The sequence below is a fragment of the Gadus morhua genome, chromosome 3 (genome assembly GCF_902167405.1).
Source record: "Gadus morhua chromosome 3, gadMor3.0, whole genome shotgun sequence".
In the NCBI taxonomy this organism is placed as follows: Eukaryota; Metazoa; Chordata; class Actinopteri; order Gadiformes; family Gadidae; genus Gadus; species Gadus morhua.
Genome location: NC_044050.1, coordinates 24,737,510 through 24,879,770, shown reverse-complemented (window position 1 = coordinate 24,879,770; position 142,261 = coordinate 24,737,510). Strand labels below are relative to the sequence as shown.

The following is a 142,261-nucleotide window of genomic DNA, read 5'->3' as shown; positions in this document are numbered from 1 at the left end:
TGGCATGCATCGTTCCTAAATATAATAGAATAATGGATGAACAGGTAAACAATAGATTAAACCTCTAGAGATTTGATAAAAAAATAGGAATGCTGTGACGTAAATCCGAGGATATTTATCCATGACTCCATACAATTTAGCCAAATAATTCAATTTTAGTATCTGTATAATTGAACTAAAGGCTATTGAGAAATTGTCATTGTTGTTGAGGTATTGATACATATTATACATTGAAAAAGTAAGTAGTCTTTTGCCACTTTAAGTTAAAATATAGGCAGTAAAGCAAATGTGTAAATTGATGACTGCGTGAACATAGAATTGTCTTTTATTTTCATCCGGCTCGATAAAAAAGCAGTTTGAAATTGACCCAGCGTAGCCAATTCACAACAAAAGCAGCAGTCACAACAACGGAGATTTACGAGTAACGCAGCACATGGCGGGGGCACCACATGTCCACAGTGATCCATCACCAGGCGGTCCCGCCCCCGCCTGTTCAGGCCCAAGGGCTACCCAGGTGCCGCTGCGATGAAACTGCTCCTGTGGGACACTGCTTTGCACGGCTATCAGCAGTAAATTGCTGCAAACAATGAAGTTTGGGTGCTCTCCGTGGCAACAGTCTTGCATGATGGTTTTTGTTTACTATTATCCGGCTCCTGCCTCATGCAATGGGGCCCTGGCTAGGGTGCCACCGTACCGCATGCAGTTGCTGTGTACATCTGCTGTTGTTCAGGAATCGCTAAAGATGGATTCCAGTTTCGTCATCTATTACAATTTTAGATTTATGTTTGGGCCAATATATTTGTTTTACACCCCCTAAGAAGATAAAACGTTACATGGGTCCATGTGTATGCTTATTATGCACACACATGGACCCATCTGGCACCTTTGCAGGATCTGCCCCTCTATCCATTGCCTAATAAAACAATGAAGTCTGTCTCTTTTGCTGTCCTTCTGTTTCTGTTCCGTCTCATTAATCTTCAACATTGGCAGTTGGAAAAAATTTCAGCTTTGATGAAAGGACCTGAAAAACTTGAGGTTCATGAGGTGGTCATTGGGTTTTGACTTGTTCCCATGGGGTTTCCTTTCCACTTTCAAAAAATGGTGATGCCAGGTTTTATCGGAGGGTGGCAAGTGCTCGCCAGGGAGAGGCCAACGTCAATCTGATGTGGTGCAAACCCATCACCCATTTTGTTAAACATCATGTCATGTTTTGCACTGGCGCAAAAGTAAAACGCATTCACAGGAAGTGAATTCAGGCTGGTAGTAAGATGGCGAAATGAATAAACAGTGCTAAATGGTTTTCTGGACCTCCTGCCGTAGTGCCATGTGAATGTGCTAGCCTTAAAGCAGACTTTCCACACCTGTCCCTCTTTGGCCACAGATTCGGCCTCAGGGGTGGCACGACCGACAGCCGCAGTCTGGACCACTACTAGGTCCGCTTAAAGCTGCTGCCATGCCTATTTTTAGCTTCCTACTCCCAGACTAGAGCCACTGGGGATGGGGACGGGAAAAGACGGTAGATAAGTGAACTGAGGCCTCTGGGATGGGTGACTAGGGAAATGAAGGCACAGAGGCAAGACGAAAGAGGGAGGAGAGTGTGACGTCTGTAGTGCGAGTTGTGCTCCCTCCTTCTGTTATTCTCCTGATATTTTCAGTGCTAGCGCCCCCTGGACGAGCAGAGAACCTCAAAGATAAAACTCAGGCAGTCCGTGTTTAAGCTTTTTTAAAATGGCTTTTCTTGGAAGAAGGTTGACCAGCTGAAGTGGGCGAAGGTACGATGGCTTGGCGGGTCACCTGGGGCCATGTGTCCCTCTGACGGAGCCCCTAGTTGCGTGATGCCAGGGGAAGCAGCATAGGGGGGGGGGGAGTCCAAGCATGGAGCTTGTGTTTACTTCAGCGAGCATGGGGGAACTAAACGCCTCATTACGAAGCCTCTGTCCGGCCAAACGCGAACGTAGACAATCAACGGCAACTGATGGCACGCATGTGAGGCTGCGCAAATCTCCTGCACTGGTCCAGTTTTAGCCTTCTGCGACCACTGGGCTGGCAAGTGTTATACTCAATAATAGATAATTCCTTAAATGTTTTACTCTTTCATGATTCACCATATCAAGCTGGAGGATTATTACATCATAAGTTTGACTGCGAAACAATCCGTCTTCACGACTTTACGTCAATTTCACCTGGGAACGGGGAGGTGAGGCCGAGATTGAATAGATCAATTGTCGGTGTAATGTAATGACGTCAGGCGGTTTGAGAACATAGTTAGTTTTTAACAAGCTAGACTTTGCGTCTTGGTGCCTCCAAGGTAACAACACCACTGTATTGAATGAAGTATAGCGAGAAGTTTGTATGACTCAGTCATAGTTCCCCAAACACTAATTTGCTATCTTTGGGCGTAGTGGTTTGCATTTCCCCACGTGTCTTAACAAGTTGCTGATTCACACACTGATTGCCATTTTAATTATGTTGTAATGTGATTCAGAAATGAATACGTCTATTTCTGCTCGGATGTGTGCTGCCAGACAATTGACACTCCCATGTGCACATCTATACCCATTCAGCCGCTGCCTGTCAATGTTGACATGCTAATCACTTTGGTTTCGTACGTTATGCTCACACTTCCTCATGGGTGTTCGAAACAGGATACAAGTTAGATTTTCTATGACACAGATTCTGATTTTTGTCTCTATCAGGGCTCCGTGGGGATAGACCTAAGGAACAGTGGTGCTGATGCCGTAGTGACGGGGAGAGTGGATAGAGACAATTAAGAAATCTCTGCCTTTAAATTTGAAGGGTCGAGTCATTGTTCGAAACTTTGCTGTGTTGAAGGCAAGCAGGTTTTCGTAGTATATCGATGTTTGATCGATCTGCATGATAATCACAGAATAAAAAAGGATGGAGGCCTAAGATAAGGGAAAATCATTACATATGAATCATGGAACTGATAAATTGATAACGAAAGACAAATGCTTGACAAGATGTGTTTGAATGTGAATGTGCTGCGTGTTAAAATTGCACATATTGCGCATCTTGTTTTGTATGCAATCTATTGTCAGTAACACAAGGATGTACATCGACCTAAACAAATAAGAACTTTTGATGATCTATTATTGATCTATTCTCTGAGCCAAAATATTGGTTTTTGCGTTTAGTAGTATTACTAGTAGGGGTTTAGTAGTAATAATGATTTATTGTGCATGAGAGGTGAGCGTGAATGGTCATAATCTAAAGCCGGGTGCATCAAACAATGATATTAGGCAACTTTCAAAGTTCTAATAGTCATGCAGGTAACTTTTTAGATATGACATTTGTTGTCAATATCGTTACCTTTACCTCATATGCCAACATAGATGATCGATATGATACATTTACATCATCCCATCATGAAGTCAAGTTTGCTCTTTTTTTGTTTTGTTTTGAAATGCAGCACCGATTTTGGTCTCGGAATTAGCCTAAGGCTTCAATCAGTAACATGGACACAGATCATTTTCTATTAAGGACCAGCATTGTGGGGCTCTATGGTATTAACCAACTTTTTGTTTTCTCTTTCCCTGTTCTCTAACTCTCCCCTGCCCCCTCATTCTACGTCTTTCTCCGCCAGTAGATTTGGGTTCTTTGTCCTGGGATGATCTCGAGAACGACCTTCCAGACGAGTTGATCCCTAACGGAGGAGACCCAGGCCCGATGGGGGTCCTCCTCCCCAACGGAGGTACTGGTGGAGCCACAGCCTCCATCGTCCCCGACGCCGCGGCAAAACACAAACAACTTTCTGAGCTCCTTCGTGCCGGGAGCTCCTCCGGCCTCACGGCTGCAGGGCTGAACTCACCCGGGCCCCAGCCCGGAGGAATTGGAGTACAACGGACTACTACCCTGGGAAAGAACCCATTGGGCCAGGGCTCCCAGAACACCCATTCGTCTCCCCAGGCCCAGAAGGCAGGCACGCCAACGGGAGTAGCGGGCCAAAACAATGGCGGCAACAACACAGGGACCATTGGCCTGAACTCATCCGGTTTCAACCAGGCCATGATGAACAATAACCAAGGCCACGCAGGACTCCTGGCCCAGGGAGGGCAAGCCCAGCCCGGACAGGTGATGAATGGAGGCCTGGTGGCTGGAGCCGGCCGTGGCCGGGGCGCTGGAGTAGCAGGCATGCAGTTTCAGGGACAGACCATGGGGGGATCACCGGGTTCCGCTGCAGCGGCCAGCGTCTCCGCGTTGGCAGAGACCCTTTCCCAGGGAGGACAGCAAATGGGAACTCAGGCCAACCTAAATGCATCCCAACAGGCGGGCAATAGGAACAAGGTATACCTCACTTCCATGCACGTGCTCTGCCATGTCATTGCCGACACATTTTGGTTGCATTTTTGTAGCCAGAAAAGGGGTTGGGTGGTGTGGATGTTTTAGTATTTTGTAACTGTGCATTGATTTAGTGGATGTGTTAAACCTGCATGGTGCTAGGATCGTTTTTGGACTTTGCAGCTCTTAATGACCCAATTAACGAGTACAGAAATGTGCTGTTGCCAACAATAAAACAACCTTACTTTTATTTAAATTTGTTGGTATTTGACGAAGCGACCTGCCAAAGATTGCTGTCTTTGTCATGCACATAATAACCCTATCCCTGTTTGGTTTAAGGTTGCTCATGGAGGGTTTGCATGAGTATTTTCCAACCAGTTATCTCCTTAGATGTTGGTTTTTTTCTGATCAGCCAAATGCACTGCTTGAGATTGGCTGCTCACCCTCAAGCAATGCTTTGGGGCGCAGCAACATTGCCTTAAACCATGAGCTAGAGCAACCAATTAACTGTATGGGGAGGAGCTACTATCCTTCAAAACAAACATGTTATGAAACTTGGGAGTGTGTACGCAGATGTGCTCATTTAAAGCATTTAGAGGTTCAACCACCACCGTAGAAGAAGTAATTACATTTGGAAAAAAAGAAACCATTGCTAAAATTTTCATGGTGGAAAACATGGAACACTGATAATTGCAAATGTTTTCTGATTGGCTGATACAATTGGACAAGCGATCATTCAGGCTCTAGTTAGGGATGTCAACGGTTAACCGTTAACCGGCTAGCCGCCGAGAATATTTTTGACCGGTTACACATGTTGGTTTCTAGGTTAATTTGCATTTGTTACACGGATCTTCTCAATGCCGTGGAACACTCCGTTCACTACTTGCATGGGCTCTTCACAACTTCCAGCGGTGAATTATATTTGATAATTCACCGTTGCTAAGTATAATTGACCGCTGTCAAGGAAAACAAAGGATTTTTTGCCTCTAATGACGTCTTTGGTATCACTCCGTAATAGGGGTGCAACGGTTCACGGGTTACCCGTGATCCGTACGGATCAACCCTCACGGTTCGGGACGCAAGTGATCCTTGGATCGGCTGATTAAAAAAAAAAAAAAAAAAAAAGTTGTGCGTTCACGTGATCAGCGCATGTTTAAAGGACAATTCCGGTAATAACAACATCATCAAGTATCGTAGCGAAATACAGTTTCTGTTTTATTTGGCATTCCGTAAATCCCATTGAACCGGACACGTTTATGTTTGGTTGTAGTCTTTTTGCTCGGTTCTCCGTATCAACAGTACATCCCAACTTTTTCAAATAATACATTTAAATCTGATCGGTTAACCGGCACGTGGTCAGTCAAGAATATTTTACATTTTCACCATCCCGAGCGCTAGTATTAATAATTGTCTGGCTCGTGGCCGTTTATGTTTGCGTTAGTCACATGCTTTAACTTATTAAGCCTCACTCATTGTTGTAACTTCAATAGATTAGTCCAGCAATGTTTACTGGCTGGTAGTTGTTAGTGGAGTTCCCCTGCGTTCGAGAAATTATACAGTAATTCCTGCCAGGTACGCCCAACATCAAAGCTGAAAGTGAAACTGAGAGCATCATAATGCTGCTTTGTGGTTGAACATAAAGAATGTGTGGTGGCATGCGAAAAAGATCTTTGAGATACCACTTTAAGTAAGACGGATATTGCATATTTAACAGATATTCACACTCCGAATAACTGCTATCTGACTCGGAGAACGCTATGACCGGTTATTATGTTTGTGCTAGTCACATGCTTTAACCTATCATAGTCTTCCCGGCTTCACTCGTTGTGGAAACTTGCATAGTTTAGTTCACCAATGTTTACTGGCTGGCAGTTGTTAGTGGTGTTCCCCTGCGTTTGAGAAGTTGTACAGTAATTTCTGCCAGGTACGCCCAACATCAAAACTGAAAGTGAAAGTGAGAGCATCATAATGCTGCTTTGTGTTTTGTATGTTTGAAGAATGTGTGGTGGCATAGGAAAAAGATCTTCGAGATACCACTTTAGGTTAGAGAGATATTGTATATTTAACAGATATTCACACTCCGGATTACAGCTTTCTGACGCAGAGAACGCTATGACCGGTTATGAGTCCCACTGTGTCTAGAAGTACATACCTGCTGAGGAGACGGGGCTTCCGAGCGAAGCTGTCGTGCAACAGCACATCTCTATATAGACCCGTCGCTTGGTGATATTTGTTCACAATGGGCAAAATACCCTGTCCTAAACAGCACCTCGTCTAAAACGCAATTCAAACGAAATGGTCTTGCCTATCCTCGTGTAATTTCCGATAAATATATACAGGGTTCTCCACAAACAATGTTATGGTTGCGATGCTTCACCTTCTAACATTTTAAAATAATGCTGTCTCTACGAAGAAACTCCCTTTTTTGAAACTGTCAATTGGATAATCACCTTTTTATTAGAATAATGCTTCAAAAGAAAAATAGAACAACACGTAAGACGTATGTGTCGCGTATTAGAAAGGACAAACCTGTCGGAAGATTCAATTTTAGGTATTTTTGTGTGTTAATGTAATGAGTTGGAACGGATGGCGCTGCTATGCGCGTCAGGTTTTGAGGCTGAAAAGGTGGTTTGTACAATTATCGTGCAAAGTGTCAATGATGCGCTATTAAAGAAAATGCGAGTAAACTATTCTGGATGATGGATCACCAGAAAATTACAATTTAATCGTAGTGGGAGGATATTGCTCACCTAGCAGCCTTTTATTATAAGTAGGTAGATCTTTTTGATACGGGAAGAGGAGAGTGGAGAGCTGGTTCGTGAACAGATGTCGAGGTCGCTGGTGGTAAAAATAGAAAGACATTTTATAACTTGCCTAAAGGGTATGAGTCTGTTCAAAAGAATGAACACCGATAGAAGGTACGTGACAAAGGACATGCCAATACTGCAACAAAGCAACTCATAAAGGGGTGCGACCAAAGTTGCTAAGGCCTGGAGCCATCTCGTTATACAACGGTGAATGGGATCCTGTTTAATGTGGTTTGAAGCGTCCTAGATTGACTGATTTGGAAAAACAGAATTAATTGGTGGTTGACAATCGTGTGCAGGAATGAACTGCACATGTGCAAAGGCTGTTCCAGGGAAGTTTCAGATTGTGCACAATGGCCCTCCCCAGTGCCAACAATTTACTCCGGGCTCTCTGTGCAATCATGAATCATGTTTCTCTGAAAAGACATGCGCCATGTTGTTCAGATGGTTAAGTGTGTTGTAGGCATGGCTGGCTCCTTCTCTTTTGTTCGGACTGTGAGACATTCCACCCTTGGCGGTGCCATTGGCAGGCAGGGCTCGTGTGTGTGTGTGTGTGTGTGTGTGTGTGTGTGTGTGTGTGTGTGTGTGTGTGTGTGTGTGTGTGTGTGTGTGTGTGTGTGTGTGTGTGTGTGTGTGTGTGTGTGTGTGTGTGTGTGTGTGTGTGTGTGTGTGTGTGTGTGGTTCCTTTACTCAAGCCTGCCATCACAGTGGTTGCGTAGCCTATCGGTAACAAAACGATTCATTTTGTGCGCGGGCGTGTGTCAGACAGGCTTCCACCACCACACACTGATAAACGGAAGATAATAAAAAACTTCTCTGCGAGAGACTGCCACTAGAAAGTGTGTGAAAGAGGAAGCCTTTGTCTGTTTTGGTGTGTGGTAATGCTAAACCAGCCCCCATGTAATTATTATGTCACCAAAAACCACAGGATGAACAGCTTTGTTACGGGCCGTGAGTCTCAAGCCATAGAGCTTTTGAGTGTAGGATGTAAGTCTTTTCCGCCCGCATGTGTGACAAAGTGAGTGTGGCTGTGGGTGTCGCGCTTCTTTTGATTCTTGTGTGCAAAAGAGCGAGCGAAAATAACTAGGTTTCCGCTCTCTTGTGTGATCCTTGTGTGGCTTGCTTGCAGGCTCCTTGGCCCGTCTGGCACTCTTGGAAAGCTTTTGATTGTAAAGGTCTTTTATCAGAGGATGACGAGGCATGCCGACAGCCAGAAATGGCTCAATAATTCAGTTGAATGTATTTGGCTCCTCTCTTTCTCTCTCCCCCTCCTCTTGTCTGGTGTGTCGGTAAGGTGATGAGAGAATCGCTGGAACAGTGCCCCCTCACTCTGCTGGGAGAGCAGGGGGCTGAAAGACGGAGGGGCTTGGCGTAGGTGTGCACTCTCTGGGGCTGTGCTGAAGGGCTGCCAACGCGCGTGTCTGTCGCAGACGGGGCGTTTATTATCGGTGTTGGGAAGGTGTCAAAGGCCCGAGGTGTGGGAGTTTGCCTGTTTGGTCTGACGAGGCCAAGTCTCCCGTTGTCTGCCAGGAGCTTGAGGGTTCAGGAAGCAAGAGCAGACTCTGTTGGCGTGGATGGTTCAATGGGCCAGTGGATTCCCGCTGACTCCCTGTTGGGGCTTTGACTTTTGCCCAAAAATCTTATTCGAAGTTTGTTTGTTTATTAATATTGGAATATTTATTAATAATATTTTGACCATTAAATCCCTTCAGTAAGAGCTGTATTGGGCTTCGCGAGGTTTGTTTACCGCGTTGCTATGGTTACCGGTCTTGCGTGTTCCAACGGTTTATTAGGTTTCTAATAATTCGCTGTCTATATCAATACTTCATTCACTGCCTCTTCCGTGGTCATTACAATATTATGAATGGACTACGTCGGGTTCTCCGACGTCTCTCCCTCTCGGCCTGCCCATAACAGGTTTGAATATTAAGGGCTGCCTAATATTCGTTCGAATTTTGATTTATTTTTTGATAACGAAGTTCGGAGTCAAAGCCCTACTTACTGTGTGGCCTTAGTATTTAGGTCTTTAGTCAACCAGATACAGTCTGGGGTCGACTGAAACTCAACCAGCTCTACGACCAATCGATTGGTTGATGGGGGGGCAAAGGTTAGCAGAAAAAGATCTGCATGTCATCTCTAGATAAACGTATGCCTCTTTTCCAACGAGCGGTACGATGCGGCTCGGAGCGGGAAAGCTCGGTTGCGCTAAATCTGGGTGGCGTTTCCATGCGTTTGGCGATAGCTGCGGCAGCTACGTATGTGATATCATAGAGCAACACAGTGTAGCCTGCTGATAAATTAAATGAAAAAGGAGAATGCGAAACATTAAAAACAAAGGGCAACAATGGGCGACGCCCAAGAAGGGCGGCAACGTTTTGATAATAGGTACGGCTCAGCGCGCTCATTTTGGAAACGCCAATATAAGCGGACCGCACCGAACCATAGCGCACCGCTCAGATACAATGCATTAGTCTGCCACAGTGCGTTCTACTCTATCTGCTTGCCTAAACAACACCTTAGTGCTGTTTGGCGAAGGTCAGTGGGTTTCAGATCCACTCCTGCTCCGACTGGGCTAATGCAGAGCTTCAATATGAAGTGGCTCACACACCGGACGAGCCACGGAGTAACACGTCAGACAACACGCTTAGTATACAGTAGGGGTGGGAAAAATGATCGATTCTTCGATGCATCGCGATTCTGTCGAACGATTCTGTCTAGATGCAGATAAATTAACTTCAGTGTGTATTGGCCAATCAGATTTGTCTTAACATGATTGCGATTCAGCCTACGCATAGCATGCACACAAACTCACAGCCAGACACAAGAACACCTTCTCATTCAAGAGCAGCTTTTTCTTTAATGACGTAGAAAAGAAAGTTTAGAAATAATATAAAACTGAACCCTATTTTTTCACATACTGCCATATTGTGTTGTAATGCAAGCTGCATTGATTATTGCATTGTTCATAGAAAGTCATGTTTGTGACAAGCTTTTTCTCTAATAAAATATTAGATAAGTTAATTAATCTGTTGATGTCGTTAATGATCATCACAGAAGTAGGAAGTGATTAGCAAACTCTGAGGAACAACTCCGATGTATATATTTTTGAAAATCACGCATGGAAATGTACATTCTTTGCATCGATAATCGTTTTAGAATCGAATCGTTGAGCTCATAACCGGAATCGAATCGTGAGGTGCCAAGAGATTCCCACCCCTAGTATACGACGCACGTCTGACGCACGTTTTTTTTTTCTGGATTTACTATAATGGGTCCCAATAGATGGCGCCGTCGTTCGAGCCAATTCTGTGTTCACACTCAAAGCCTATCAAGCATTAAACACCCAAATTAACGGAGAATCGCAGACGATATGAAAAAAACTAAACATATCCTTTACGATTTTAGATGATATGTTGGTTAAGTTAATTTGGAGCCCAGTAAATGTCCAGTAAATTACGACTAGCTGGCCTCCTTATGGGCGAGTTCAAAGTTGTGATTGGATCTCCCGTGTAATACTCTATCAAACCATATATTTATTTAAACTAACTATGGCGCCTTGGATATTATTCTTATTCATAATTAATGTTATTTCCAACACAACATAGCCTATCACTCAAAAATGAAATGCATCGGTCTGCATATGCGCCTGCCGCCCCTCAAAATAATGGATTAGGAGACACAATGAGAAGTTGGTCAAACAAGTGCATATCGACCAACCCATCGATCAACCGACCAGAACTTGACAGCACTACTTGTTTGTTGGAGCCACTTCGCTGTTGGCAGTTTTTCCATGTTCCATGTTCATTCAAGTGGCTGTCTGCGTGTTTGTATTGGAATTGGAGAGCTCAGTTTGCTATTGATCTCCCTTTTTATTTATGTTTTTCCACATGCCATGGGGTTAGGCAAGCTGTCAACCGCGAGGCTCACTAGGGAGTTGTCTCTTTACAGTTGTTTCAAATGTTGGTGAGGTTTATTTTACAATAGTCAAAACATGGGTGAAGGATCAACCTCCTCCATACAAAGAATGAAGACTCACCGCTTAATGCTGGAGGCCTGAATCAGCCTCGGTGCCGGGTTTTGTGACTTGCACAGATTTGTATTAATTCCCCTCGGCAGACAATTCCCACACATAAGCCGTTAGTTGAAGCTCCACAGAGAGCAGCGTTTCGTTCTCCATTTCTGCCCGGAGCCACGTGTGAAAATGTACTCAACGGCATGGAGATTTATTGACAAATGAGCCTCTCCCGACATGTTATGATACTTTAATGCAGAACATTAAATCCCCTGGATTTAAGTCTTTCATGTTCTTATTAGTTTCCCTAAACCTCTTAGGAAAAGCTAATTAATTTGTAAAGACGGATAATTCTCTCAGCTGTGTTTTTTAAAGACACTCAGTTTAGTGTGCGTTCATTGAGGGAGTAATGGGCCATCACACCGGGGCTCTGATGGCTACACCATTCAAACTATTCTGATTTGAGTGATACGCCCCTCTGTTCAAAGACCCACAAGATCATACGACGTTGTAACAATTATTCAGCAAGAAACTGAATGGCAGAGTGATTGTATATTTTGTCTACGGGTGAGCCATGAAACCAAATGTAGGTTTATGCTGATTTTATGAATCGAACAAACGTGCGTGTGTGATTCTCGCAATCCCTGGCTTGTATCGTCACGGTTGAACGCACTTAACGTTAGTCGCCTTGGAGCAGAGCGACCGCTATACCAATGTACTTGTGTGTCCAGATGGGAATGGGCAGTAATGGAAGCCCATTCTCGGCTCAGGCCTACGGGCCGGCTGTTTCTGCTGCTGCTTCTGCTGCTGCTGCGGCCGGACAGCCACTCCAGAACAAGGCGGCACTCGCCAGCAGCATGTCTTCCTTCCCCAATGAGCTCAAAGGAGCTAGCGTCACCGGCGGGCCGAACATGGTAGGTTCTGGTCAGCACAACGCAAAGTGCCGCTAGCACAAACCGCCAAGCACGTAACCGTGTTGCACTTTCCTCTTTTTGGATCACGACATCATGTCCACGCTGAATAAGTGTTGGCCGGAAACCCTTTTTCCAAAACGAATGGGGCCAAGATGATTATCCTTCTTTCCTAGTTTACAGCACATTTTAATGAAAATCCATCATGCTTTTTACATCGTTAGAAGCAACTGAAATGCAGAGAGGGGTTTCGGTGTTGACCAGGGACTGGAGGGGAATTGATCCAACAGCTAAGCTCTGTGTGATCAAATACTTTGGGTGAGCTAGAGTTCACTACAAAACTAAACTGAAATTTAGGGAGGAGGAGACGGAAACTTACATGAATCTCACTTCTCAAACAACAGTGTTTATTCGTCTGCATGTTTAAATATTTAATACTGCCCACCACCCTAATATATATTGCACATATACCAAGGATAGTAAAACACATTAACCATTCCTAGCAGGGCCTAATTTCTTTGTTTCTCATTTTACTCTAGAAGCGTTTTACGACAGTTTATCGGTTTTGCTTTTGCCGGTGTTATTGGGAGCAATTAAAAGCTTTTACTCTTCCCTCTTTCAAACTAGCCCTGTCCAAATGGCTAGGGGGTAATTGGCGGGATAATAGAGGTTCAGAACTGCACAAAACATCTTCCGGATTGCCCATATCTGGTAAAACATTGATATACGGAAGAACAGCCTTGTGTTAATAATAATCTGAAGCTATCTCTTGGGTCTGGCTCATCATGTTCCTTCTGTCCCCCTTTCCAGCTCCAGCAACAACCCCAGCAGCAGGCGGCCATGTTGGCCCTGGGAGGCGGTACGAGTGGCGTGCCGGCGCCCGCGGCCGTCCCTACAGCTGACCCGGAGAAGCGCAAGCTGATCCAGCAGCAGCTGGTCCTGCTGCTCCACGCACACAAGTGCCAGCGTCGAGAGCAGGCCAACGGGGAGGTGAGGGCCTGTGCCCTCCCGCACTGTCGCACCATGAAGAACGTGCTGAACCACATGACCCACTGCCAGGCCGGCAAGTCCTGCCAGGGTGAGTGTCTCCGCCTCATGAGGTCGTTGTGTACGTTCACCCACACTGCTCCCTCACCCACCCTGCGGCCTCACCCACCCTGCGGCCTCACCCACCCTACTGCCTCACCCACCCTGCAGCCTCACCCACCCTGCGGCCTCACCCACCCTGCGGCCTCACCCACCCTGCGGCCTCACCCACCCTGCGGCCTCACCCACCCTGCGGCCTCACCCACCCTACTGCCTCACCCACCCTACTGCCTCACCCACCCTGCGGCCTCACCCACCGTACTGCCTCACCCACCCTGCGGCCTCACCCACCCACCCTACTAACTCATCCACCCTACTGCCTCACCCACCCTACTGCCTCACCCACCCTACTGCCTCACCCATCCTGCTGCGTCTCGCCACACTGCAGCCTCACCCACCCACCCTACTGCCTCACCCACCCACCCTACTAACTCATCCACCCTACTGCCTCACCCACCCTACTGCCTCACCCACCCTGCGGCCTCACCCACCCACCCTACTGCCTCACCCACCCTGCGGCCTCACCCACCCACCCTACTGCCTCACCCACCCACCCTACTGCCTCACCCACCCTACTGCCTCACCCACCCTACTGCCTCACCCATCCTGCCTCGTCTCGCCACACTGCAGCCTCACCCACCGTGCCGCCTCACCCACCCACCCTTCTGCCTGACCAACCGTGCCGCCTCATCCACCCTACTGCCTCACCCACCCTACTGGCTATCATATTTAACACCGATTCACGCTGCAAATGACCACGATCTGACGCGGGGAACCAAAGACTAGTGCGTCTAGTTTTTTATAACAGCCATGGAGTCAGCTAGCAGCACTTCTCTAAAGTCTTCGTTCTGTGAATATTTCTACAGGATAGGCCATTTACAAAGTACCCAGCCCTGAACAGCGGGGTACAACTTGACAACTAAAATGCAATTAAACCTGATGAGTCAAGTTTCAAAAATTCTCGAATGAATACAAAATTGATATCTCTGTGTATCCCTCTAGAAGTCAACCTAAAAAGCTGTAAAAATCCGCTGTGTGTGTGATGCGCACATGGACTGTATAACAAACATTAAAACAGAACTTCTGTGTTTGTTAATTGGAAACTATCAAATCCTTGGTTTTTGTGAGGTGCCTTCAAAACAAGAAGGCCTTGATTTATAGTTCCTTGTCAGTTCTTTGATCTCAAATAATAACTTGATGTAGAATCTAAATATCGAAATGGTTAACATTTAAGACCAACATTTTGTATAGTCGTAATGGGTGAAAAACACCTCGCGGAACATACTTGAGATAAGTATTGTTTATGCGGACACCGCTTTTTGGAATACATGCATAACATTTCCACACAAAAATATCTAAAAACGAGAGCTTGTTTATGTATCTCGTTATCGAGCGATACATTGAAAATATTTTACCATTTAAAATTGGCAAATCTTATTTCATTGCAGAGCTGTGAGCAATACATTGATTCAATCACACTGTCAACTGTCTGGGAGTAGCCTCTCCTCTCTGTGAAAACTGAATCAGCATGAAAACAAGATTGATGACTAGTTGAATAATATTCGGGATGGAATGCTTCTAGTCAACTAACGCAATTATTAAGATGGAGACGGCCCTTATTCTGGCTCAATCCATGGAGCTAATAATATGTGAAATTGTCAAGACAGTCCAGACATTGATTATGTCCAAACTCTTTAAAATTGCATTTTTATAATTGTATTCATTCCATTCTATTTCCATCCATTGAATTCTCCCAACCTGCACACACAAGGTTTTATGCTAGCAATGTTGAGACTTTACATCGCCTAACCCTTCTTGGTCTCCACCAGTATTGCGCTTGACAAACTCCCCTGAAGCGAGTCTCATTTACGTTTGGCGTCATCTGCTGCTTTGCTCTGGCACCCTCCACATGGTTGCGAGCCACAACTATTGGAGACCGAGGTTTGAATTCATGTGGCCGTGTTCATGCTAACAAACGGGCCAGCTCATTTCCTGTAAACCTGGCCCTCATCATCAAAATTGTACCCAAATTACCAAAGAGAGACACAGCTCATGGTTGAATTGTTGATGCCTTCACAGCTCTCACTAGGACATAGTTAGTAGGTTAACAATTCACCTGAGGGAGCCTTTCTTCATTGATGCTATTGTTAAGTTTGGCTGAGTCGTCTAAATATGAGCTGATTGCTCAGTGAAGCCAAACAGCCAAAGGGCCCGTAGGTCTGTCTAATTTGAGGAACTGCCAAAAGTGTTTCAATTTTGTGAAAGCGTAAACAGTGTAATTGTATGTATTTGCGCATTGTCCACGAAGCTTGAAGCCATCATAATCGTCCTTCTGCTGATGCAGCAGCAGCTCGCTGGGCAGCGAGGCAATGTGCTCCAGGACCTGGCTCTCGTATGTCCAGGCTGCTATCGTTCATCAGATTAGCTGCTAGACTGTTGAGCAAGCCACAGCTCCAAAGCAGAACAAGCGATTGTATCTTACACCATGGACATTCCTTTTCTCGTGTGGGAAACGTTCATCCGACCATGGCCTCAAGTTGATTCTTTTGCTGCAGATCTAGTTCTTATTATTTTGCCCAGGGTATTACTGAGGAGCTTGCAAGAGTTTGGATGGTGTGTTCTCTGCATAAACAAGTGCCGGTCACTCCAGGCATACATCAAAACAATGTGAAGCAAAAGTGTGTGAGAACTTGATGAATGCTGGCAACCTGCAGATCTGAACTGTTGCCTCCCGTTGCTTGCTCACTGGCTCTCTGACTCCTTTCTCTCTCTCTCTCTGTCTCTGCCTCACTCTCTCTAGTGGCTCACTGTGCGTCGTCCAGACAGATCATCTCTCACTGGAAGAACTGCACACGGCACGACTGTCCTGTGTGTCTTCCGCTCAAGAACGCCAGTGACAAACGCACCCAGCAGCGTGAGTACACGGCCTCCTGGGCCAATGTCTGCAACAGCAAATGAATCAAACAAGTCTGTCTTCTTTATAATGGAAAAAATATAATGAAGAAGTCATGCAATATTATTCATATGTTTAACACAAACTTTCTGTCCTCCCAACTTTAGTACCAATTTAAAAACACTCCATGAACCGTATCTTTGGCCGTCTGTCCTCCTCTGTACCGAACTGAAATGCTTGTTCATGGTCTTTAAGTTCGCTTACATCATGGGTTAATTGGCTCTGGCCCATCGTATAAAGTCTTTGTTTTCTCTCGACTGCTGCCCCCTCAAAACCAATTTGCCGTTTATTCTCTGAAATAAGTTGGGTGCAACCCGCACTGCTCTTCACTTTTGCCCGGTGGTCTTGTTTGTCTTCCTCTTGATGTTCTGCGACACGTCCTTCAGCAGTCGGCGCTGTGCTCCAGCCTCTGTGGTCGTTAAGTTTGTTCGCACGGGGGTGAGAACAACGCCACGGCTTGTGCGTTCCCCAAAACAAATAACCACTCCGAGATTTCTTTGCTCTGTTTCCTCCATTGCTCTGTCCAAGAACTGAACCCAGGGAAATATGTAAATGATACGTCCCCCAAAGGGATTTATGCATTTATTCAGTTCTCTGCCGTTCAAAGCACTGGATTGATGCCCTCGCGTCTCAAACCAACGGCATTATACTAGGCGTATGTAGTTTGTCTCTTAGCGTCTATCTATTAGACATGATCAATACTTGAAGAATGCAATCCAGATGCTTTGATCAAGTTGGATTCGGTGCAAAATATACCAGCCAATACGAATAACTCAATTTGTATTCCAATACAAAAGTGATGTATTGAACCACTCCTTTTCCCTCTACAGCCATGCTGAGCTCTCCCAACACAGGTCTTCCCAATCCCATGTCGTCAGTTGGTGCCGGCCAGACCAGCACCCCTACCATCAACACCTCAACCCCCATAGACCCTAGCTCCATGCAGAGGGCCTATGCGGCCTTGGGGCTGCCCTACAGCAGCCAGACACCAGGGCAAACCCAGGCTCAAGGGGCCGGGCAGACGTCGGGAGCAACCAACGCACACACCCAGCAAACACTGCCGCAGCAGTTGAGACCCATCAATGCAATTGGTAAAGTTTGTTTACCTCTTGACCAACATTTCTCATTATAATCCTCATGATATCGCAGTCCCTTAAATTAACTCAGACTACTATTATTCCCTGTTTCGCCTGGTTTATTGCGTTACACATTTAGGGTGTGAAAGGGAAACCCAATTAACATCTCATAATGTAAAACATTGATGTCATGGTCCAGGGCACGGTGTTGCCTCACAGCCCGAAGTCCCTGGGTCTGACTCCTGGCCGGGGGGACCTTGTGTGTATGTATGTTCTCCCCGTGTCCACGTTGGTTTTCTCCGGGCGCTCCGGTTTCCTTGCACACCACAAAGACCATCGAGGCACACAATGTTGGGTTTATACACCTGTGTATCAACCAAGGCACCAGCAGTCAAAGAGGCTGCACCGTAATGACCATCGAGACATGCATGTTGTGGTTATACTCCAGCTTGGGCACTCGACCAAGGCATCAGCAGTAATAGAGGCTGCCGATGGGTCAAATGCAGAGATCTCATTTTGTTCTGTAGTACATGTGCAATGACAATAACTCAGATTCTTCTCCATATCCAAAGGATCTCAAATGATTGTCATGCGATGCTATGTCTTTGTCATTAAAGGAAACCAGATGGCCCCCGGAGGCACGGGGATCGGCGGGCCCACGTCCAAACCGAGCAACCTCCACGCCGACCCCTCCCTCCCCAACGCATTCAACACTAACAAGTCAGTCCCGTATCAATTACAAATACAATTAGGGCATTCAGCAGACGCTTTTATCCAAAGCGACTTACATCGGTTAAAGGGGACCTATTATGCTTTTTCCACTTTTATGACCTATAAACGTTGTTATGATTGATAGTCATATTTAACCATACACAAAAAACGATGTAGATTTTCGGGAAACTCTTCCTCTCATCTGGGCGCTTTCAGCATTCTCTGTCAACGCTCGGTTTCGTCCTTCTCCGCCCCCTCGTCCCCCTCCTGCCAACCCAACTCCGTTGTGATTGGTTACCTTCCTTGGAGCGCGCGTGCGGGCAGATTTGACCAGGCATATGGAGGCGCGGCAGGAGTGCCTCTACGTAGATGATTTCCCGGAAATGTGAACAACTGAATGCAAACGCTGTCCCGAGTGTTTAGCGCTCTGCACAGCCACCCCAGACTGTCAGCTGGGAATACGTTGAAATGCATGTACGTCATTATTTGACACTTTTGTATGGTTAAACATGACTATCAATCATTATAACAACGTTCATAGGTCATAAAAGTCGAAAAAGAATAATAGGTCCCCTTTAATACATACATTGACACACTGACGGTAGAGTCAACCATGCAAGGCGACAGCCAGCTCGTCAGGAGCAGTTAGGGTTAAGTGTCTTGCTCAGGGTCACCTCAACACTCAGCTAGGAGGTTGGGGATCGAACTAGCAACCTTTCGGTTACAAGACACAATTGCTCTACCTCCTGAGCTAAGCCGACCACAGTATCATTGGGTCTTTGTAATTCCCGAAACCTCATTCATTCAGCATAACACTTTGCAGGGATGCATATAGAGCTTCTTCGTATGCAACAGTGGATGATCAAATTAGTTTAGAGACATCTAACCCTTGGAGCACTCCTAACTATCCCAAGAAGGTGGGCTCCCTCTTCAAGGTTTCGTCCCTTGGACTTGTCGACTTGTTTCTGGCTGTAGGGTTGCAGGGTGTTGTATAATGTGGGCCAGACAAGCCCTTTGAGAATCTAACGGTTTACGGGCTTTAGAAGTGAAACGCACTGACATGACTTGCGGTCTGTTTTTCCCTATGATTTTCCCACCGACCCGCCTTTGGCTCTCCAGTCAGCTGCTCTCGGACGGCTCTTCTGTGGCCTCTAAGGGGAACTTACCCACGGCAGCTCCCCTCTCCGCCACCGGCACCAGGAAAACGTGGCATGAACACGTGACGCAGGACCTCCGCAATCACCTGGTTCACAAGCTGTATGTACACACACCTGCAGTAGATGTTCGCTATGCTTTCAATGCATGGCTACTGCACGCACCACTCATGAACAGTGGAACAGCTATCAATATCTGGTTGTAAATCATCTCCTATTGTGTTCAAAGAATTCTTGTCTGTAAGAGAGTTATTGTGGGGAAGTTGGATCAACTGCTGGCTCTGTCATTTGCTGAGGAAGTTGTTGGCCTGGGATATGTGCATTTGTATTGTTGTAAGTAACACTGCTGAATCTCATCTCTCTCTCCCTCTACGCTCCGTCTCTGTCTCTCTCTCTCGTCTCTCTCTCTTGTCTTGTCTCTCTCTTGTCTTATCTCTCTCTCTCTTGTCTTGTGTTCCCTGGGGCTGCAGAGTACAAGCCATATTCCCCACTCCGGACCCGGCAGCCCTGAAGGACAGGCGAATGGAGAACCTGGTGGCCTACGCCAAGAAGGTGGAAGGGGACATGTACGAGTCGGCGAACAGCAGGGTGAGTCTCTGGAAACAGGCTGCCACAAGGACAAACCTTGGCAGCTTCACTTCTGGGAAGGCATCTGACTCACTCTTTTAGAATCTGCAGTGATAAGAAAAGCAAAAGACACTCCTAAAGTTTATTTGATATATTCTGGTTAATTTCCCTCCTCTCCCCGTAGGACGAGTATTACCACTTCCTGGCTGAGAAGATCTACAAAATCCAGAAGGAACTGGAGGAGAAGAGGCGCTCGCGGCTGCAGAAGCAGATCATTAATCAGGGCCCCCTGACCGCACAGGGGGGCCAGCAGCCTGGCCTTCCCCTGCTCAGTGCCCTGGGCCCCAGGCCACAGAGTGAGTACGCCTTCCCTACCTCCACCAGGGAGGGTGCTTTAGGTTTTGCAGGTTAGATGGAGAAGTTAGTCATTTAGTGAGTGGCTCTCCCCAGAACCAAAATGTCAGATTTTCTGTGAGTGACTGATAAAGATCTATTATTTGTGTGGGATTTGAGCTCAATGTTTAACTTCACGACTCATATCTGTTCCTACAAATCTAACTGTAGCGCACCACGCAGCTTAGTTTGACTGTCTGAAAGGTCTTAGCAGCAACGACTGTTAAACAATGTCCTTGTGGTCCTCTGATTATGTCTCCTGCTGTCCTTCATTACCTCCAGACGGTCCCGTGCCTCTTCCCAACGTGCCAAATCAGATCCTGAACCGCATGCAGGTCCCCCAAGGTGGGCCACTTGTCTTATCGTGTAAACACTCTTTGTGACCGTACAACCTGGTTTGTTAGTGTGTGACTGCTGCCAAAGAGTGATGTGCTCTGATGAGAATGACTGACTGACTGACTGACTGACTGACTGGTTGACTGTTCCTTGCAGGGATCAACCAGTTCAACACTATGGCTCTTCCCAACGTCCCGATGTCCCAGGCCCCCATGGGACAGCGGGCCGCGTCCCCCATGAACCACCCACAGCAGATCACCATGAGCTCCGTGCCAGCGGTCAGTAGCCACACCGACACTGGTTGTCAAGGCTGGTTTATCATACAGACTCAAAGGCAGGCTCAGTCGAATGGGAGGTACTCAGGTTTATTTACTCAATGTAGTGGTTATTACAAGTAGGGCTGAACTCGATAGTCCGCTAGTTGACAAATGAATCGCCGGGCTCTTGGTTAACCTTGGGAGTACATCAGGAAAGTGAGGGGACGGGCCTTTTTGTTAAGGTACGCACGTACCCTCATTTTTATGATCGTTTCCCAGGGTTTCTTTGTGGTTGAAATTGGAAGTGGTTTGATTGCTACGGTTTACTGACGGGTCTGGCGGGGTGGACTTCCCCACACGTTCAACGAACCGGGAACACCCAGCATTAAAGCTGAAAGTGAAATTTAAATGAGCATAGTGCTGGTGTGTTATTAGTATTTGGAGTTTCACACATTTCAACCGCAGCTTATGCGGTTTTTAAGTTTTTTGTTTTTGTTTTAGTCAAAGAAGTTGGATATTTAGCAGATACTCACATTCCAATCGACCCTCCCGAGCACTAAAGATGGATGACTGGTACGAGTCACAGTGTGTCAACAGTTCATTCCTCCCGAGTACTCGTCGGGCAACGGTAGTCTCTATAGAGCCACCTGTGGTCAATATTTCTACACAAAAGGCAAATAAAAAAGTACCCTGCCTATTATGGAGCCTAACTTGAATGCAATTACCGGTAATCCCGATATTTCCAAAAGGTCTCATACATTGAAACCAAATTTTAGAAGTGTATCTTGCGAGCAGCTAACCGTCAAAGGCAAGTGATGGAAAAATCCCCAGTGTTTTTAATACGCTCATGGACTGTGTAAAGAAGCTATTAAAACTGACTTTCGATATGATATTGTTGGAAACTACCTTGGACATATTTTGCTCACCATAAAAGTGCCCTCAGAGCAATAGGTGTGGACCACAGTTTTTTTGGGGTTTTCTTTGCATCCCTTATGCAAACAAGAACAACATGAGGAAACATAACATATATATATATATATATATAAATTTGTCAATGTGGGGTACGTGGATTGATTTAGGAGGTACTCTGAATGAATCTGTGATTCACATTCCTACACTGTCCTGTGGCAGACTGAAGCATCAGTACGAAAAATAAATGTATGCACTCCGCTTCCTCTTATCCATGACGGAAAGTCACACACCGAAAGGTCTAAACGGTAGGGCTGCTCGATTATGGGGAAAAATCATAATCACGATTATTTTGGTCAATATTGAAATCACGTTTATTTTTGAGTTTGAAAACATGCTGTATTTGTTCAGCGTGTCTCTCCCAAAATAAACGTTTGCCTTAAAAATTACACAAAATGGCTACAGCTGGATATGTACTGCCCTTTTTATAAAACATTAAAAAAAACTAAAAGAGAAAAAAAATCAATCGTTAATTTTGTGATCGTTTGATGCTGAAATCGAAATCGCGATCAAAATTTGATTAATCGCACAGCTCTACACGGCATGCTCTTGGTCGTTGATCAACGTTGCGATGACAAAAGATGTTTAGTCTAAAGGTGTTTCCCTATGCATATATTATGTACATATGTATATTTGTATTTGTGTGCGCGCTTATTCTTAATGCAGCCGATTTAAAAGGTTGGCTCGGCGACGCCCTAACTCACTGGGTCCTTAACCTCGGCCCTCCTGTGCTGCGGTTTAGATGGCCATGTCCCCGTCCCGCATGCCCCAGGCCCAGGGCATGATGGCGGCCCACGTCGGAGGCAGCATGGTGGGGCAGACGGCGGGCCAGGGACCCTTCCTGGCCCAGAAGCAGTTCCCCCCCAGCTCCACCACGGGAGCCCTGAATATCCCCGGGGGGCCAGGAATGGTTCTACCCCAGGCCCAGGCAGCGGTCACGCAGGTAAAGGGAGGCAACGCAAGACGGGGGTCCGTGGGATGTGGGATGTGTTGTCCGAATACCGAACGGAGGCATCGCAATCCTGCTTCTTCTGTGAGGAGACGGGTTACGTTGTGTTAGCTAGACTAGCTACTACTAAACAACCTCATCCTTTAACCAAATCAAACAACGTCCTCCCTGAAATTAACCTCATCCCCACCGTGTTGCCTCTAAACGCCAAATATCTTCTGTGTTGTGTTGTACACGTTTTGTACGCCTCGGGTCTGATCTCCTGACCTGTGTGTGTGTGTGTGTGTGTGTGTGTGTGTGTGTGTGTGTGTGTGTGTTGTCTGCTTCTCGTGTGCGTCCGTTTATCCGCCCGCTCTCCGTGTTTGTCCTTCTTTCCAGCAGCAGCCGCAGCCTCAACAGCCGCAGCAGCCGCAGCCGCAGCCGCCCCAGCAGGGCACTAACCTCCCCATGAATGCACTTGGCCCCTCGCTGGGCACACAGCTAGTAGTCCCCTCCCAGAACCCCCCGCACTCCACGCCCCCGCCCGCTGCCACCACCTCCTCCTCCTCCTCCTCCTCCGCCTCCCTGGCCGCGGTGGCCGCTAACATGCCACACCCCCGGTCTTCCAGCCGCAGCTCCACCCCCACCCCGACCCCCACCCTCCCCGGCCCCGCCCCCACTCAGGGGCTCACCCCGCCCCGCCCCACCCAGTCCCAAACCCAGCCGGAGCCCCCCGCAGCGGCCCAGACGCAGCCCCCCACCACGCCGGTGAGACCGAGATCCTCCGCATGCCCTCCTCTCTGAACCACGCCCCCCCCCCCACCCAAACCCACCCCCACCCCCACCCAAACCCACCCCCACCCACCCACCCATTCGTCTGACCTCCATGTACCAGCCACATTGAGTGTTTTGGTCTCGTAACCTGCCTTGCTTTCCACTCTTGTTCGTAGCCGTCATCTCACTGGGAATATGTCTATATGGCGTCCTTCGACTTTGGGGGAGGAGTTAAATACAAATGAGCGGTGTCTGGTGTCTAGCCCCCACCCTGCATGTCGATGTGCCTGACCGTGTGAGTGGTTACCCAGGTCCTAAACATTCTTCTCTCTCCACCCTCCCCATGTCTGTTCTCCTCCCCGGCACTCTGTCTCTTTCTGCCCGGTTCAAGCTGTCTCAAAGCGCGGCCAGTCTGGAGAACCGGGTTCCCACGCCGGCCTCGGCGGCCAGCGCTGACCTGCACTCTCAGCACGCCGTGGCCGACCTCCCCGTCCAGGAGAACAAGGCGGAGGTCCGCCACGTCAAGCAGGAGTTTGAGCCCGTCTCCATCAAGAACGAGTCCAAAACCGAGGTGAGCTTCCACGTCGAGGCCCTCGGTGCAACTGCTCCAATTTATTGGCGCTGCTCTTTTTCAACTTTGTTTATTGTTCAGGAATGTTCTAGTCCGTTGTCTTTGATTGTTTTTCAAATGATACATTCTCGAACTTCTTTCATCCTTTTGTCTTGTGAAATGTCTGTTTGTTATAAATCCCCATGAAGAGCCATTAAAAACCGACTTAAGGCAGGAAAGGGTTCATACAAAGAACTAGGTGACGTGCTCATGGTCCTCATGGGCTTCCCTCTAGAACCTAGAAAAACACTCCCTGCTAAGCAAGGTTACGGAGACGCAAGTTTGCCCGTGGGCGAGGAATTTGGGTGTGTACACATCTCCATGTAGATAACTATTAAGAAGGGTTATCACATGATATATTGAGGTAAAGATGGGCTGCCTAAGTACACACACTTGGAATGGGAAGACCGGTTTGCTTGCACACTGAAGAGTGAGTTTACACTGCCAAATTAATTTCAAAGACGCAGACAACTCTAACTTTGGGTCGCCTTGCCGGTTACAGATGGAGGAGGACTCTGGTTCGATGCTGGTCAAGAAGGAGAAGCCGGAGGCAATGGAGGTGGACGAGACAAAGCCGGAGTTGAAGGTGGAGCTTAAAGACGAGGAGGACAGAGGAGCAGCCAACAGCACGACCTCCTCGTCCCCCTCTCAGTCCCGGAGGAAAAGTGAGGCTGCAGTCCGCACCGACTACACCCGACTATAAAATCAGACGTTCATGTACATTAGGTTCCTGCTGCTCTTAATGATCCATGCAGTGTTTTTACTGAGCTTTTATCTTTCCTTCTCCCCCCCCCCCCCCCTCTTTCACCGTCTGTCTCCACTTCTCCTCCCCGCTCGTCTCATCTCTCCCCCTGCTCTTCCGGCAGTCTTTAAACCAGAGGAGCTGCGGCAGGCTCTGATGCCCACGCTGGAGTCTCTTTACCGGCAGGACCCCGAGTCGCTACCCTTCAGGCAGCCGGTGGACCCCATGCAGCTAGGCATCCCGGTGGGTAGCAACGCACAGAGACCAGGAGAAGTCAGACAAAGTAGTCCTCAGGCGCAGAGTGCAGTTTCCCTTGTAGACTCTTAACGCAAGGATTTTGTGAGATCTCGTTTTTTTCTTCTTGCCACCTGTGTACGACGGAAGTTTGTACCATCTTTGTCAAACATATACCGGCTGGAAGTATGCAATACATACCTAAAATATATTTTGCCCGTAAACTGGGAGTAGACTTTAAACACCTAAAACCTATTTTACCTGTCACTTGGAAGAAGGTGTGTGTGTGTGTGTGTGTGTGTGTGTGTGTGTGTGTGTGTGTGTGTGTGTGTGTGTGTGTGTGTGTGTGTGTGTGTGTGTGTGTGTGTGTGTGTGTGTGTGTGTGTGTGTGTGTGTGTGTGTGTGTGTGGTGGTCGTCGTCCACGACTCAAGTTAACTGCTAAAAGTTTGTGTCTGATGTAAGCTCCAACATGTCGAGAGCAGAATGATGAGGGGCCCTATTTCCCCCCCCCTCTGCAGGACTACTTCGACATCGTGAAGACCCCCATCGACCTGTCCACCATCAAGCGCAAGCTGGACACGGGCCAGTACCAGGAGCCCTGGCGGTACGTGGAGGACGTGTGGCTCATGTTCAACAACGCCTGGCTGTACAACCGCAAGACGTCCCGCGTCTACAAGTACTGCTCCAAGCTGGCCGAGGTGTTCGAGGCGGACATAGACCCCGTCATGCAGGCCCTGGGTTACTGCTGCGGCCGGAAGGTGAGGCAGATCGGCGGGGAAGATACGAGGCTGTAGAGATCAAAAATAACATCTGACTTCAGTGCCGAGTAGGAATGCACCGAATGTTTACTTTTGTGTATCGCCACACGGCAACGACTGATACGACTACTTTTTACCTTGTTATGAAGAACACAGATCTGTGCCTTCCTCATTCTATGAGTCAGTGACGAGCTGGAAAGGCAACCCTTTCAGAGGATTGTGATTAAACTACTAGTTGTACAAATCTGAGATTGAAATAGGATATTGAAGCTTTGCCGCACGGGTCTGGCGTTGATATAGAGGATCGGTTCCCTCTTTAGCTACATGAGGAACTTGCTGGGGTATGTTGAATAAAATGTTTTCACTGGAGCCAACGCTTTTGTTTCAAATTAGATCTTCTTGGATTTTCTCTACTGAGCAAATTGATTTGGTATGTGCAGAAAATTCCAAGAAAATTGGCAATAAGTATTTCTAACAACGTGGAGCAGAATCTATGTGCAGTGAAAGGTTTCAGAATGCCGGTTTAAAACATGGCGGATTCCAGGTGTCCAGCATTAATGAATGAATGTGTCTCTCTCCCTACAGTACGAGTTTTCCCCTCAAACCCTCTGCTGCTACGGGAAGCAGCTTTGCACCATCCCCACCGGGGGTACGTACTACAGCTACCAGAACAGGTACGTCTGTCTGCTGCGTGTGGATTTACTGGTCTGTTCAATGCCCAGTTGCCAGAACGGGCATTGCGGTAATACATTGTGATATCGACCCGACTTGGATTTGCTACGCTGTTTTATGATTCTCTTGGATTTCCACTCTGGGAATCAAAATATATGATGTCTCTCATGGACCTACATACCCACATAATTTGATATCGACATGACTTTGGTCCTGTTGAAATAAAGTCCACGTGGGATGTGATTTATTTGGATTCCCAGTCTGCATCAAATAAGTGATCTCGGATCCAGCAGTCTTATGATATTATAGCAGCAGAGAGCCTGGGCTGGAAAATGGAAACATAAAACTGGACTGATGGAGTTACGCTTTGTTTCACGCTGAGATATTACTTTGTGCTTTGTGGGTGACGCTTTCGGAGGATCAGTTTTCCTTATCTCTGCAATGGCCTGTCTACAAGGGGTTGATTGGTAAACCTTACAGGCACTTCTTTAAAGAACTCCGGTGTCCAGATAGGATGTGTTGGCTTGTTTTCCCAGCGCTTGCCATGTTGGGGACCACTGTTTGCCAATCGCACGCTTACAGATCAGTTCCTTCAGCAACGTGATTCAGATTACCTACTTATCTTATGACTTATAACCTACTTTAAGTATTATTTGAGACACAACTAAATCAAAACAAGTCCTTGAACGATGACTCATCTTAGTACTGATCCTTGGATCAGATGACGATGCCTTGAAGTGTAAGGGAACCACCTGTTTCTGCTCAAACTGCTACCATCCTTGTCTAGGTGCGTCACAATGAGCGATGTTGTTTATGAAACGAGGAGACCATGGCGTTATACTAGAAGTGTCCGAGAAGCCAAACACTCTCCACAAACGCCGTCATCAACAACCACTACCCGGAAGGCACTTCACACATCCACACACAACTAACCTCCTTTGTTCCCTTGGTTGTGAAGTCAAAGAGATTATGAAAAAGCACTTTGATGTCACGAACAGTGCTAACTGCGTTCAGAGCAGAGAGGAATGTTAACAAACTGGTTGGCCTAGACTGGCACAAACATGGGGCTTCATTTGTGTTTTCGCTTAATGACTTATTGTAGTAGCAGTAGTTTATTTGAATACATTACCGTGTTGAAGATCACATAATATATTACCTTAAAGGACTTGTAGACCAAGCCACTGCTTTGCTTGTGGGTCGACTCTCAAAACATCTGGCCATCCACCAGACTGTAAACACAGAAAGCCTTTGGCCCTCTCTGTCAGAATAATTTTTCTAGCAACCATTGAGCAAGTCTTGCATTCATTGCAGCCCCCCTCTTTTGTCAGGCAGGAACCAAAATGATAAGAACACAAATTGCGTAGATATTTTTTGTGTTGTTAATCTAATTGCGCCTTGCTGGGTTTCCTTGCGCCCCCTGCTGTCGGTGATGTGCCATTGCATCCCAATCTCAGCCAGAACTACAAATAATAAAGACGCTTAGCTGCGGGTTCTGGACGTTTCGCTCCTGTAAAAATAAATATTACACTAAATCTATTTGGCGTGGAATTAGATTAGCAATATTTTACATTGGTACCACAACACAAACATAACAAGTTTTTTGACAATGAGATACAATGAAAGACACTTTTTTTTTTATGGGGTGAAATTAGATCAACCACTACAAAATCTTGTTATTCAAGTTGGTTTTATATTTAATGTTTGTTAGTATTTAACATGACACACAGAGGGCAAACTAATTATGAAAGTTACTTTTAACTGGTCCCCACCGCCATACTCTCTTTCTACTGCGTTTGTTGCGGGCTATCAGTACTGAAGTACCAGAGCAGGTATTCTATCTGTACTGGATACTAGGACAACCCAGGGGAAGTGTGCCTTGATGGAGCTGAACTAATGCCCTGTTCCTCTGCAGGTATCATTTCTGTGAAAAGTGCTTCAATGAGATCCAAGGAGAGAGTGTGACGTTAGGAGACGATCCAGCGCAGCCACAGACGTAAGTAAACCTAGTGACGTGCATAATCCACCTGAAACATGTGGATCAGGATTCACTTGATATACAGTGTTTTGATCATGTGTAACGGGTTTGCTTTTTAGAGCAATTAAGCGAGAATCAATGCATTACTATTTGTCCAAGGTAGTATCATTAACCTATGTTCATCTCTTTCCCTTTCTCTCTTTCTCTACCTCCTTGCTACTCTAGAATGATATCTAAAGATCAGTTTGAAAGGAAGAAGAACGACACACTAGACCAGGAACCGTAAGTATGAATATGTTGTGAGCGGGATATGTTGTTGAATTAAACCCAAATACATTTTAGATTTGCATCCCCATATGCAACGCATCTCTGTTGCATGTAAAAGTACGTACAAAACATTGGGTTAACCTATAACAAAGGCACATTTGGTATTGGTCGGCTTGGAGGAAGAATTGGAGGAAGGTTCAACTGGCTGGGGTAGTCTTGTTGCTCGCTCCATGTAGCTGTTTCAACACCAACAGCCGTACAATGCAACTACTTGCACCTCGATACAAAGCTCCATATAAACATGGTTTATTAAATACGTTTTTCTGCGGTCACTTGAGGCTAGTTCACTCATTCACCTGACCGATGTGATCCATTCTGAAATGTGTTATTTTGTGCAGGTTTGTTGAATGTAAAGATTGTGGACGCAAGATGCACCAAATTTGCGTCCTACACTACGACGTCATCTGGCCCTCTGGGTAAGTTCTCGCCCTCATGTACCAATTTATATTAGTCATACCGTTGTCATTGTTCCCGATGGTAATCAAGAAGACGACTAACTCTTATGTTCATCCCCCTTTCCCAGCTTCATCTGTGACAACTGTTTAAAGAAGAGCGGTAAAACACGGAAGGACAACAAGTTCTCTGCAAAAAGTGAGTCACTTCTCCTCCCCGACCCACCCTCTCTCACTGCGTCTCCTGCGTAGTCTTTCTTCCAAATGCGAGTCAGACATCAGCGTGCGGTAGCACAGCACACCCGGGGAGGCAGAAGAAAGCCGGCCTGTTCTCTGTACCGTACCTTTCTTCTCCATATGGGCCCCATATGTTCCTTTTGAGGTTGCCCCAGCCAGAGGCATTCCGGCAGTTGCCTCAACTCATGGTTGGCTTTGTAGTTTCCCCTGTTATTCTGGGCTAATGGTATACCCTCCGTGCCTCTATAGTGTCCAACAAACACTGAGAACTCTCCAGGGCCGTTTTCACACAAATAATTGGCAGGACTAAATAAGCAAAAGTGTGCCCTATTGGAACACGTTGAAATGTTTTTTGTTTAATCTGAAGTCTGCTGCATGCTTACAGAAGTAACACTGATTTTGTGCGTTCCTGACGTGTGTGTGTGTTGTGGTTCTATAGGGCTGCAGACCACGCGACTGGGGATGTACATAGAGGACCGTGTGAATAAGTACTTGAAGAGGCAGAACCACCCGGAGGCCGGAGAGGTGTTTGTGCGAGTTGTGGCCAGCTCCGACAAAACGGTGGAGGTGAAGCCCGGCATGAAAGCCAGGTGAGGAAGCTCCGCCCGTATCCCGGGATTAAAGCGACATCGTCCGGGATTTAATAATGATAATCATATCCGATATAAACTAGATATCTGCCGGGATTATATAATGTTCAACGTATCACGATATTGAAGTGGATATTATCTGGGAATATATAATAACAAACGTATCCCGATATTAAAAAGATATCGTCTTGGATTATATAATGATAAACATATCCCGATATAAACTGGATATTTTCCGGGATTATATAATGATGAACATATACCAATCTCAAACTAGATGTAGTCTAGAACGATATGCATATTAGAATGTGAGACCAGATAACATCTGGGATTTTAAATTAAGTGTAAATGTTCTCTTTTGATTGGAAAGGCTTAATTATAATTTTGGAATAGTGAAAAGATTCCTTATGAATTGAGTTGCTTCCTCCATTTTCTTGGTTATCTATGATTATTTTCTATGTGCTATGTTAATTGCATGCTAAAACCAAAAACATTGTCGCATTGCAAGAATGTGGACTGCAGATGTAAATTTGCCTAAGACTACCTCTGGTGCGATGCACCAAATGTTACACTTATGTTTAAATTGCACATGGTCCCTTTTGGAAAAAAAAAAGAAATTGGAGCTAGTGGTTCCATGTTGTGCTGTTGTGTTCCAAAATGGCTCCTCCTGGCTGGTGTCTTTTGACCGCACCTTGAAGCTGTGCTAAAAAAATCCTTAACCTGAGGTTGTTAAATACGAAACTCCTTTGGTAAATACAGAGCGGAACGGTTGAGCGTTTCCCTTTGTCGTCTCGGAGTTACAACGTGCGCCTGACTCTTGTTATTCTTCAAAGTGAACACACAAGTCCCCCATTAAGGCTTTGTGTATCATGTTGTTTGACTAGAGGGCCCTCACACAACCCGTCTGGCCACGTAGGGACACTAACATCAGAGTCTGAACCAATCTTTGTCCCCTCGCAGTGAACCAATGATTGTGAATACTTGATTACATGAATGGATCTCCAGCATTGAACTTGAGGAGTGAAAGCTGTGTGGACAACAAAAGCAACCTCATTTACATAAAATATCACTTTGTGTGATTCATGTAAGGAACCTGTGATTTGATTTATTTCCGCTTGGTTATTTTCCACACGACAGGTTTGTGGACACCGGCGATATGCCCGAGTCCTTCCCCTACAGAACCAAAGCACTTTTTGCCTTCGAAGAGATTGATGGAACGGATGTGTGCTTCTTCGGCATGCACGTGCAGGAGTACGGCTCCGAATGCGCCTACCCAAACACCAGGTCAGTGCTGTGTTGAGAACCCCATGACACATCTTCATTTCACACCGTTGTTGCCTACACCGCCTGTAAATCCTTCAGATAAACCACGCAACTAAATTCATTTAAGACAAACATGTTCATTGTCTGTCTAGGCAACCACCTTGAGTGTTTGGTTCAGTTCTACCGTCTCCCATTCTACATGCTGCGCCCCTTTTCTCCCCTCACAGACGGGTCTACATATCGTACCTCGACAGTATTCACTTCTTCAGACCTCGGCTGCTGCGAACGGCGGTCTACCATGAAATTCTCATCGGCTACCTAGAATACGTGAAGAAACTTGGGTATGTCTCCCTCTCCTGTTGTCACTGCAGTTATATCCTGAGTGAGGTTTCCCTGCTGTGTTTATTTCTACCATCTGATCCCAGACCTGCCTGGTGATGCCCTGTGGCAGATGAGAGGGTCTTGTGGGTAAATCTCCTGATTCTGAAACCCTTTTCTCCGTAGCTATTCCCAGGGGCACATCTGGGCCTGCCCGCCCAGCGAAGGAGACGACTACATCTTCCACTGCCATCCTGCGGACCAGAAGATCCCCAAGCCCAAGAGGCTTGGGGATTGGTACAGGAAGATGCTGGACAAGGCCTTCGCTGAGAGGATCCTCCACGACTACAAGGTGAACGGCCACAGCCATATTGGGGTCGGACTTTCAGGAGCGGTTTCTCTCATGGCAGCGGTCTCACAAGCATGTTACTGTGACCCCTTACCTCAGACTATTATGTATCAGTCCCTGCTCTTTTTTTTTTTGTTGCAGGATTATTCTTTATTTGTAGTTTTTACTCTTATTTTTAATTTTTCTGTCCTGTATTGTCTGCTGTGATACCCGCATTTTTGGGCTGGGATAAGAACGTCCTCCTTAATAAACGCAACAGCTTTTCTTCATAGAGTAGACAGTGTTAACCAGGACCTTCTTCATGAAACCATGTGCCATTGACTCTGTGTCAGCTCATGTCCCTGTGTAAAGCAAAGTCCGGCCTTAACACGCCAACTTTCCTGTAGCGCTCTCCAGAAATGACAATGGTACCTGGCGCTTTGACATGCAGAATTATGAGATGGGGAGGAATTTGATTTTTCTGTACACTTTATTCTCGGGTTTTCTCTAGCATTTCAGAAGCCTTACATGAGAAGTGTAATTTTCCAAACATTAATATAATTAAGGGTATTACACTGTTGGAAAACAAAAGTCACTCATTGTCTTTCACCGTGCCAGCAGGAGCTCATTGTTTCCCCAACGAGAGGAAACGGTTTCTGCTTTTTTGCGACCTTGTGCACATAAGTCTACTCTTGCCTACAAGTGACTGCGCATGGGCTGTTGTGGTCTTGACGTTGCTTTGCGTCTTCCGTTCCACCCAGGACATCTTCAAGCAGGCCACGGAGGACCGGGTGACCAGCGCCAACGAGCTGCCCTACTTTGAAGGAGACTTCTGGCCCAACGTGCTAGAGGAGAGCATCAAGGAGCTGGAGCAGGAGGAGGAGGAGCGCAAGAAGGAGGAGAACACGGCTACGTGTGAGACGCCAGAGGTAAGAACACGGCTCATTCTCAGAGGACAGGGCTTTCAGTCCCAAGCTCAGCAGCCTGCATTTGTTTTTACCCATTTGTGCTAAACAAGATAAATATCTACTTTGAGGGTAGCTTGAGGCAGCAGCACGTCGACGTGTTTACTCGGAACGGGCGAGAAGATCCTCACCCCCTCTCGTTCTCTCCCCACCGTCTCATCGTCAGGGCACACCGAGTGACAGCAAAAACGGCAAGAAGAAAAACAGCAAGAAGACCAATAAGAACAAGGGGAGCTTGAGCCGCGCAAACAAGAAGAAGCCTGGAATGCCGAATGTAGCCAACGACCTGTCCCAGAAGCTCTACGCCTCCCTGGAGAAGCACAAAGAGGTGAGCGCCTGCTACTTTTGCAGAGAGTTCCCTTCATGGAATCCGCCGGCGGCCCTGTTGTTTGGACAGCCGTACCCTGAACCATGGTCAGGATTTTGCCAGGGGCTTTACTGCTATAGTTTGCCGGAGAAACTTTCTTTATAAGAGATCGCTTTGTCAGATGTTTTCAGAAATGTTCCAATGGAAATGGAACCTGTTTTTGATCGGGATCAGGGCAGGAGTAGTTTCACAAATGAGACTTGATTAATAGCTGAAATCGTGAACCCTTTGTTTGATCGCTTGTTTCTTCCAGTCATGTTAACACTAACTCTGCCAGCATTATTAAACTGTAAAAGCGTTTTCCGTAAAGGTTTCAAAGCTACAGTTTAGATAAGCCAATAAAGAAATGGGATTAAAACCCCAGCACTACTCAGTTCTTGACCTCCCTCCCCCCCTGCCCGTCCCGTCCAGGTCTTCTTCGTGATCCACATGCACTCTGCTCCGATGGCCAACGCCCTGCCGCCCATCTCGGACCCGGACCCCCTGTTGACCTGTGACCTGATGGACGGCCGCGATGCCTTCCTGACGCTGGCCCGCGACAAGCACTGGGAGTTCAGCTCCCTGAGGCGCTGCAAGTGGAGCTCCATGTGCATGCTGGTGGAGCTGCACAACCAGGGCCAGGACCGCTTTGTGTACACCTGCAACGAGTGCAAGCACCACGTGGAGACGCGCTGGCACTGCACTGTCTGCGAGGTGAGGCTCCACGGGCCCGGGGGGGGGGGGGGGGGGGGTTGACGCAGCAGGGAGTCTTGGGGCCGGGTGACACTGTAGTGGTTCTAGTTAGGAGGAACCTTTTTAAAGGGGTGATGTTATGCCAAGTGTGAGACCTCTTCCAGTGTTTTAGTGACATCACAGTGTCCGTGGACATCAGTCTCCACCTAGAATGTCTTTCTTTCTTTTTTCTTTTGATTTATTATACAGGAAAGTATTAGAAGTAACAAAGTTACAATATTGTAATTTTGATTGTAATACTCTAATGTGAGTATTACAATCCATCAATGTATGATGGATAGATAAGCACCCTTTGCTACGGTCCACTCGGTAGGCCGGTAGACTGATCTCTCCGACATACATCTAGGTGGTCGTGCCCACTTGTGATGCAGAAAAGGCAGGTTTTCAAACGGCTTGTATTGGCTTACCTCACTCGCACCTGGTGGCCTATCACCCGTTTAACATTCTGTACACAGTTCATTACATGGTGATTTGGTGTTACAGCCACACCTAGGTGGAAATATACACTGAACCACTATAGTGCCAACGTCAACAACACACTACCGTGTTACAGCCACAGCTGTATTACATTTTTGCGGAAGCCTACCCTCGTAGCAAATCAGCCCACCACACAAGGATGTGTTCGGTGTAAAAATAAAATAAAAATGTGTTTGACACCCAAACTCATAGTTTCTATCGTCTTCTCCTCAGGACTTTGACCTGTGCATTAACTGCTACGCCGCCAAAGGCCACGAGCATAAGATGGTCAAGTGGGGCCTGGGTCTGGACGACGACAGCAACAGCCAGGGGGGCGAGGCCTCCAAGAGCCCCCAGGAGAGCCGGCGTCTGAGCATCCAGCGCTGCATCCAGTCGCTGGTGCACGCCTGCCAGTGTCGCAACGCCAACTGCTCCCTGCCGTCCTGCCAGAAGATGAAGAGGGTGGTGCAGCACACCAAGGTCTGCAAGCGCAAGACCAACGGCGGCTGCCCCGTGTGCAAGCAGCTGATCGCCCTGTGCTGCTACCACGCCAAGCACTGCCAGGAGAACAAGTGTCCCGTCCCCTTCTGCCTCAACATCAAGCACAAGCTGCGGCAGCAGCAGCTGCAGCACCGGCTGCAGCAAGCGCAGATGATGAGGAGGAGGATGGCCACCATGCAGGGCCGGGTCATGCCTCTTCCGTCCCCACCAGCCTCCAGCACCCCCAGCACTCCCAACCCCCTCCCGCAGCCTAGCACCCCTCAGACGCCCCAGCAACCGCTCTCCAACCTGCCCCAGACCCCCAGTGCCGCGCCCGTCATGTCCCCTTCTTTCCCCAACGCTCCACGCAATGGCCAGCCTCCAGCTCCGGTGTCTCAGGGTAAGCCCGGCCCCCAGGCCTCCCCTCAGCACCAGCAGCAATCCCCTCTCCCACCGCCGGCCGCGCCTCAACCCCAGCCCCCACAGCAGCAGCAGCAGCAGCCGCCGCTGGCCGCCATTCAGATGGCCCGGCACATTGAGCTGATGGCTCAGGCCCAGCAGAACCAGCAGAACTACCGAGTCAACGTGAACGGCCTGCCCATCAGCCCGCAGCAGCAGCCGCAGCGCACGGTCGGACCCATGCAAGCGGCCATGCAGATGGTACCAGGGCCCCGGGCCCCGCAGGCGATGCAACCCAACATAGCCCCAGGACAGTGGCCTGGAGCCGGCGGCCAGATGCAGGCGGCACAGCCTCAGCAACCAGGCCTGGCTCCCGGTCAGTCCCCGCAACAGGCCCTGACCATGCAGAGAGCCATGATGCCCCTAGGGCAGCAGCCCCCACAGCAGGCCCCGAGGATGCTGGTTCCTCAGCAGCCCGGTGTCCGGCCACAAACCCCGCAGAGACCCGGCAACATCGCGCCCAACGCCCTCCAGGACCTCCTCCGCACGCTCAAGTCTCCCAGCTCCCCCCAGCAGCAGCAGCAGGTCCTCAACATCCTCAAGTCCAACCCCCAGCTCATGGCGGCTTTCATCAAGCAGAGAACGGCCAAGTACCACGCCAACCAGCCCCTGCAGCCACAGCCAGTGGGGCAGCAGCAGCAGCCGCAGCCGACAGGCTTACCGGCCCTGCAGGCCCTGGCCATGCAGGGAGTGGCGGTGCAAAGGCCTGGAATGCCCCTGCAACAATCACAGCAGCCCGCAAACCCAGGCATGACTGCATTGGGCCCCCAGGGGCCGCTGATAAACCCTGCTCACAACTCCAACGCGCAGATCCAGGAGCACTACCGTCGGCAGCTTTTAAGGCAGCAGCAGCAGCAGCAGCAGCAGCAGCAGGGAGTGATGCCTCAAGGCCACCCTGGCCAGTTCCCCCCGCAAGCCCAGGGCACGGCAGCCCCCTACTCCCAGCTCCGCATCCAGCAGCAGCAGCAGCAGCAGCTGGCCATGCAGACAGGTTCAGGAGCAACCACGGGAGCCATGGGCCAGCTCCCTCCCATGGCTCAGATCGGTCAGGCCGGCATCGGGATGGACTCCACCCAGAACTTGCTCCATCAGCGCCTGCTCCAGCAGCAGCAACAGCAGCAGCAGCTCCCCCAGCAGCAACAAGCCGTCCTCAAGCAGCAGATGGGCTCACCGAGCGCCATGAGCCCCCAGTCACACCTGCAGCCCCAGGGCGGCGCCCACCTGCCCGGGCCGCCCGCCCTGGCCAACGCGCTCGGTAACCAGGTTCGATCCCCGGTGTCCGCCCAGTCCCCTTGTCCCGCCTCGCAACAGCCACCGCTACATTCCAGCCCCCTGCAGCAGCCCCAGCCCTCCCCCCAACACACGGGGTCCCCCCGGCCGGGCCTCGGAGGGCCCCTGGAGCCGGGACACGTGGGGGCCCCGGAGCAGAGCGCCATGCTGCCGCAGCTCAACACCCCCGCCAGGGGGGGGCTCGGCGGGGACTTGGGGTCGGGGGGAGACGCTACCGGGGACACTTTGGAGAAGTTTGTGGAGGGGTTGTAGCAGCACCGAGTTGTGTGCCATGTGTTCCCCGTCCTGCACCCCCGGACTCTCCGTCTGTCAGAGGGCTCTGTTCGTCTTTCTAAAGTTGAGAACTCTTTTTGTACTGACGTGTAAAAAGTTTAAACAGTTGTACACGGGATCAGTTGGGGGGTGGGGGGGGGGGGGGGAGATGATGAGGAACCAATGTCAACATTTCTTAAAATGGTGAGGGATTTGCAAATGGGGTTCTTAAAGTCAGTTGAATCACAAAGAATATATATATATATTTTTGGTTGAGACCAAATGTGCTCGATATTAGTTCTATTTTGGTTTTGTTTTGGTATGCTTTCATGCCTTTCTCATTAATTTTTTTTAAGAAGAAAAAATGCGAAAACTGCAATTAATGTTATTCATACATTTTTATTTTGTACCTTTTGGGAAAAAAAAGTCTACCGTTTTTGTGTTTAAAACTGTTGAATGATTTGTTTTTGTTATGGGCCAGGTTCTCTTTAAACTCATTCCTGGTCATTGCAGCCTTGTGTCTCTAGCTCTATGACGGACGACGCGTGGTGCAGGAAGGAAGAATTCCCCCTTTTCTTGTTGTGTCTGAGCAGCACTCGCTCATCATACTGAAATAGGAAACGGACAAAGTCAGTTTATTTTTTTTGTTACACGAGGACATGTATGCAGGCGCACATGATGACACTGACGCAGACTCAAAGCCCCGACTTGGTGATGCCACTTCGCAAGCTGAAAACAAACTGATTGTCGTCGGCAGCTTGGGGAGAAGATCATTCATTGTGTGGGTGAACATGATTGCTTTAATGTGGGGGCGTGGGGGGGAACGTGCGTTGTTTTGTTTTTTTTGTCACTAAAATGTAAATTGTAAAGAGCTCGAAAAAAAGACCAGGCCTCTAAGCTGAGATGGAATGGCTGTTTGACAGTGTCCCGATTAGTTATCACACCAAGATGTGAGCGGGTTTGGAGATGAACGCGGACAACCGGAAAGTTATCAACCCTTATTCCTCTCCCACGAAAAACTTGAATTGGGGGATAATCTTTTTCTCCTATTGTAAATCATGCAAGTTATTAAGCAAAATACTATAAATATAAGGAAGAGAGAATGAAATCACTGTATAGACTGGTTAAAGACTCATTTCTTACTTGTATACCATATTGTTAAATAAACTGTGCAACAGAAAAAACAACTTGTAAGTAAGCAGCTTTAACTAAACGGTCCGCTATGGGTTCCTTGGAGTTTGAGCCGTAGGTACATTATACTGGCCAGAGCACATTCTTGTTCAGATGGGGTCAAATGCTTGAGTTGAACACCTTTATCTTTATATCCGCATGATCAGATAACGTTTGAGTGGCGAATAGAAACAATAAGGCTTCTAATGTTCGTGGTGGAGAGCTGTGCCGCATGGACCCTCAGTCGACTCTGATTAAGCAAACTACAGATCTTGTGAGATAAAGACTGCATATTCGGTAACCCCGAGTGACAGTCGAACCCCTCAGTTAATTATAAAACATTGGAGGAAAAATGTATTGCATTCTAATCGTTTATATCTGACCAGGTAGCTGACCCAAACTCGTCAATAATACATCCTTAATAATAACTCCAATGAAATAGAACGGGTCCCCTCGAAATGAATGAGATGACCCAGCCACTGAGAGTGAATTACTCGCCCCTCGGCCTTCTTACGTTGACTTTACGCTTCAAGTCCTAACCTTAAACAAGAACGGCTGCCGTTCGTCCTGTCCATGTGCCCCTGCAAGGCCAAGTTTATTGGTCGTAGGGTGGCGTTGCAAAATACGTCCATGAAGTTCATGAATTATTTGGTTTCCCACGAGATTCCTTCGCCTGTCACGAAAAAACCAGGGTCCTAGAAAACCTAAAACTTCAAAGTCAGTCATTTTTAATGTCAATTAAGCAATATGTACAACGGGACATACTGAGGATCGAAATTACGATACTCTCCCACCCCATTGGTGCAAAATACATCAAATAAATAAATGTTTAAAAATATAGTACATACACAAGGACAGACACTAGACTGGTATTGGTGCATAGTGCAAGAAAAGGAAGTCTTGCAAATTACAGATTTCAGTGTTGATAGGGGCGGGGGGGGGGGCAGAGTCCATGGCTTTTAGTGAGGAAGGGGAGGGAGTTGAGCATTCTGACAGCCTGGTGCATGAAGCTGTTTTTCAGTCCGGTGGTCCTGGCCCGGAGAATCCGCAGCCTCCTCTCTGAGGGCAGCAGGTTGAAGAAGCCTTGTGACGGGTGGGTGGGATCACCTGCCCTGCAGAGGGCTTTGCGGGTGAGGCGGGTGCTGTATATGTCCTCAAGGGAGGGGAGAGTGGCACCAATGATGCCCTCGGCCGCTCTCACGATGCGCTGGAGGGACCTGCGACAGGATGAGGTGCAGGACCCGTACCCCACCGTGACGCGGCTGGTTAGGATGCTCTCCACAGTGCCTCTGTAAAAAGTGCACATGATGGGGGGGGGGCGTATGGGGTCAGAACAGTCTCATTAATAATGAATGCACAGAGAAGGATTCACAAATGTATTTTGTGATTTATATATAAATTACTCTCTTCCCACAAATACATTTCAATGCACACATAAATGGATATCGTTATGTATAAATGTAAAATAAATCCATAAACAAAAATAAGTTTCACAAACACATTTCTGATCCACACAAATGTACCTTGTTGTAAATAAATGTAATATAAATCCATAAATATATTAATTAAAAATATATTCGCAATTTTCATCACAATGTATTTGGATGTTGTAACATTTATATACAAACTGTTAAACTTTTTTTTCATTTGTGAACTTACTTGCATTTGTGTGGGAACTGGTCTGTATTTATGTGTGGATTTTTTAGACTCTCCTGACGTCGCTAGATTCACAAATGCATTTTTTTCAACAAGGAAGTCTCTGTAGCCAATCAGATGCCTCCCTCGTTTTCAGCCAATCACGTGACTGCTGTGACTGGGTTTTTACGTCGGTGCCGTTTACTACTTTAACGGCACCGATAATCCCAAAACCCAGTCGAAACTAGATGGAAAAAGTGTGTAGCTAAACGTGACGCAGCATTTACTTCTTCACCACCTAGAGATTGTTATGCACGATCATTCAAAAAACCATGTTCTTTCCGATAGAGTAGACATTTGACAGAGAACCGGGAGGCTCGGAGGCTGGACTCAGAGGTCGGAACTGCAGCCATGTGATTGGCTGAAAACGAGGGAGGCATCTGATTGGCTACAGAGAGTTCCTTGTTGAAAAATCCACACATAAATACAGACCAGTTCACGCACAAATGCAAATAAGTTCACAAATGAAAAACGTCTTGTAAATACAAGTTTAACAGTTTGTATATAAATGTAACAACATCCAAATACATTGTGATGAAAATTGCAAATATTTTTTAAATTAATATATTTATGGATTTATATTACATTTATTTAAAACAAGGTACATTTGTGTATGGACCAGAAATGTGTTTGTGAAACTTATTTTTGTTTATGGATTTATTTTACATTTATACATACCGATATCCATTTATGTGTGAATTGAAATGTATTTCTGAGAAGAGAGTAATTTATATATAAATCAGAAAACACATTTGTGAATCCTTCTCTGTGCATTCATTATTAATGAGACTGTTCTGACCCCATAGGGGCGGGGCTTTAGCTCTCCTCAGTTTCCTGAGAAAGTAAAGGCGCTGTTGAGCCTTCTTGGCTAGCGATGCGATGTTGGTGGTCCAGGAAAGGTCTTCTGTGACGTGCACACCAAGAAACCTGGTGCTGCTCACCCTCTTCACTGACTGCAGCACCGTCAATGGTCAGAGGAGCATGCTGGGTGCGCTTTTTCCTCTAGTCTACTACACTCCCTTTTATCTTCTTCCACCTCGCGCCTGTGGTGTGATTCATCCACGTTGCGGATGAGACCCACCACAGTTGTGTCACCCGCGAACTTCACAAACAGGTTGGAAGTTTTGTGATGGAGTGCAGTCGTGGGTCAGCAGGTTGAAGTGGAGGGGGCTTAGTACACAACCTTGGGGATGCCCCGTATTCAGTGTGATGGTGCTGGATGTGTTTCTGCCGACCCTAACAGCCTGTGGTCTTCCAGTCAGGAAGTCCAACAGCCAGTTGAACCGTGAGGTGTTCAGCCTTATTTGTGAATAAGTTGTTGGGGGATGATGGTGTAGAATGCTGAGCTAAAATCGATGAACAGCATTCTAACATAGGGGTCTTTTGTGTCCAGGTGTGTGAGAGCTGCGTGGAAGGCAGTGGAGATGTCGTCATCGGTCGACCGTTTTGACCGATATGCAAACTGGAAGGGGTACAGGGAGGGGGGGAGGAGAGACTTGTCACCATTTATTGATACTTCCCCTTCACAAAAAAACGAAACGTTTGACTTTGCTCTCGTAGTGTAGGCCTGGAATTGTATCCAGCAATGTAAACATATCAGAGGTCTGTTAAACCTCTATCCAAAAACCCTTCAATTTAAAATACTCCCTAGCTATGTGGGGGGACGTGTGGCGTCTGGCCTTCAGGTGGAGTATGGGCATGTTGGAAGCACACTGGGTTGTTTGGGTCTGATTGCGGGCACCTGCTCGCAATCAGGCCATTCAGGGAGAGTGTATTTATGTGCCTGCTTCGTGTTGCATGACCAGCCGTTCGAAGCACTTCATTGAGATGGGAGTGAGTGCCACCGGACGGTAGTCATTGAAACAGGAGGGAGTCGATTTCTTCGGGATGATGGTGCTGGCTTTGAATCTGTGAGTTCCCTCGCACAGTCCCTCAACACACGACCAGGGATGTTATCATGACCAGTGGCTTTACGACCATTGATCCTGCGGGATGATCTCCTCACACTGTCTGGGGACAGCGTCAACACCAGGTCATCAGGAGGGGGAGGGGACTTTTGTAAAGGAGTGGTGTTCTGTGCAAGCGAACCGAGCGAAGAAGGAGTTCAGCTCGTTCAGCAGAGAGATGGTGCTATCACAGGTCCGCGTGGGGGCTTGTAGTCTGATCTGTAGCCCCTGCCACAGGCTCCGTGTGTCTCCGCTGTTGTTGAAGCGGGGGGAAATCTTCTTGGAGTACTGCCTCTTTGCCTCCCTGCTGCCGCGAGACAGGTTGGCCCTAGCTGTTCTCGGGCCCTCCACTTCTCCTGCTGTGAAGGCAGCGTTCCGAGCCTGCAGGAGCCTGTACACTTGACTTCCTCTGTCAGCCACGGCTTCTGATTGGTCCACACGGTGATGGTCTTCAGTTCTGTTACATCCTCAATGTAATTGGTGATGAAGGCAGTGTCACTGTATTCCTGGAGGTCAGTGGAGTCATTGTGGGTGGCAGGCAGCCTGCTTAAACTTATTCCAATCAGTGGTGTTGAAACAGTCCTTGAGTGCCTCTGCAGACTCTTCAGGCCACACACGTACCTGCTTGCAGGTACATATGACCCTCACCGGAGGCCATGCCTGCTGCTGGAGCTAAACTAGATTTAATCCAGAATACATTTTTATAAATGGGTTGGTGCAAACTGGGTCTGTCCTCCTGTTTAACACATTGAGGATCCACTTTGGGTTGTGGGGAAGAGATGGTAAATAGTTTTATATTAATGTCTAATATAATCGGGTAATTCCTTTTATTTGACAGGTAGGACCTAAAACACGTTTGCGTCACTTTGCTAGAGCAGCCCCGCCCACCCATCCTATAACGAAAGTGTGTGCGGATGTGAGGAGTTTTATCTGTGTGGAGCTGATCTGGACCACCGTTGATTTGGAGGATCGCTGCCGTAAGAGGGTAAGGCTTCCCGGACAAGTATAATGGTATAAAGTTTGTGCGCGTGTGTTTAATTTGTTTGGTTAGTTTCCGCGTCAGGGCTCAGATATTTTTGGAAAAACTTAAATAATGTTCTCAGAATCAACTAAAGTCAAAATGCGGGCCACATGATCTATAGACATCTCTGCTCTGAAATCTGGCATCGATGTTTGATAACCTATGTGTAAATCATCGAACATTATTCTATCAACCTATCAAAGCTTCAGAAGGTAGCAGAAACCTGTAACTTTCCATTCACATAGAGGGCACCTCCCAAAGAATAAAAGTTTGGTTTCGATATCTCCTTCCATGACGTCACAGTGTCAGCTACAGTAATTGCTCTTAATCTTAATGCACCACCTTACCAGCAGGTGGAACAACATCACACGGAATCTGCTATTAAACCCGTGCGTTGGGTGTCTGATTTTTAATATTTCAAAATATACAAAATATAATAATTGGATGCATTGGTTGGAAGTTTGCCTATGCCAACCGAGGCCACTGTCCAACACACATCATTTCTCAAAAGTCAGTTTTGATGGTGCATTTTGAAACTGTATTCTTTAGAAACATTGTTGATGATTACTATGATTGACATGTTTACTTCCGGTAAACCAGTTATAAGGCATACACATTCAATTGTATCATACCTATCTAAATAGCTGGTGTGTGGTGAGCGTTCTGGCGCCGATTGGCTGCCGTGCATCACCCAAATGGGTGCTACATACTGGTGGTGGTTAGTGAGGTCCCCCCCCCGCCCCCCTCCCCCTTAACTGTAGGCGTCTTTGAGTGTCTAGAAAAGCGCTAAATAAATTCAATGCATTAAATCAAACAATGTTTACTATGATGAATTCATTAGGCCATGGCCACCATGGTCGCCATATTGTCGGACCCGGTTATCGTTGCTTGCAACTATATTAATTATTCATATTCCGGATTGGTATTGTTTACAGCTGTTTACAGGAAATTGAACCTCAAACAGTTTGGCTGTGCAGGTTGCATAGAATAACACATAAACAGCATCTACCATTAAACCAGTGTATGTGTGTGGGTTTTTGATTTTCTCTGTTATGGATTACGGGAGCAAAAAAAATAAACTGCAGAAGAAAGACAGAAGCATAGTTGCGTCTAGGATTAATGACTACAACCATGACTACAACCAAGAACGTTTGCTCGAGCTGTCAACATCGTTCTGCGTGATCTTGACCTTGGACCATTCTTCCAAGTATGAGTATGAGCACCGAGCATGCAAAAGTCTGTTCTTTGCATTCTCGGTATTGAGACCATGGTGGTCAACCATGGTGTTAACATGGTGGTAACAGTGGATTTACTGATACTCTAACACCTAAACCTAACCGTAACCTGTAAACCTTACCATAACCATCACCATAACTAGGCTATAACATAAAACCAGATCAGCTGGACTAGGTCCAGAGAGGTGGAGGGTCAAGCTCCGCCCCTTTTGCTCCCCCTTTTTCCCCACACTCACTCATGGTTTCTATCGGCCTCTCTCCCTATCTGCCGTCAGGACGTTGACCTGCGTGTTCATTGCTACATCATGGAGGAGCATAAGATGGCCAACAGGGATCCCAAGATGGAGCAGCAGCGGGCCACCATGACGAGGAGAAGGAGGATGGCAATCATGCAGGGCAGGGTCATGCCTGGGGCAAGTTGCAAGTCCTCAACATCCTTAAGTCCAACCCCCAGCCAATTGCAGCATTCATCTGCAAATTAATATTCCTAAAAAATAGAGGAAGCACTAAAACACAATAACAAAAGTCGCATGTGTCCAGTATAGTAATACATTTGGATACTGGTTTAGAGTCACTGGGTCACACGACATGGAAACTATTGAAAATACTTATATGTGTATAATATTATTTTGGCCCAGGGCATGATGGCGGCCCACGGCGGAGGCAGCATGGTGGGGCAGACGGCGGGCCAGCAGCCCCCACAGCAGGCCCCGAGGATGCTGGTTCCTCAGCATCCCGGCGTCCGGCCACAAACCCCGCAGAGACCCGGCAACATCGCGCCCAACGCCCTCCAGGACCTCCTCCGCACGCTCAGGTCTCCCAGCTCACCCCAGCAGCAGCAGCAGGTCCTCAACATCCTCAAGTCCAACCCCCAGCTCATGGCGGCTTTCATCAAGCAGAGAACGGCCAAGTACCACGCCAACCAGCCCCTGCAGCCACAGCCAGTGGGGCAGCAGCAGCAGCAGCCGACAGGCTTACCGGCCCTGCAGGCCCTGGCCATGCAGAGAGTGGCGGTGCAAAGGCCTGGAATGCCCCTGCAACAAACACAGCAGCCCGCCAACCCAGGCATGACTGCATTGGGCCCCCAGGGGCCGCTGATAAACCCAGCTCACAACTCCAACGCCCAGATCCAGGAGCTCTACCGTCGGCAGCTCTTAAGGCATGTGCAGCAGCAGCAGCAGCAGCAGCAGGGAGTGATGCCTCAAGGCCACCCTGGCCAGTTCCCCCCGCAAGCCCAGGGCACGGCAGCCCCCTACTCCCAGCTCCGCATCCAGCAGCAGCAGCTGGCCATGCAGACAGGTTCAGGAGCAGCCACGGGAGCCATGGGCCAGCTCCCTCCCATGGCTCAGATCGGTCAGGCCGGTATCGGGATGGACTCCACCCAGAACTTGCTCCATCAGCGCCTGCTCCAGCAGCAGCAGCAGCAGCAGCAGCAGCTCCCCCAGCAGCAACAAGCCTTCCTCAAGCAGCAGATGGGCTCACCGAGCGCCATGAGCCCCCAGTCACACCTGCAGCCCCCACCTGCCCGGGCCGCCCGCCCTGGCCAATGCGCTCCGTAACCAGGTTCGATCCCCGGTGTCCGCCCAGTCCCCTTGTCCCGCCTCGCAACAGCCACCGCTACATTCCAGCCCCCTGCAGCAGCCCCAGCCCTCCCCCCAACACACGGGGTCCCCCCGGCCGGGCCTCGGAGGGCCCCTGGAGCCGGGACACGTGGGGGCCCCGGAGCAGAGCGCCATGCTGCCGCAGCTCAACACCCCCGCCCGGGGGGGGCTCGGCGGGGACTTGGGGTCGGGGGGAGACGCCACCGGGGACACTTTGGAGAAGTTTGTGGAGGGGTTGTAGCAGCACCGAGTTGTGTGCCATGTGTTCCCCGTCCTGCACCCCCGGACTCTCCGTCTGTCAGAGGGCTCTGTTCGTCTTTCTAAAGTTGAGAACTCTTTTTGTACTGACGTGTAAAAAGTTTAAACAGTTGTACACGGGATCAGTTTGGGGGGTGGGGGGGGGGGAGATGATGAGAAACCAATGTCAACATTTCTTAAAATGGTGAGGGATTTGCAAATGGGGTTCTTAAAGTCAGTTGAATCACAAAGAATATATATATTTTTGGTTGAGACCAAATGTGCTCGATATTAGTTCTATTTTGGTTTTGTTTTGGTATGCTTTCATGCCTTTCTCATTAATTTTTTTTAAGAAGAAAAAATGCGAAAACTGCAATTAATGTTATTCATACATTTTTATTTTGTACCTTTTGGGAAAAAAAGTCTACCGTTTTTGTGTTTAAAACTGTTGAATGATTTGTTTTTGTTATGGGCCAGGTTCTCTTTAAACTCATTCCTGGTCATTGCAGCCTTGTGTCTCTAGCTCTCTGCCGGACGACGCGTGGTGCAGGAAGGAAGAATTCCCCCTTTTCTCGTTGTGTCTGAGCAGCACTCGCTCATCATACTGAAATAGGAAACGGACAAAGTCAGTTTATTTTTTTTGTTACACAAGGACATGTATGCAGGCGCACATGATGACACTGACGCAGACTCAAAGCCCCGACACGGTGATGCCACTTCGCAAGCTGAAAACAAACTGATAGTCGTCGGCAGCTTGGGGAGAAGATCATTCATTGTGTGGGTGAACACGATTGCTTTAATGTGGGGGCGTGGGGGGGAACGTGCGTTGTTTTGTTTTTTTTGTCACTAAAATGTAAATTGTAAAGAGCTCGAAAAAAAGACCAGGCCTCTAAGCTGAGATGGAATGGCTGTTTGACAGTGTCCCGATTAGTTATCACACCAAGATGTGAGCGGGTTTGGAGATGAACGCGGACAACCGGAAAGTTATCAACCCTTATTCCTCTCCCACGAAAAACTTGAATTGGGGGATAATCTTTTTCTCCTATTGTAAATCATGCAAGTTATTAAGCAAAATACTATAAATATAAGGAAGAGAATGAAATCACTGTATAGACTGGTTAAAGACTAATTTCTTACTTGTATACCATATTGTTAAATAAACTGTGCAACAGAAAAAACAACTTGTAAGTAAGCAGCTTTAACTAAACGGTCTGCTATGGGTTCCTTGGCGTTTGAGCCGTAGGTACATTATACTGGCCAGAGCGCATTCTTGTTCAGATGGGGTCAAATGCTTGAGTTGAACACCTTTATCTTTATATCTGCATGATCAGATAACGTTTGAGTGGCGAATAGAAACGATAAGGCTTATAATGTGGTGGAGAGCTGTGCCGCATGGACCCCTCAGTCGACTGATTAAGCAAACTACAGATCTTGTGAGATAAAGACTGCATATTCGGTAACCCCGAGTGACAGTCGAACCCCTGAGTTAATTATAAAACAGTGGAGGAAAAATGTATTGCATTCTAATCGTTTATATCTAACCAGGTAGCTGACCCAAACTCGTCAATAATACATCCTTAATAATAACTCCAATGAAATAGAACGGGTCCCCTCGAAATGAATGCGATGACTTACGTTGACTACGGTTCAAGTCCTAACCTTAAACAATGACAGCTGCCGTTCTTCCTGTCCATGTGCCCCTACAAGGCCAAGTTTATTGGTCGTAGGGTGGCGTTGAAAAATACGTCCATGAAGTTCATGAATTATTTGGTTTCCCACGAGGTTCCTTCGCCTGTCACGAAAAAACCAGGGTCTTAGATAACCTAAAACTTCAAAGTCAAAGTCAGTAATTTTATGTCAATTAAGCAATATGTAAAACAGGACATACTGAGGATCGAAATTACGATACTCTCCCACCCCATTGGTGCAAAATACATCAAATAAATAAATGTTTAAAAATATAGTACATACAGGACAGACACTAGCCTGGTATTGGTGCAAAGTGCAAAAAAAAGAAAGTCTTGCAAATTACAGATTTCAGTGTTGATGGGGGGGGGGGGGGGCAGAGTCCATGGCTTTTAGTGAGGAGGCGGAAGGGGAAGGGGAGGGAGTTGAGCATTCTGACAGCCTGGTGCATGAAGCTGTTTTTCAGTCCGGTGGTCCTGGCCCGGAGAATCCGCAGCCTCCTCTCTGAGGGCAGCAGGTTGAAGAAGCCTTGCGACGGGTGGGTGGGATCACCTGCACTAACGAGGGCTTTGCGGGTGAGGCGGGTGCTGTATACGTCCTCAAGGGAGGGGAGAGTGGCACCAATGATCACCTCGGCCGCTCTCACGATGCACTGGAGGGACCTGCGGCAGGATGAGGTGCAGGACCCGTACCCCACCGTGACGCGGCTGGTTAGGATGCTCTCGACAGTGCCTCTGTAAAAAGTGCACATGATGGGGTCAGAACAGTCTCATTAATAATGAATGCACAGAGAAGGATTCACAAATGTATTTTGTGATTTATATATAAATTACTCTCTTCCCACAAATACATTTCAATGCACACATAAATGGATATCGTTATGTATAAATGTAAAATAAATCCATAAACAAAAATAAGTTTCACAAACACATTTCTGATCCACACACAAATGTACCTTGTTGTAAATAAATGTAATATTTTAAAATGTAATATAATATTTTTTTCTTCCTGCTAATCTTTTGGAGAGAGAGGTCATGTTTCCCGAAGCTCCGCTGGGCATTGGAAAGAACTACTTAATTCTACTTTATCTTATTTTATTTACCTAACAGTATATAGTTTGTTTCCGTCGTCCTCAATCGCTCGATTCAACAATACATTTTGGCACTTTTTACTCCCGGATCAGACCGCAGAAAAAGCCTTGGACTTTCCTATCGCCAACATGCCTCTGTATTCGGATATCTCCAAACTGAAACAGACATTGGCTTTAATTGAAACGAGACTAGCAGCAGTAGAAAAATGCAAAGGACTATCACAGGATACAGTGCCGATGGGTGAGTTCGCTGAGCTCACTCAGATACAGCAAGATGATCAAAGCTACACTGTATCCTTCCCGAAGCTGGACATGAGAGAGACAGTTCCAGCTGCGTCTCACTGGAACAGAGTCGGCGCTAAGCCAAAGCAACATACCAAAGTAAATCAACAAGTTCACTCAACACCAAATGCTAAGCTACCCAAAGCTAAAGTTATCAGCCGGATTAGCCCGTTACTCAAATCAACCCTGCCACTGAAGAACCGGTTCCTGCCACTTCAAGAGTCCACGAACGCGCCTGCCACCGATGCACCCCTGAGCCCCGAGATGCGTCCGGACGGACAGTGCGGACAGAAACGGAACAACCAGTCGCCACGGAGGCGGGCTGCGCATGTGTCTGCCACCGTCCAACAAGGGCCCATCTCAGAGAAAGCAGATGAACCAGACACTCTGATTATAGGAGACTCAACTATCAAGGATATAACCGGTAAGAAGATCAAAACATGCATCTTCCCATATGGAATGGTTAGTAATATCAACCATAAACTAGCCAAAATCATATTGGAAAACCCCAAAATCTCACAGATTGTTGTGCATGCAGGATTTAATGATATTCAAAGAGAACAGTCAGAACTTCTGAAGAGGGATTACACTGATCTATTGGATACACTGGACAAAATACACATCAAGTCTTCCATCAGTGGACCCATACCAACTGTTGACAGGGGAATAAACAGATTCAGTCGTCTACTTGCACTGAATACATGGCTTTCCAGAGTCTGCAATGAAAGAGGAAGGGACTTTATTGACAATTTCAACTTATTCTGGGGGCGCAAATATCTTTTCAGAGCAGATGGCCTACACCCAAACAGGTTAGGCTCAAAACTGTTGAGTGACAATCTACTCTTCTCGCTTTACGCACAGGCCACAATCTTGCCATGGTCTGACGCACAGGCCACAATCAGAGCACAGGTTGAGAAGAAGCGAGACTACAGCCTCCCCCACACAACTACTCTGCCACTATCGGACACACAGATAGCAGACAGCCCACAGACCTTGAAGAGAGACAACAGCCCGCCCGACGCCATCAACACTGTGCCCTCCCCCATCGCTGATGCTGGCTTGGCGAGGAACGGCCACCCCCCTCCTCTGCATTCCCCCATCGATGATGACCTCCAGCCTCATCTCTCCCATAGCCACAACAACAACTCCAGCTCCGATGTCTCCCTTTGCGATTTTCCAGCCGAATTTAAGAAATGGAACATGCTGGCATCAAACTTGCATCTGTGTCAATGATAGCATCGCCACGTCATGGCCGCAGGCTGCTAACACTGCTAACACCCAGGAGGACGGCGCCCCGCCCCCGCCCCGATAGTAGTCCTGAGTATTACTGAGACAAAAAAGGGTTCAGCCGTAGACACAGTATAAAGGAAGTTTCTCATAATCTGCTGAACCCAAGGTTGCCTACGTCAAAGCAGGGCAACTTTCGCATTCATGCTGTCACCACTAAGAGAGTAAACAAAGGGAAACTTAGACACACTGCTAACCTCACAAATCTCATATCTATTGCCTCCAAACCAAAAACAACCTTAAAGCCTATCAACAGCACCATCAGGATGGCTCTACTTAATGTGAGGTCTCTTAATAACAAATCATTTTTAGTTAATGATTTTATTAACACTTCCAAACTGGATTTTATGTTTTTAACTGAAACATGGCTGGAACAAAATAACAGTGCAACCGTTCTGATAGAGACAGCTCCTCCCGACTATAACTTTTTTGATGCATGTAGATCTGGAAAAAGAGGTGGAGGGGTTGCTGCTATATTTAAAAATGTATTTCAGGGGAAACAGATGTTATTTGGGGATTTTCCATCGTTCGAATACCTTAGTGCTGTATTGAAATGCTCCCCCAGAGTTCTCCTATTAATTATTTACAGGCCACCCACATATTCTGCAAATTTTTTCGATGAATTCACAGAATTATTGTCTAGCATCTCCACAGAATTTGACTGTCTAGTTATAACTGGTGACTTCAATTTTCATACTGATGATTTGAATGACAAGTGTGCAAAAAAACTTTTTACCATTTTGGACACATTTGAACTGTCTCAACATGTGAAAGAGGCTACTCATTGCAAGGGGCACACTCTAGACCTGGTTATCACAAAGGGCCTCAATGTTTCTGATCTCTCTGTGACTGATCCTTCCTTGTCTGACCACTTTTGTGTTTTCTTTAACATATCTTTTATTCCCGACATACAGACAAAATCAAACACCGTCAAAAAACGGTATATCAATGAAGATTCTAATGTACTTTTTAAAAAGGCCATCTCCTTGCTACCACCTCTAAACCCATGTACTGCTGATGATCTTGTAGAAAACTTTAATTTGAAAATTTTGAAAGTCATAGATGTCATTGCACCTTATAAGGTTAAAACGATTTCTGGAAAGCAAAAGGCACCCTGGAGAAAAGCTGCTTCTGTAACAGCACAGAAAAAGGAATGCAGGAAGGTTGAACGCATCTGGCGTAAAACAAAACTTCATATTCACCATGATATCTATAAAGAGAGCCTCCGTGCCTACAATTTAGACTTAAAAAATGCTAGAGAAACATTTTTCTCCAATATCATTAAAACCAACACTAATAATGCAAAAACCCTATTTGCAACTGTTGACAGACTGACCAACCCCCCAACAGAAATTCCACCTGGTCTCCATTCCACGCAGAAATGCAATGAGTTTGCAGCTTTTTATATTGATAAAATTGAAGGTATCAGACGCGCCATCAATATCTCCACGTCAAACAAAAATGTTGGACTACCACCCTGTTCAGGCAAAAATTACGTGGCAAGGATGGCATGCTTTAATGTTATAGACTCTCAAAATCTTGTGGAAACTGTGACACAACTAAAGCCATCCACCTGTTGCCTTGATACTATACCTACCAACCTCTTTAAGAATGTTTTCGACTGCCTAGCAGTAGACATATTGCAGATAGTTAACAACTCTCTCCAGTCAGGCAAGTTCACAAAAGCTTTGAAAACTGCAGTTATTAAACCCCTTTTAAAAAAGCGGAGCCTAGATGCCTCTATTATTAACAACTACAGACCAATATCAAATCTACCCTTCATAAGTAAAATCATTGAGAAAGTTGTCCTCCAGCAACTAAATCACTTCCTGGCATCAACTGGTTGCTATGACACCTTCCAATCAGGATTTCGACCCCTGCACAGCACTGAGACCGCCCTTATTAAAGTTGTAAACGACATCCGTCTTAACACAGACTCTGGCAAAACCTCAATACTAATGCTACTTGACCTCAGTGCTGCATTCGACACTGTAGACCATACATTACTTCTGGAAAGGTTAGAAAACTGGGTGGGGCTTTCAGGCACTGTCTTAAATTGGTTCAGGTCCTACCTACAAAATAGGAACTACTTTGTTTCCATTGGCGACTTTGTATCAGAATCAACCAACGTGACATGTGGAGTCCCACAAGGTTCGATCTTAGGACCCTCTTTATTCAACATCTACATGCTCCCACTAGGGCAAATCATGCAAAATAACAATATTGACCATCATTGCTATGCTGATGACACGCAAATCTATGTATCGCTATCACCAAATGACTATCGGCCCATAGATCTGCTGTGCCAGTGCATTGAGCAAGTGAAGGAATGGATGTGGCGAAATTTCCTTCAACTAAATGAGGACAAAACAGAGATAATTGTATTTGGTCCTAAAACGGAAAGGCTTAAAGTAACCCAACACCTTCACTCTCTGTCCCTGAAAACCTCAATCAAAGCCAGAAATCTAGGGGTTATCATGGATTCAGATTTACATTTTGACAGTCACATCAAATCAGTTACAAAATCGGCATATTATCACCTTAAAAATGTAGCAAGACTTAGAGGGCTCATGTCCACCGAAGACTTACAAAAACTTGTACATGCCTTTATCACTAGTAAGCTTGATTACTGCAATGGTCTCCTCACAGGTCTTCCAAAACAAACTCTGAGGAAGCTTCAGCTTGTTCAGAATGCTGCTGCTAGAGTTCTAACAAAGACCAAAAGATTTGATCATATTACACCAATTCTGAAATCGTTACATTGGCTTCCTGTAGGTCAGAGAATTGATTTTAAAATCATGTTGCTAACCTATAAATCCCTACATGGTTTAGGCCCAAAATATTTAACTGATATGCTTCCACTACATCAGCCTTCTAGACCACTAAGATCCTCTGAGACCAATCTGTTAATTATCCCCAGAGTAAACACAAAACATGGGAAAGCAGGATTTAGTTACTATGCAACAAATAGCTGGAATAAACTCCCAGAGGATTTAAGACTTGCCCCAACTCTGAGCACCTTTAAAACAAGACTGAAGACTTTTATGTTTGCTATAGCTTTCTGCTAAAATCTTAAATACATTGCACTTTCTAAAAAGCTTTTTTTAACTTTGCCTTTATTTTCTATTTTAATACTAAAATGCCTTTTTCTATATTAACCATTTCTTTGCATATGTTTTTCTTTTACTTATCTATTATTTTATTTTATTGTATGACAATGTTTATATGTGAAGCACTTTGAGTCTGCCTTGTGTATGAAAAGTGCTATATAAATAAAGTTGCCTTGCCTTGCCTTGCCTAATATAAATCCATAAATATATTAATTTAAAATATATTCGCAATTTTCATCACAATGTATTTGGATGTTGTAACATTTATATACAAACTGTTAAACTTTTTTTTCATTTGTGAACTTACTTGCATTTGTGTGGGAACTGGTCTGTATTTATGTGTGGATTTTTTAGACTCTCCTGACGTCGCTAGATTCACAAATGCATTTTTTTCAACAAGGAAGTCTCTGTAGCCAATCAGATGCCTCCCTCGTTTTCAGCCAATCACGTGACTGCTGTGACTGGGTTTTTACGTCGGTGCCGTTTACTACTTTAACGGCACCGATAATCCCAAAACCCAGTCGAAACTAGATGGAAAAAGTGTGTAGCTAAACGTGACGCAGCATTTACTTCTTCACCACCTAGAGATTTTTATGCACGATCATTCAAAAAACCATGTTCTTTCCGATAGAGTAGACATTTGACAGAGAACCGGGAGGCTCGGAGGCTGGACTCAGAGGTCGGAACTGCAGCCATGTGATTGGCTGAAAACGAGGGAGGCATCTGATTGGCTACAGAGAGTTCCTTGTTGAAAAAAATGCATTTGTGAATCTAGCGACGTCAGGGCCCTGTACCACGAAGCTCGCTTAGAGGGTTAGCGAGGTATGTTGAGCTCCAAGCCTGGCTTAGTTGTACCACGAAAGTCGATCTCTTTTAGCGTCGTTGTATCACCATGGTGACTTATGCTCGCAACCAAACCTGGTCGGGAGCAGTTTTTCGGCTTAGTCTAGCCGGAGATCGGCTACTTAAATCGGCGTGCGCAGCTTCCTAGCCCCTCCTCTGACAATGGCGTCACCATTTGTGGGTGTTCCCGTGGACCCCGGCGCATTTCTCGTACAGGCGTCTCTCCGGAGACAAGGGTTTTACGGGACAGAACCGATCCCTTGGCATTGTCTGACGATATTCAGATTTCAGACTTTATTGTCATTGTGCAAACAACGAAATTGGGGTTCTTCATGAGAGATACAGATTCTCATCAGAGGGTGTTCGTTATTTGATCGTCCTTTTGGACCTTATGTAGACAATGATTACTGTTGCGCATTGTGTCTCAGTGACGGAGTGCTAGAGTGGAGGTAGCGCGTCAGTCTTGAATTTCTGCGCGGGGGGTTCGACTCCCAAGTGACGCGAATTTATGTGAAGCTTAAAAAAGTCCTAATTCTCATGCATATGGAATACTTATTCACTAAAGCTTATGGAATTATATTTTTGTGCTTATTTCGAACTTCAACCCATATTTTCAAGGCCGTGCTGGCACCACATCTATGGGGGTAAAATGCATGATGATAGACCGGCGAATTTGAACCCCAGTCGCTGGCTGTCGGGTCTTATACTAATCCACTACGTTACAGCCGCTACCTCTCAGCAGTCGAAAACATGCTATACATTTCTTAAATAGGGTGTATTTAAAGTGAATTCCCTAAATGATAGAATAAGGCAGGATGGAAGTTGCTTATGCATTTTTAAATCATCATCATTCTATTTGGATTAATGGCGAACAATTCTGCATTTGGCATAGTTATTTTACAGACAATATGCAGAATCTTTTCACTTATACGCATATAGACTGCTTGATCTATCGTAAAGGTGAGAAAAATGACGCAAAAAACGCCCCTTTCACTTGAACGCGCACTGAACCTAAAGCGGAAAACCTGGTTCAACTAATTGAATCTAAAGTGAGCTTCGTGGTACCATTTAACTCTGATTGCGAGTTGCGGCTCTGTCGAGCCAGGTTTTCCCAAGAAAGCCTGGGTATGTTCAGCGAGCTTCGTGGTATAGGGCACTGGAGAGTCTCAAAAATCCACACATAAATACAGACCAGTTCACGCACAAATGCAAATAAGTTCACAAATGAAAAACGTCTTGTAAATACAAGTTTAACAGTTTGTATATAAATGTAACAACATCCAAATACATTGTGATGAAAATTGCAAATATTTTTTAAATTAATATATTTATGGATTTATATTACATTTATTTAAAACAAGGTACATTTGTGTATGGACCAGAAATGTGTTTGTGAAACTTATTTTTGTTTATGGATTTATTTTACATTTATACATACCGATATCCATTTATGTGTGCATTGAAATGTATTTCTGAGAAGAGAGTAATTTATATATAAATCAGAAAACACATTTGTGAATCCTTCTCTGTGCATTCATTATTAATGAGACTGTTCTGACCCCATAGGGGCGGGGCTTTAGCTCTCCTCAGTTTCCTGAGAAAGTAAAGGCGCTGTTGAGCCTTCTTGGCTAGCGATGCGATGTTGGTGGTCCAGGAAAGGTCTTCTGTGACGTGCACACCAAGAAACCTGGTGCTGCTCACCCTCTTCACTGACTGCAGCACCGTCAATGGTCAGAGGAGCATGCTGGGTGCGCTTTTTCCTCTAGTCTACTACACTCCCTTTTATCTTCTTCCACCTCGCGCCTGTGGTGTGATTCATCCACGTTGCGGATGAGACCCACCACAGTTGTGTCACCCGCGAACTTCACAAACAGGTTGGAAGTTTTGTGATGGAGTGCAGTCGTGGGTCAGCAGGTTGAAGTGGAGGGGGCTTAGTACACAACCTTGGGGATGCCCCGTATTCAGTGTGATGGTGCTGGATGTGTTTCTGCCGACCCTAACAGCCTGTGGTCTTCCAGTCAGGAAGTCCAACAGCCAGTTGAACCGTGAGGTGTTCAGCCTTATTTGTGAATAAGTTGTTGGGGGATGATGGTGTAGAATGCTGAGCTAAAATCGATGAACAGCATTCTAACATAGGGGTCTTTTGTGTCCAGGTGTGTGAGAGCTGCGTGGAAGGCAGTGGAGATGGCGTCATCGGTCGACCGTTTTGACCGATATGCAAACTGGAAGGGGTACAGGGAGGGGGGGAGGAGAGACTTGTCACCATTTATTGATACTTCCCCTTCACAAAAAAACGAAACGTTTGACTTTGCTCTCGTAGTGTAGGCCTGGAATTGTATCCAGCAATGTAAACATATCAGAGGTCTGTTAAACCTCTATCCAAAAACCCTTCAATTTAAAATACTCCCTAGCTATGTGGGGGGACGTGTGGCGTCTGGCCTGCAGGTGGAGTATGGGCATGTTGGAAGCACACTGGGTTGTTTGGGTCTGATTGCGGGCACCTGCTCGCAATCAGGCCATTCAGGGAGAGTGTATTTATGTGCCTGCTTCGTGTTGCATGACCAGCCGTTCGAAGCACTTCATTGAGATGGGAGTGAGTGCCACCGGACGGTAGTCATTGAAACAGGAGGGAGTCGATTTCATCGGGATGATGGTGCTGGCTTTGAATCTGTGAGTTCCCTCGCACAGTCCCTCAACACACGACCAGGGATGTTATCATGACCAGTGGCTTTACGACCATTGATCCTGCGAGATGATCTCCTCACACTGTCTGGGGACAGCGTCAACACCAGGTCATCAGGAGGGGGAGGGGACTTTTGTAAAGGAGTGGTGTTCTGTGCGAGCGAACCGAGCGAAGAAGGAGTTCAGCTCGTTCAGCAGAGAGATGGTGCTATCACAGGTCCGCGTGGGGGCTTGTAGTCTGATCTGTAGCCCCTGCCACAGGCTCCGTGTGTCTCCGCTGTTGTTGAAGCGGGGGGAAATCTTCTTGGAGTACTGCCTCTTTGCCTCCCTGCTGCTGCGAGACAGGTTGGCCCTAGCTGTTCTCGGGCCCTCCACTTCTCCTGCTGTGAAGGCAGCGTTCCGAGCCTGCAGGAGCCTGTACACTTGACTTCCTCTGTCAGCCACGGCTTCTGATTGGTCCACACGGTGATGGTCTTCAGTTCTGTTACATCCTCAATGTAATTGGTGATGAAGGCAGTGTCACTGTATTCCTGGAGGTCAGTGGAGTCATTGTGGGTGGCAGGCAGCCTGCTTAAACTTATTCCAATCAGTGGTGTTGAAACAGTCCTTGAGTGCCTCTGCAGACTCTTCAGGCCACACACGTACCTGCTTGCAGGTACATATGACCCTCACCGGAGGCCATGCCTGCTGCTGGAGCTAAACTAGATTTAATCCAGAATGCATTTTTATAAATGGGTTGGTGCAAACTGGGTCTGTCCTGCTGTTTAACACATTGAGGATCCACTTTGGGTTGTGGGGAAGAGTTTGTAAATAGTTTTATATTAATGTCTAATATAATCGGGCAATTCCTTTTATTTGACAGGTAGGACCTAAAACACGTTTGCATCACTTTGCTAGAGCAGCCCCGCCCACCCATCCTATAACGAAAGTGTGTGCGGATGTGTGGAGTTTAATCTGTGTGGAGCTGATCTGGACCACCGTTGATTTGGAGGATCGCTGCCGTAAGAGGGTAAGGCTTCCCGGACAAGTATAATAGTATAACGTTTGTGAGCGTATGTTAATTTTTTTTGGTTAGTTTCCTCGTCAGGGCTCAGATATTTTCGGAAAAACTTAAATAATGTTCTCAGAATCAACTAAAGTCAAAATGCGGGCCACATGATCTATAGACTTCTCTGCTCTGAAATCTGGCAACGGTGTTTGATAACCTATATGTAAATCATCGAACATTATTCTATCAACCTATCAAAGCTTCAGAAGGTAGCAGAAACCTGAAACTTTCCATTCACATAGAGGGCACCTCCCAAACAATAACAGGTTGGTTTCGATATCTCATTCCATGAAGTCTGTCAGTTACAGTAATTACTCTTAAGCGTAATGCATCACTTTACCAGCAGATGGCACAACATCGTGTGTGTGTGTGTGTGTGTGTGTGTGTGTGTGTGTGTGTGTGTGTGTGTCAAAAAAACGAACTTTTGAAGAAAGACAGAAGCATAGTTGCGTCTAGGAGTAATGACTACAACCAAGACTCTGTGCTGTGCGCAATACCAGCAAAAACATCTTCTCAAACTGTCAACATCGTTCTGCGTGCTCGTGACCTCGCAAGTTCCTTCTTACAAGTATGAACAGCAACTACGTTCTCCCCAAGACCACAAGTCTGTTCTTTGCATTCTCGGTATTGAGACCATGGTGGTCAACCATGGTGTTCGAATTCCATCAGAAACAGTGGATTCACTGATACTCTAACCCCTAAACCTAACCGTAACCTGTAAACCTTACCATAACCCTCACCATAAATAGGTTGATTGGGAATAACCTAAAACCCAATCAGCTGGACTAGGTCCAGAGAGGTGGAGGGTCAATAGAAAGTCACCCCCCTTTTCCCCACATTAACACACATTAATTAATTATCATGGTTTCTATCGGCCTCTCTCCCTCTCTGTCGTCAGAACGTTGACCTGCGTGTTTACTGCTCGATCATGGAGGAGCACAAGATGGCCAATAGTGACGATGTGGCCGCCAAGAGCCCCCAGGAGAGCCGGCGTCTGAGCATCCAGCGCTGCATCGAGGACCTGGTGCACGCCTGCCAGTGTCGCAACGCCAACTGCTCGCTGCCGTCCTGCCAGAAGATGAAGAGGGTGGTGCAGCACACCAAGGTCTGCAAGCACAAGACCAACAGCGGCTGCCCCGTGTGCAAGCAGCTGATCGCCCTGTGCTGCTACCACGCCAAGCACTGCCAGGAGAACAAGTGTCCCGTCCCCTTCTGCCTCAACATCAAGCACAAGCTGCGGCAGCAGCAGCAGCTGCAGCACCGGCTGCGGCAGGCACGGTTGCTGAGGTGGAGGATGGCCGCCATGCAGGGCCGGGTCATGCAGAACTCCCAACACCCTCCCGCAGCCTAACACCCCTCAGACGCCCCAGCAACCGCCCTCCAGCCAGCCCCCAGACCCCCAGTGCAGCGGCGCTCGTGTCCCCTTCTTTCCCCAACACACAATGGGTCTTTCCCCAAGACCCATTGTTTGGCGTTGTTTTGCCCTGTGTTAGGATTGGTTCCCGTGGATTTGGGTTGGGATTGGTGTCTGTTGCTTTACTTCACTCCCACACAGTTCTTTCCCTCCATATCTACCACTCATGCAACGCATTACACGCCCGCTGTCATTCACATATTGCTTCTGTTATCCATTCATTTCTAAAATAAAATCGGATACTTTTTTGTCTGTCTCTAAGCCGGATGGTCTCCCTCTATTGCGGTGGTTTCACTAGGTTGTAACCGTACTGTTAAATCCGAAGGCTTCAGAATGAGTCCCTCCCCATCAGTAGGAGACTTTCAGAATTTAAAACTTCAGTATCAGTGTAACTGTTACTGCGACTGTTGGACACCAACTAGCGCAGCACGATCGGCTGGTTGGCGTGAGTGGGAGGGAGGCCCAATGTATGATTATTTTAAACAAAGAGGCGCCCGCCTGCTTCAACATATTTTATTTGATATCAATTGTATATACAAATGTACAGTATTTCAATGTATTGATAACATTGAATTTACTATCGATCAGCATGGACTACAGATATGTACAGGTCATTTGAAGAAAAGAGTCGGTTGAAATGATACACAGTGAGCTTTAAATAGACTGTGTGCAATAAAGAAGCTAAGGGCAGACCTCCTCCCACATGTCCCAGAGAGCATATAGTTACCTTGTTTAATGCAGAGACGGAGCACAGAAAACAAGTCACTTGCACAAAAGGATTTACAGTAGAATCCCTAAAAACACAGATTATATTAAAAAAAAAGTGAGCAGGTAAAGACAGGCGCGGAGCCGGGGGATGGCTTTCGGGACTGATACCCCGAATCTCACTTCTGAAGGCCCGGATATTTTTTAAGCTTCTTCATTGCCATCTAGTGGTAAGGACATGCAACAGCATGGATAATACTTTGCTACAAAATCATGGGCCTATTGTTGGCTATGCACAGTGGGAATACCACTTCTAAAATACAAGAAAGCAAACAAACGAACAATCCATCTCTGCAATCCTACTTTGAAACTACTCAAAGTAAGTCTCAATTTTGCCATTGTAGTTTACATAACAATCTCTAGAAGTCAATAGTTAAGTGGTTATTGTTGCTTTCCATTAAATAGTATTGTATTTAGCAGGCCTTGCAACTAAAAATGTAGACTATGAATTAGAAGGGGTTTACGATTTGCCAATGTCCGGCAGGTCACCCTAAAATGGACTAGAATGCAGGAAATCGCATCTTAGAATTTCAAAAATGTCTGGGGGAGAACCATAGATATATCTATTAACTAGATGCCTCGTCCGCGCTGCTGGCCAATGGAGTCGAACGTCACCACTGGCGGCCATCTTACCACAGTAAGCTGCTCACCCATAACATTGTGTTGGTAGTGATTCATGTACTTTTTAAACAACCATAACTTGCTCAATTTTCAACCAATTTTCAAACGGTTTGGTTTGTTATAATCGTCAGAGATGTAGTTATTACACTGCATACTTTTGATAGAATAATGAAAAATATAATAAGGTTCTAAAATATGTACAATGTCATAACCACGTTAATAACGTTTGTAATAAACCAAACCGTTTGTAAATCGGTTGAAAATTGAGCAAGTTATGGTTGTTTAAAAAGTACATGAATGACTACCAACAATGTTATGGCTGAGCAGCTTACTGTGGTAAGATGGCCGCCAGTGTTGACGTTCTAGACTGCGCCGTAGGGCATCTAGTTAATATATATATATATGGGGAGAACCCCCAGAACCCACTCAAGGCAAAGCCCCGGATGTACACAAAGTCTAGCTCCGCCCCTGGGTAAAGAGAGTCCTATAACGAAGCTGTGCGGATGTGTGGAGTTTAATCTGTGTGGAGCTGATCTCGACCCAGCGTTGATTTGGAGCTGCCGAAAGAGGGTAAGACTTCCTGGACAAGTATAAAAGTATAACGCGGGTGTGTGTGTGTGTGTGTGTGTGTGTGTGTGTGTGTGTGTGTGTGTGTGTGTGTGTGTGTGTGTGTGTGTGTGTGTGTGTGTGTGTGTGTGTGTGTGTGTGTGTGTGTGTGTGTGTGTGTGTGTGTGTGTGTGTGTGTGTGTGTGTGTGTGTTGCGGGCCACATGATCTAGGCCTATAGACTTGTCTGATCTTAAAGGCACCCAGTGCAACTTTATGTGAACATTCAATGAAAAATAAACATTCAATTTCTAGTCTTTTTTACACGTAGTAAGTTTCAATAACTCCATACCATTACATATCGACATTCAAGGAGCAAAGATGAGACGTCGCTGTGTGGTGAGAACTGATAGAAAATCGTAAACAACAACAATCGCCGGTGGGGAGAAGCCATTTTTCCATTGACTGGAAGCCTGCTTTATTTATTGTAGGTTGCAAAGAATAAAGAAAATGGCGGCATTGTTGTTGTTATCGATTTTCTATCAGTTCTCACCACACAACGACGTCTCATCTTTGCTGCTTGAATGTCGGTATGTAATGGTATGGAGTTATTGAAACTTACTACGTGTAAAAAAGACTAGAAATTGAATGTTTATTTTTAAGCCTCGAAAGTTGCACTGGGTGCCTTTTAAATCTGGCAACAATTTTTGATAACACATACTTTGTTAATTATCGAACATTATTCTATCAACCTATCAATCTTCAGAAGGTAGCAGAAACTCATTCCATGACGTCACTGTGTCAGCTACAGTATTTGCTCTTAAGCTTAATGCACCGCCTTACCAGCAGGTGGCACAACATCACACATAAACGGAATCTGCTATTAAACCCGTGCGTTGGGTGTCTGTTTTTTAATATTTCAAAATATACAAAATATAATAATTGGATGCATTTGTTGGAAGTTTGCCTATGCCAACCGAGGCCACTCTCCAACACAAATCATTTCTCAAAAGTCAGTTTTGACGGTGCATTTTGAAACTGTAGAAACTTTAGAAACATTGTTGATGATTACTATGATTGACATGTTTACTTCCGGTAAACCAGTTATAAGGCATACATATTGTTGCATATTCTCGAAGAAAGTTGTCCAATCCCGGGTTGCTTTAACTCTCCATTTATTATAAAGTCGTCGACATGTTTCGGCATGGTAAGTGAAGCTATAGGAGGGAATTCTAGGAATTGGTAGAACACGTGTGAGAGATAATAACTCTGGCTACTACGGGACATGGGCAAAGGCCCATGTCCCTTCGCGGGTGTCGCTGAAAAACTCTGGGGCGTTCACTCGACGTCCTCCGTACAGGACGTCAAGTGGGTGTGGCCTATGCAGTGGGCGTGGCCTAGTGGGCGTGGCCGGGGTGACGTTATGGCTTCGGCTTCTTCACTTAATTAAAGGTGAAGAGGGAGCAGCCTTCAATAACGTCATGCTCCCCTTGTGGCTATGTGAGGGTAACGCAGCTTATATGTTTGGTCCTACTTCCTAGTGGACAAGTGAGGGAAGCTTAGATTCTTAAAATACGTAACAATCCCTCCTTGGTCATCTTAGATGACCATACAATAATATTTTAAATCATAAACACCATTTACCACACCGAAAATATAGTCAAATTAGGATCAATCATCAACACCATCAACCGGAGTGGAAACAACTCTTGAAGAGAGAAAAAACCACTACGCGTCCCCATAACACTGAAACGGTATTCACATTGTGGGTCTCATTAGAAATACAGGTCATTATTTAACAATACTACAATGAACATAAATCTTGTTATCATACAATCACATGGCCAAACAGCACACAAACAAAACTATTCATAGAAATCCTGAGCTAATACTTTTGGTCATGTGCTACAAGGTCATACAATTTTCATCATGTGCAAAAGTAAAGTAAAAATTGGTAGTCATAATACAATTTTAAAAAATTCAAGATTATTGATAGCCTAGCATGGATTCGGGTGGTTCAGGTGATCTTCGTGCATTGGTTCGCTGTTGCATGTGGGTGGTTTGGGCATGGATTCTGTCGCCGTCGGGCCTGTAGTTCATGAACCCAAGACTCGTCCCTCCTTGTCAAGGGCTCAACTCAGAGAGGTTACTCCTACATCATGGGAGCCTCCAAACAGGTTCTCCGTCGTCGTCGTGTCAGCAACAGGTGGCCTGTAAACAACCGTCTCAAAGATCAACAGTACCATTATCAATGCAGCGATTCAGAAATAACGGGTTGCACTCGCAACCAAGCAATACTACCAAATAATAAACATAGTCTGGTATGGTTGTTTTAAAATGTGTTATTCAAGTAAATCCGGGATATTGATTATCTTAAATACAGTCGATTCTACTAGAATAGTATAGGTGTTGACTATTCTACATATTACAGCTGGATAGGGTCGGGCCCCTCAGGTAATGTAAGCCTGAATGGCACTTGGCACTTCTGTAGTGCCCACTGCTGTGGTGATCAGCAGATGCAGTAGCCCTCGTGCGCAGGGAATACAACGGCAGCCGGTGACAATTAACACGGTCTCTGCATTTATTCCCGCGACGGGCACTTACTGGATTCTGCCTTTCCACCTCCCAGACATATTCTCCATCCATCCAGTGAAAGGGTCATTAATGCCGGAGTTCTCTGCCAATTCTAACCTGAGGGATTGTAATCATACCAGCGCCCTGGCCACCAACCCATCCGGTGCGATTCAAATCCTGCTGTTATTTGATCTCCTCATGTGACTGTTAGTCCTTGCTCGGCGGTGGTAGTTTGTAGGCTCCGGGTGTGTCTGCATCTGGTTCTGGAACTTTTTGCTTCTATTGCAGAAATACACACTCATGTACAGCAGTTAGTTGTTCAAAAACATATTTCCATGAATTCTAATTAGGGGTCCAAGCCAACAGGTTGGATCCCTATTGTTTTTGTAAGGATTTTTAGGGGTCCAAGCCAACAGGTTGGATCCCTATTGTTTTTGTAAGGATTATTAGGGGTCCAAGCCAACAGGTTGGATCCCTATTGTTTTTGTAAGGATTATTATTATTATTCCGACGTGCTAATCCTAAAAGTGTGCCCACAGCCCAAACCGTAAATGGTGCCGACACGCCAATTGCATGACTAGATCCAGGTCCCTGAGTTCTAAGCAGACGACAAAATCCAGACACGCCGAACACTAGGTGGCGCTATACCAAGGGAAAACGCGTTTGGGGCTATAACTCCCACACCGAACCTCCCACAGTCAAAAACTTGTACCCACATATTCACTGGAGTCTGCTGCATCTTTTGGCATAGGCCACGCCCATTTGCGTCTAGAATTTTTTTTCGCAAAATCGCGAAAACCGCAAAACTGTATTTTCGCTACTCCTCCCACATTTCTTGACCAATTGACACCAAACTTTGCACACGACATCTTCAGACGCACACGCAAAGAATGCACGAAACACTTTTTTGATGCGACCTTTGACGACGAAACGGTAGCATTTTGAATATTGGTTTATGAGCTTAATTTGATGTGGAAAATCAAAAATCCAAAGAAATCCAAAATTAGACATCGGAACGAGTCCAAATTGTACACACATGTTGGTGCTAACCTTAACGGCGTTCGATAAAAAATTCGGAAAATTACGCCCTCAGGGGGCGCAATAAACGAGGAAATTGTATATCTTCTAATTGGCCAAAGGAATGTTCTTCAAACTCAAGGGAAACCATCAAGGGGCAAACCCGAGCCTATATAGAAAATATGGCCAAGAATTATTAATGTGGGCGGGAGTTATTTGGCAAAGGAAAATTGTCTTTGGAAAATTTCGCCACAGGGCGGCGCCAAAAAACGACGACATTGTCTATCTCCTATTTGGCCAATGGAATGTTCTGAAAACGCGTTTTAGGCTATAACTCCCACACCGAAGCTCCCACAGTCAAAACCTTTATATCCACATGTTGTTCACGGTAGCGTTTTGAATACTTGCTTCGCGTTGTGCCGGCGAAATGCACATTTCTTGTCGCGTTGTGCCGGCGAAATGCACACTTCTTGGACCCCTGCATAACTGCTTGCAGTTCTAGTTAGGGGTCCAAGCCAACAGGTTGGATCCCTATTGTTTTTGTAAGGATTTTTCTTCCTATTATTAGGGGTCCAAGCCAACAGGTTGGATCCCTATTGTTTTTGTAAGGATTTTTCTTATTATTCCAGCAGCTAAAAGTGGTACTACAGCCCAAACCGTAAATGGTGCACACACGCCAATTACATGACTAGATCCAGGTCCGTGAGGTGACGGCAGACGACAAAAACCAGACACGCCGGCCACTAGGTGGCGCTATACCAAGGAATACGCGTTTGGGGCTATAACTCCCACACCGAAACTCCCACATTCAAAAACTTGTACACACAGATGCACTGGAGTCTGCTGCATCTTTTGGCCTAGGCCACGCCCATTTGCGTCTAGAATTTTTTTTCGCAAAATCGCGAAAACCGTAAAACTGTTTTTTCCCTACTCCTCCCACATTTCTCGCCCGATCAACACCAAACTTTGCACACAACATCGTCAGACGCACACGCAAAGAATGCATGAAACACTTTTTTGATCCGTCCTTCGACGACGAAACGGTAGCGTTTTGAATATTGGTTTATTAGCTGAATTAGACGTGGAATATCAAAAATCCAAAGAAATCCAAAATTAGACATCGGATCGAGTCCAAATTTTACACACATGTTGGTGTTAATCTTAATGTCGTTCGATAAAAATTTCGGAAAAATTCGCCATTAGGGGGCGCAATAAACGAGGAAATTGTATATCTTCTACAAAATTTCGCCGCGAAAACGCTACCCTGACTTCTTGCTACTCCTACCACAGTCAAATCCTTTGTATCCACAGGTTCAGGGTAGCGTTTCGAACACATGCTTCACGTTGTGCCGGCAAAACGCACATTTCTTGTCGCGTTGTGCCGGCGAAATGCACACTTCTTGGACCCCTGCATAACTGCTTGCAGTTCTAGTTAGGGGTCCAAGCCAACAGGTTGGATCCCTATTGTTTTTGTAAGGATTATTATTATTAGGGGTCCAAGCCAACAGGTTGGATCCCTATTGTTTTTGTAAGGATTTTTTTTATTATTATTATTATTCCCCCCTAGAAGTGGGCCCACAGCCCAAACCGTAAATGGTGACGACACGCCAATTGCATGAATAGATCCAGGTCCCTGAGTTCTAGGCAGACGACAAAATCCAGACACGCCGGCCGCTAGGTGGCGCTATACCAAGGAATACGCGTTTGGGGCTATAACTCCCACACCGAACCTCCCACATTCAAAACCTTGTACACACATATTCACTGGAGTCTGCTGCATCTTTTGGCATAGGCCACGCCCATTTGCGTCTGGATTTTTTTTTCGCAAAATCGCGAAAACCGCAAAACTGTTTTTTCCCTAGTCCTCCCACATTTCTTGACCAATCGACACCAAACTTTGCACACGACATCTTCAGACGCACACGCAAAGAATGCTTGAAACACTTTTTTGATCCGTCTTTCGATAACGAAACGGTAGCGTTTTGAATATTGGTTTATTAGCTAAATTAGACGTGGAAAATTAAAAATCCAAAAAAATACAAAATTAGACATCGGATCGAGTCCAAATTCTACACACATGTTGGTGCTAACCTTAATGACGTTCGATAAAAATTTCGGAAAATTTCGCCATTAGGGGGCGCAATAAACGAGGAAATTGTATATCTTCTAATTGGCCAAAGGAATGTTCTTCAAACTCAAGGGAAACCATCAAGGGGCAAACCCGAGTCTATATAGAAAATATGGCCAAGAATTATTTGTATGGGCGGGAGTTATTTGGCAAAGGAAAATTGTCTTTGGAAAATTTCGCCACAGGGCGGCGCCAAAAAACGACGACATTGTCTATCTCCTATTTGGCCAATGGAATGTTCTGAAAACGCGTTTTAGGCTATAACTCCCACACCGAAGCTCCCACAGTCAAAACCTTTACATCCACATGTTGTTCACGGTAGCGTTTTTAATACTTCCTTCGCGTTGTGCCGGCGAAATGCACATTTCTTGTCGCGTTGTGCCGGCGAAATGCACACTTCTTGGACCCCTGCATAACTGCTTGCAGTTCTAGTTATTATACTTACCCCCCTAAAAGTGGTACCACAGCCCAAACCGTAAATGGTGCACACACGCCAATTACATGACTAGATCCAGATCTCTTCGGACTACGCAGACGACAAAATCCAGACACGCCGGTCACTAGGTGGCGCTATACCAAGGAATACGCGTTTGGGGCTATAACTCCCACACCGAACCTCCCACATTCAAAACCTTGTACACACAGCTTCACTGGAGTCTGCTGCATCTTTTGGCATAGGCCACGCCCATTTGCGTCTATAATTTTTTTTCGCAAAATCGCGAAAACCGCAAAAATGTTTTTTCCCTACTCATCCCACATTTCTAGACCAATCGACACCAAACTTTGCACACTACATCTTCAGACGCACACGCAAAGAATGCATGAAACACTTTTTTGATGCGACCTTTGACGACGAAACGGTATCGTTTTTAATATTTGTTTATTAGCTAAATTAGACGTGAAAAATCCAAAATCCAAAAAAAACCAAAATTACACATCGGATCGAGTCCAAATTTAACACACATGTTAGCGCCACCCTTAACGACGTTCGAATAAAAATTCGGAAAATTACGCCCTAAGGGGGCGCTATAAACGAGGAAATTGTATATCTTCTAATTGGCCAAAGGAATGTTCTTCAAACTCAAGGGAAACCATCAAGGGGCAAACCCGAGTCTATATAGAAAATATGGCCAAGAATTATTAATGTGGGCGGGAGTTATTTGGCAAAGGATAATTCTCTTTGGAAAATTTCGCCACAGGGCGGCACCAAAAAACGACGACATTGTCTATCTCCTATTGGGCCATGGAATGTTCTGAAAACGCGTTTTAGGCTATAACTCCCACACCGAAGCTCCCACAGTCAAAACCTTTATATCCACAAAAAACGACGACATTGTCTATCTCCTATTGGGCCATGGAATGTTCTGAAAACGCGTTTTAGGCTATAACTCCCACACCGAAGCTCCCACAGTCAAAACCTTTATATCCACATGTTGTTCACGGTAGCATTTTGAATACTTGCTTCGCGTTGTGCCGGCGAAACGCACATTTCTTGTCGCGTTGTGCCGGCGAAATGCACACTTCTTGGACCCCTGCATAACTGCTTGCAGTTCTAGTTATTCTTCCCCCCTTGAAAGTGATACTACAGCCCAAACCGTAAATGGTGCACACGCGCCAATTGCATGACTTGATCCAGAATCGGCACCGCTACTCAGATAACAAAATCCAGACACGCCGGCCCCTAGGTGGCGCTATACCAAAGAATACGCGTTTGGGGCTATAACTCCCACACCGAACCTCCCACAGTCAAAAACTTGTACCCACATATTCACTGGAGTCTGCTGCATCTTTTGGCATAGGCCACGCCCATTTGCGTCTATAATTTTTTTTCGCAAAATCGCGAAAACCGCAAAACAGTTTTTTCCCTACTCCTCCCACATTTCTTGACCAATCGACACCAAACTTTGCACACGACATCTTCAGACGCACACGCAAAGAATGCACGAAACACTTTTTTGATGCGACCTTTGACGTCGAAACGGTAGCGTTTTGAATATTGGTTTATTAGCTAAATTAGACGTGGAAAATTAAAAATCCAAAAAAATCCAAAATTAGACATCGGATCGAGTCCAAATTCTACACACATGTTGGAGCTAACCTTATTGACGTTCGATAAAAATTTCGGAATATTTCGCCATTAGGGGGCGCAATAAACGAGGAAATTGTATATCTTCTACAAAATTTCGCCGCGAAAACGCTACACTGACTTCTCGCTACTCCTACCACAGTCAAATCCTTTGTATCCACAGGTTCAGGGTAGCGTTTTGAACACATGCTTCGCGTCGTGCCGGCGAAACGCACATTTCTTGTCGCGTTGTGCCGGCGAAATGCACACTTCTTGGACCCCTGCATAACTGCTTGCAGTTCTAGTTAGGGGTCCAAGCCAACAGGTTGGATCCCTATTGTTTTTGTAGTGTTTATTATTATTATACTTACCTCCCTAAAAGTGTGCCCACAGCCCAAACCGTAAATGGTGCCGACACGCCAATTGCATGACTAGATCCAGATCCGTGGGGACTACGCAGACGACAAAATCCAGACATGCCGGCCACTAGGTGGCGCTATACCAAGGAATACGCGTTTGGGGCTATAACTCCCACACCGAACCTCCCACAGTCAAAAACTTGTACGCACATATGCACTGGAGTCTGCTGCATCTTTTGGCATAGGCCACGCCCATTTGCGTCTATAATTTTTTTTCGCAAAATCGCAAAAACCGCAAAACCGTTTTTTCCCTACTCCTCCCACATTTCTTGACCAATCGACACCAAACTTTGCACACGGCATCTTCAGACGCACACGCAAAGAATGCTCGAACACTTTTTTGATCCGACCCTCGACGACGAAACGGTAGCGTTTTGAACATTGGTTTATTAGCTACGTTTTACGCCGAAACGCAAAAATTCAAAAAATACCAAAATTAGACATCGGATCAAGCCCAAATTTTAGACGCATGTCAGTGTTACCCTTAATGGCGTTGAATAAAAAAAACTGAATTTTTCGCCATTAGGGGGCGCAATAAACGAGGAAATTGTATATCTTCTATTTGGCCAGAGGAATGTTATTCAAACTATAAGGGAACCATCAAGGGGCAAACCCGAGTCTATATAGAAAATATGGGCAAGAATTATTAATGTGGGCGGGAGTTATTTGGCAAAGGAAAATTGTCTTTGGAAAATGTCGCCACAGGGCGGCGCCAAAAAACGACGACATTGTCTATCTCCTATTTGGCCAATGGAATGTTCTGAAAACGAGTTTTAGGCTATAACTCCCACACCGAAGCTCCCACAGTCAAAACCTTTATATCCACAGGTTCAGGGTAGCGATTTGAATACTTGCTTCGCGTTCTGCCGGCGAAACGCACATTTCTTGTCGCGTTGTGCCGGCGAAATGCACACTTCTTGGACCCCTGCATAACTGCTTGCAGTTCTAGTTATACTACCTCCCCGTGAAAGTGGAACCACAGCCCAAACCGTAAATGGCGCACACGCGCCAATTGCATGACTAGATCCAGAATCGGCACCGCTACTCAGATAACAAAATCCAGACACGCCGGTCACTAGGTGGCGCTATACCAAGGAATACGCGTTTGGGGCTATAACTCCCACACCGAACCTCCCAGAGTCCAAAAACTTGTACACACAGATGCACTGGAGTCTGCTGCATCTTTTGGCCTAGGCCACGCCCATTTGCGTCTATGAATATTTTTCGCTAAATCGCGAAAACCGCAAAAATGTTTTTTCGCTACTCCTCCCACATTTCTTGACCAATCGACACAAAACTTTGCACACGACATCTTCAGACCTACACCAAAAGAATGCATGAAACACTTTTTTGATCCGACCTTTGACGACGAAACGGTAGCGTTTTGAATATTGGTTTATGAGCTAAATTAGACGTGGAAAATCAAAAATCCAAAAAATTCAAAATTACACATCGGAACGAGTCCAAATTGTGCACACATTTTGGTGCTAACCTTAATGTCGTACGATAAAAATCTCGGAAAATTTCGCCATTAGGGGGCGCAATAAACGAGGAAATTGTATATCTTCTACAAAATTTCGCCGCGAAAACGCTACACTGACTTCTCGCTACTCCTACCACAGTCAAATCCTTTGTATCCACAGGTTCAGGGTAGCGTTTTGAACACATGCTTCGCGTTGTGCCGGCGAAACGCACATTTCTTGTCGCGTGACCTACACCAAAAGAATGCATGAAACACTTTTTTGATCCGACCTTTGACGACGAAACGGTAGCGTTTTGAATATTGGTTTATGAGCTAAATTAGACGTGGAAAATCAAAAATCCAAAAAATTCAAAATTACACATCGGAACGAGTCCAAATTGTGCACACATGTTGGTGCTAACCTTAATGTCGTACGATAAAAATCTCGGAAAATTTCGCCATTAGGGGGCGCAATAAACGAGGAAATTGTATATCTTCTACAAAATTTCGCCGCGAAAACGCTACACTGACTTCTCGCTACTCCTACCACAGTCAAATCCTTTGTATCCACAGGTTCAGGGTAGCGTTTTGAACACATGCTTCGCGTTGTGCCGGCGAAACGCACATTTCTTGTCGCGTTGTGCCGGCGAAATGCACACTTCTTGGACACCTGCATAACTGCTTGCAGTTCTAGTTTTAATTGTTTTACAGTATCTACTTTGGTTTAATTTCACACTACATCCCTCCTTGCGCATTGCTTCAGCCATGTGCATTGAATGACAACCAAAGCTAACAACACCGTAGTGTAACCAAGTTGCTATAACCAAAAAGATGTAAAAGGGAAATAACAATGTTAAAATTTGCATGTTCAATATCACTTCTGTGTTAACCGTATCTCATAATAACATTTACCTTCATCATACTACCCGATTGTCCTACACTAACTATGTATATTGGATGACCTAATCTTCATTTATTCTACCTATTGCTCGCATTTGATGTTGTCCACACTATGATTCACTCCTATGTACATCGCATACCACATCAAACGTGAATACGCCTTATTCTCTGCACAACATCCTATTGCGCCACTTTCTGCATACCACATCAAACGTGAATATGTCTTAGCAAAGTGAAGTAAAGTAAAACCCAGTTTTATCTTTACTTATTTTATAGCTATACATGTCCCGGACACGTTCATTACTATTTCCAAAACAGTTTTTTTAGCTACGCAGGTCCCAGACCTAACTATACCATTACATGAACAGTATTTATTATTATAATTATCTAGTTTTTTGTTGGTCAACATCAAATCGATACATTAATTCAACCTTCTGACTTACTGACCCACCCGATTTCTCCCCGTGTGAGCCCGCGAATGACAACTCTCCCGGGGCCTCCCCATGAGCCCCACCGCCACCACTCCCCGTGTGAGCCCGCGATTGTACTCTCCCGGAGCCTCCCATTGAGCTCCACCGTTACCACCTCAGAACTCTGCAGGAACGATTAGTCGATTAACGCGTGGCTCGGAGGCTCCTCAAGGAGTGCAACAATCCTACGTCTTGACACCTGGTGCAGTCGACGTGTGGCTCGGGGGCTCCCAGGAAGTGCCACAATCCTACGTCTGACACCTGGTGAATCTTGAGCTCAAGATTCACCAGGTGTCAATCAAAACCGTCTAAACTAGGTAGAATAAAGAGTCATCCAAACTTACAACAATTATGCACATCTTGGTATTAAATATATGGTGATATTCTATAAACAAAACAAAAACTGAACCTAAAAGAAAAATTCAGAAGTTATCGGTTGAAACAAATGTTATTGTAATTGAATTACAGCAGTTGAGCTAACTCCCGCCTTGTGCACCGGTTAAAACCATGTGCATCATTTATTAATTAAACATATTGTTTTAGCAGTTGAACCCTGTGTCTATTTGAACCATCCTGGTTCTCTAATATCATTGTGCATGACACAACCCGTGTCTATTGCACTCCTGTTTTGATACACAAAACGCATGAAAACAGACAGAACGGCCCAGCAACCTTGAAAAACATAATGTCTGAGTGTTAGGCATTCGTTACTGCATATACTGCTATTTCCTGAAGAGAGAGAGAGAGAATATTAAGATCAATGCACACAAACACAGGTTGCAAAGGCTAAATTTACATCCTGGTTCCAACACATGGCTAGGTGTGAGGGTTTGAGGGTTTGAGGGGGCAAGGGGCAATTTAACTAACAATAGAGAGGCGAGTTGCCTTCTCTAAGCAATATGAATAAGGAAGGGTAGGGGAAGAGAACGTTTGCAGGGACAAAGGGTGGGGAGGGGGGGATCTGACGATCGGACTTGGGACAAAGGGTGGGGGGGGGGGGGGGGGGGGTCTGACTACCGGACCTGGAAGACTGGGACAAAGGGTGGGGGGGGGGGTTACACGTGTGTAGGGGGCCTGGAGGGTCTTTTACCTTTAATAATTCATCGTCTTTAATAACAAAATACCAACAGACTTGAATGTAAAATGAAACATGCAGTCTAGGGTGGCATTTAGCGGATCGGCAGATAAGATAGTATGCACTCCGAACGTCCGCTATGGTGCTACTGCTTAGGAACACAGATCGTGCCGGCCTCAGCGGAGAAGTGAAAGATAACTCGTTAATATACTATTTTGGCCCGATCTATACAGAGACCGATAGTGGAGGGCTTCACCTCTCAACCAGTACCAAGAATGATCGTTAACGACGAGTACTAAAAACAACTCAAGTGTGAAGAAAGGGGGAGGTTGGGCCTTCAGTGTTCCTTGCAACCGTTGATCTACACGTGTTGTTATGCTAAGCCTCTGGAGCAGTACAATCGGTCGGTGGCTAAAACAAATTTACACCTAATTGTTCTTATAACCAATCCTATTGCAGATTAAATCTTTAAGACAATGAGTTCTACTTACCTCAGACGTGTGTGGCCTGTGGAAGTTGTTTTAGCGTCGCGCCCGCCGGGATTCTCGGGACTTCTTCCAAACGTCGGTGGTCACCATCTGTTGCATATTCTCGAAGAAAGTTGTCCAATCCCGGGTTGCTTTAACTCACTTCATTTATTATAAAGTCGTCGGCATGTTTCGGTATGGTAACTGAAGCTATACGGAGGGAATTGTATCTAACACGAGTGAGAGATAATAACTCTGGCTACTACGGGACATGGGCAAAGGCCCATGTCCCCTCGCGGGTGTCGCTGAAAAATCTCTGGGGCGTTCACTCGACGTCCTCCGTACAGGACGTCAAGTGGGTGTGGCCTATGCAGTGGGCGTGGCCTAGTGGGCGTGGCCGGGGTGACGTTATGGCTTCGGCTTCTTCACTTAATTAAAGGTGAAGAGGGAGCAGCCTTCAATAACGTCATGCTCCCCTTTTGGCTATGTGAGGGTAACGCAGCTTATATGTTTGGTCCTACTTCCTAGTGGACAAGTGAGGGAAGCTTAGATTCTTAAAATACGTAACAATATTCAATTGTATCATACCTATCTAAATCAAACGATGTTTACTATGATGAATTCATTAGGCCATGGCCACCATGGTCGCCATATTGTCGGACCCGGTTATCGTTGCTTGCAACTATATTAATTATTCATATTCCGGATTGGTATTGTTTACAGCTGTTTACAGAAAATTGAACCTCAAACAGTTTGGCTGTGCAGGTTGCATAGAATAACACATAAACAGCATCTACCATTAAACCAGTGTATGTGTGTGGGTTTTTGATTGTCTCTGTTATGGATTACGGGAGCAAAAAAAATAAACTGCAGAAGAAAGACAGAAGCATAGTTGCGTCTAGGAGTAATGACTACAACCATGACTACAACCAAGAACGTTTGCTCGAGCTGTCAACATCGTTCTGCGTGATCTTGACCTTGGACCATTCTTCCAAGTATGAGTATGAGCACCGAGCATGCAAAAGTCTGTTCTTTGCATTCTCGGTATTGAGACCATGGTGGTCAACCATGGTGTTTGAATTCCATCAGTAACAGTGGATTCACTGATACTCTAACACCTAAACCTAACCTGTAAACCTTACCATAACCATCACCATAACTAGGTTGATTGGCTATAACCTAAAACCAGATCAGCTGGACTAGGTCCAGAGAGGTGGAGGGTCAAGCTCCGCCCCTTTTGCTCCCCCTTTTTCCCCACACTAACTCATGGTTTCTATCGGCCTCTCTCCTTATCTGCCGTCAGGACGTTGACCTGCGTGTTCATTGCTACATCATGGAGGAGCATAAGATGGCCAACAGGGATCCCAAGATGGAGCAGCAGCGGGCCACCATGACGAGGAGAAGGAGGATGGCAATCATGCAGGGCAGGGTCATGCCTGGGGCAAGTTGCAACTCCTCAACATCCTTAAGTCCAACCCCCAGCCAATTGCAGCATTCATCTGCAAATTAATATTCCTAAAAAATAGAGGAAGCACTAAAACACAATAACGAAAGTCGCATGTGTCCAGTATAGTAATACATTTGGATACTGGTTTAGAGTCACTGGGTCACACGACATGGAAACTATTGAAAATACTTATATGTGTATAATATTATTTTGGCCCAGGGCATGATGGCGGCCCACGGCGGAGGCAGCATGGTGGGGCAGACGGCGGGCCAGCAGCCCCCACAGCAGGCCCAGAGGATGCTGGTTCCTCAGCAGCCCGGCAACATCGCGCCCAACGGCCTCCAGGACCTCCTCCGCACGCTCAGGTCTCCCAGCTCACCCCAGCAGCAGCAGCAAGTCCTCAACATCCTCAAGTCCAACCCCCCTCTCATGGCAGCTTTCATCAAGCAGAGAGCGGCCAAGTACCAGTTGCAGCAGGCCCAGGCGGCCCCTCCCCCAGCAGAACAGCTGGTAGCTTCACCTGATTCTGGCTCTCCCTGATGGGGACCGTTTGTTTGGCTTTTTGTTCGCTCTGGGTTTGGATTGCTTCCTGTCGATTGGGGTTGGGACTGGTTTCTTTTGCCTTACTTAACCCACACAAAGGTCCTCCATATCTACCACTCATGCAACGCATTATAAGCCCGCTGTCGTTCACATATTTCATTAAATGCTAAAATAAAATCGGATATATCTTTTTCTTTGTCTCTCGGATGGTCTCCCTCTATTACCGGGATTTCATTAGGTTGTGACCATATTGGTCAAGTTGGAAAGCCTGAGATTGAGCCCCTCCCAATGAGTCGGGGGGGGGGGGGAATTGTATGCAGATAATTTCTGCAGATTAATATACATATAAAATAGAGAAAGCACTAAAATACCATAACAAGTGGTGTGTCTTAATTGTCCAGTTACGTCATACAATGTGATGCTGGATTGGAGCCACTTACTGATGGGGTCTGATTGCAGACACCTGTCCGCAATCAGACCCCATCACCTCAGCAGACCTGGTGCTCCATACTCCCCCTGCAGGCCAGACGCTGCCCCACCTCCACAGAGACCCATTGTTTGGCGTTGTTTTGCCATGGGTAGGGATTGGTTCCCGTGGATTTGGGTTGGGATTGGTGTCTGTTGCTTTACTTTCCAAGTATGAAGAGCAAGTACGTTCTCCCCAAGACCACAAGTTTGTTCTTTGCATTCTCGGTATTGAGACCATGGTGGTCAACCATGGTGTTCGAATTCCATCAGAAACAGTGGATTCACTGATACTCTAACCCCTAAACCTAACCATAACCTGTAAAGCTTACATAACCCTCACCATAACTAGGTTGATTGGGGTTTAGGTTATAGCCAATCAGCTGGACTAGGTCCAGAGAGGTGGAGGGTCAAGCTCCGCCCCTTTGGCTCCGCAGTGAGCCCCACTTGGCATCCCTGGCTCATAGATTGCAATAGAAAGTCACCCCCCTTTTCCCCACATTAACTCATGGTTTCTATCGGCCTCTCTCCCTCTCTGTCGCCAGGACGATGTGGCCGCCAAGAGCCCCCAGGAGAGCCGGCGTCTGAGCATCCAGCGCTGCATCGAGTGCCTGGTCCACGCCTGCCAGTGTCGCAACGCCAACTGCTCCCTGCCGTCCTGCCAGAAGACGAAGAGGGTGGTGCAGCACACCAAGAATTGCAAGCGCAAGACCAACGGCAGCTGCCCCGTGTGCAAGCAGCTGATCAGCTACCACGCCAAGCACTGCCAGGAGAACAAGTGTCCCGTCCCCTTCTGCCTCAACATCAGGCACAAGCTGCGGCAGCGGCAGCTGCAGGAGCGGCTGCAGCAGGCGCAGATGATGAGGAGGAGGATGGCCGCCATGCAGGGCCAGGTCATGCAGAACTCCCAACACCCTCCCACTGCCTAACACCCCTCAGACGCCCCAGCAACCGCCCTCCAGCCAGCCCCCAGACCCCCAGTGCAGCGGCGGTCATGTCCCCTTCTTTCCCCAACACTCATTGCGGCTCTCCCTCATGGAGACCCATTGTTTGGCGTTGCTTTGCCCTGGGTTAGGATTGGTTCCCGTGGATTTGGGTTGGGATTGGTGTCTGTTGCTTTACTTAACTCCCACACAGTTCTGTTCCTCCATATCTAGCACTCATGCAACGCATTACACGCCCGCTGTCATTCACATATTGCTTCTGTTATCCATTCATTTCTAAAATAAAATCGGATACTTTTTCGTCTGTCTCTAAGCCGGATGGTCTCCCTCTATTGCTGTGGTTTCACGGTTGTAACCGTACTGGTAAAGTCCGAAGGCTTCAGAATGCGTCTGAAGGCTTCAGAATGCGTCCCTCCCCATCAGTAGGAGGGAGACTTTCAGAATTTAAAACTTCAGTATCAGTGTAACTGTTACTGCGACTGTTGGACACCAACTAGCGCAGCGCGATCGGCTGGTTGGCGTGAGTGGGAGGGAGGCCCAATGTATGATTATTTTAAACAAAGAGGCGTCCGCCCGCTTCAACATATTTTATTTGATATATCAATTGTATATACAAATGTACAGTATTTACATGCATTGATAACATTGAATTTACTATCGATCAGCATGGACTACAGATATGTATAGGTCATTTGAAGAAAAGAGTCGGTTGAAATGATACACAGTGAGCTTTAAATAGACTGTGTGCAATAAAGAAGCTAAGGGCAGACCTCCTCCCACATGTCCCAGAGAGCATAGTTACCTTGTTTAATGCAGAGACGGAGCACAGAAAACAAGTCACTTGCACAAAAGGATTTACAGTAGAATCCCTAAAAACACAGATTATATTAAAAAAAAAGTGAGCAGGTAAAGACAGGCGCGGAGCCGGGGGATGGCTTTCGGGACTGATACCCCGAATCTCACTTCTGAAGGCCCGGATATTTTTTAAGCTTCTTCATTGCCATCTAGTGGTAAGGACATGCAACAGCATGGATAATACTTTGCTACAAAATCATGGGCCTATTGTTGGCTATGCACAGTGGGAATACCACTTCTAAAATACAAGAAAGCAAACAAACGAACAATCCATCTCTGCAATCCTACTTTGAATCTACTCAAAGTAAGTCTCAATTTTGCCATTGTAGTTTACATAACAATCTCTAGAAGTCAATAGTTAAGTGGTTATTGTTGCTTTCCATTAAATAGTATTGTATTTAGCAGGCCTTGCAACTAAAAATGTAGACTATGAATTAGAAGGGGTTTACGATTTGCCAATGTCCGGCAGGTCACCCTAAAATGGACTAGAATGCAGGAAATCGCATCTTAGAATTTCAAAAATGTCTGGGGGAGAACCAGGCCCGGTTCCAGAACAGAATGCCTTGGGGTGCATCTGAGATTACAGGGGGTGCACCAGTACTAAGCCTACTAAAACCAGCTACCCAGCTTCAGTTCAGACTTCGCTTTTTTACACACAGGCCTTTCCTACCATAGACAAGCACTTCTGCGTTGTTCTACTGACATGTTGGAACATTTCAGCTGCAACATTAGCTTATTGATATCTTAGATAGCTTTGAATATGAGATAGGTTTTTGATATGTGTGATGTGTGAGGTGTAAAAAAGAACAGAATTCTACACAAAAAAAAAAACATGTGACTGCAATTCAAAAATAACGTTTATTTTTTATAAATTGTGGCAGGATATTTGACAGAACAAATAATTGTACATTGCCACTTACAAATAAAACAGATTTTAGCTGAACAAGGAAAGAACACCTTCAGACTTTGAACTTTGAACAAAAGTAATCAGTATAATACTCTTAAAGTTAACACGATTGTAAATAAATACAATAAAAATAAATATGGGTTCTTATGAACATAATACATTTAATACATGTATTGGATATCCAACGGATACATAAATGTTGCTGCCGAAGAAGTTCAACGTCACTACCGTGCGCACCATAGATACAGTATACTATATGGGTGCGTGCATTTTGCACACGACGCCGGCATGACACACGATGCCAGCCGGCGGCCAATCACAGCAGCGCTGATATAGAGCGACAAACCGACAACATTGCGACCTCGAGTGTGATATTGCTTTATACAACGGTTATACTAGTAAAATGTACTGTTAATAATAATAATTGACAATAGATTGTGATTTGTTTGTCTTTTTAATCATATAAACGAATGAAATTGCTTCCGGCAACAAAAATAGATCACCACTGAGCGGTCAGATTGATGTTGGATGCTCATATCTCAACGGTATTTAATGGAAATTGTCACAAGTTTCATTACAATTTGTTTTGTGAGCAAGTATTTTATTATTTTTATCATATTTATATAAAAAAAAATCTTTTTTTTTTTTTTATTGAGGGTGCAAACATTTTTTTGGGGGGTGCAATGCATGCTTATGCACCCCCGTAGAACCGGGCCTGGGGAGAACCATAGATATATCTATTAACTAGATGCCTCGTCCGCGCTGCTGGCCAATGGAGTCGAACGTCACCACTGGCGGCCATCTTACCACAGTAAGCTGCTCACCCATAACATTGTGTTGGTAGTGATTCATGTACTTTTTAAACAACCATAACTTGCTCAATTTTCAACCAATTTTCAAACGGTTTGGTTTGTTATAATCGTCAGAGATGTAGTTATTACACTGCATACTTTTGATAGAATAATGAAAAATAGAATAAGGTTCTAAAATATGTACAATATCATAACCACGTTAATAACGTTTGTAATGAACCAAACCGTTTGTAAATCGGTTGAAAATTGAGCAAGTTATGGTTGTTTAAAAAGTACATGAATCACTACCAACAATGTTATGGCTGAGCAGCTTACTGTGGTAAGATGGCCGCCAGTGTTGACGTTCTAGACTGCGCCGTAGGGCATCTAGTTAATATATATATATATATATATATATATGGGGAGAACCCCCAGAACCCACTCAAGGCAAAGCCCCGGATGTACACAAAGTCTAGCTCCGCCCCTGGGTAAAGAGAGTCCTATAACGAAACTGTGCGGATGTGTGGAGTTTAATCTGTGTGGAGCTGATCTCGACCCACCGTTGATTTGGAGGATCGCTGCCGAAAGAGGGTAAGACTTCCTGGACAAGTATAAAAGTATAACGCGTGTGTGTGTGTGTGTGTGTGTGTGTGTGTGTGTGTGTGTGTGTGTGTGTGTGTGTGTGTGTGTGTGTGTGTGTGTGTGTGTGTGTGTGTGTGTGTGTGTGTGTGTGTGTGTGTTGCGGGCCACATGATCTAGGCCTATAGACTTGTCTGATCTTAAATCTGGCAACAATTTTTGATAACATATACTTTGTTAATTATCGAACATTATTCTATCAACCTATCAATCTTCAGAAGGTAGCAGAAACCTGTAACTTTCCATACACATAGGGGGCACCTCCAGTGGTGTAGTCTACGTGATACGCAGGTATACGCCGTATACCCACTAGGAACGCACCAGGATTTGCGTATACCCACTTAAAAATGTGCACGGATACGTATCAATCGTCTTGTGACAGATCTTTCACTTCTGTGTTTATTTTTCGCAAATACCGGTTGGGTATAACTGCAATAAAATACTTTTAGCAGGGGAAGTTATCTCCTACATTCACCATTCATAAAATTCCCCCTGCGCGCTAGGGCTCTGCCATGTCTCTGTTACGAAGCGCGAAGCTGCCCCTGCATCTCTGCACGTTAGTTGGCGGGCCGAGCCCCTCCTTCTCGCGTGTGTGTGCGCGCGCGCGTGTGTGCGCGCGCGTGTGTGTGTGCGTGTCCACTCCAGTCCTCCCATATTAATGTGTAAACCACATAACAAGTAGTCAACAGAAGACAATGTTTTAATCCCACTTTGTATCTCCTTGTTACTTTTAGATGAGAACCCCTGGCCAGCCTTTCGGACTGGGTGTCAGGCTAGGGAATTTAAAAACAGGCATCCTTGGTTAGAGTGGAGGGAAAAAAAGTTCGGTAAATGTCAGCCAACATACAGTTGGTATACACAATTGAAATTCATAATGTTAATCACTATGCAAATGAGAGTATAGCTAATTCATGGTCATTTTTAAGGTGCAGTAATTTCACACTTTTACACAATTCAATTACTGTATGGTATGTTAGATAACAACAGTAAGAGCTCAAATTAGAGCAATTGAAAGAGTGAAACATTAGTCTCCTGTCATCTCCTTCTCATGCACCGGTTAGCCATGGTTGTAAACAGTTCATTAAATTATTTTGAGTAGATTTTGTCCTTATTTAGCATGTGCTATTGCTACTATAGATATACAAAGGACCACTTGTCATTTTTGTGTTCCGTTTGTTCATACTGTTATTAAAACTGATAAACCTACTCAGCTTTCCATGATTGTTGATAATCGTTACAGGCTACTCTTAAATCAGCGGGTTGTAGACCCCTCCGTTGGTGAGTGTGGTGCGACACCCCATAAGCGCCACACACGTACCGGTGGGACGGGTTTGTACGAGGCTGGGAGGGAATCATCACAGTATACCCACTACAATAAAATAGACTACACCACTGGGCACCTCCCAGAGAATAAAAGTTTGGTTTCGATATCTCATTCCATGACGTCACTGTGTCAGCTACAGTATTTGCTCTTAAGCTTAATGCACCGCCTTACCAGCAGGTGGCACAACATCACACATAAACGGAATCTGCTATTAAACCCGTGCGTTGGGTGTCTGTTTTTTAATATTTCAAAATATACAAAATATAATAATTGGATGCATTTGTTGGAAGTTTGCCTATGCCAACCGAGGCCACTCTCCAACACAAATCATTTCTCAAAAGTCAGTTTTGACGGTGCATTTTGAAACTGCATTCTTTAGAAACATTGTTGATGATTACTATGATTGACATGTTTACTTCCGGTAAACCAGTTATAAGGCATACATATTCAATTGTATCATACCTATCTAAATCAAACGATGTTTACTATGATGAATTCATTAGGCCATGGCCACCATGGTCGCCATATTGTCGGACCCGGTTATCGTTGCTTGCAACTATATTAATTATTCATATTCCGGATTGGTATTGTTTACAGCTGTTTACAGGAAATTGAACCTCAAACAGTTTGGCTGTGCAGGTTGCATAGAATAACACATAAACAGCATCTACCATTAAACCAGTGTATGTGTGTGGGTTTTTGATTGTCTCTGTTATGGATTACGGGAGCAAAAAAAATAAACTGCAGAAGAAAGACAGAAGCATAGTTGCGTCTAGGAGTAATGACTACAACCATGACTACAACCAAGAACGTTTGCTCGAGCTGTCAACATCGTTCTGCGTGATCTTGACCTTGGACCATTCTTCCAAGTATGAGTATGAGCACCGAGCATGCAAAAGTCTGTTCTTTGCATTCTCGGTATTGAGACCATGGTGGTCAACCATGGTGTTTGAATTCCATCAGTAACAGTGGATTCACTGATACTCTAACACCTAAACCTAACCTGTAAACCTTACCATAACCATCACCATAACTAGGTTGATTGGCTATAACCTAAAACCAGATCAGCTGGACTAGGTCCAGAGAGGTGGAGGGTCAAGCTCCGCCCCTTTTGCTCCCCCTTTTTCCCCACACTAACTCATGGTTTCTATCGGCCTCTCTCCTTATCTGCCGTCAGGACGTTGACCTGCGTGTTCATTGCTACATCATGGAGGAGCATAAGATGGCCAACAGGGATCCCAAGATGGAGCAGCAGCGGGCCACCATGACGAGGAGAAGGAGGATGGCAATCATGCAGGGCAGGGTCATGCCTGGGGCAAGTTGCAACTCCTCAACATCCTTAAGTCCAACCCCCAGCCAATTGCAGCATTCATCTGCAAATTAATATTCCTAAAAAATAGAGGAAGCACTAAAACACAATAACGAAAGTCGCATGTGTCCAGTATAGTAATACATTTGGATACTGGTTTAGAGTCACTGGGTCACACGACATGGAAACTATTGAAAATACTTATATGTGTATAATATTATTTTGGCCCAGGGCATGATGGCGGCCCACGGCGGAGGCAGCATGGTGGGGCAGACGGCGGGCCAGCAGCCCCCACAGCAGGCCCAGAGGATGCTGGTTCCTCAGCAGCCCGGCAACATCGCGCCCAACGGCCTCCAGGACCTCCTCCGCACGCTCAGGTCTCCCAGCTCACCCCAGCAGCAGCAGCAAGTCCTCAACATCCTCAAGTCCAACCCCCCTCTCATGGCAGCTTTCATCAAGCAGAGAGCGGCCAAGTACCAGTTGCAGCAGGCCCAGGCGGCCCCTCCCCCAGCAGAACAGCTGGTAGCTTCACCTGATTCTGGCTCTCCCTGATGGGGACCGTTTGTTTGGCTTTTTGTTCGCTCTGGGTTTGGATTGCTTCCTGTCGATTGGGGTTGGGACTGGTTTCTTTTGCCTTACTTAACCCACACAAAGGTCCTCCATATCTACCACTCATGCAACGCATTATAAGCCCGCTGTCGTTCACATATTTCATTAAATGCTAAAATAAAATCGGATATATCTTTTTCTTTGTCTCTCGGATGGTCTCCCTCTATTACCGGGATTTCATTAGGTTGTGACCATATTGGTCAAGTTGGAAAGCCTGAGATTGAGCCCCTCCCAATGAGTCGGGGGGGGGGGGAATTGTATGCAGATAATTTCTGCAGATTAATATACATATAAAATAGAGAAAGCACTAAAATACCATAACAAGTGGTGTGTCTTAATTGTCCAGTTACGTCATACAATGTGATGCTGGATTGGAGCCACTTACTGATGGGGTCTGATTGCAGACACCTGTCCGCAATCAGACCCCATCACCTCAGCAGACCTGGTGCTCCATACTCCCCCTGCAGGCCAGACGCTGCCCCACCTCCACAGAGACCCATTGTTTGGCGTTGTTTTGCCATGGGTAGGGATTGGTTCCCGTGGATTTGGGTTGGGATTGGTGTCTGTTGCTTTACTTTCCAAGTATGAAGAGCAAGTACGTTCTCCCCAAGACCACAAGTTTGTTCTTTGCATTCTCGGTATTGAGACCATGGTGGTCAACCATGGTGTTCGAATTCCATCAGAAACAGTGGATTCACTGATACTCTAACCCCTAAACCTAACCATAACCTGTAAAGCTTACATAACCCTCACCATAACTAGGTTGATTGGGGTTTAGGTTATAGCCAATCAGCTGGACTAGGTCCAGAGAGGTGGAGGGTCAAGCTCCGCCCCTTTGGCTCCGCAGTGAGCCCCACTTGGCATCCCTGGCTCATAGATTGCAATAGAAAGTCACCCCCCTTTTCCCCACATTAACTCATGGTTTCTATCGGCCTCTCTCCCTCTCTGTCGCCAGGACGATGTGGCCGCCAAGAGCCCCCAGGAGAGCCGGCGTCTGAGCATCCAGCGCTGCATCGAGTGCCTGGTCCACGCCTGCCAGTGTCGCAACGCCAACTGCTCCCTGCCGTCCTGCCAGAAGACGAAGAGGGTGGTGCAGCACACCAAGAATTGCAAGCGCAAGACCAACGGCAGCTGCCCCGTGTGCAAGCAGCTGATCAGCTACCACGCCAAGCACTGCCAGGAGAACAAGTGTCCCGTCCCCTTCTGCCTCAACATCAGGCACAAGCTGCGGCAGCGGCAGCTGCAGGAGCGGCTGCAGCAGGCGCAGATGATGAGGAGGAGGATGGCCGCCATGCAGGGCCAGGTCATGCAGAACTCCCAACACCCTCCCACTGCCTAACACCCCTCAGACGCCCCAGCAACCGCCCTCCAGCCAGCCCCCAGACCCCCAGTGCAGCGGCGGTCATGTCCCCTTCTTTCCCCAACACTCATTGCGGCTCTCCCTCATGGAGACCCATTGTTTGGCGTTGCTTTGCCCTGGGTTAGGATTGGTTCCCGTGGATTTGGGTTGGGATTGGTGTCTGTTGCTTTACTTAACTCCCACACAGTTCTGTTCCTCCATATCTAGCACTCATGCAACGCATTACACGCCCGCTGTCATTCACATATTGCTTCTGTTATCCATTCATTTCTAAAATAAAATCGGATACTTTTTCGTCTGTCTCTAAGCCGGATGGTCTCCCTCTATTGCTGTGGTTTCACGGTTGTAACCGTACTGGTAAAGTCCGAAGGCTTCAGAATGCGTCTGAAGGCTTCAGAATGCGTCCCTCCCCATCAGTAGGAGGGAGACTTTCAGAATTTAAAACTTCAGTATCAGTGTAACTGTTACTGCGACTGTTGGACACCAACTAGCGCAGCGCGATCGGCTGGTTGGCGTGAGTGGGAGGGAGGCCCAATGTATGATTATTTTAAACAAAGAGGCGTCCGCCCGCTTCAACATATTTTATTTGATATATCAATTGTATATACAAATGTACAGTATTTACATGCATTGATAACATTGAATTTACTATCGATCAGCATGGACTACAGATATGTATAGGTCATTTGAAGAAAAGAGTCGGTTGAAATGATACACAGTGAGCTTTAAATAGACTGTGTGCAATAAAGAAGCTAAGGGCAGACCTCCTCCCACATGTCCCAGAGAGCATAGTTACCTTGTTTAATGCAGAGACGGAGCACAGAAAACAAGTCACTTGCACAAAAGGATTTACAGTAGAATCCCTAAAAACACAGATTATATTAAAAAAAAAAGTGAGCAGGTAAAGACAGGCGCGGAGCCGGGGGATGGCTTTCGGGACTGATACCCCGAATCTCACTTCTGAAGGCCCGGATATTTTTTAAGCTTCTTCATTGCCATCTAGTGGTAAGGACATGCAACAGCATGGATAATACTTTGCTACAAAATCATGGGCCTATTGTTGGCTATGCACAGTGGGAATACCACTTCTAAAATACAAGAAAGCAAACAAACGAACAATCCATCTCTGCAATCCTACTTTGAATCTACTCAAAGTAAGTCTCAATTTTGCCATTGTAGTTTACATAACAATCTCTAGAAGTCAATAGTTAAGTGGTTATTGTTGCTTTCCATTAAATAGTATTGTATTTAGCAGGCCTTGCAACTAAAAATGTAGACTATGAATTAGAAGGGGTTTACGATTTGCCAATGTCCGGCAGGTCACCCTAAAATGGACTAGAATGCAGGAAATCGCATCTTAGAATTTCAAAAATGTCTGGGGGAGAACCAGGCCCGGTTCCAGAACAGAATGCCTTGGGGTGCATCTGAGATTACAGGGGGTGCACCAGTACTAAGCCTACTAAAACCAGCTACCCAGCTTCAGTTCAGACTTCGCTTTTTTACACACAGGCCTTTCCTACCATAGACAAGCACTTCTGCGTTGTTCTACTGACATGTTGGAACATTTCAGCTGCAACATTAGCTTATTGATATCTTAGATAGCTTTGAATATGAGATAGGTTTTTGATATGTGTGATGTGTGAGGTGTAAAAAAGAACAGAATTCTACACAAAAAAAAAAACATGTGACTGCAATTCAAAAATAACGTTTATTTTTTATAAATTGTGGCAGGATATTTGACAGAACAAATAATTGTACATTGCCACTTACAAATAAAACAGATTTTAGCTGAACAAGGAAAGAACACCTTCAGACTTTGAACTTTGAACAAAAGTAATCAGTATAATACTCTTAAAGTTAACACGATTGTAAATAAATACAATAAAAATAAATATGGGTTCTTATGAACATAATACATTTAATACATGTATTGGATATCCAACGGATACATAAATGTTGCTGCCGAAGAAGTTCAACGTCACTACCGTGCGCACCATAGATACAGTATACTATATGGGTGCGTGCATTTTGCACACGACGCCGGCATGACACACGATGCCAGCCGGCGGCCAATCACAGCAGCGCTGATATAGAGCGACAAACCGACAACATTGCGACCTCGAGTGTGATATTGCTTTATACAACGGTTATACTAGTAAAATGTACTGTTAATAATAATAATTGACAATAGATTGTGATTTGTTTGTCTTTTTAATCATATAAACGAATGAAATTGCTTCCGGCAACAAAAATAGATCACCACTGAGCGGTCAGATTGATGTTGGATGCTCATATCTCAACGGTATTTAATGGAAATTGTCACAAGTTTCATTACAATTTGTTTTGTGAGCAAGTATTTTATTATTTTTATCATATTTATATAAAAAAAAATCTTTTTTTTTTTTTTATTGAGGGTGCAAACATTTTTTTGGGGGGTGCAATGCATGCTTATGCACCCCCGTAGAACCGGGCCTGGGGAGAACCATAGATATATCTATTAACTAGATGCCTCGTCCGCGCTGCTGGCCAATGGAGTCGAACGTCACCACTGGCGGCCATCTTACCACAGTAAGCTGCTCACCCATAACATTGTGTTGGTAGTGATTCATGTACTTTTTAAACAACCATAACTTGCTCAATTTTCAACCAATTTTCAAACGGTTTGGTTTGTTATAATCGTCAGAGATGTAGTTATTACACTGCATACTTTTGATAGAATAATGAAAAATAGAATAAGGTTCTAAAATATGTACAATATCATAACCACGTTAATAACGTTTGTAATGAACCAAACCGTTTGTAAATCGGTTGAAAATTGAGCAAGTTATGGTTGTTTAAAAAGTACATGAATCACTACCAACAATGTTATGGCTGAGCAGCTTACTGTGGTAAGATGGCCGCCAGTGTTGACGTTCTAGACTGCGCCGTAGGGCATCTAGTTAATATATATATATATATATATATATATATATGGGGAGAACCCCCAGAACCCACTCAAGGCAAAGCCCCGGATGTACACAAAGTCTAGCTCCGCCCCTGGGTAAAGAGAGTCCTATAACGAAACTGTGCGGATGTGTGGAGTTTAATCTGTGTGGAGCTGATCTCGACCCACCGTTGATTTGGAGGATCGCTGCCGAAAGAGGGTAAGACTTCCTGGACAAGTATAAAAGTATAACGCGTGTGTGTGTGTGTGTGTGTGTGTGTGTGTGTGTGTGTGTGTGTGTGTGTGTGTGTGTGTGTGTGTGTGTGTGTGTGTGTGTGTGTGTGTGTGTGTGTGTGTGTGTGTGTGTGTGTGTGTGTGTGTGTTGCGGGCCACATGATCTAGGCCTATAGACTTGTCTGATCTTAAATCTGGCAACAATTTTTGATAACATATACTTTGTTAATTATCGAACATTATTCTATCAACCTATCAATCTTCAGAAGGTAGCAGAAACCTGTAACTTTCCATACACATAGGGGGCACCTCCAGTGGTGTAGTCTACGTGATACGCAGGTATACGCCGTATACCCACTAGGAACGCACCAGGATTTGCGTATACCCACTTAAAAATGTGCACGGATACGTATCAATCGTCTTGTGACAGATCTTTCACTTCTGTGTTTATTTTTCGCAAATACCGGTTGGGTATAACTGCAATAAAATACTTTTAGCAGGGGAAGTTATCTCCTACATTCACCATTCATAAAATTCCCCCTGCGCGCTAGGGCTCTGCCATGTCTCTGTTACGAAGCGCGAAGCTGCCCCTGCATCTCTGCACGTTAGTTGGCGGGCCGAGCCCCTCCTTCTCGCGTGTGTGTGCGCGCGCGCGTGTGTGCGCGCGCGTGTGTGTGTGCGTGTCCACTCCAGTCCTCCCATATTAATGTGTAAACCACATAACAAGTAGTCAACAGAAGACAATGTTTTAATCCCACTTTGTATCTCCTTGTTACTTTTAGATGAGAACCCCTGGCCAGCCTTTCGGACTGGGTGTCAGGCTAGGGAATTTAAAAACAGGCATCCTTGGTTAGAGTGGAGGGAAAAAAAGTTCGGTAAATGTCAGCCAACATACAGTTGGTATACACAATTGAAATTCATAATGTTAATCACTATGCAAATGAGAGTATAGCTAATTCATGGTCATTTTTAAGGTGCAGTAATTTCACACTTTTACACAATTCAATTACTGTATGGTATGTTAGATAACAACAGTAAGAGCTCAAATTAGAGCAATTGAAAGAGTGAAACATTAGTCTCCTGTCATCTCCTTCTCATGCACCGGTTAGCCATGGTTGTAAACAGTTCATTAAATTATTTTGAGTAGATTTTGTCCTTATTTAGCATGTGCTATTGCTACTATAGATATACAAAGGACCACTTGTCATTTTTGTGTTCCGTTTGTTCATACTGTTATTAAAACTGATAAACCTACTCAGCTTTCCATGATTGTTGATAATCGTTACAGGCTACTCTTAAATCAGCGGGTTGTAGACCCCTCCGTTGGTGAGTGTGGTGCGACACCCCATAAGCGCCACACACGTACCGGTGGGACGGGTTTGTACGAGGCTGGGAGGGAATCATCACAGTATACCCACTACAATAAAATAGACTACACCGCTGGGCACCTCCCAGAGAATAAAAGTTTGGTTTCGATATCTCATTCCATGACGTCACTGTGTCAGCTACAGTATTTGCTCTTAAGCTTAATGCACCGCCTTACCAGCAGGTGGCACAACATCACACATAAACGGAATCTGCTATTAAACCCGTGCGTTGGGTGTCTGTTTTTTAATATTTCAAAATATACAAAATATAATAATTGGATGCATTTGTTGGAAGTTTGCCTATGCCAACCGAGGCCACTCTCCAACACAAATCATTTCTCAAAAGTCAGTTTTGACGGTGCATTTTGAAACTGCATTCTTTAGAAACATTGTTGATGATTACTATGATTGACATGTTTACTTCCGGTAAACCAGTTATAAGGCATACATATTCAATTGTATCATACCTATCTAAATCAAACGATGTTTACTATGATGAATTCATTAGGCCATGGCCACCATGGTCGCCATATTGTCGGACCCGGTTATCGTTGCTTGCAACTATATTAATTATTCATATTCCGGATTGGTATTGTTTACAGCTGTTTACAGGAAATTGAACCTCAAACAGTTTGGCTGTGCAGGTTGCATAGAATAACACATAAACAGCATCTACCATTAAACCAGTGTATGTGTGTGGGTTTTTGATTGTCTCTGTTATGGATTACGGGAGTAAAAAAAATAAACTGCAGAAGAAAGACAGAAGCATAGTTGCGTCTAGGAGTAATGACTACAACCATGACTACAACCAAGAACGTTTGCTCGAGCTGTCAACATCGTTCTGCGTGATCTTGACCTTGGACCATTCTTCCAAGTATGAGTATGAGCACCGAGCATGCAAAAGTCTGTTCTTTGCATTCTCGGTATTGAGACCATGGTGGTCAACCATGGTGTTTGAATTCCATCAGTAACAGTGGATTCACTGATACTCTAACACCTAAACCTAACCGTAACCTGGAAACCTTACCATAACCATCACCATAACTAGGTTGATTGGCTATAACCTAAAACCAGATCAGCTGGACTAGGTCCAGAGAGGTGGAGGGTCAAGCTCCGCCCCTTTTGCTCCCCCTTTTTCCCCACACTAACTCATGGTTTCTATCGGCCTCTCTCCTTATCTGCCGTCAGGACGTTGACCTGGGTGTTCATTGCTACATCATGGAGGAGCATAAGATGGCCAACAGGGATCCCAAGATGAAGCAGCAGCGGGCCACCATGACGAGGAGAAGGAGGATGGCAATCATGCAGGGCAGGGTCATGCCTGGGGCAAGTTGCAAGTCCTCAACATCCTTAAGTCCAACCCCCAGCCAATTGCAGCATTCATCTGCAAATTAATATTCCTAAAAAATAGAGGAAGCACTAAAATACAATAACAAAAGTTGCATGTGTCCAGTATAGTAATACATTTGGATACTGGTTTAGAGTCACTGGGTCACACGACATGGAAACTATTGAAAATACTTATCTGTGTATAATATTATTTTGGCCCAGGGCCCCAGGGCCGGAGGCAGCATGGTGGGGCAGACGGCGGGCCAGCAGCCCCCACAGCAGGCCCAGAGGATGCTGGTTCCTCAGCAGCCCGGCAACATCGCGCCCAACGCCCTCCAGGACCTCCTCCGCACGCTCAGGTCTCCCAGCTCACCCCAGCAGCAGCAGCAAGTCCTCAACATCCTGAGGTCACACCCCCCTCTCATGGCAGCTTTCATCAAGCAGAGAGCGGCCAAGTACCAGTTGCAGCAGGCCCAGGCGGCCCCTCCCCCAGCAGAACAGCTGGTAGCTTCACCTGATTCTGGCTCTCCCTGATGGGGACCGTTTGTCTGGCTTTTGTTCGCTCTGGGTTTGGATATTACCTCTATTACCGGGATTTCATTAGGTTGTGACCATATTGGTCAAGTTGGAAAGCTTGAGATTGAGCCCCTCCCAATGAGTCGGGGGGGGGGGGGGGGGGGGGGGGGGGGATCATATGCAGATAATTTTTGCAGATTAATATGCATATAAAATAGAGAAAGCACTAAAATACCATGACAAGTGGTGTGTCTTAATTGTCCAGTTTAGTCATACAATGTGATGCTGGATTGGAGCCACTTACTGATGGGGTCTGATTGCAGACACCTGTCCGCAATCAGACCCCATCACCCCAGCAGACCTGGTGCTCCATACTCCCCCTGCAGGCCAGACGCCGCCCCACCTCCACAGAGACCCATTGTTTGGCGTTGTTTTGCCATGGGTAGGGATTGGTTCCCGTGGATTTGGGTTGGGATTGGTGTCTGTTGCTTTACTTTCCAAGTATGAAGAGCAAGTACGTTCTCCCCAAGACCACAAGTTTGTTCTTTGCATTCTCGGTATTGAGACCATGGTGGTCAACCATGGTGTTCGAATTCCATCAGAAACAGTGGATTCACTGATACTCTAACCCCTAAACCTAACCATAACCTGTAAAGCTTACCATAACCCTCACCATAACTAGGTTGATTGGGGTTTAGGTTATAGCCAATCAGCTGGACTAGGTCCAGAGAGGTGGAGGGTCAAGCTCCGCCCCTTTGGCTCCGCAGTGAGCCCCACTTGGCATCCCTGGCTCATAGATTGCAATAGAAAGTCACCCCCCTTTTCCCCACATTAACTCATGGTTTCTATCGGCCTCTCTCCCTCTCTGTCGCCAGGACGATGTGGCCGCCAAGAGCCCCCAGGAGATCGCCCTGTGCTGCTACCACGCCCGGCACTGCCAGGAGAACAAGTGTCCCGTCCCCTTCTGCCTCAACATCAAGCACAAGCTGCGGCAGCAGCAGCTGCGGGAGCGGCTGCAGCAGCTGCGGGAGCGGCTGCAGCAGGCACGGTTGCTGAGGTTGAGGATGGCCGCCATGCAGGGCCAGGTCATGCAGAACTCCCAACACCCTCCCACTGCCTAACACCCCTCAGACGCCCCAGCAACCGCCCTCCAGCCAGCCCCCAGACCCCCAGTGCAGCGGCGGTCATGTCCCCTTCTTTCCCCAACACTCATTGTGGCTCTCCCTCATGGAGACCCATTGTTTGGCGTTGTTTTGCCCTGTGTTAGGATTGGTTCCCGTGGATTTGGGTTGGGATTGGTGTCTGTTGCTTTACTTAACTCCCACACAGTTCTTTCCCTCCATATCTACCACTCATGCAACGCATTACACACCCGCTGTCATTCACATATTGCTTCTGTTATCCATTCATTTCTAAAATAAAATCGGATACTTTTTTGTCTGTCTCTAAGCCGGATGGTCTCCCTCTATTGCTGTGGTTTCACTAGGTTGTAACCGTACTGGTTAAGTCAGAAGGCATCAGAATGAGTCCCTCCAATGAGTAGGAGGGAGACTTTCAGAATTTAAAACTTCAGTATCAGTGTAACTGTTACTGCGACTGTTGGACACCAACTAGCGCAGCGCGATCGGCTGGTTGGCGTGAGTGGGAGGGAGGCCCAATGTATGATTATTTTAAACAAAGAGGCGTCCGCCCGCTTCAACATATTTTATTTGATATATCAATTGTATATACAAATGTACAGTATTTACATGTATTGATAACATTGAATTTACTATCGATCAGCATGGACTACAGATATGTACAGGTCACTTGAAGAAAAGAGTCGGTTGAAAAGATACACAGTGAGCTTTAAATAGACTGTGTGCAATAAAGAAGCTAAGGGCAGACCTCCTCCCACATGTCCCAGAGAGCATATAGTTACCTTGTTTAATGCAGAGACGGAGCACAGAAAACAAGTCACTTGCACAAAAGGATTTACAGTAGAATCCCTAAAAACACAGATTATATTTAAAAAAAAAGTGAGTAGGTAAAGACAGGCGCGGAGCCGGGGGTTGGCTTTCGGGACTGATACCCCGAATCTCACTTCTGAAGCCCCGGATATTTTTTAAGCTTCTTCATTGCCATCTAGTGGTAAGGACATGCAACAGCATGGATAATACTTTGCTACAAAATCATGGGCCTATTGTTAGCTATGCACAGTGGGAATACCACTTCTAAAATACAAGAAAGCAAACAAACAAACAATCCATCTCTGCAATCCTACTTTGAATCTACTCAAAGTAAGTCTCAATTTTGCCATTGTAGTTTACATAAAAATCTCTAGAAGTCAATAGTTAAGTGGTTATTTTCCATTAAAGGTTGGGTATGGAATTTGCTTTTTTGGCCATTTTTGCAAAATTACTTGAAATCCTAATCATAACCCGCTTACAGCCACTGAGTTAGAAGTACTGACATGAAAATTAAACAAGTCAATCATCTGTGGAACGGGCAGGGCTCGAAAAACTCCAGCCAATCATTTCCATTGCCACCGAGTTGCATTGGACAGTAAGTACGTCAATCAAACGGTCGTACTGCACTCCCCCGCGCCCCGCGCGCGACCCCTTCGTGCAGTACTCGTGACCCAGAGCTCGTGACCCAGAGCAAGCTCCTGTTTGTTGTTATCCTGCGGTAGCTACTGGAACTAGTTAATCCACATTTGGACCTAGCAGTAGAAGACAATTTCCATGGCAGACAAGACGCCACCATCCCCACCACCACCACCACCAGCAAAGAGAAGGAAAACTCTTGTTCAGAGAGTAATTGATAATAAAAACGCTGAAAGAGAAAAACTGAAATCAAGAATAATCCTAGGCGCTGCTTTCGAACGTTGGCGGCAACTGAAGGACGAGAAGGGTCTAAAAACCGATGCTTGTGTGGCGGTTGACCTAGTTTCAAAGTTTATACCGTTTATACTCGGTAATACCGGTGTTGAGACGAGTGTATTACTCGTTGTGAAAATGTCCACACCGCAGCAACCCTAGTGAAAACCAGGACTTCCAATACAATTATATGAAACAAACATATGTGATGCCCATTAATGTGTGCCCACATTTGTGTATATTAAGTTTTTATATACTACACCATTTTATATTATTAAGACACAATATTTCCTACTAAATTGATCTTATTTTGTATGAGCAATATCTTTTATAGTTTTACATTTTCACAATGCAAGTGCACTATCCTGCCAGTAGGAGGCACAGTAATATTGTGGTTTGCCTGAATCCCCGTGAGATCCTCATAACTAATGAGGATCTGAAAAGACAAGTCACGTCTCCCGTGTCAGCATTCTTTTCTCTTTGTTTCAGGTGGGTTATGTGTTTAAAATGTAAAACAAGTTGATGTTAATGATTGGATAATGTGTGGTGAAATGTTTTAGTAAAGTATGAGTGTTAAAATGAGTACATGTGTAGCTAGTAAGGTCCGACGCTCGCCGAGAGATTTGTAATTGCGGCGCCGTTGGAAGTTTTACCGTTAAGCTAGTAGCTTTAAGCTACTAGCTAGTAAGGTCCGACGCTCGCCGAGAGATTTGTAATGACGGCGCCGTTGGAAGTTTTACCGTTAGGCTAGTAGCTTTAAGCTAGTACCGACCACGCTCGTCTCTACCTTTTTGTTTTATTGTAATAACACCACACGTGGCTCACTTCTTGACGTTTTGTAAAGTATTAAAATGTTTATTGATTGTTGTAAAGCACTTTAAAGATACTGTTAAAAACGGGTTAAGAAAAGTTATTTGAAGTTCAGTAATAAGAAAATGTTTGATATAGCCTACAAGGTAGGTACTGTTAAAAATACTAGTTCAGTAAAACCTAATGGGTTTTAAGAGCATTAAAGATGCACCTTGTACAAACTGTTTATTGTAACAGAGAGATGAAAGCACAACACTGTGAGAAAAGGTGTGTTTTGAATTGAAGAGTATTTTTGGTGTATTTTGGTTTGTTTTAAGAACATGGAAAATATGTCTAATTAGACAACATATGGAGTAATATGATGCTGAGTTTAAAATGCATGGACAATGTGAAGATAAACGGTAACCTTCAGTAAATTGAGAAGTTAAATGAATAAATATAACTAATGAGGATCTGAAAAGACAAGTCACGTCTCCCGTGTCAGCATTCTTTTCTCTTTGTTTCAGTTATCTATAATCTGTCCACGGCGATCCCACCTGGGACCCGTTACACATACATTTTCTAAAAATAGTAATGATTTATGTGACCGTTTAATGTTTATAACATCTGGTGCAACCATAGCCGCGAGAACGTATTCTCAGCAGGGGGTGCTGGAAAAAAAAACCTCAGCCTGCACTAGACTCGCAACTCGTTACATTGATAAAAAAGATATATAGCAGCGCAGCTCAATTACACCAGTGCATGCGCGCACAGTTGAAAATCGATCGTTGTGTTCACTTCCTTCACACCATGGTTCACATCCAGCTGCTCACAGAACAAGTTTAGCGCACCACCGCTACCCTCACACTTTTTCATATAACCTTTTTTCAGCACTAGGTCATATGAGCATTAAATAAATGCTGCGTCTCAAAATGCCTTGGACATTTTGAGACGCAGCATTTAGTAGGCTGCTCACCCATAACATTGTGTTGGTAGTGATTCATGTACTTTTTAAACAACCATAACTTGCTCAATTTTCAACCAATTTTCAAACGGTTTGGTTTGTTATAATCGTCAGAGATGTAGTTATTACACTGCATACTTTTGATAGAATAATGAAAAATAGAATAAGGTTCTAAAATATGTACAATATCATAACCACGTTAATAACGTTTGTAATAAACCTAACCGTTTGTAAATCGGTTGAAAATTGAGCAAGTTATAGTTGTTTAAAAAGTACATGAATCACTACCAACACAATGTTATGGCTGAGCAGCTTATGCCCCGTTTACACCATCCCGCTAATGTCCGCTAATGGCCGATAGACTACCGATGTGGAAGTCGGGGTGATTCGGGTGACATCGGGCTAAAAATGTATGATCGGGTCAATTTATCGGGGTAGCATTTACACATACCCGATGTTATAACGATAACATAACGATTCATGCCAGGGAAGACACCCGAAGTGACCCGATGTTACCACGTTTTGGTGAAAAGACCCGATGTAGTCTCGATCCCAGCCCGATTATAAGCCGAATAATGGTAAACAATCGGGTGATGACTCGATCAGCCACGATTTCCGGCCGAATTCCGGCCGATGTAGACCCGAATATAGCGGAAGAGACCCGATGCGTAACGATAGATACCCGATCCCCCACGGAATAGACTCGTCCGAGACCCGACGCGCATGACCAGTCGGGCGTCCGCGCGATGGGTATTTAACCCCCGATTTTTTAAGCCGATTCGTTTAATATTTCTAAATTCCAACCAGTGCACATCTCGTTATTCTCATACATTTGGATTATCTAATTAAAACCTTGTTCATCATAACTACTACCAGAATGGGACCAAAGAAGATGATCTCCCAGAGTAAGGCCAGGAGGGGTAGATCCATGGGTGCCAGGGAAGCCTCCACCTCATCTCCATCACCCAGAGGGCCGAGCCCAGCAGCATCTCCCAAACCACCAACTCCACCACCAGCATCACCAGCTAGCTCTGAGTCTGAGCAGCCTGAGGCCACTCACAAGGCCGATGTGCCAACCAAGAGGAGGCGTGAAAAGCCGGTGTACCTTACCGATGATCAGCAGCAGTTGCTGGCCGACTGGTTGAAGTATCACATGTAATAAGATTGGTATTTCCACATAAATAACATGTGATTGCATTTATATTCCATTTATATACTCCTGATGCCATGTCCATGAACATTTGTTTGCATGTCACTTAATGTTTTTTTTTGCCATTTTGTCTTTCCAGTTGAAGGAGAAGATGGCAGCTTCTCAGCCCTCAGCTACCGTGTCCAGAGCACCGAGGTCCTCGGATGGGTCCTCAGATGAAGGTCACATGTCGGAGCCGATGGACATGCTGACACAGCCAGAACCCGAGGGAGACACAGGTGGCCCTTCGACCTCCACCGACCGTTCCACCAAGGGGAAGGAGAAGGGGAAGGGCAAGGCTACCCAGCCTACAGGTTTTATGGATTTGGTGGCCCAGCTGCAGGAACAACAGGATGCCAACAAATCCCTCCAGAGGCAGGTCCGGTCTGTTCTGGAACAACCAGTGAACATTCCAACTAGCTCCATGTTTGGCTCGTTCATGGCTTCTATGGTGGAGACACGTGTCCGGTCTCATTTACAGCCACAATTCTATCAGTAGTGTTTTGCACTCCTGATGAACTATGTTGACCAGCCAGCCCAGGTGACCACCCCTGTTCCACAGCCCATCATGCAGCCCATGCCACAGACATCTTTCCACCTCTTACAGAATCCGTTGAACCACGAGCCCAGATTTGTAGCCCAGCAGGAGAGACGTCGGGCTGACTACACTGGCATGGCGCCTCCCAGGAGTACTAGTGTAGATTCTATGTGAGGGGGACCAGGGCCTTCTGGACCTGAGGCCAGTCTGGTACGACCTGAGACCACTGCACCGAGATCCTCCAGCACTCCCACTCAGCTGGATGCGCTGAACATTTCCGGACTGTCCTCCCTGTCCTTTATGGCCCAGTTGGCATCTGAGAGGTCGAACTTGGAGACCCCCAGTGACCCCCCGGAGCATGAGTATCAGGACTAGTGTTATTGTAATGTGATAATTGATGTTGTTTATATGTTAGTGTGATTGGGTTACTGTTATATTGTTGAAATTATTTGATATGTTTTTATTATGTTCTAATAAATCCCCCACTGTTCTAATAAATTGTTTTAAAACAATTATTTCCCCTTTTATGGGAATGAATAATTGTAATATTCTGTAATATTTGTAATAATATATTGTAAAATTTCCCTTACAGTTGTTCATTTCTGATATACAATTTTAATAAAAAGTCTATAAAAATGAAAACCAATTATGAATGAACCATTCTAATTTAAAGGGTTACTTCACCTATTTATAACCAGCGATCTATCATTATCAAATCACACGGATCACACGTCCTATCATTATGAAATCGCTATTGTAATATAAATAAATATCAGTCTAAACCAGTCTCCCCTTGGCCTTCTCGTCATTTGACGCATCCCCTTGGCCTTCTCCAGCTGGGGAGAAGGCCGAGGGGAGACTGTTTTAGACTGATATTTATTGATATATATATATTTATATTACAATAGCGATTTCATAATGATAGGACGCCGGTTCTAAATGGGTGATGTGTCCCTTTAACTATAAAAGTGTTCATTCCTTCAAAATAAATATATTTATAAATTAGAAATTAAAAATTCTGAAACGTATTCATGGAAGCAAAACATATTCTTTTCTAAATTTGCGTTGTTTTAAAAAAATTATGGGTCAATATTAATTAATTCCTGACATTACATAAATATTAATCTAAGAATATGACTATGAACTTTAAAAAATAATTTAATTCTTAGTACCAGGAGTAATATTGATTTCTTTTTTATTAACAAATTCATGGTACATATATTCACTTCAACACAAATTTGACACAAAGCACCAAATGACAAAATAATTCACTCAAACTAATCAGGTCACAGTTCATGTACAAACACAATGTCCTTCGCTTACACAATGTTCACACAATGTTCTGCATTTTAACACAATGTCATGGATCACTTCATATCATGTCCATCTGCCATGGTACACCACCCCTGGGTGACCAATAGTAAGCCTTCAAATAATCCCTCTGGATCTTCGCTTCCTCAGACTCCCTCCCCCTTTTTGGGCCACGGATTGGCAAGAGTTGCCTCACGTCATCCCTCCAGGCTCCATCAACCATCTGTTGATCGTCACGTTCCTGGTCAGCACACTGGGGACCTTCAATGGGATGTCTGATCCGGATCAGGTTATGTAAACACACACAGGTCAGGACTATGGATTCCACCGTACTAGGAACCTGCTGGAGGGTTGTTAACAGTGGTGTAGTCTACGTGATACGCAGGTATACGCCGTATACCCACTAGGAACGCACCAGGATTTGCGTATACCCACTTAAAAATGTGCACGGATACGTATCAATCGTCTTGTGACAGATCTTTCACTTCTGTGTTTATTTTTCGCAAATACCGGTTGGGTATAACTGCAATAAAATACTTTTAGCAGGGGAAGTTATCTCCTACATTCACCATTCATAAAATTCCCCCTGCGCGCTAGGGCTCTGCCATGTCTCTGTTACGAAGCGCGAAGCTGCCCCTGCATCTCTGCACGTTAGTTGGCGGGCCGAGCCCCCCCTTCTCGCGTGTGTGTGCGCGTGTGTGTGCGCGCGCGCGTGTGCGCGCGCGTGTGTGTGCGTGTCCACTCCAGTCCTCCCATATTAATGTGTAAACCACATAACAAGTAGTCAACAGAAGACAATGTTTTAATCCCACTTTGTATCTCCTTCTTACTTTTAGATGAGAACCCCTGGCCAGCCTTTCGGACTGGGTGTCAGGCTAGGGAATTTAAAAACAGGCATCCTTGGTTAGAGTGGAGGGAAAAAAAGTTCGGTAAATGTCAGCCAACATACAGTTGGTATACACAATTGAAATTCATAATGTTAATCACTATGCAAATGAGAGTATAGCTAATTCATGGTCATTTTTAAGGTGCAGTAATTTCACACTTTTACACAATTCAATTACTGTATGGTATGTTAGATAACAACAGTAAGAGCTCAAATTAGAGCAATTGAAAGAGTGAAACATTAGTCTCCTGTCATCTCCTTCTCATGCACCGGTTAGCCATGGTTGTAAACAGTTCATTAAATTATTTTGAGTAGATTTTGTCCTTGTTTAGCATGTGCTATTGCTACTATAGATATACAAAGGACCACTTGTCATTTTTGTGTTCCGTTTGTTCATACTGTTATTAAAACTGATAAACCTACTCAGCTTTCCATGATTGTTGATAATCGTTATAGGCTACTCTTAAATCAGCGGGTTGTAGACCCCTCCGTTGGTGAGTGTGGTGCGACACCCCATAAGCGCCACACACGTACACGTACCGGTGGGACGGGTTTGTACGAGGCTGGGAGGGAATCATCACAGTATACCCACTACAATAAAATAGACTACACCACTGGTTGTTAACAAGCACTGGAATCTATGTGACAAGATTCCAAAACCGTTCTCCACAATTCTACGAGCCCTGGAAAGCCTGTAATTAAAGATGCGTTCTGGATCAGCAAGGTGTCGCTTGGAGTAAGGCTTCATCATCCAAGTCCTGAGAGCAAACGCATCGTCCCCAACTAGGAAGTATGGCATGTCTGCATCATCACCTGGAAGTGGATCAGGTTGTGGAAATCCTATGGTTTCGTCATCGATACAGGCCCTCAGTTCTGAGTGGTTGAACACATTGGCATCTCCTGCAGAACTCATGGCACCGACATCTACCCATAAGAACTTGTACTGTGCATCTACCAGGGCCATCAAAATGATGGAGTGGAACTGTTTGTAATTATAATAGTTTGACCCTGCATGCTTCGGACACTTTATGGCGATATGCTTCCCATCTAGGGCTCCAAGGGTGTGGTGGAAATTCCATCTTCTGGAGAACTCTTCAGCTATTGGTCTCCATTCAGCTGGTGTCGCAGGGCATGCAATCACTTCATCCTTGTAGGCTAGAACTATGGCCTCACATACTTCCGGCACAAACACACTTATTGTGCACACGGGCACTCTGAACGAGTACATGAGGGAGTGGTAGGAGTCCCCACTTGCTAGATACCTCAGGGTCAGGGCTAATTTAAGGCCTGGGTCGAGAGCTCTCCTGTAGAAAGTGTCCTGCCTCCAGATGCTGTCTCTCACATGGTTCAGGATCTCAACAAACAGCTCAGGTTCCATTCTGAGGAAGTTCCGGAACGCTGGAACATCCTCCAACCTCAGCTCTTCCAAGAGACGACTGTAATGGCCAAGTTCAAGCCTTCTCCCAATCCAGGGTCTCTTCTGCAACTCTAACCATGAGCATATTGTTAGCATTATGTTGGTGGTTGAGCTGGAGTTGCCAGTTCATCAGTTCTAGTCTGAGTCTTCTTTGGTTCATCAGGACATCCATCCTCATCATCTGGTTACCAAAGAGATATGCTGAAGCAAAATTTCGCCCCCCCCCCCCTATTTATACCAAGTGACAGATCGAGGGTCTCCTTAACACAATCTGGTCACAATCGTTATTTCTCGTTAGACCATCGGTATAATTCGGCCTGCAATCTGTATGATTCGGGTTAGATTGGCTTTCATCGGGTCTTATTCGGGTAAAAAATAAATAGCGTGACTCTATCGGGCGTAATTCGTGTGCACCGTGTAATAAACGTGCTATTCCGTATGTCTTCCCTAGAGGCGTCGGGTGTCTCTCGGGGGTCGCGGAAGATTAACGAATATAGCCGATGTACTCCAGGAAAACTCCCGAACGACTTGCGATGTCTTACGTTATACTCCCGTTCTATTCCCGATTATAGCCGATTAGCCCATAAAAACACCTGGTAGCCGATTCTACCCCAAAATTAACAAACATGTTCGTTCTTTGCCGATGTTGCCCGTTGTTGCCCGATCATTGAGCATTTCTTCCCGTTTCTTCCCGTTGTCTAACGATGTTCCCGGGAAGAGTAACGGTGTTTCCCGATGCAACCACACTATTTCCCGATGTTATAACGATAGCTGCTGATTTAGCCATCGGGCACCATCGGGGCCCACTATCGGATAGGGCTGAACGATCTATCGTTTTCAACCGAAAATCGCGATCTCAAGCATTACGATTTTGGGATCGTCAAAGCTGCGTTTTCTTTTTTAATAATATATATATTTTTTTTTTTACAAAAGTGCAATTATTTTGATGCTGATGAGCCATTGAAGCAAGTTTACTTAAGAAAGAGGGCTCCCTTTTTATTTGACTTTTTTGGTTGTTGTTTCTTAGGTACTTGAATAAACAGTCTTGCATTTGAAATCTGTTGCCAGCAGTTTTCCTTATTGCATTACCTTAATGGAATTCATTGGTTATATTAATTTATACTGAAACTTGATTTAAAGAAAATAAATCGTGGTTGAAATCGAAACCGCCATCTCTACCAGAAAAATCGCAATTTCAATTTTTTCTTAAAATCGTTCAGCCCTACTATCGGGTAGGTGTAAACAGGGCATTACGGTAAACAGGGCATTGCGAGTGACGGGACTCTCTAAATCGACGCCACTTCGACCTGGGCGGGACTTACCGGGACTTTACGTCCTACGTCACTCGCTATGGGTGTGCATGTGTGCGCATAGCCGTCACTCGCGATGGGTGTGAATGTGAGAAAGGTTTTCGCTTGATGATAGCGTCTATGGGTTGGTAATAACGGTTCTGATGATTTTTCTGATGGAAAAGTGGTCTTTTATTTCCATAATCTTTGTTCAGTGAACGCATAAATCCGTTTGTTAGTTAGCAGTTAAAAAAAATGCGATCTCTTTGTTTACAGTTACCAACGACCAACGTTTAAAGAATGCTGATTGGGGGTTCGATTCCCAAGTGATGCAAGGTTTTTTCTTTCATTTTGGACTGCACACACATCGCGAGTGATGGATAATCGCACAATGTACACACATCACTGTCTTTACAATTTCTAGTTTTTGCAACACAATATTTCTTACAATAACACAAAGTCCAAAGTTTTGATGACTCCAGTAGGAAACTTAAGATACCTAGAGAAATGCGTGAGTGCTCACAAATCATCAACAAGTCAGCAGTGTGGTACAGGGTGATCATTTCTGATATACAGTACAAAAGCTGAAACTATTAGCCAGGAGTGGGAAAGATGCAGACGCAGACGCAGACGTGGGAAGCAATAAGACACACCAACACACAGTTGCCTGTTGCAAAATGGTTTAATATAAATATTTAGGGTTAGCTAGGGATTTTTTTGCCGAGCTCCATGGCATCCTCAGGATTTTGGGTGCAGGACAGCAGAAGAGCTGTGGCCCAGTGTCTCCTCGCAATGTTCAATTAGGGGCGACAAGGGAGCTGTACAAATAAAACATGTAAAAGAGGACAGTAAATTATAATGAGCAGAAGGAACCCTGGAGTGGAAGGCAAGTATTAAGCATGCAGGGGGCAGGTATGGTGGAGAACAGAGTCATTGCCGTTTTGACATGTTTGCATTTTAACAAATATTATAAGCAATTATTACAAGCAAAAACATAACATACTGTACCTTGGGTCCATTTTCGTTTTCTGGACAGTTTTGATTTGTGCTTTCGAACTGGCAGTGCCCTAAGATCATGTTTTTTCAACATAACAATGTCATCCAGTTTATTAAGAATCAGTCCATTCTCTCTCTTGCACAGTTGTTCAATTGTTTGTGTCATATTGTCCAGAGCTACAGTCATTTTTTGTAAAGTCTCCAAATCATCACACAAATACGAGTCATCCGTTAACTTCTTCAGTTTTTCTCTCATTGCAACCTGTGCCGATTTGATCCTTAATCTGTCTACCATGATTTCTCCTCTGCATCCTCCATCCAGCATCCTCTCCCCTCCTCCATCCAGGATCCTCTCTCCTCCTCCTCCTCCTCCATCCAGCATCCTCTCCCCTCCTCCATCCAGGATCCTCTCTCCTCCTCCTCCTCCTCCATCCAGCATCCTCTCCCCTCCTCCATCTAGCATCCTCTCTCCTCCTCCTCCATCTAGCATCCTCTCCCCTCCTCCTCCATCTAGCATCCTCTCCCCTCCTCCATCCAGGATCTCCTCTCCACACAAGTCATTTAGCACATACTGCTTCAAGGCTCTCTTCACGAAAGCTATATTAGTTATCCCTTGTCCGACCATCACCTGAATTTGATTTTTTAGTTTTGGATGGATCGGTCTTGAAAAACAGGATCCTGCTCCAATTGTATGATTGTGAACTTCCAATAGAGGAATTTTTAGATGAATGAATGTAGAGGTTGGTGGGTTTTCTGAGTTTTGAAGTGCTATCTTAAGATTTCTCATAGCGTCTTCTTTATGGGATTTTGTGGCATCCCCTCTCACACTGAATGAGTCATATCTAAAAAGCAAAACAAACAAGCAAGCAAAAATTAATTTACCCCATGGTCTGATTGACAATATTGATCAATCAGATCACTTTCACTATTGATCGATTCACACTGGATTTCTCCTGCAAAGGAGACAGAGCGGTTGAAAAAAGCTTACCTCAGCACATGCCGAATGAAAAGTTTAGCTGGGCAGTCCAACTTCTTCCCATTTTGGACATGAAAACGTTTTTTTGTGTATACATGCTCTGCTGAACGTTTCTCCTAGACAAGATAAATAATGAGATTTTCAATACAATGTCGGTTTTCAAGTTGTACAAGTGCAAGACAAGTCAGGTGTAGATTTTGCATAGGCCTGCACCTATTAGACATCCATTAAAACTGAAGACATTGCAGCAAAAAAATATTAAATCCACAAAATGTTATGTAATTGTTTTTCATGTAATTTGAACAGTTGACCTGTGCCTGTCTGGACCCTCGAATCAGAGAAACTTTGGTCGGTGGACCCTGTAGACTTATAATTGAACACCGCTGATCTAAAGTAACAGGGGTGTGTGAGTGTGTGTTACTTTAGATCAGGGGTGTTCAATTATAAGTCTACAGGACCCACAGACGAAAGTTTCTCTGATTTGAGGGTCCAGACAGGAGGGTTTGTTTACTATACTGTTTACCAATGTACCTTTTCTTTTTTCTGTCGAGCTTTGCCATGCTGACAAGCAAGGACCATTCTTTTCTTCACACATAGAGGGGTGTCTTCATTGAAATCCTCCACCTGCCATAGATGCCTCTCTTTGGTGCCATCTTTTATGTGTTCAGACCTACAGTAGGATATTATGAAAGGGGCTTTTATAATTACCCAAACTTCATTAGGCTACATTATTATTTATTAGAATGAATATTTGCTTATTTGTTCTTCTCAATGTTAATGGAATTAAAAAAAACATAAACACAACACAAACCATCCATCAAATGCCTTTTCCTTCATACATCACACTCTGGTCTTACACCTACCATTTGACAAACGATGTCAGTGTGGCCCTTGAGTGGACCTCCAGCAGACTCTCCAATTCTTTTTGAGTCTGGACAAATCCAGAAATGTATCCATTGCTTGTATTTATTATTTTAAAATACGACGGTACCCAGGGTGGATCTATAAGATGTTCGAGAAAAAGAGTAAAGATTAATGTTAATCTAATGATCTGGACAATTTCACCATTGACAGTGTTGACTTTTTGAATTCAGTTTCCCATTTACCCGCCAAAAGTGTTTGCTTTATAGTCTAATGTTAGCTTAGTTCGTGTTGTTTCGTCATGTTAATCGCTAGTAATAGTAAGTCATTTGTAGAAATATAATGTTAGCTTAGTTCGTGTTGTTTCGTCATGTTAATCGCTAGTAATAGTAAGTCATTTGTAGAAATATAGCCTATCATCACAGACTGTAGGAATGTCACACACCCCCCATCGCGTTCGTGCACAGATCCCTGAGACAAACGGCTACGCGCACACATGCACTCCCAGCGAGTGACCCATAGCGAGTGACGTAGTACGTAAAGTCCCGCCCAGGTCGAAGTGGCGTCGATTTAGAGAGTCCCTATGTTTACTGCCGAAATGCTACAAGCTAATTTGCATAGAAGTGAGCCGTTTTCAACTCTCATTTACAGCTTTACAGCCTAAGCTCAAGCGATGTATCGCTCCTATTGCTTTATCGCTCATGTCTTATAGAAAGTGAATGGGCGTTTATCGCTCAAAACGCTTTACAGCATTTGGTTTGAACGCAGTCAGAGAAATGCTGCTATCCATTTGGATGTACGAAGCGGTAAAGTCGCCAATCTCCCAGCTTTCTTGCGGCATTTCACTGAGGCACGCCCCCTTTCGGTCGTAGTATCTCGTCGATTTCAAAGTAGAGCGAGCAGATCTGTACAACTAGCAAACAAGATGGCTGCGCCCGTAATCAATGGGGATTGAGCTGTATTTTCTTTGTATTTGTACCACGTTGGGGGTTGTAATGTCAATTTTAAATCCTCTTACACACTTGATTTCATTGCTGCTTTAATCCGGTCACCAATTTATGGTCTTGCTTTGCGTGAAATTCAATGTAAAGTTGTGTTTTCAAGCTGGTTTGCCAAAGAGGCTATGTTGCTAATGATGACTAGCTCGCTACTACCCCTCGTGGCTCGACAGAAACACGACAGCACTTGTTGAAATAAAAATTGGCGAAAATGGCAAAATATTATTGCAATGTAAAAGGCTTGCAATGTTAATGTTTCTGTAAAGGCTGGCAACCATTATACACTGGATTATTTATTTTTTCCAAAATAGTTTTCTTCTTAAACTCGTCGGACACAAATAGCAAACTGGAAGGCTGGAGCAAGGGAAATACGTCACGTTTTCGCTGAACCTGGTCGTTCGTACCAGCCTACCATCAAAATGGATAGCAGCATCTTCTTCAGTATCGGACATAGTTACATTTAGATCACGTGACGTAAAAGAGTGGTCACCTGACAGGAAACGTGAAACGAACCGAGTAGTTTGAAAACAAACCATCGCTGTGCATTGTCTGACATTGAATGCGTTTATATTAATCAGCGTTATCAGACGCCGCTTCGTTTAGTCGACCTCCCTACGAGGGCCCATACTAAATCATGAAATCATGTTCAAGTAAGATCTCCCCGTCTCCTGTAGTGTGTTAGCATGAGCAGATAGCAGCTACAACTCAAACGTAAAGTCTCATGGATGACTCGGATCAGGATTTCGCAGACATCTGTTCTAAATTTGTAAAACGAGTTCGTAAGAAAGCAGTTGATCCGGTGTTGTCCCGGAAAGCAGAGCCCCAGTCTTTCAGCCAGACCAGGAACGTCACTGCTGATCCGAGTAAGAAGACGCGAAAGAAGAAGGTCGTTGTTCCGGAATACAAGCCCATCCAAGCCAAGCCCGGTCCTGGAGGCGATTGGGCTCCAACACGTCGACCTGAGCAAAGTCTGGACAATGGATATGCCCTGTGTGATGCCGGAGATGGTGGGCCACCTGGGCTCACGGATTCGGGTGAAGCACTGCACGTCGTTGAGGGAGGCCAACGTGCCAGAGACAAAGTACTGTTGCGAATGCAGCAGTTTAAGAGAGCCAGCCCACACATGCTGGTACACGACGACAGGAGCGACGCGGTCCCCAAGCAACCAAAAGACAAAGGTCAGAAGCAACGAAACCACCAAACGTATAATCACAAATCAGTGAACTTCACGGCTAAAAGTGACGCATGTCTGAGTATATTTGTTTTCTTTTATATGTTTTAGGATCTTGGCACTTGTAATATTATCCGATGCAGCTCTAGTTACCATCTCTCTTTCCCTGTTTCCACATTCCTGCTGGATAGGATATCTGCTTCGAGAACACAACCCATCATATGAGCATCATAATATCCCTATCCCCCATCCCTATCTAGCGTGTTGAATAGTTAGTCAGTCACCCTCGGCCCCAATAATCCTCCATGGTTTACCTCATGGAACTGCCGAACACTCGTAAACCCAGTCCCTCCCCTCCATTGGATCTTCTTCATCACATCTTCCAACTCTTCCTCTTTGTTTTTGCCAGACGAGCCGCCGCAGGAGACTGGGTCCAGCGATGCCGCTCTGGCCCTCCGTCTACAGCAGAGCCAGGACCCCCAGGCAGCCCAGGACCCTGAGCGGCAGGCCTCCCTTGACCTCTGTCTGCATCAGGACCCGGACCAGCAGCGCGTTGACTCCCTGGAGGACCAAGGCCTGTTCTTCTGTCAGCTCTGCCAGCGGAACATGTCCCACATGACCCCCGAGGGACGCACGCAGCACCTCAACAGGTACGCCGGAAGCACTTTCATATGTTCAGCGTGTATCACGGCAGGTGATGGTTGCTGCTATTGCATTCAGTTAAAGAGTCCGTGGTCAGAAGTAGAATACAACAAAGTAGGTTGACAAGCAGGTCCGCTGTGGTGGTGCCGGCATGATTTCCTGAGAAACCTTATCTAAGCTCACACGCTTTCTCTATCTCTCGCGCTCTTTCTCTCTCTTAGTCTCTCTCACACTTTCTCTCGCTTTCTCTCTCGCTCTCTTTCGCTCTTAAAATGTTAAATGACACGATTCACAACAGGATTAAAGTTACATTTGGAAAGTTTGTCTATTGAGGTATTTATATATAATCTGCTATAGTGAAGAAATCAATTCTGAAGCCCTAAGACCCTGGGAATCCTTATCCGGACATCCACCCCATGTGGTTGGCCCCCATCCGTTCCTTTTTGCCTTTCACAATTCTGTTTAAATAATGTCTGAATATGTATACGTAATTAATGTATTCAATAAATGAATATGAAAAAAATATTGAAATGACAACATTTAAAATAGATTAAAAAATTTAGTTAAACAAACCGTTACAACTCTCTGCAAGTGTCAAATTATTATTATTGTCCTTTAAACACATTTGGTCTCGGTGTGCTCCTGTCCATCCACAACCGGCCAGGTGTTTGGACGAGACGGAGGGCGAGCCCGCCGCTCTCGGCGCGCCCCCTCCCCCCCCCCGCGTGGCCGACTGCCCCATCTGCGGGAAGAGGTTCAAGGCCCCGAAGAGCCGCGCGGCCCACCTGAAGCGCTGCTCCGCAGACATGGGTGTGGCCCCGGCCGTGCTGCTGCAGTGCCTCCAGAGGCAGGCGGCGGCGGTGCAGAGCGACGGCGGCGACGGCGGCGGCGGCAGCCCCCCCCCGCGGTGAGCCGGCGTGGGTTGTTGTTGTTATGACGACCGGGAGTCCCGGACGCTCTGAGTGTCACACATGCATTGGGGTCGGCTTGGCTCCGGGGGTAGGGCGGGTAAGGGCTGGTAACCGGAAGGGTTGCTAGTTCGATCGCCGCCCCCTGCTGGCTGAGCGGCGACGTGTCCCCGAGCAAGGCGCTTCACCCTACTCGCTCCCGACGACCTGGCCGTCGCTTTGCGTCGCCGACTACGCCGTCGATGTGTGAATGTGTGCATTGACCGCTGTAAGTCGCTTTGGATAAAAGCGTCGGCAAAATGTCCTGAATGTAAAATCGTAAATGCTTGCATGCAGCATCCGTGCGTCGTCATTGGTCACCGCTGCTTCAGCACCTACGGGTTGAGTACCTGAATACTTAACTATAAAATGCGTATAATACTTCATATACGACGAGTATTTCTGCCACTACACCTCCAAGGAGAGGCTGCGGCTCTGTCTCTGAACCAGCGACCCCTGTACCAAGTATCTCCGACCCTCCTCAGTGGGGCATCCAGAGGCTCCAAAAGGAAAGAGCCAGCGGACCCCAGCCTGCCCACCACGAAGAGGCCCAGGAAGAAGGCCCAGCCGCTGGACGAGGAGACCCAGGTGGCCCTGGCTCTGTGCTCCTCGCTGCTGGAGCGAGAGAAGGAGCTGGAGAGGGAGGCGGCCGCCGCGTTGGCCGCCGTGGCGCCTCGGCTCCAGTGGAGAGCAGAAGCAGGTGCGTGCGTGCGTGCGTGCGTGCGGGCATCGGCGTTCTCTCACCGTGGTGATGTGTGGCACCCAGTGGCGTGCGATTGCAGCCAATGCTTTGAGGGCGAAAGGCCCCAGGTTAGGGCTGCTCGATTCTGGGAAAAAAATCATAATCCCGATTATTTTGGTTAATTTTGAAATCACGATTGCTTTTGAGTTTGAAAACATGATGCATTTATTCAGAATTTCTCCCCAAAAAAACACATTGTAACTGAGAACTTGGAAATTTCCCTTTTAAAAATACACAAAATGTTCAAATAGAAAATGTAAAAATCCCTAAATAATGTACATAAATGTATCCAGACGCTTGTTTTTTGCAAAAAAAAACTGAAAAAAACTTAAAACTTGCTTATATTAGTTTGGAGAACGTTTGACCCGACGTTGAAGCCGTGTGTTCCTGCCGTCGGCTGCAGGTCAGGGCCGGAGGAAGGGAGGCAAGAGGAGGAAGGGCGGGCCCCCCCGGCCGCCGCCGCTCCTGCTCGTCCAGGACGCCCTGGCCGCTCAGACCAGGGTGCAGGAGCGGGTCGCCGCGCTCCTGCTGCGGCAGCGCCCCCCCTCCCCGCCCACGCCCCCCCGCTGCCCCAGCAGACTGCCTTCTGCTCCCGCTCGCCCCCTGTGGAGCGCGAGCGCACTGCGGGACGACGCGGACACCCGCGGCCCCGCCCAGTACTACACCCCGGAGCTCCGGGACCTCCTGCTGACCAGGGACCCCCCCGGGGTGAGTTTGACCTGACCGGGGCGGATACCCTGTAGATGCTCAGGGAATTAGCGTCGCTCTTTTCAGGATGTTTCCATAGCACTGATGATCAATTATTTGTATTGCATTTTGTGTTTACATGGGATGCACTGCTTGCCTTCATTTTCGGATTGTTTTATACTTATAGTCGTGTACCAAGGCTATCTTTCCCCCCAACATTGATGTGAAACGGTTTGTTGAGCTTGTGTTCCGACATGAAACGCTGTGAAATGAAGCACATGGGTGTTGGAGCTTCAAACGCTTTCCTTGGCAATACCTACGAATCCGTTTGATCCAAGCTTCGTTTAATCCCCCTTCTCCCCTAGACGACCGTGGCCTCCATCGCCAAGGTACCTCCGGAACCTTCCATCCAGTCCCCCGTCAAAGCAGACCCCCAGATGACGCCTCTTCCTCCTCTCCCCTCTCCGACACCCCCGTGTCCGTCCCCATCGTGGGCTGGAACCAGCCGGCTGTCTGTGGGCAGCCAGGCCCTGAGAGACGTGATGGAGCTGGCTGACGAGGGCCGGTCCCTGTCCCAGTGGCTCAGAGGTAAACGTCTGCTACGGCATAGAAACAGAGTCAGGGCTCTGCTCACAGAAAGGCTGTGCAATTAATCCAATCTTTATCGTGATTTCGTATTTCTTTTCTCCAAACTAATATGATGGAGATTTTTTTAATGAATCTTTTTTAATAGTAGTTTTTTTTTTTCATTCATTGCATGTTTTTCGAAATTGCCGAACAGCTGTTTGCATATTTGTACATCCTTCTCTATTTTATTTTTTCTTTCTTTTTTTTTCATTTTCTATTAGAACATCTTGTATTTTTTAAGGGGAGATTTCTAAGTTCTCAGTTACAAAGTGTTTCTTTGGGAGAGAAATGCTGTGTAAATGCACCACGTTTTCAAACTCAAAAATAAGCGTTTGAATTAGGGATCGACCGATATGGATTTTTTAGGGCCGATACGATACCGATATTTTTTCATCAGCCTTAGCCGATACGCCGATACGCCGATACCGATATTTAGAGCCGATACTATTTTTTTTTTTTTCTTTTTTTTGCTCCCTCAATCATAAAAATTACACTGATAACAAATGTTACAAGTCTCAATTAAAAAAAAGGAACATTTATTGAACTTCAATATAAAAAACTATATTTAACAAATAGTAAAAACAGGTGAGGTAGAACAAGTAAAAAAATAAAAATAAAAAAAAAATAAAAAAAAATCGGCGAAAATCGGCCGCGTATCGGCCGATACCGATACACGTAAAAAACGCGAATATCGGCCGATAATATCGGCCGACCGATATATCGGTCGATCCCTAGTTTGAATAATCGTGAATTCAATATCGACCGAAATAATCGTGATTATAATATCTTTCCATAATTGAGCTGCCTTGGCTGACAGGCCCGTGTTCAGACGGGCACCGACACACAGGATGGAAAATAGTCCTTAACTGCCATGCATTCATACTCACTGGACTAGTTTCCATAGCGACTAGACTTGGATGAAGGTTCCTCCTAAAGGAGTAAACGGTAATAATCTGTCCCCAGACGAGGCGTGTGGCACCGCCGTCGTTGCTGACTTCCCGCTCAGCGGATTCATCCCAGATGAGTGCGACGCCAAGATGGGCCTCAGCGGCTTTCTCCCCGGGGGGGACGCCGCCGCCGCCGCCGCCTCCAGCCAGCCAATCAGGGACTCCGGAAGGCCGGGCGGCCAACCAGAGAGCGGCTGGCGAGAGTCGGTAAGGAGACCCAGCACCTTCAGCACCCATTGGCTGGATCCACCAGGGCCTGTGTTAGAGAGACGTTTCGACACTTTAAGTTGAGCGGATCCACGTTCTCAGTTACTGCAACCCAGGAGTGGAACCACTTGGCAGTTACCCACTGTCTGTAGCCACAGCACATACTGTTCCTCCTTCACGCGGTAGAGATCAGGGATCACTCACTATCGTAGATGCACTCACTCAATCAACCAGGCTCTTGTGAGTTGTGTATAGTCCTTATCTTCTCTACTGCATCTCGTCTCTTGAGCGAGTCATATGGAGGATTTTATTTCACACACATTTTAATGTAGGATTGGTCCACGGAATGAAGATCTTAATTCTTGACTAACTATGACACATTTAAAAAAATGTTGTTATTGTGTACTGCCCCAGTGAAGTAAACTTCCTTGTGTCACACAACTTAGACCAATGAAATACTGCAAACATTTTTGGTGTAGTAATGTGCTCAATTTGATTCCATCCAGGTCAACAAAGTAACCCGTAGACACTGCCAGCTCTTGAAAACAGCACTTCTATCCTACTTTCGTACTTATCGTACTTTCTCCTAATGACATGAGTGACGTGTAATGGTATGTTGGTCGCTAGGTGGCGCTGTCCAGGCTGTCATGTGACCTGAGCAGCATGGTGAACAACCCTCAGCTCAGCGACGTGCAGGTCCAGGTGGACAGCGGAGAGGTCTTCTCCGTCCACTCGTTCATGCTGTACGCCCGCTGCCCCCTGCTGGCCCAAATGGTAAGTTACACAGCAGGTCATGCAAATATATTTGTATAGGGAAGCAGATTTGTAGTTCTGATACAGTGTATAACTGTATCTTCTCACATTGACAATATATTGATGGTATATTGTCAATGTACTGCAATTAACTGTACATTTAAAAATTAAACCATTTAAAATAAGAAATGAGTTAGAAAATACGACTTATTTTCCCTTTTTATTATGCAGCAATTTATAACCTGAAATAAAGAAAGTAACATGCAGTAATGCTAACGCACAAGCTAACTATACAAAAGACTGCTTGGGGGAAACGGTATTGACATGATCAAACCAGGGAAAGACCCAGCAATACCAGTACCAGCACCACCAGCACCAGCACCACCCCCACCACCACCACCCCCACCACCACCACCACCACCACCACCAACACCACTACCCCTAGCATCACCACCACCACCCCCAGCACTATCATTATCCCCTGCGTGTTCCCTCTGGTCCTCCCAGGTGCATGACGCCGGCTTCGGGGTGCAGGAGGAGGGCCTGCCCAGCACCCAGCGGGTGCTGCTTGGGGACTGTCCCGGGGAGGCCGTGCTGGCTCTGCTGCAGTACCTCTACACGGGCCGGTGTCCCGTGCCCGCCGGCCCCCTGCTACCCGCCCTCCTGGGGCTGGCCACCAGGTCAGTACCGCGCGCGGCCGCTGGTTGAACCGGCCGGACGCCGTCTGGGGAGAAGAGGACGTCCTCGGGGAGGAGGATGTGCTGGTTAATGTTTCATTATGGTGGACCGTCTTCAGTTTTCTAATCGAAATCGCGAAGTAATAGAACGCGGTAAGCAAATCGCAACGGCTGCGATTTACAAACAAAACAAAACAAAACCAATTTTTTTTTTTTTTTTTTACCGTTACTGGAAATCAGTACGATTCATTTATTTTTATTTCACAATTCAATAGTTAAATAAAGACGTTTATAATATAAATTATATTATATAAATTAATCAACACATCGGCCTGGCCTAAAGGAAGGAGCAGTTTTTATGTTGAATGCTTCCGATGTTGTTGGTCATACTAAAGAATGATTTTTTTTGTTTATTTTTGTGAATAATGCACAACATAAGCAACTTAATCAATTATAAAAATCGCACATTAAATCGCAATCGTAATAATGGTCAAAATAAACACAATAAGATTTTTTCCCCAAATCATTCAGACCTACATTATAGGCTACGTTACCAATAAAATGGAAATACATTCATCCTGTTCTAACCCTGACCCTGACCAACGAATGATTTACCTGTTTGCTTATTGAATTAGTGAAAAGGTAATTACAGTTTTGTTTTTTTAAGTGCATTTGATAAGCATGGGCATTCAGAATAGTCCCAAAAATCTATTTAATAGCTCTGATAGTATCTTCTAGATGTCACTATTGCATTATTACCAGAATAACTGGAACGGTCATCTCCCCTTGCCCCATACAGGGGCCCAGATTCTGTCTCTGACTCGCCATCCATTCATAAATGTCTTGACGTGGTGTTCATGTGCGACCGTTTGTGTTTGTAGATTTGACCTGGAGGAGCTCCAGAGTCTGGCCCAGCTCTACCTGGAGGAGGCGGACTCGGCGCCACAGGAAGACCCAGTCGAGGCTGGGCAGCCCTGGGACAACCACCACCCCAGCCCCGGCGTGGAGCCAGCGCGCGGGGACCAGGACTTCACCAAGCTGCTGCGCTCCATGTGGAGCGAGGAGGAGGGGGAGGAGGGGGAGGAGGAGGGTGGGGGAGAAGCCACAGCCGGCACATCGGTGGATCGGCGAGGCGACGACGTCAACGGCGGCGGCCAGCGAGACGGTCGGCTGGCGTCCGGAGACGGGGACGGGCACGAGGAGCGCGTGAACGACGAGGAGATGGAGGAGATCTACGAGTTCGCCGCCACGCAGAGGAAGCTGGCGGAGGAACGGGAGAGCACGGGGTCGGTGGAGGAGGAGGAGGATGAGGATGAAGAGCCCACATCGGCAGAGGACAACCTGTTCACCAAGGCAGGCGGTCCAGAACATGACGAGACCCCGGTGTGTGTTGAAGCAGACGCCCGTGAGCGGAGCCCCGGTTGCCAGGTTCCAAGCAGTCTCAGCTACAGCCGCCTCTTCTCTGGCTCCTGGGACGTCTGCGAGGAGGAGTTCCCCGCCTCCCCCCCGCTCTCCAGCCCCCGGCCCTCTACCTCTACCCTTGGCCCCCCTCAAGCGACTCCTACTCCGCCCCGACTCCGGTCCCCCGAAGGAGCCTTCCCCCGAGGGGACGGGGCGGCCACGGCGCGCTCGGACGCCACCTGCCTCCAGTCTTCGCCCAGCGAGATCATCGACCTCTCCGACAGCCCCGGCCCCCCCAGCACGCCCGGCCTGCCCCTCCCGGGTCTGTCCCCGGGCAGGCACCGCCGGGGAGCGCCGGATGCGGACGCGCCTGGGGGCGGTCGCCCCGGCAACCCCGATCCCGCCGCCGACCCGGGGACGTCGCCGAAGAGAGAGGGTGCCGCTCCTCGGGGCGCAGGTCGGCCCGCGTCGCCGGACCCCCCGCCCCCGCGGAGACGCGCGGAGCCGGAGCTGATCGTTCTGTCGGACTCCTCCTCCGGCGAGGACGAGGGCGAAGGCCCGGCCCCCGCCGCCTCCCCCGGACCCACCCCGCCCCACTCCCCGGTCTGGTCGCAGCGCCACCGGCGGTACACGAAGATCAAAGCGCCGTCGCTCCACCCAGGACCCTGCACATCTCCCCCTTCGGGGGGAGATGTGCAGGGTCCTGGGTGGAGCGACGGCGCCGAGGAGGGAGGGGGCGACGGCGGGCAGGGCTCCGCCCGTGGCGTGGTCGTCGTGGCCGCCCAGAGTCCGGACCAGCTGGGCTTCTCCCCGGAGGTGTCCTGGCTGATCCCGGCCACGCCGCCGCCGCCGGCCGGCCACCCCAGCAGCAGCATCTGCACCCAGACCCGTAGCAGCATGTTCCGGACGCGGCTCTTCCCCAGAGCCAGCGCCAGCGCCAGCACGTCCTCGCCCCCCTCTTCCCCCCGCTCCAAAGGCAGAGCGCATTCGGGGAGCTCAGCCTCAGACGGCCCTCCGGCAAAGAGCAAGGGGCCAGAGTCCAGCCTCGACGCTCAGCCCCTGCCCGGGACGTTTACCCCGCCGGCCCCCGGCGCGAGACCTCCTGGTTTCCCCCACCCGCCTCTCTCCTCCTCTTCGACGAAGAGCACCCCCGCCCACGGCCATCCGGGGCCGTACAGCAGCACTCCCCTGCACGCGCGGCCCCCCAAGCCCCCCGTCCCCCTGGGGACCTCCCTGGTGCGCGGCGACCCCGCGAGGGAGGCGCTGGGGCGCGGGCACCTCTCCCGGTCGGACCCGTCGCGCTCGGCCTCCCCCTCCTCGCTTTGCCGAGACCCCTCGGGTCCAGACGGAGACGCGGACGTCGGTCGCTCCGGACGCACGCTGGGATCGGATCATCGCCACGGCAACACCGTGGACCCCGAGAAGATCGGCGACGCAGACGAGAGCGGGCGGGGCGAGCAAAGAGGGAGTGGAGTGGAAGCAGCGGTGGAAAGGGGGGCGGAGTCGGAGGCGGGGCACGAACGGGGGTCCGAACTCGGTTTCTGCCAGAGCTTCATGGACGAGCCCCCCATGGCCTTCAACGACTCGTGGGGACTGGACGGGGGCGGCGGCGGGGGCGGCGGCGGCGAGGGACACGGCGGCCAGGCGGTGTGCTTCAGCCTGAGGCTGGAGGACAGCGAGGGGGTCAGCTCGCACCAGCACAGCCCCGTCTCCCCTCACTCCCTGCAACAACACCCCCCCCTCACTCCACGCCGTTACCCGGACAGAGGGCCGAACCCCTCCGCCAGCAGAAGCCCGGGCACGCCCCCCTCCACCACCGCCGCCGCCGCCCGCCCGTCAGTGGACCCCGACACCCCTCACAGAGTCCCGGAGGTCAACGGAAGCCTCCTGGACCCCCAGCTGTGGGACAGCTGGCAGGAGGAGCCGGAGGAACAGGATGAGGCGCTCCCTGTCTCGCAGAAGGGGAACGCTGCGGTGCGATTCCAGACCCCAGGTAAACCTTCCTCACACACGAGGAGAGGGTTATGATGGTATCATTCATGTTTTAGTATTGCTTCCTCCATTGAATTGAGGATAATAATAATAAAAATAATGGATTGAATTTATACAGCGCTTTTCTCAAAAGAAAAGCGCTGACACTCAAAGAGGCTTTACAGTGAAGGGGGGACCTCACTAACCATCACCAGTGTGTAGCACCCACTTGGGTGATGCACGACGGCCAATCTGCGCCAGAACGCTCACCACACACCAGCTTGAGGTGGAGAGTGAGGGAATTAATGAGTCAGCCAATTATACAGGAGGATGATTAGGGGGCCGGATTGAATGAGCCTGCTTGGGCCAGGACACCGGGGAAACCCCTACTCTTTGCGATAAGTGCCCTGGGATCTTTCATGACCTCAGTGAGTCAGGACCGACGGACGGCGCCTTCTGCAGCACAGTGTCCCCGTCACTGCACTGGGGCATCGGGATTGACGCTAAGGCCAGAGGGAAGAGTGCCACCTATTGGCCACCACCCGACACCACTTACATGGAGAGTTGGATGGAGGATGGAGAGTTATAGGATATGCATTCATTGTTTGAGTAGAATAGCTTCGCTCTCTATTAATCACAGAACAGAAACTTGGATGACTTTCATTCATCCTCAACATACAGGTTGTCACCTCCATGATATTTGCAAATACACAGACATGCAGGCTCAGTTTGCCCATATTTGGTGTTGGTTAGTTCACTGTTTGTAATGTGTAATTATAACGTGTTTTGTCTTCTTCTGCCAGATGCTTGTAACGTTGTGACAATCAGCCTGTTGTAGTGCTTTACAAGTCAGCAGAACCTTAAAGGACCATACCGCTCCGGGTGACCAAACCATCCGAACTGTTTCTCCTGGCTTCACTTCACATCGCTTACCGATACGCTTGGTCAAAATCCCTTCTTTATAACGATTCTTGCCCGCTTCGAAGGTAAACAAAGGCCAGATAGCACTTTCGAATTTGGGAATTCAGTGTGTGAAGTCTGTTTGGAGTTTGATCAACCAAACCATGAATCCCAATTCAAGTATTTTACATATGTCTTATCACAAAGACCAATGTGCTATATTGTTATTGATTACATTCCTGGCAGGCGCCTTCACGCTAAATGCTCTCAGACAGAGATAGGCGATAGGGGGTGCTAATGTCCCTTTTAACCAGGGAAACAAACATTATATATTCCAAGGCATTAAAATAGTCATATTTAAAGGCATTCATTCATTGTAGTAGTCTGGGCAATCTACATTTTTTTATTCTCAACAAAGTTAAGGAGGATCTTCCTCCCTCTCCTCAACGGAGAAGCCTCCACTGCCACTGAGTGATTCTGACGAGCCGTACGGATGTTTCAGCCAAGCTCAGAGCGAGGCGCTTCGGATGGTTTGACCTTTGACCTCAGGTCCACAGCATACATGGGTACCGTGCATCGAGCGAGCCTACTTCCATGCATGCTCTCCTCGTCCCGCCCCCCCTCCAGTGTCCACTGGGAGCAGGAAGCGGATCGCCCTCGTGCCCATCACCCCCATGCCCAGCTACTCCGACATGGACACCCCCGACCTCAAGAACAAGCTCGACCGGTAGGTTGTTGCTAGCGACATGGTTTGGGGAAGGCATAGGGCCGTTAAGAGATCCAAGCATCCCCTTTGCAACAACAACAATGGCAGACTTTATGTGCCATGGATCTCCAGTGTAGGACAGTCGGTGGGAAATGAAGGGCTTGGATCTGTTGATTGAACTCTTGTTTCGGTAAACTGTTTAGGTTAGTTATGTCTAGTTTATTAACATTGACCTTATTTTGGGTCGAACGATTAGTGGGTCGAAATTTATCTTATTGAACAGTGTGTCCGCGCATCCTTAGAAAGTCTTAAATTCATGTTTATAAATTGAAGGCCTTCAAAAGTCTTAAATTCTTTATAAATGTCATTATGCTGGTCTTAAATACTGTAACTCAAGGTCTTAAATTTGTCGGGGCAGGACTATAGGACCACCATAAATGACAATTATTTGATCAAAAGTTCAATGAACTTTTGATCAAATAATTGTGTCATTTATTAAGTACAAATACAAAACATTGGCTCCCTTCTTCCTCAAATATTCTAATATGTTGCTCATGGCTCATAGTCAAATGAATATCCCTTTTTTTTATTGGCTGCTCGCCCGATAAAGCAAGAAGATTTAACGTTGCAACCTTTTAGTCTGGTGATGGGCATTTGCTATAACCACAGACCTAATGATGAGTAGATTCATCTGATAAAAGAATGACCGATGGATCGAGTATGAGAATAATCCACCCAGGACCTAACGTGAAACACCTCAAAAACACGCGTCTGTCCAGGTTCGGTGTGCGTCCGTTACCCAAGAGACAGATGATCCTGAAGCTGAGGCAGATCCACCAGTACACTCACCAGCTGGTCCACTCCGACGACGAGGAGGAGGAGGATGGGGCGGCCCTCCTGGGCGGCCCCGGACCCACCAGGCCTCGGCCCACCGCCTCCAGCGCCCGGCCCCCCTCCGGTTCCCAGGGGCCTCAGTTCAAACGGCCGGGCGTGCCCACAGGCGCCTCCCCGGTGAAGCGGGGCCACGAGGACCCGGAGCCCCTGTCCTCGTCCCAGGGCTCCAGCTCCTCCTCCACGGTGGCCAGTGAGGAGTCAGAGAGGTGAGGCTCTACCACGGGAACCAGGCCTGGGTGCGTGGAGGGGCAGCCTATAGACCTCTGAGGAATAAGTCCCGCCTCCGAGACTCCGGTTACCTCGGTCAAATGTCGATGGGAAATAACATGTTGTTGTTTTTTAACGATCGTATAAAACAAACTCTGTAGGTGGCCAAGAAGTAAAAGCTGCGTCACGTTTTGAACGACACATTTTCCATCTAGTTTCGACCGGGATTTTGGATTGTCCGTGCCGTTAAAGTAGCATTAATAATCGTCTACTACTTTAACTTACTACTTGTTCTTCAAAGGTCTATGGGAATCCTGAGGAGCTTACTGTTTCTACAAAGATAGGATGCACTTTGAAAAATACCTGTTATTCAGTAGTACGTTATCAATAGATGTCGTAGTACTCGGCTCGTTTCAGAACTTCGTAGTAGTACTATATTACATGGAGTAGTAGTACTCTGAACTTCTAGTACTATATTACTAGTTGTAGTAGTACTCTGATCGGTTCAGATCTTCTTATTCATTCTGCGTCGATTAATAGATGTCGTAGTACTCTGATCATTTCAGAACTTCTTGGTAGTACTATTATTACTAGTTGTAGTAGTACTGATCATTTGAGAACTTCTTAGTAGCACTATATTACTAGTTGTAGTAGAACTTAAATGGTATCAGAACTTCTTCGTAGTACTATATTATTAGTTGGTGTAGTAGTACTCTGATCATTTATAGAACTTCTTGGTCGTACTATATTACTAGTTGTAGTACTACTCTGATAATTTCAGAACTTCTTAGTAGTACTATATTACTAGTTGTAGTAGTACTCTGATGGGTCAGAACTTCTTAGTAGTACTATATTACTAGTTGTAGTAGTACTCTGATGGGTCAGAACTTCTTAGTAGTACTATATTACTAGTTGTAGTAGTACTCTGATGGGTTCAGAACTTCTTAGTAGTACTATATTACTAGTTGTTGTAGTAGTACTCTGATGGGTCAGAACTTCTTAGTAGTACTATATTATTAGTTGGTGTAGTAGTACTCTGATCATTTATAGAACTTCTTGGTCGTACTATATTACTAGTGGTAGTACTACACGGATAATTTCAGAACTTCTTAGTAGTACTTTATTACTAGTTGTTGTAGTAGTACTCTGATGGGTTCAGAACTTCTTAGTAGTACTTTATTACTAGTTGTAGCAGTACTCTGATGGGTTCAGAACTTCTTAGTAGTACTATATTTCTAGTTGTTGTAGTAGTACTCTGATGGGTTCAGAACTTCTTAGTAGTACTATATTACTAGTTGTAGCAGTACTCTGATGGGTTCAGAACTTCTTAGTAGTACTATATTACTAGTTGTAGTAGTACTCTGATGGGTCAGAACTTCTTAGTAGTACTATATTACTAGTTGTAGTAGTACTCTGATGGGTTCAGAACTTCTTAGTAGTACTATATTACTAGTTGTAGTAGTACTCTGATGGGTTCAGAACTTCTTAGTAGTACTATATTACTAGTTGTAGTAGTACTCTGATGGGTCAGAACTTCTTAGTAGTACTATATTACTAGTTGTAGCAGTACTCTGATGGGTTCAGAACTTCTTAGTAGTACTATATTACTAGTTGTTGTAGTAGTACTCTGATGGGTCAGAACTTCTTAGTAGTACTATATTACTAGTTGTAGTAGTACTCTGATGGGTCAGAACTTCTTAGTAGTACTATATTTCTAGTTGTTGTAGTAGTACTCTGATGGGTTCAGAACTTCTTAGTAGTACTATATTACTAGTTGTAGTAGTACTCTGATGGGTTCAGAACACTCCTGGGGTCTGTGTAATGGTTATGGCCGTTCCCTTTTTAGTTGTATTTATAACGAGCGTCTCCTCCCACGCCCCCGCCGCTCCTCCTCAGGTCCAACCCGGAGCTGCTGCACTCCTCCTCCGACAGCGAGTCGGACGGCGACGGCGCCGTCACCGCCTCGCAGGCGGCCGGACGCCAGCGGGACCGCGTGCAGGCGGTGCGGGCCTTCATCCTGTCCAACGCCGACCTGCACCTCCAGGTGCTGCGCTACCAGCCCCTGGTGCTCGCCCAGCTCCAGGCCCGCCTCAAGGCCGCCGGCATCCGCCTGGGCGCCGCCAAGCTCATGGACTACCTGGACTCCCAGTGCATCACCGTGACGACGGCCAAGCCGGGGGGGCGCCCGCGGCGGAAGCAGAGGGCCAAGGGGGAGAGGGGAGCGAGGGGGAGAAAGAGGAAGACGGCTCCGGCCACGGAGGGAAGGTAGAGAACCTGTATTTATGGGGATGAGCACAACTGACGCAACCCGGCTGACGTGGTTTTACACAGTCAGCCGCTGAGACATGAGGCACTTGGGTTGATTTCATGGTCGATATATAAGCTGACCACAAGGGAAGGTTTTAGATCATTTCTGCCGCACTGTCCATGTTCCCTGTTATTTTAGTATGAGATGTTTTGGTCGTTTTGTAATATTTGTGTAATTTTAGATATTTTGTTGTATGATTAATGAAGGCCCATTGTGGAAAATAAACAAAGAGGCAAATGTACAAGTCTAATGTAGTGTGAGTCGTTCAGGGCCCTGGTAGCTTCACAGTCCTCTCCCCTAAGTAAAGCCGGTCATTTCGGTGCAAAAAAAGGGAAATAAATTGAAGACACAAATTCTTGCAAAAGGATGTTTTTACTGGTTTTCTCCGATTTAGATTTTGAATATCTAAAGATCAGCCAACAAACAGCTACAGCAAACGCCAGCAGAGCCCCGGGGAGGTTCTCATCCAGAGACGCAGAAGAAGGGACCCGTCAGAATCATCTGACGGGATATTCAAGTACGCAGAGAGGCACAGGTCCCCCTCGGGCAGTTTGTCGTGGGTCAGAACCTTATTTATCCTTCGTGTGGCTACCTAGACGAGAATATCACGATTCACAGTTTTACGCAAATCCAGAATCCTCCAGAGCAGCAAAAAAAAAAAATAAGGGTGTCAATTCTGATGTCCTGAGCTTTCCTCACACTCCGGCCCCCCGCGTGACTCCTCATCGAAGCCCGGCCTTTCTCCTCCGGGACTCGTGCGTACTGAGTCTCATCTGGAACAGAGCGGCGGCGATCGGGGGAACGGGGGTCGTTTGATCGCCGGCGCCGGTCCGATCCCTCCGCTCCCCGAGCCCTGCCCCCTGGCGCTCCCGAGGTCCTCAGCCAGCCGCCGGCGGTCATGACAGGTTGTTTATGTTGGCTAGAAAGCGCTGCGCCCACCACTCCTCCAGGTCGATGGGCACAAAGTCTGCAGGAGGGAACAAGACGGCTTAGAAGAAGAAGAAGAAGACTGCGGGGGCTAGCAAAGCACGCCAACGCTACACGGCTAAGGACGAGCATGCCGACACACGAAACCCCGCGATGACGAATGAATGGTAAGTCGTACAAGACGAGGTAAACATCAGTAAACCGGGGCAGGTAGGGTTGAGCGAGTCGAGGAGGGAAGCCTTTAATCAGCCACCACCTGCTTTGTCTGGACAGGCTGGTCGAGAGCAAGTCCAACATCGAGCTGAACAAATATGCAGCGCACAATTCAATGAGGCGAACGACTTATGTTCAGATAAGAAATATATGCCTGTATATATTAACAAATACTCTCCCATACATGTAGAGGTAACAGAGTTCAGCTGTTTTATGAAAGGCATCCATGGCTTAGTCAACCCAGGTATATTTTCTCTCAAACAAATACTTCATTGTTTGTGTTATTGCTCAATCTTTAAATAAATGGATTGTCAACCCTGGAAAACTGCATGTAATTCAGTTCTAGTAAAAGCAGGTTGTTGTCACCATAAAGATGGAGACTGTGACCCCAGCGTCATCACAAGACTAATGAAATGGATGTGATGGATCTGTAGAGCTGGAGACTCATAAAAATGACTTCTTACTCTTCATCACAGGAGCAGTGGTCTTCTCAGAATACTGGACAGGCGCACTGATTGGTTTGCGGCCTTCCTGCTCCCCGTCTCCCATATTCTGCTCCACCTCCTGCCATGCTATAAAACAAAAATAGACCGCTGAATTCACACATCTTCACGACAAAAAAATCGGCTCCACGGTTGAAGGTGCAGCTTAACGTAGCATGAAGCAAATGTATCTTACCTTCGAGGACAAACTTAACATTTTCTTCGTGTGCAGGTGTGAAGAGGCCCTCAGTCGGACTGTCTGTCTTCGGTGGGGCTGCAGTGTGGTACCGCTTCCCATTCGGTCTGTTGAATACTATCTTAGGGGGCGGAGAGCTGGAGGAGACGAGATCAGTGATGAGTATTGATTGGCGAGCTATAGATGGCATCTACAGGGATCGAGTGATGATGATATCCCAATATACATTTTGTTCAGCCAGTATCCCATAAAGAATAGTTACAAAGACATGCACTTCTGTACTAAACTGGCATAGGGGATGATAAACCATTAAATTAATTAATTCTTTTCCCAATTAAGAGGCATGCTCAACAAAAACCGAATATCAGCCTGACCGTCAATTCAGTTAACATCCGTGCGTTTATAGGAGAAATAAGTAGAATCGGAGCCAGTTTTAATGTTAAACTTTGGTGCGTACTCTTTAGATACAGGCTCGGTGTTGACAGATTGGGCTACCACTCAGCAGCCTACTACACACTCCGGCTCTAAATGCTGAGCCCGCCCCCAGAGCCTATGACACAGTTCCGCCCGGCGACCACATGGACTGTAAACAAACCCTGGCAAGGTCACAGTTATGGCCGGGGTACGGGATAGCGATATTTTTCCGGCGCATTTGCGTTTATCGTTTGAATAAAATTATGCGTCTTCCCCTGTGCCCACCACTAAGGCAACGACGCTGGTGTCTGGTGACAGCGTGGCCGCGGTGTTATGTGACCACGTGATAGCAGGGTTATGTGACCACGTGATAGCAGGGTTATGTGACCACACATCGGACGCGCTGGAGACGCGCACATACAAATGGCAGCTGTTCGATCAAACTATCGGGTCCAGATCCCCAACAGCTCTCAGATCATGGGTTCTTTACTTACTTTGAATCGAACCACGACGTCGATTTGATCTTCAAGTCTTTGTTTTTACTCTCAATTTGTTGTGTGGGGCCTATAAGAGAAACAAATGACTCACAATAAAATTTCACAACAAATTTTCTTCACATACACATTTCTTCCCATGCAAATGTTTAGTCCCGTCCCATAGCGACAAACTAAGTAAAACAGATAATTACTGGGACTGTTCCTCACCTGTCCTCCGTTGTGTAACAAGTTTACTGGGACCTCTGGTAATAGTGTACATCATGAGGCGCCCCCCAAGGATAGTCCGAACGGTGTTGAATTCTGTTAGATTTCACTGCAGCGTCTGCAAATTCCAAGTCAGGCCGTTCACGTCGTGAACTCGTCGTCAAACTCTTATCTCGCACTAATGGTGCCAATTGGTTTGCGGAGTGTTCCGTCAAATCAACTCTGCGTTTGCATGAAGCCTAACACACACGCAGCTTGCCCTGTGCCTGACAGTGTGCCTTGCCGTCGTTCCTCCGCAGATGTTGGCTCAAACTGCCGTGTGCTCCGGCAAGGACTGCCTATAGGTCATCCAAGGAGAAACCGGCGACACCAGCTCATCGCTCTTCGAAACGAAACGAAACACTGTAGTTTGCTCTTGTAATCCCCAACGTGTGTCAGCGAGGTATTGTTGGTCTGTGTTGCCAGTTGCCGATCCTTGTGCGTAAAAAAAGGGAGCCGTAGGGTTTGAATTTAATCAAAACGGAGACAGATTTTTAATACTGGGCACCTCCACGTGACGTCACGACACGCCCCCGAGCGAGAATCCGAGGGGGCGGGGCGCCCTTCAGAGGTGCGCACCATACTATCGCTCACCTCTCACCCAGATAGCAAACATGAAATAAATAAGATAAGCGCACGAAATTAAATATTGTCAGGGTTAATGTTAAACAGTCAGATATACGACAACAGCCCCTTATACAAGTATGTGGTTGCGCCGTTGCGGTAACCCAAATAGCTGACTTTAACTGCCAAACCTTTAATTATCTTATTACTACACTCAGTATACGATGTGCTAAGTGAAGATTCGTCGGGACAAGACACGGCTCAGACAGACTTAAAACCAGGATGATACTGGCATCGCACTCAATTTGGATCGACTTGGGAAACGCAGGCCATACGGTCCACGATCAAACGGGGCCGCTGTTAATTGCATCACCTCCGCTTTGGCTGCTCTTCGTAGGAGGATGTTGTGCAGACACCTTTTACAGTATATGGGCCACACAGATCAGAGTGCATGAGGATTAGCTCCGACCATGCTGGGAGTTTGATCATTTTAGTAACGTGTTCTGTTCCGAAAAATCCCCCTCTTTAAAAAGGTGCCTACTCTATAATATGGAAAATAGATTAAAAAAAAAGTTAGCATTTCAGTTTAATATATTTTGTTTCGCTTATCAACCCAGGCCCTTTTTACAGCAGCATTCTTAAAATTGTGCAAAAGGCATCTATTCAGCGTAAAAGTGTAAGTACATTCAATTGTTGCATTGTAACAAAACACTAAAAACTAAAAACATTCAGGATGGAAAATAAAAAAAATTGCACTCCTGAGTTGGTGAATACAGTACATCTGATAGAGGTGTTGTGATGTCTTCTTTACATATGAAAAACAATAAGAACGTATATAAAAGATCTCCCGTAGAGACATTTAAATAGATACATTTTCAACATTGTTCTGCAAAGGTTAACTAGCTAGCATCTCTCCACGGGAATGACCCTGTTAAAACCAATGAAAAAGCCTTCATTAAAAACCTGAATACAGAGGCAAAGAAAATACTATTATTTCAAATCCAATGCGTAATTGTTTGCGTATGCCATGATGGCTGATGCATTAAATAGCCATTGTAGATACACTGTGGGTCTCTACATCACTTATATATCCCAAAGGGGCTCCTGCTTACAGCAGGGCTACAGATAGCCTGCTTTGTCTTTTGCAATGTGTTCCGCATTAGACTCAGAATCTCCGACACAGACTCATAAATGCTAGCCCCCGCGGCAGAGACCCACAGCGTACCGATGGCAACCATTGCACGCAAAAGTATAACTCAGCCTTCTAGTAATGCGGATCACAGTCTTCAACGAGGCTATCGGTGATGTAGTTGACCTGGAGGAGCTCCCGGTAATACTGCTTCTCCACCTCCTTGTTGACCGTCCAGGCAACCACCTGCACCCCCCGCTTGGCCCAGTACTGGACGTAGTCTCTGTGGGGTAGAGGGGGAAGAGATCAACCACACCAATTGACGGTGTTTTTGCACGGTGCCCGATCTTTACATCTTGCCAAAGGACTAGAGTTGAAAATTAGCTTTCTGGCTAACACTGGCACACGAAATGCTGAAATGTTGATTTAAATACTCTTGTTTTTTCGGTCACTCACGGCGAGACAAAGTCCTTCTGCACGAGGAACGCAGAGACGCCGCACAGCTTCCACAGGAAGTGGTGGTGCGCCCAGTCCAGGAGCACGTCCACCAGAGTCATCCACTTGTGTTTCCACGGCGACGTGAAGCGCGGCACACCGTCGCCGTAGAGACTCAGGCTCCAGGGCCTGTGGGTCAGTGCGGTGACCACGTCCGGGTCACTCTGCCTCATCTGGACGAGGGGTGGGTGGATGGAAGTATGTGAGGCGTTGTGATACATGCTGCACACCAACCTTTAGCTATTAGACGACCTACACCAGGGGTCGGCAACCCTAGGCACGCGTGCCACCACTGGCACGAGGCAGCATAATCATTGGCACACTAAAAAAAATAAAATTATATATATATATATATATATATATATATATATATACATTATATCATTAAAAAAAATTCAACACACAATACGGCAGCATAGTTAATGCTACCGATTTTTTGCACTTTATTCTCTTTTGGGCATTTCCCAGGCCCGGTTCTACAGGGGTGCATAAGCATGCATTGCACCCCCAAAAAAAATGTTTGCACCCTCAATTGAAAAAAATAATAATAAAAAAGATTTTTTCTTTTTATAAATATGATAAAAATAATAAAATACTTGCTCACAAAACAAATTGTAATGAAACTTGTGACAATTTCCATTAAATACCGTTGAGATATGAGCATCCAACATCACTCTGACTGGTTTATATGTTGCTTGGCAACAGTCCGCTCAGTGGGGACATTTTTGTTGCCGGAAGCAATTTCATTCGTTTCTATGATTAAATAAACAAACAACAATCTATTGTCAATTATTATTATTAACAGTACATTTTACTAGTATAACTGTTGTATAAAGCAATATCACACTCGAGGTTTCAATGTTGTCGCTCTATATCAGCGCTGCTGTGATTGGCCGCCGGCCGGCATCGTGTGTCATGCCTGCGTCGTGTGCAAAATGCACGCACCATGGCACGCACCCATATAGTATATCTATGGTGCGCACGGTAGTGACGTTGAACTTCTTCGGCAGCAACAGTTATATATCCGTTGGATATCCGTTGGTTATCCAACACATGTATTAAATGTTTTATGTTCATAAGAACCCATATTTCTTTTTATTGTATTTATTTACAATCGTGTTAACTTTAGTATTATACTGATTACTTTTTTTCAAAGTTCAAAGTCTGAAAGGTTTCTTTCCTTGTTCAGCTAAAATCTGTTTTATTTTTAAGTGGCAATGTACAATTATTTGTTACGTCAAATATCCTGCCACAATTTATAAAAAATAAACGTTATTTTTGAATTGCAGTCACATGTTTTTTTTTTAGTGTAGAATTCTGTTCTTTTTTACACCTCACACATCACACATATCAAAAACCTATCTCATATTCAAAGCTATCTAAGATATCAATAAGCTAATGTTGCAGCTGAAGTGTTCTCCACATCACAAGACATGATATGATACCATCTTTTAAGCACAGTAATTGTTTGTTGTCCCAACATGTCAGTAGAACTACGCAGAAGTCCTTGTCTATGGTAGGAAAGGCCTGTGTGTAAAAAAGCGAAGTCTGAACTGAAGCTGGGTAGCTGGTTTTAGCATAGTACTGGTACACCCCCTGTAATCTCAGATGCACCCCAAGGCATTCTGTTCTGGAACCGGGCCTGGCATTTCCTCCAAGTGCAAATATGATTCAATGAGTCACTGAAAGCAGTGTTCTGAAATGGGATAAATTGAGGAGAAAATATTGTTGCAAGTGGCCTGTATGCATCAACTTCACATGGTTTTGCAAAGCTGTACATGTCTTATAGATATTGATGTGGATGGTTCCAACATTCTCCTCTATTCTTGTTTTTACATTTCTCACAGTGCAAATATGTTTTTGAATGAGTTTCTGAAAGTGGTGTTTTAAGATGGGACATATGCAATTACAATGTGTAAGCCCATGTAGAAAATATAACGACAAAAAAAACATTTAAAATGTTGATGCATGATTGTGGACATATGGAAACACGATTCCAGGACTTCCGGAAATGTTTTTGGTCGCTGTGTCATAATTCAGCTAAATATTTAATATATTTTTGCTTAAGGCACACTCATTAACGAGAAAATGTCAAACTGGCACTGCATGTTGAAAAGGTTGCTGACCCCTGACATACACTTTCTGTGATAGAAGATGACGTCAAATACCAAAAATGTACTGGTCTCGAGTGAATCATCTCTGAGGGAAATGCGTCTGATTGTGCAGTACCCTGTAGCTACCTGTAGAGTACACTAGCCAATTGCAACCAAAAATAAGACAGGTCTAACCCCTGTTTTGCAGATCCCTTCCTACCCTGTAGATGACTTTGGGTTCGAATGAGCACACGATGCTGGTGTTGTAGAGAACGGGGTGCTTCCTGTACAGGTCACTGAGAGCCGCCGACGCCTGAGTGGGAGAAACGACAACATCAGGAGATTGTAGGTCAGGGCAGAGTTGTTTGGTGTGTGTGTGGTCAGCGTAGTTTGTTGCGTCGCTATGTGTTGTCTGAGTAGTTATGTCACTGTGAGTGTGTCAAGGGCCAGTTGGTGGGCAAAGAGCTGGGTAAATCACTTCTGTCCTACGATGAAGTCTCTATGGTCTATGAAGTAGGAGAGCTAATACAAGAATATTGACAGATACAGATATTTTATCTTCTGTGAAATAGAATACTAGAAGACTGCTTTGTGTGGTGTGTGTGCCTACCTCATCTGGATGACCTTTGACATCAAAATAGATCGAGAGCTTGAGTTTGATGCACTCTTCCACTGCTTCTTCAAGAGTTGGGATCCTCTCTCCAGCAAATGTATCCCTGAAAGCAAATGAAGGTACATGAATCACTATGCTTTCTCAACCGGGCAAGAGTGTTTTTTCTCAACAGGGCGAGAAAGCTGTGCTATCGTCAAAGCTTCCCCTGACCTGAGACGATGTTTCGCCGCTGCGTCCAATTTCGACAACTCAGAAAAACAAATTTGGCTGAGTGGTCCAGATCCGTTGGTGGTGCGGTCCACAGTTTCGTCATGCATCAGTATGGGGACCCCGTCAGATGTGAACTCCAGGTCTAGCTCAACGCCCTCTGCACCATTCTTACTAGCCTGGGGAGAGAATGCACAATACTGTTTAGGCCTTAGTACCTAACTCCAAACGGCAGAGGCCTCATTCACCATAGTTTTCCCATTGGTTTCCCACAGCACTTTACTGACAATGTTGTATAGCAACCCACCAAAAATATAGGGGATGGCTCCTTTACATTGTACAGAGTATCAATCTATCCATCTAGTGAATTTAGAGAGCGAATGATCAAGACCAGGACCTTTTATAAATAGCGTTGTTTACCATGTTTCACTGTCTTTCTCCCAGGTTTGTTTTACTTCCAGTTTGGTCTCACCTCTCGGATCGCAGCGATGGTGTTCTCCGGTGCATCGTGCCCGCCACCCCTGTGTGCGATGGCTGACACCCTGCCAAGACCCGTCGCACCTTTCCCAGGACTCAGCACTTGTCGTGCGCGGCTGTCTGGAACTTGGGGGAACTTGAAGATCGCCAAGAAAGAGTACATCGAGACGGCAATAACGCAGGACCACATCGGACTCCTTGTGCCCAGCAGGACCAGGACGAACACGAACGAATAGAGGGCCACTTCATCTCCTAACTGCAGCATTGTTGCACTGTGACAGAACCAATGATGTAATGTTCCTTGTTTTTGCGGCCGTTTTTGTCCCTTAACCAACGTTGGAGGTCGCTCACTCAACTGACGTTACAGGCAGGTTTCATGTTTCCATACTAAGGTCACGTACTACATCATCATCCGATAATGTCACCTTTCAATGGCGAGGCTGTGAGAAGCACTTTATCCTAATAATGCTTCGATACATACCTTCAAAATAGCCAGAGAAACAACTATGCATTGCAAACGCTGAGTTAACATGTTGCGAAAACACAGTCATGTGACGTCCAGTTGGTATTCGCACTGCGCAGGCGCAGACGTGCATATGCTTCAGGAGCCTATATATATAATATAGGCTTATATTATATATGATATACATTTGTGCAATTAGATGATGAACAATGCTCTTAGAATTGCTAAATCTCTTAAAAATATCTATGACACATTTAAAAAAAAAAAAAAAAGCATAAGCAATGTATGAATGGGCGTAACTGGACATCTAAAAACATCCGGGTCAGGGAATGCTCTCCTCGGACCACTTTCCTGAGACACTGTTGTCCTGCTTCTAATAAGCTTGTCCCATATCTACAAGGCGACTCTCAAAATGGTACGTTCCTTTTCGACTCCAATTTATCTATTTCTTTACGTGCTTTTGTACTTGAAAGTTGCAACATTACGTGCAATAGGAAGGTCGTACCCTCTTTGGACTTTATTCACAGTCGGGGGATGATCACTCGACACAGACAAACACCATGCCGACTAGTTTACATGCAAACTACCTCACCTTACTGGCATCCCACTGACCCTGTCCCTTCCACCACGTAGGAGAGGGTTGGCTTTGAGAACGATTGGGGTCGTTCACGGTGAAACTGTTGTAGAGTGGCATACTTATATATGACCACTAGGGGGCAGTGGTGCCATTGCTGTTGACAGTAACCTACTGCTTTCCACCCTGAGATGTCGATCGTTTTGCAGGAAAGCCAAGTTTTGGGGTTTTCAATAAATTTGTCTTATGCGCAAAGTCGGTGGCAGTCCATTTAATAGTTAGTGACAAAGATAAATTGGAATACGTAATGAACCCGCAAAAAACGGTGATTCATATTGAATATATATGAATGACCAGAATCGTCATTTATATTGAAATATGATTCACCTTTCAAACAATGTTGGTCATATGTAGTGGTCGTTTTTTGTTTGGATTCAGCTGTTGAGGATTACACAGTATCGCAGTACCAAGAACATGCACAGCTTCTAACTCTAATCTCCCTCTTTCCCTGAAAGCTAAGCGCAAGATTCGCCTCCCGGTTATCCTCCCACCTGCGCTGCTGTAACAGGGTACCATGCTTAATATCGACTCCCAGACATCCACTAGTCCAGCTCGGTGGCCCACAACTACTATACTCCACCAGGCAGCCAGGGCAGACCTACTCCATGCAACATGGCTTTCTACGGCCCCATCTACAAGTCACTCGGCTGGCAAACTACTCTGACCTGTCAACAGAGAGGTACAGCATGATCTACCACCTACCTCACATCAAGCTCATCCGCGCAATATCCAGGCTCAAACTGCTCCAAACGGGGATCACCCTCGCCATCCTGCCCCCTGTTTACTACTTCTACCTCAGCGGTGAGCTGTCCTACTTCCTGGCGACCTACTCCACGGGGATAGCCGTGTTGGCTGGAGTCATGCTGTACACGGCCAGTCACTTCCTGAGGAAGGTGGTGGGCATGATGTACCTGGACTCTACACAGAGCACGCTGAAGGTCTCCCACCTCACGTTCTGGGGCCGGCGTCACGACGTGTTCCTACCGGTGACGGACGTCATGACGCTGGGTGACACCGGGGACGCTTTGACTGAGACCGTGTTGAGGCTGAAGAGATACAGCACGGCAGAGACAATGTATTTCTCCCTGAGCTATGGCCGAATCGTAGACAAGCAGGCTTTTGAGAAGGTCTTTGGTCCGTTGAAATAATGCTTTGTTTGTAAAAAGAAATGGCTTAATTTATTGTTAATAAAACACTTGTTAAAGTGTCAATGAAAGTTTAAATGTTTTCTTCCGTTGCAGTAATTCGTTATAGGATTTAAAGAACATGCATGAAGCAAACCTTTGAGGAGTAATTAAACTGAAGCAGGATGAAATGCAATAATTGGGCAACAAATAATTCTATCAGCCACAATACAAGCCACAAGACAATTTCCACAACGTAAATACATGCATTTTTTACCTGGAATTTCTGTGAAAATCTTGCTTTGAAAACAAGGGTTGTCCTTTTTCTTGATCATTAATTACAATATGGATATAATTGGCCAGATAAAGGCCTAAAGGTCACCCATCTGCATTTGGTTTACAAATGGATTGGCTATACTGCAGTGTGTCACGTTTACCACTAGATGTCAGGACACTCATTGGGGAAGTTGAATGACGTTGAACCTGACAAAATGACCAAATATGTAATGAAACAACCCAGCATAAAAATGGTGTACCCTTTGATAAAAAATAACCCATAGTACCATACACATAATGAGGCACAATAATTAAGCCTAGACCATTTAGTTTCCAAAATAGAAATAAAGATGGGTCTACATTCTAACAATTAATTTTGTAGCTGACTGTGTTTATCAAGTCATCCACCTTTTTCAGATGAAGGCATATTTATGAATTAATCATCAAAGTTAAGTCCTGCCAACTATATACTTCTTCTCCATCAACTTAAACTCTTGATGTTACAGCATATTATCCCTTGTCCACTGTCAGGGCAAGCCATTATTTCTATAGCACATTTCCTACAGAGGTCATTAAATGTATTTCACAAAGTGGGCCTGATATAAATAGAGTCAATACTAAATATTAAAACGAAAAGGCGCAGAAATATAATTTCAAAGATAAAATACTTTAAAGAATTAAAGCAAGTGAAATATAACGTTTTATTTCAAATAATTCAGAGTCTTGTCTAACGTCCTCTGGGTGGTTATTCCAGATCTGTGCTATGTGATGCACAGCCTCACCATGTTGAGTGGTAAGTCCACGGTCAGACTCCGGACCAGGTCTAGGGCAGCCAATAGGCCGGCCCAGACGACCCGAGTGGTTCAACTTCATAATGGAACAAGCCTGTCAGTTATGCCTAGGCCCTGGTGTCCATTTGACGGCTGTAAGGGACATATAATGCAGTACTTTTTGACAATATTGTTGTCTACAATAGGCCTACTTCTTATTTTCTACATTGTCTTATTTTGGGCCCTATACATTGTATTGTCCCCCCTGTCAAAGGGAACACCGTTTATTTTTGTGATCACGATGATACTGTGACACAAAAATAACCAAATAAAGTGTTTTAATGTTTTGTCAACCAAAATAAAGCCATATCAACAACAACTACAAATTTCATAAATGCAACAAACTAGTAGGCCTATAGTATATCAGTATAAGAGTTATTTTAGAAATAGTCTAACTATATAGGCCTATACGAATTTATATGGTGTGTTATCTTAATATTAGGGGTCGAATATGTGTGGCTCCAGATAAATTGTATTTAGTGGGCGAGGGACCAACAATGTTTTTTAGGATAAGGTTGCAGACCCCTGCACTTGGGGGAAAAAGGTGAGTGCTATGATGTGATTGCATTGGCATCTTCCATAAAACCCCCTTAATGAATCCAGGGACAGAGCGTTTGAGCAGGCCCCCACATATAGCCTACCACTTAGGTCCACAAACAAAGAAACCAAGGTCAGTGATATGCATTGTTTCCTCCCCCCGAAAAAACGAATGAAAACATTGAAAGCGAATCTGGCAAATCCGAGGGCCCTCTTTATGTTTTACAGGCCCCATGAGATTCCTACACCTTCGGAAAGCCCCACTTATGCTTGTTGCTGTCCTGCTCCAAAACGTCCACCCCACGGGGCGCACCTCTGTTTGTTTCTTCATCATTGTTAATCGCCGGGACGAGCTTCCTATAATCAACAATATTGAATTGACCTCCACTCCAATCCCCTCTTAAGGTAGGCCTACTACTTTCCCCCCCACCCCTCAACCTTCAATGTAATTTCCTGTGTTTATGAACCTTTCGCTCCATTCTTCTCTGAATCACGGGCCATTAACAATACGTCGGAAACACAACTCGATTCTATTCGCGAGGTGTGTGTAATACTTACAAGTATGTCGGCCCGCGTGGATTTCCCGCTGTGGCGTACGGCCCTACCCTGGATGCCAGCGTGTTGTGTAGCACGTTTTGGCAGCCCCTATAAGGTCTAAACACTGCCGATCGCCCCCCAGGGTCGACGTGACGCCGCCGCGATCCGGCCACGGTAGCCGAGGTTCGGTCACCATGCCGCCGGTAGTTTGGTCCTGTCTGTGCATTGTTCACCTGAGCTCCAGATTGTTTTTGGCACCCTATTTAGTGTCTTTATTAGACAAAAGGGAAACCTTCCTGTCTGCAGAGCATTTCCCCTTGTTGTTGGTAATGAAACGCTGCTCGGCTTTAATAATCTATATGTGGAGTTGAAGTTCAGCTTTGTTTCGATTCCAGATGGGGAAGTTTGTGTTTATTTGTGGACAACATTACAGTACAGTGTTTCATAGCTTGCTGTGTGTCACTGCCAATACTTGCACCATGGAATATTTTATAAATGTCCAAGTATTCTAACATTTCAAAGAGTATGTTCATAGAGAAACATTTACCAGTATATCAATGAGTCCTATTTAATGGTGAAATATATCTGCATTCTGCTTTATTCCTGAGCTTAAGGAGATAACAATCAGCATATTTCCATGCATGTTTCACACCATTGGCTGGGCTTTGTGACACAAAACGATTTAGTCGTGACGCTTGCTCCGTGCCAACCATGTTTAAGCTTTCAATTTGTGTTTCCGTTGATCTGTGGTTAGAAGCACTGCAATTGTGATGGACATATCAAATTTACCCAGTTGTATGATAAAGTCATTCAGGCTACTGTGTGTGCATGCGCACGTGTGCGTGTGAGTGTGCACGCGTGTATGTGTCTGCGTGAGTCTGCGTGCATGCATGGGCATGTGTCAGTATGCCTGTGAGTGTGTGTGTGTGTGAGTGAGTGTGTCTGTATGTGTGTGTGTGTGTGTGTGTCAAGTGTACCTGACAGAATCTAGTGGCCCGAGTAGGCACACGCGGTGTGTTGCGCTTCCAGCCTTACTACTGATTTACTACCACCGGGAGTGAACCAGCGGCTCTGTGTAACTGGTGGCTTTGGGTCTCGCTGCCATAAATCTGTGAGTGGCTGCGGTGGCCTGCTGAGAGCGCTTAGGCCCTGGCTCACGGTAATTGTTAGACACACACTTGCTGGAAAACCACCTGGGTGGGTGTGTTTGTGGGACAGAAAGTGTGTTTTTGTGTGGGCGTGTGTGTGAATATGTTTGTGTGAATAAATATGCGTGTGTGTGTGTGTGTGTGAGAGTGTATATGCATGTTACTGTGTGTGTGTGTGTGTGTGTGTGTGTGTGTGTTTGTCTGTGTGCATGTGACTAAGACAGAGTTTGCGTGTGTGTGTGTGTGTGTGTGTGTGTGTGTGTGTGTGTGTGTGTGTGTGTGTGTGTGTGTGTGTGTGTGTGTGTGTGTGTGTATGTGTGAGAGTTTATGCATGTTACTGAGTGTGTTTGTGTGTGTGTGTGTGTGTGTGCATGAGTGTCTGTGTGCGTGTGTGGACAGAATGTATAAGTGTGTGTTGGTATATATGTGTGTGTGTGTGTGTGTGTGTGTGTGTGTGTGTGTGTGTGTGTGTGTGTGTGTGTGTGTGTGTGTGTGTGTGTGTGTGACTAAGACAGAATGTATAAGTGTGTGTGTGAGTGTGTGTGTGTGTGCATATATGTATGTGTATGTGTGACTAAGACAGAATGTATAAGTGTGTGTGTGTGTGTGCATATATGTATGTGTATGTGTGACTAAGACAGAGTGCGTGTGTGTGAGGTCCTTGACTAACAATGGGGGGGAAATGTACACACAGGACAGGCTGGCGGTGCGATGACAGCACGGAGGTATTGGCGGCTGTGCGATCACCTCGTAACAATGTGCAGGTGTACAACGGAGCAGGCTGGAGGAAACCAGTGACAGGTAATGCGTCGAGAACAAGGGAACACGCCGTCATTCTTAATCCCATTTTTCCCAGTGGAGCTCAACAGTCATCGTGGTGATTGTGGAGCGCAAAACAGGCTGTTGTTCAATCACGGCTGCGTCTTTTCAATTCCTTCACCATGACTATCCAGCTCCACCGTCACGCGAGTGCATAAATCACTCTCTGTGACCATTAAATAGTGGTTCTAACCCCCATTGGTCTCAAACCGCACACGGACGTGAGGTGCAAATAAGGCAGTGTGTGTTTATTCAGGATCATTAAATCTTTCTCGAGATACACTAGAGATGCATAACTCTTTTATACGTTCAGCAAAGGAGGGTTTTCCTGTTGAGCACAGTAACCTGTAGCATATATGCGATCTACTAAACATCGAAGCCAATACATACTACAAATGGACAAATATTGACATTTTCTGCACAGCTGGGACTACTGAGAACAATCTGATTCATAGCCATAGTAAAGAACATCCGCATACTTTATACCCTAATAGTTGAATAACGACATCAGAAACAGGCAAATCTAGGGATCCATTGAGGGGATATTTTGATGCTATACATTCAATCAATAAAGCTACGCAGACATTTTAGACTTGTATGTAGTTTTGTTCCACCACTGCTAAATATCTGAAGAAGTATTTATCTTGCTCCTCCAAGGTCAAAATCCTATTCCGGAGAGCTGGCTCCACTGAGCTCTACAACGTCGTATATTCCCTTAATCCCTCCAGCCCTCTACAGCATTACCCTCGCCAAATTAAGCAATCTCCCTCCTTCCCTTCCCTTCCCCCGGGTTCCTCCAAAGCAATATGAACCATATGGTGGTCGGGGGAGATCTGGGTTCTGATTGGAGGCTTTAGTTCGGATTCGTGACCAGAACCCGTGGTCATGAATTGAGGAGTGAGGCCGAACACGAAAGATAATACCCCGCCCGTAAGCACTTGATTATGGTGTTTTTGCTTTTTCTTCTGAGCTTCGGGGGCGGAGGGAAACAATGCTATTAAAATGACCATCTGCTTTGAACAACAGTCTTCACTGGCAAGATACAAGAAGCAGAAATCTGGTCCGCTAATGCAATAATAATTATTTGTCCTGCATGCATGAATTTGATACAAAGTCGATTTTATTCCAGCAAAAGTATAAAGGTTTTTTGCTAGAGTCAAGCCCACTGTGTGTTTATTGTATTATATTTGATTGTTAGAAGTCCAACATAAAGGGAGGCAGATATTGTCCGAAAGACCCCTGTAGTTTAGAAAGCTTCTTATCAGACCCATCTTCGTCTTCGTCAATCGTGTTTCAATAAAGGCTGATTCCCTTTTCTCTGGTGACAACGCAGGCCTGTGGAGAAGGCAAAGTGCACACGAGATGGGCGTAAAACACAAAAGGCTTATGGAATGCCGTTGCTCCGCCAATGTTTCTTCCAGTAATAGTCTTTCTGGAGGCTGTATCTTCTGGGGTGCCTCAGGGTGAGCTTGGGGTAATCTTCACAATGGACAATGGATCTCCTGCATCACAACAACCATTGTGTCCAGAGGCGAAATGTATCCTGATATGATTTGCGAAGCCCAAACTAGCCTCCTTTAGACTTAAAATCGTAGTTTACCCTATCCCTTGCATGGGGGCCCTGGTGGCTAAAAACGTTTGTGGTTGTGGCTACATATAAAAAATAAAAAAACACTATTCAAAAATGTGAAATATTTTTTATTATTTTGTGGACACAAATAGATAAAGCACACGAAAGAGGGAGGTGTATAATGTAATAAATAAGAATCCAACGTGACGTAAGAAATAATGAAACAAACGAATGAAGTAACGCTTAATTAACTACGATGAACATGAATTCATGCAAAATCCCAACATTCATCACTGTTGTTCACGGCCGTTTTACTCCGCGCTACTTAAGTAAAGCACATCCTCGATTAATCGGTAATGGCAACGACCCCTGTGGCTGCACGTACACAACGTGCAGCGCAGCGTGAAGCTAAACCAGACGCCACACCGCCTAGTTCACGGCCGCGCCTCAGACTGAACCCCTGCAACACAACACTCGGGTGCAGTCCCTCATTAAGGCTTTGTGATGCACTCGGCCCGTCACAAACTAAACAAGCCACTTATACACGGCCTGCATCGGGCCCGCCCTCGCAGCCTGTTTCTCACCGTCCAAACAGGCGGCTGAGAAGAAACAAAGTCCATAGATTTGGATCCCCCTCGGTAGAGAGGCCTCTCTCAGCATGGGGTCCCCATTGAGCGGCAGGGGGGGGGGGGGGGGGGGGGGTCTGCGTTTACCTCTGGGGGGGTAGAGAGAGAGAGAGAGAGAGAGAGAGAGAGAGAGAGAGAGAGAGAGAGAGAGAGAGAGAGAGAGAGAGAGAGAGAGAGAGAGAGAGAGAGAGAGAGAGAGAGAGAGAGAGAGAGGTCCCCCGCCCCCCTCACTCCATACATTATGTTCCTCCGGCGCTCCCGCCAGTTCTCCCTTTATGGGTCAATCAGACAGGTGTCAGATGGAAGGATGCCAGCTGATTGGCTGATTCGTTGTGTTTAGTTTGGCCACGAGCGCCAAGACCGCGAGGATTCCATTCTCTAGCGGAATTTGCTTCAGGTTGTAACCCTTGCCGCTCAACAATGCCACTGTAATAAGCTGTGGGGAGGGGAGGGGGGGGGGGGGGGGGGGGGGGAAGGGCTTGGTCAGGGGTGGGGCAGGGGGAAAGAACCCATGCCTAGGTGCCGCAGGGTGCCGTCCGATACGATCTGTTCCGTTATGACGGCGCTGTCCCTGGAGCACATCCACCCTCCGAGTGCATACCTTTACTGCACAATAGAAAGCGAATGGGGCAGGAAGACTGCCTCTTGGCATTTATCAATGGCTGGCAGGTTAATAGCTGAATGCTGCCGACGTTGAGTGGCCCTATTGTGTATATTGCGCCGTGCATATCACAGTACACACACACACTACGGGCCATTATGGGATAAGGGCCCCACTAGACGCGGGACACACGGGCCAATTACAATGACAATGAAGATAGCATATGCCACCAATGCACATTATGTCATGGTGGCCCCTTGCTGTACTCACACAAACCGCGCTCCGCAGGGAACGTCGACCTCAGACCAGATCATGGTATAGCGCCAAAATGCCGCTGCAGTTCTGCTGTATCACTTTCAAAGCGAGTCCAGCCGTGCTTACAAACCTAACACAGTTAATGAGGTAGTGCTGAGAGGGTCAGCTCCAAATTATCCATGCGTCCATCCATTTCTTCAGGGGCTCAGGAGGGGTCGCTGGGGGAATGCTGGAGACTGTCCCGACATCCATGTTCCCCGGGTGTGGGAGACGGCCCCTAAATGATGTGCACGTTAATACCTCGTTAATTACGGGCTCGTCAGACGGAGGATGCTCCATCACGGTGGTTTGGGGAGCGGAAGTCTGAAGCCTGGACACACCACCTCTTCACTTCACCAGAGAGGCTACTTGTGATTAAACTTGCATCTGGGAGTTGATGTGTTAACATAAAGCAGTGCTTCCGTCTCCGTATGAGGTGCTGGATCGCTGTGCGTCGCTCCACAGCAGCAGTAGATCTCTGTAATGTGTGATGCGTATCGCTCAATGGGAGATGCTGGGAGTTAGGAAGCCGCTATTACTGGAATTCTGAGTTTATTCATTTATAATGGAGATGAGTTGGAGATATGTGGACAACACTGAACACATTGCACATTTAGGGTATTTTTAGGACACTTTTATCCAATGTGACCTCAAATAAGTACATTTGTCAGGAGAAAGGGAAACAATAGATCGCTGTCGGTACATTACACCCAATTTTGCCCCATGATGTAAACCTCAGGTTGACTTTAGCCGTGGTGGACGTGCTGCACAACCGCTGATACTGCCACTGCCTGTATACATCCTCCAACCTAACATTCTCACATATTAGCACATGTCAACAAAGAGGGAGACGGACGTGTTCAGAGCGGTGAGAGAGAGAGGGGAAGAGGGGGGAGAGAGTGAGGGAGAGAGAGAGAGAGAGAGAGAGAGAGAGAGAGAGAGAGAGAGAGAGAGAGAGAGAGAGAGAGAGAGAGAGAGAGGAAGGGTGAGAGAGGAAGGGTGAGACTGAGGGGGGTGGGGGGGGGGGATGGACGCACTGAGCGAGCCGAGAAGAGAGTTCTTGCTTGCCACAGATTCTCATGGCTTCTCCGTGGCAGAATGGAGAGTTCCTGTGTTTGTGTGTGTTCCTGTCTCCCGCTGTCACCCCCGAGGAGCGTCGCCCCATTGTTCCCGCCGCGGAGCGACCGGGTGTCGCGGCCGGGTGTCGCGGCCGGGCCCGCTCGACCTCGCTGCCCGCCGGAGGGGAGGGGGAGGCTGAGGAGGGAGAGGAGGGGAGGGAGAGGGGGAGGAGGGGAGGGAGAGGAGAGGCCAGGAGAACCGGAGGAAGGAGGGCCCGCCAGGACGGAGCGACTGCTCCGCTTGGAAATAGAAAAGGACACCCTGACACACACACGCGCACTCATATACACATGCACATGCACACACGTGCACACACACACACATGCACATGCACACACGTGCACATACACACGCATGCACATACACACACACATATACTCATGCGCACACACGCATACACATACACACACATACGCACGCACTCACAACGATATGCACACATGTACATACACATACAAATGCACATACACACACATATATACAAAAACACGTGTACACCAAGGCGCACATACACTCACCTACACACAAGCACACACACTGTAGTCAACAACACACTCAGGGGCACACACGCACACACACGTTTAAGGAACATTGACTCAGCCTTAGTCACAGACTTGTCCCCCCTCCCTTTACAACACACGTCCACCTTGTATTGTGAAGATTATTTTTGGTCCAACGTCTTGTTACCAAAACAATATGGCTGTGATTGGTGGGGGGGGGGGGGATGGAGAGGGTGTGTGTGTGTGTGTGTTTGGTGGGGGGTGCATTTCAGTGCTTCCTCTGGTAAACACAGCTACAGGTAACAGACTCAATGTCTGGCCCACAGGGCTAGAATACCCGAGAGAGTGGGAATTCACCCGACTCTGCTCTGCACTCTCCTCTCCTCTCCTCAACCCTCTCCTCTCCCAGCCCTCTTCCCGCTCCCTCCCAGCCATGCCTCACCTCTCCTCTCCCCTACCCTCTCCTCTCCCAGCCCTCCCCCTTCTCCTTCCCAGTCTTGCCTCACCTCTTCTCTCCTCCACTCCTCTTCTTTCCTCCTCTCCCCTCCCCTCTCCTCTCCCCTCCTCTCCCCTTCCCTTTTCTCTCCTCCCTTGTCTCCTCTCCTCTCTCAACTTTGCCCATCTCCTCTCTTCAACTCTCCTCTCTTCTCCTCTCCTCCCTTCGCCTCTCATTTCT

At 46.2% G+C, this 142,261-nt stretch overlaps 7 protein-coding genes and 2 long non-coding RNA genes across 13 annotated transcripts in view; 5 read left to right on the top strand and 4 right to left on the bottom strand.

Annotated features, from left to right (window-relative positions):
• The window catches only part of crebbpa (CREB binding lysine acetyltransferase a), a 41,009-nt gene extending 3,141 nt beyond the window's left edge, over positions 1 to 37,868 (top strand). Inside the window, exons 2-30 of one of the 4 annotated variants that reach the window (XM_030351519.1) lie at positions 3,608 to 4,305; positions 12,840 to 13,107; positions 15,916 to 16,029; positions 16,899 to 17,159; positions 17,762 to 17,864; positions 18,975 to 19,112; positions 19,480 to 19,597; positions 19,761 to 19,932; positions 20,252 to 20,314; positions 20,462 to 20,583; positions 22,274 to 22,474; positions 22,859 to 23,227; positions 23,625 to 23,804; positions 24,346 to 24,508; positions 24,710 to 24,828; positions 25,339 to 25,578; positions 26,164 to 26,252; positions 28,163 to 28,243; positions 28,451 to 28,507; positions 28,891 to 28,968; positions 29,076 to 29,143; positions 29,621 to 29,771; positions 30,909 to 31,055; positions 31,262 to 31,375; positions 31,539 to 31,704; positions 32,442 to 32,609; positions 32,812 to 32,973; positions 33,424 to 33,705; positions 34,435 to 37,868. In XM_030351519.1, coding sequence (XP_030207379.1) covers positions 3,608 to 4,305; positions 12,840 to 13,107; positions 15,916 to 16,029; positions 16,899 to 17,159; positions 17,762 to 17,864; positions 18,975 to 19,112; positions 19,480 to 19,597; positions 19,761 to 19,932; positions 20,252 to 20,314; positions 20,462 to 20,583; positions 22,274 to 22,474; positions 22,859 to 23,227; positions 23,625 to 23,804; positions 24,346 to 24,508; positions 24,710 to 24,828; positions 25,339 to 25,578; positions 26,164 to 26,252; positions 28,163 to 28,243; positions 28,451 to 28,507; positions 28,891 to 28,968; positions 29,076 to 29,143; positions 29,621 to 29,771; positions 30,909 to 31,055; positions 31,262 to 31,375; positions 31,539 to 31,704; positions 32,442 to 32,609; positions 32,812 to 32,973; positions 33,424 to 33,705; positions 34,435 to 36,681 — 7,139 coding nt within the window. In that variant the 3' untranslated portion in view covers positions 36,682 to 37,868. Of the gene's footprint in view, positions 1 to 3,604; positions 4,306 to 12,839; positions 13,108 to 15,915; positions 16,030 to 16,898; positions 17,160 to 17,761; positions 17,865 to 18,974; positions 19,113 to 19,479; positions 19,598 to 19,760; positions 19,933 to 20,251; positions 20,315 to 20,461; positions 20,584 to 22,273; positions 22,475 to 22,858; positions 23,228 to 23,624; positions 23,805 to 24,345; positions 24,509 to 24,709; positions 24,829 to 25,338; positions 25,579 to 26,163; positions 26,253 to 28,162; positions 28,244 to 28,450; positions 28,508 to 28,890; positions 28,969 to 29,075; positions 29,144 to 29,620; positions 29,772 to 30,908; positions 31,056 to 31,261; positions 31,376 to 31,538; positions 31,705 to 32,441; positions 32,610 to 32,811; positions 32,974 to 33,423; positions 33,706 to 34,434 lie in introns of all 4 variants that reach the window. The other 3 variants (XM_030351518.1, XM_030351517.1, XM_030351520.1) reach the window with 3 other exon arrangements.
• Positions 37,869 to 41,374: 3,506 nt separating this feature from the next.
• Positions 41,375 to 92,547, top strand: LOC115540343 (histone acetyltransferase p300). The gene is made up of 9 exons (XM_030351523.1): positions 41,375 to 41,456; positions 42,331 to 42,477; positions 57,429 to 57,575; positions 74,840 to 74,977; positions 75,203 to 75,493; positions 82,629 to 82,766; positions 82,992 to 83,282; positions 84,325 to 84,522; positions 92,004 to 92,547. The coding sequence occupies exons 4-9, from the start codon at positions 74,870 to 74,872 to the stop codon at positions 92,217 to 92,219; spliced, it is 1,242 nt and encodes a 413-aa protein (XP_030207383.1). The 5' UTR covers positions 41,375 to 41,456; positions 42,331 to 42,477; positions 57,429 to 57,575; positions 74,840 to 74,869; the 3' UTR covers positions 92,220 to 92,547.
• On the top strand, positions 87,717 to 91,267 carry LOC115540344 (CREB-binding protein). Its single transcript, XM_030351524.1, has 3 exons — positions 87,717 to 87,872; positions 90,442 to 90,579; positions 90,805 to 91,267. Exons 2-3 carry the CDS (start codon positions 90,472 to 90,474, stop codon positions 91,114 to 91,116), a joined length of 420 nt encoding a protein of 139 aa, XP_030207384.1. The 5' UTR covers positions 87,717 to 87,872; positions 90,442 to 90,471; the 3' UTR covers positions 91,117 to 91,267.
• A 10,458-nt stretch (positions 92,548 to 103,005) lies between the features above and the next one.
• Positions 103,006 to 103,743, bottom strand: LOC115540065 (uncharacterized). The gene is made up of 2 exons (XR_003976114.1): positions 103,348 to 103,743; positions 103,006 to 103,157 (listed from the first exon to the last, which is right to left on the bottom strand). It is a non-coding gene; the product is annotated as an uncharacterized LOC115540065 (long non-coding RNA).
• Positions 103,744 to 103,782: 39 nt separating this feature from the next.
• Positions 103,783 to 105,971, bottom strand: LOC115540064 (uncharacterized). 2 transcript variants are annotated; one of them, XR_003976113.1, is made up of 5 exons: positions 105,618 to 105,971; positions 105,175 to 105,313; positions 104,843 to 104,981; positions 104,324 to 104,427; positions 103,783 to 104,177 (listed from the first exon to the last, which is right to left on the bottom strand). It is a non-coding gene; the product is annotated as an uncharacterized LOC115540064 (long non-coding RNA). The 2 variants fall into 2 exon arrangements; XR_003976112.1 differs by lacking the exon at positions 105,618 to 105,971 and having other exon boundaries at positions 103,784 to 104,177; positions 105,175 to 105,513.
• A 21-nt stretch (positions 105,972 to 105,992) lies between these two features.
• On the top strand, positions 105,993 to 122,198 carry slx4 (SLX4 structure-specific endonuclease subunit homolog (S. cerevisiae)). Its single transcript, XM_030351037.1, has 13 exons — positions 105,993 to 107,348; positions 107,751 to 107,991; positions 108,648 to 108,890; positions 109,416 to 109,630; positions 110,076 to 110,380; positions 110,725 to 110,947; positions 111,950 to 112,140; positions 112,768 to 112,914; positions 113,401 to 113,573; positions 114,452 to 116,964; positions 118,470 to 118,569; positions 119,328 to 119,648; positions 121,546 to 122,198. The coding sequence occupies exons 1-13, from the start codon at positions 106,892 to 106,894 to the stop codon at positions 121,916 to 121,918; spliced, it is 5,502 nt and encodes a 1,833-aa protein (XP_030206897.1). The 5' UTR covers positions 105,993 to 106,891; the 3' UTR covers positions 121,919 to 122,198.
• Positions 122,199 to 122,310: 112 nt separating this feature from the next.
• On the bottom strand, positions 122,311 to 125,408 carry mcrip2 (MAPK regulated corepressor interacting protein 2). The gene is made up of 5 exons (XM_030351040.1): positions 124,894 to 125,408; positions 124,684 to 124,753; positions 123,776 to 123,912; positions 123,562 to 123,669; positions 122,311 to 122,924 (listed from the first exon to the last, which is right to left on the bottom strand). Exons 1-5 carry the CDS (start codon positions 124,946 to 124,948, stop codon positions 122,854 to 122,856), a joined length of 441 nt encoding a protein of 146 aa, XP_030206900.1. The 5' UTR covers positions 124,949 to 125,408; the 3' UTR covers positions 122,311 to 122,853.
• A 653-nt stretch (positions 125,409 to 126,061) lies between these two features.
• On the bottom strand, positions 126,062 to 131,093 carry gde1 (glycerophosphodiester phosphodiesterase 1). Its single transcript, XM_030351038.1, has 6 exons — positions 130,503 to 131,093; positions 130,034 to 130,209; positions 129,821 to 129,926; positions 129,431 to 129,523; positions 127,079 to 127,290; positions 126,062 to 126,905 (listed from the first exon to the last, which is right to left on the bottom strand). Exons 1-6 carry the CDS (start codon positions 130,770 to 130,772, stop codon positions 126,758 to 126,760), a joined length of 1,005 nt encoding a protein of 334 aa, XP_030206898.1. The 5' UTR covers positions 130,773 to 131,093; the 3' UTR covers positions 126,062 to 126,757.
• A 183-nt stretch (positions 131,094 to 131,276) lies between these two features.
• On the top strand, positions 131,277 to 132,820 carry tmem186 (transmembrane protein 186). The gene is made up of 2 exons (XM_030351039.1): positions 131,277 to 131,385; positions 132,060 to 132,820. The coding sequence occupies exons 1-2, from the start codon at positions 131,383 to 131,385 to the stop codon at positions 132,750 to 132,752; spliced, it is 696 nt and encodes a 231-aa protein (XP_030206899.1). The 5' UTR covers positions 131,277 to 131,382; the 3' UTR covers positions 132,753 to 132,820.
• The last annotated feature ends 9,441 nt before the right edge of the window (positions 132,821 to 142,261 follow it).

Bases quoted from the DNA above. Each gene is read 5' to 3' on its own strand.
- slx4 (XM_030351037.1), top strand. From the start codon at position 106,892: ATGGATGACTCGGATCAGGATTTCGCAGACATCTGTTCTAAATTTGTA. The intron at 110,381-110,724 runs GTGAGTTTGACC...CTTCTCCCCTAG, and splicing joins TGACCAGGGACCCCCCCGGG to ACGACCGTGGCCTCCATCGC. The intron at 116,965-118,469 runs GTAAACCTTCCT...CCCCCCCTCCAG, and splicing joins GGTGCGATTCCAGACCCCAG to TGTCCACTGGGAGCAGGAAG.
- gde1 (XM_030351038.1), bottom strand. From the start codon at position 130,772: ATGCTGCAGTTAGGAGATGAAGTGGCCCTCTATTCGTTCGTGTTCGTC. The intron at 129,524-129,820 runs GTAGGCACACAC...TCTCCCACTCAG, and splicing joins TCAAAGGTCATCCAGATGAG to GCGTCGGCGGCTCTCAGTGA. The intron at 126,906-127,078 runs GTGAGTGACCGA...TCTACCCCACAG, and splicing joins CAGAAGGACTTTGTCTCGCC to AGACTACGTCCAGTACTGGG.
- LOC115540344 (XM_030351524.1), top strand. From the start codon at position 90,472: ATGGAGGAGCATAAGATGGCCAACAGGGATCCCAAGATGAAGCAGCAG. The intron at 90,580-90,804 runs GCAAGTTGCAAG...ATTTTGGCCCAG, and splicing joins AGGGCAGGGTCATGCCTGGG to GGCCCCAGGGCCGGAGGCAG.
- mcrip2 (XM_030351040.1), bottom strand. From the start codon at position 124,948: ATGATGTACACTATTACCAGAGGTCCCAGTAAACTTGTTACACAACGG. The intron at 123,670-123,775 runs GTAAGATACATT...TTTGTTTTATAG, and splicing joins TGTTAAGTTTGTCCTCGAAG to CATGGCAGGAGGTGGAGCAG. The intron at 122,925-123,561 runs GTAAGAAGTCAT...TCCCTCCTGCAG, and splicing joins CACTGCTCCTGTGATGAAGA to ACTTTGTGCCCATCGACCTG.
- LOC115540343 (XM_030351523.1), top strand. From the start codon at position 74,870: ATGGAGGAGCATAAGATGGCCAACAGGGATCCCAAGATGGAGCAGCAG. The intron at 83,283-84,324 runs GTAGCTTCACCT...CTCTGTCGCCAG, and splicing joins CTCCCCCAGCAGAACAGCTG to GACGATGTGGCCGCCAAGAG. The intron at 84,523-92,003 runs ATCAGCTACCAC...AGCCCCCAGGAG, and splicing joins GCCCCGTGTGCAAGCAGCTG to ATCGCCCTGTGCTGCTACCA.